The sequence below is a fragment of the Leguminivora glycinivorella genome, chromosome 3 (genome assembly GCF_023078275.1).
Source record: "Leguminivora glycinivorella isolate SPB_JAAS2020 chromosome 3, LegGlyc_1.1, whole genome shotgun sequence".
NCBI lineage: Eukaryota > Metazoa > Arthropoda > Insecta > Lepidoptera > Tortricidae > Leguminivora > Leguminivora glycinivorella.
This window is the reverse complement of record NC_062973.1, coordinates 3,729,801-3,873,979: the sequence shown is the minus strand read 5'-3', so window position 1 is coordinate 3,873,979 and position 144,179 is coordinate 3,729,801. Positions and strand designations below refer to the sequence as shown.

At 36.6% G+C, this 144,179-nt stretch overlaps 1 protein-coding gene across 6 annotated transcripts; it reads right to left on the bottom strand.

Moving 5' to 3' along the window:
• Positions 1-29,502: 29,502 nt before the first annotated feature.
• Positions 29,503-142,302, bottom strand: LOC125242637. Of its 6 annotated transcripts, none has more exons than XM_048151465.1 (9): positions 142,121-142,302; positions 63,693-63,838; positions 54,181-54,333; positions 35,750-35,890; positions 35,276-35,390; positions 34,613-34,709; positions 33,497-33,581; positions 32,549-32,590; positions 29,503-31,036 (listed from the first exon to the last, which is right to left on the bottom strand). In XM_048151465.1, exons 2-9 carry the CDS (start codon positions 63,799-63,801, stop codon positions 30,909-30,911), a joined length of 870 nt encoding a protein of 289 aa, XP_048007422.1. In that variant the 5' UTR covers positions 63,802-63,838; positions 142,121-142,302; the 3' UTR covers positions 29,503-30,908. The 6 variants fall into 6 exon arrangements, 5 of the variants coding, with proteins under 5 accessions (XP_048007422.1, XP_048007423.1, XP_048007424.1 ...); XM_048151466.1 differs by lacking the exon at positions 142,121-142,302 and adding an exon at positions 108,112-108,223; XM_048151467.1 differs by lacking the exon at positions 142,121-142,302 and adding an exon at positions 88,018-88,049.
• Between the last annotated feature and the right edge of the window lie 1,877 nt (positions 142,303-144,179).

Here is a 144,179-nt window from a genome sequence, read left to right as displayed (position 1 = left end):
ATTAAATGTGTTTTTGTACAAAGTTTCCAGTTTTTTAGGAGGAAATGCTTGAACAAACTTATACATATTGTTCAAGTTTAATTAAAACAGTATCGGAAAAGGTGGGTTTAAAAATAGCAACTATTCGTGCTATTTTTAAACCCACCTTTTCCGATAAATAATCTTTTACAACAAATAATCAGTAAGTAGGTGCAGGCACCTACTAATAAAAAAAAGTTTTTTTTCTGGATTTTGGTCACTTATAAATAGAAATAAAGATTTTTTTTAAATTTTAGTCACAATAAGTATATACATTCTTGACTGCTAAGCACGCCTTAAAAAAAAGTTTGCGACAGTCTGTCTGGCCTTGCAGAATTTGCCGGTCTCTGAAGTTAATGATTTGGTGTTGAAATTCAGAAGTTATATTTTTTGAGTTACTTTTTGTTTCTAAGTCTCGAATTTCACGTTACGTCATTTATTCTCAAAGAAGCTGGCACGTTCCACCAAAGGTTCCAGCAAATTCATTAAAATAAATATGTAGATAATAAGATTTATGATGAGAAGGTAATTTATTACCAACCTACAAATCCTTAACCCCAAAACTCTCAATTCTGAACCAAAACTCATTAAAAACAAGATTTAATTTCTCACACTAGAGGCAGAAAACAATCGCAGCAAGATAAGGGGCACATTAGGCCCGTCATACCCAGGATATCGAATTCCACCACCGGATGTATAAATCCTGGGTACCCCATCGTAGATTACCCCTAGTCGTAAACCAGAGGGTACAGCCACTTCGTTTACACAATGTAAGATTACACGTTATTTTAAGCTTTTATTTAACTTGCAACTTTTGTATGTATGTTTTTTTTTTTTTTTTTTTGGTAACTGACCCATTAAACCAGGATAAAAATGTAATGTAACTTCACCATCTTCACATATAAAATGTTTAACCATCAACAAGTGAAATATTTTTTTTTTTTATCCCAATGAATTTTTTTGATCATCTCTTGCAAGGTCATTTCGTCTTATTCAATAGATGCGTAGACAACAAGTAACTTATTATAAGTTGAGCGGTGCAAACTAGTTTTTAACCGACGCAAAAACGACGGAGTGTTATAAGTTTGACGTGTCTGTCTGTCTGTCTGTCATCTGTTTGTCTGTGTGTGTGTGTGTGTGTCTGATTGGTCTGTGGCGTCATAACTCCCAAATGGATGAACCGATTTAGATGTAGTTTTTTTTTGTTTGAAAGCTGAGTTAGTCGGGAGTGTTCTACCATGTTTCACGAAAATCGGAGCACTATGTCGGAGGTTTTTTCAAAAGTTTTATTTTGGGGTTAGGCAAATATGAGACTGATTTGCAAATGAACACAGGAAGTCGCCATACTAACTTTGCGTTTAAAACTTTACTTGTTTGAAGAAAAGTACCTACATTTAGATATGCAGTAAAAGTTTAGTATATGTTGTTCTATTATGTTCATATAAATTCTATATTTTTTTAAACGACCCATTTCTACTACAATATTATACTCTGTCAAACAAGTCTGTCAGTAAATAAGAACAAAGAAAACTATAGGTATTATTTTCCCTAGCACCCTAAAGAAAAGGATGCATATAGTTTTCTTTGTTCTTATTTACTGACAGACTTGTTTGACAGAGTATGTAAATAAAATATAGAATTTTTCGAAAAAAACTGGGCAATTCCACGTAACTGTAATGTAAGTGACCACTTCATTGCATGTTTTTTTATTTATGATGCAAATTGAAGTCTTAATTTATGTCTAGATAAGCCTACTTTTAATCCTTAGATATATTGATATTTAAATTAGCACCATGAATAAAAAAACATGCAAATAATTGGTCACTTACATTACTCTGTTATATGGAATTACCCAACTGTTCATTAATCGCCCACTGCTGAGCACAGGCCTCCCTTCGTGTACGCCACTTATCCCGGTCCTGGGCTAATCACATCCAGAAGTGCCCTGCAGTTTTTCGAATGTCGTCCACCCAACGAGCCAACGGATGCCAGGCGGCTTCTTACATCCGATAGCGGCCACCATTCGGTCAACATTTTGGTCCACCTGCCGTCACTCTGCCTGGCAACATGCCCCGCCCAATTCCATTTGAGTTTGGAAATTACGTCACCCACGTCCCGCACTTAGTAGGTACAGACTGTTAGTTCGCCAGAAGTCATTGCCCTTTCAGTTAAAAACCAAAACTGAGACTTAACAATTTGTTAGGTCAAAATGGTCAACAAATTGTCCAGAGTAAAAAGTCTGTTTTCCTTGAGATTTCCCAGTACACATAAATTCAAGGGTAAATAATATTAGTTATTAGCGGCGCAGGATTTACGCCTTAAACGGGTGGTGTTCCACCGATAACATTTGTAACTTTATGAGCTGCATTCAATGGAGCGGAACTGCAGGAAATAGCTTCGAGATTTATTTAAATAAAATGAAAGAATCCGAAACAGAGTATGCTGATTCTGTTTCAGTAATTTGACAAAATAATTTATTACTAGACGATAATCATTATAATTAAAGAAAAGAGGTGCCTTTTAAAAACAATTTAAAGTAGAAGAGGAAATACATTCGAACACCTGTCTTATACATGTCACGGTACATTCATCAAGACCATTTAGAGAAAATAGGAGAAAGGAGGAAATATAGGAAAACTAAGAAGGACATTCGTTGAGCAAACAAATGAAAAAATCGTGTCATAAAATTTATTATTAAATTGTGCAATACTTCCAGTTTCAATAAATAATAAATTTTAGATTGCAAGTAAGCAAACAAACCATCAGATGGATTCACAGAGGACACCTAATGAATGTTAGACAGACATTCAGAAGTCGGACGTTATATCGTCGGCACCCGTAGATACGCATTTCGGTGAAGGAACATCGCAAAGAATCCGGAATAATTTCAATAAGGCCTAGCTCCCTTCGGGTTGGAAGGTCAGTTGGCAGTCGCTTTCGTGAAAGTATTGCCTACGCCAAATCTTGGGATTAGTTGCCAAAGCGGACCCCAGGCTCCCATGAGGCATGGCAAAATGCCGGGATAGTGCAAGGAGGATGGATGGCACCCATATAGATAAGCATGTTTTCTGAACGGTAATCGGTGCTTGGCAAGCACTGCTTGCAGTCAAGGTTTTATTCAAACCATAGAAGATTGGTCTATCAGAGTTGGCATCCGTTTAAATTAAAACGAGAATATTAAGCAACGTTGAATTGCGTTCCATTGCGTAATGGAGTCCGCTTCATATGGATATCGTGCATTAATTCTTGCGAGAAAAATATAAAATATTTATTGGTATTGGTTTATTTTTCGTGTTTGTATGATATGTATACGTGAATATTTTTATCTGGGGCCCATTTCTCGAAGCTACAAGTTACAATTTGCAAGTGGTAGTCAATGTCTAATATGACAAGTTTTTTCAAGTTTCAGTTTTTTGACGAAGCTTGTAGCTAATAACTTAATGATTTTGTATTCAGCTGACGAAGCCTGCGTTGCGTATTTGAGTATATGACAAGTTGGAAAGAGACTTCCGCTTGTATTTAAATTTCAGTTTTGAGAAATTATGGGCTTCTGATATAAGGCTTCCTTATGGCCAAGGTGTGTATAGTGTATACTTAATGTCGGAGCCGAGAAGGAGAAACTGGAATTTGGCCGATTTTCCGATCGGAAGACAGAATTTTTATTAACGTTTAACGATAAGTATAATTATGACTTTCATGGTCTGCCTAAACGTTGAATATGTATTCTATTGCAAAATATTTTTCTAAGCAGTTTTTGCACACTAAAATCAATGACCCGAAAATGTAGATGAAATATTGTTCCGATGTAAATGCGCTCTAGCAACATAAATTCAATTTAGAATAGAATTCATCCAAGCGAGGTAAATAAAGATACAATTTTCTATGAAATATCTATTGAATTTTCATATTTACGAAAATACACGTTAAGGTAAATTTCGATATCTGAATACCTATGTCAGTTGATTTAAATTCGACAGATGACTTTGCTGATCGTTTTTTCACTGCTTGTTTTTTTTTATTTATTTAAAGAATTCGCTCGTCGTTGGGACCCTCTTCATTTTCATATTTAACTTAAATAAAATGTAAGAATTCACGGCTACGATCAGCCTAAAGCAAGGGGGTGCCCTATCGCCTGTGCTTTTCAATCTACCATTAGAACATGTTCTGAAAGAAATCATGCTGAGGCCTATTCATCACACTTCATTAAGTTATAAATCTTTTCTCAAATATGCCAATGCTCTGATAACAAACAAAAAAACCGGCCAAGAGCGTGTCGGGCCACGCTCAGTGTAGGGTTCCGTAGTTTTCCGTATTTTTCTCAAGAACTACTGAACCTATCAAGTTCAAAACAATTTTCCTAGAAAGTCTTTATAAAGTTCTACTTTTGTGATTTTTTTCATATTTTTTAAATATATGGTTCAAAAGTTAGAGGGGGGGACGCACTTTTTTTTCCTTTAGGAGCGATTATTTCCGAAAATAATAACATTATCAAAAAACGATTTAAGAAAACCCTTATTCATTTTTAAATACCTATCCAACATTATATCACACGTTGGGGTTGGAATGAAAAAAAATATCAGCCCCCACTTTACATGTAGGGGGGGTACCCTAACAAAACATTTTTTTCCATTTTTTATTTTTGCACTTTGTTGACGTGATTGATATACATATTGGTACCAAATTTCAGCTTTCTAGTGCTAACGGTTACTGAGATTATCCGCGGACGGACGGACGGACGGACGGACGGACGGACGGACGGACGGACGGACGGACGGACGGACAGACAGACATGGCGAAACTATAAGGGTTCCTAGTTGACTACGGAACCCTAAAAAGGAGTTTATGTTGTCTGTTTTTTACCTACATAGGAGGCACTGAACCTGCTAGCTTTATTTCTGCATCCCCTACAAGCCACATGACGGGCATGATTTCCGATTGAGTGCACCCAGGGCGATTTTTTCACTCGACATTTTCGTTCGGCTTTTTGTTGATAGACAGATGTATGGTAGATAGATTTTGTTTCGGTATTTTTGGTTGTATTGTGTTGTGTAGAAGTAAAAGTTTTTCGTGAGATTATTTTCGATTTAATAATGACATTAAAAAACATATTTTATCCATTTCCCGTGTCTATAGAAATTAGAGTCAAGCATCGATAACTATTGCTAATTAAGAGCCTTGAAATATTATTATTTGGTCCAATACATTATGTTTTATGCGATCGAATGGAAACGAGCAGACAGGTCGCCTAATGGTAAAAAAAAAATTAAAATGAAATATTTATTTTTCAAGTAAGCATATTACAATGCGCAAGCGATCACCATGCCCTAGACTTACCGTGGACACCCGAAACACCAAAAGGGTTGGAGGTGCCGACCTACGACTGTTCTCACTATAGTGACACCCAAAATTTTTGTTGTTTATAGTTACCCTCGTTAGAAATATTCAACCCCATGTTGCACAATGTACTATTCTCATGTAGTGTGAGTGCAACACCTCACTCACACTGCTTCACCTTACCCTATATATAAGAAGCTACTCTGTAACATAAGACACAATAAACCTATATCTCCTACAAGTGAGTTGTCCTTTAGTCCCCACATCACATGGCGACCCTGCCAGTGCGGCCTCGCGCTGCACTGGTGGCGCGCGCGCCGGCCAAAATGAACATTAATAAAATTATTTATATCGTTGAACTGTGACATCAAGTGAAAATAATAGTGAAATGGACAATAACAAATGCAAATTGGACGATTTTATAAAGCTAAGTGCAAACACCTAAAGTTACTGTGTTAACTATATAATATGCCCCTCCGTGCCGTCGCGGGTAAAAAATTACGTGTCCGGACTATTAGAATATTTTGCGGAATACTATTTGCATCTGGACAGTATAGCGAATTAAACAACAAGTGATATATTATACATTATTATGTAAAAATGTACTGGACGAAATTGCGACGTGCAATTTTTGTGACGAAGAAAGCTGCCGGGAGTTGTTCGTGTCGCTGGATAAGGTCCCGGTCTACGATTGCTGTGTCATGTCCAGGTTCCGTGCAACCGGACTCGCCACCAAGCAGCGCACAATAAAAAGATCAGTGTAGTGGACAATTTTTGAAAAATGTGAGCTGATGATACATTTTGTGTTTTTCTGTTTTTTTATGTACTTGAATAGGAAATAAAAGTAAGTTTATAATTGTACATACTTACGTAGATTTGACACGTAAATAATAAAATAATATTTGGGTAATTAGGTATCATGCAAAACAAATTCAGCATTGTGTGTAAAGTAAAATATTAAGAGAAAAATTTATCGAAATAAGTTTCATTAGTATGCCGCGCCACGCCGCTTGATGATGGAAAGCTAAAATATGGTTAAAAGTTGATAATTATGGTTAATACAAATGTAGCTACATAACTACGTATAGGTATTTTTGAGTTGAATCTGATTAAATACAATGCAAATTTCGATTGACCACGACATAGCTATTTTATTTTAATTCAAGTTTTCTTTCAATATTAGGTACATAATGTTTTGTTTAAAATTGTCCAAATACATTGCACAAGTTCCGTACAGATCATTTCATCATAACTTATTTAGTCACGATGCCACCATGTTCGGTAGGTATGCGCCGCCTGTTATTACAGATCAAATTTCAGTAAACATTGTGTCATTATTATACACCTGTTTAGATCCTTTAGGTACAATATGAATTTCACCATAACATTTCTTGATAAAATAAAGATTCACTTTTAATACTTACCTATGTATGATTTAATGATTTGGTTTAGTTAATATTAATAATTAAGAGAATAATGTTATAATTAGACTATTAGAATTCTTTTTTAAAATGACGGATATCGTATGAATATTTGTGATTATCGGATATGACATATTTTTGTAATAATGGATATGAAATTAAAATGTTAAATTATAATAATGAATATGAATAATGTATAAAAAAAATAGTAACGGGAATATGATTGTATGATTTGTTTTACAGTGTAGGTATAGGTGTGCTATGGTCAGATTTGCTTGAAAGTTGGATTTTATGGTTGGAGGTTTTAAGTTTGAAATTGAATGTGTGTACTAATGAGAAGATACGGAAAGTAATATTATGTTTATTTGAGTTTTGAAATTAAGATGGAATAAGAACGAAAGAGAATGAAATTGTTCGATTAAAATATGGTATTTAGCAGTGTTTGGGTAAACTGCAAGCACATAAGTTTGTCAGTAAACGATTGGCCTGATCAACTAAGAGTTTTTGAATTTCTTATGTGTTGAAGGTTTCACGGTGTTGAGTAAGTGTTTGGATTTTGAATGTTTTTTTTTTCGTGAGAGGGTAATGTGAAAGGAATAAATTGAATATGTATAAATAAATATGCCTGTCGCATCAACGATGGCCCGAGAGGCGTCGCTGTGCGATTAGGTTAGCAAGGGTACGCCAGGATACAAGGCAGGCACGGAATCCTTGGCCGTCTGACCATGATTTGGTCGAGTATCAATCGTGGGGACACCTTGGACACGTGGAAGGTTTTGATGTAAGGATGTGTGTTAAAAGAACTGCCTGTATGTGTAAAAAAAAAAAAATGTATGTGTGCGCGCTTAAAATAAATATACTTGTATCCTGAGCTAATAAATAAATAAATAAAAGGTCGGCCGACCAAGTAAATGCGTTGTGTACCCTTGCCAAGTATTGCACGCTTAAGATGCACAATTAAAGAAAATATTGTGATGAGACGTCCATAAAGTAAATGACTTGCAAGTGATAATGATATGTGGTACCAAACAAAAAGAATCTATTGAAATACCTACCTGAATTGACAAATACACGTGGTGTATTGACGAATACACCACGTACCTACTTTAAAATTAAGTTATACTTATTTTAATTTTACTTTTGGTTAGGACTTGAATTATTTTTTCACGTTGATTTCAACAATATAACTACCTATAAGTAATGTTTTAAAGTTTTAATATAATCTTAGTTTTTTTTTTTTCGAGTTCCATTTTGTCATAAAAGCGCTCATAAATTGGTTTCTACCTAAAATTTTCAAAAAAAAAAACGTGTTTTTTTTCTCATTATTGTTAATACTTTAGGAGTATACAATGTTTTCCCCTTAGATTTATATTGGAAATTACTTTGTAATTAATACTGTTTATAGTGTGTATTTGCTATCAAATTACATTTCTCCAAATTTTATAAGTACTTATCATTTGAATTAAGTACAAAAGTTTTTTAATCCATCATTAAAAATAAATTTTCTAGTTTAGTTTAAAAATGTATTTAAGACAGTGCATATGTTACAAATAACATTTGCTAAGCATTTACTTTTTTCAAATTTAATATTTACAGTGTTTTTTTTAGTTCATATTTGTCCTTTTCTTTTTCATGATTTTATTTCTGTAAAGTTACCTATATGAAAAATGTACAGGAGAATTCTGATTTAATTTTCCGAAATTTAACAAGTGTTTTTTTCGAAAAAATACGTAGGTTCAATTTTTTTATATAGGAATAAACAGTTAAGTATTTGATTTTATTTAATTTGAACTTTTATGCATTGTCTTTCTTTCTTTAATTTACTTTATGCTTGAAAAAAAAAAAGATTAATTTCAATATTTAACAATAAAATTAATCTTTTTTTCATTAAGGAGGGAGATGTAGTGTGAGTGCAACACCTCACTCACACTGCTTCACCTTACCCTATATATAAGAAGCTACTCTGTAACATAAGACACAATAAACCTATATCTCCTACAAGTGAGTTGTCATTTAGTCCCCACATCACACTCACACAGTCCACCTTTTCTTCAGTTTTCCTTTCCCGGCTTCTCTCTTTCTTGTCCATCTCGGGTCAGCTCTAAGCTGAATTAGGTTAGCACGTGATCACAGGTCTACTTCTAATGATGAATCACACTCAAATTTTATCCCGCCAGGCGGTGCCTGTGCAAGTTCTCTCTCTTACGTATGAAATTCTTTATCTGTGCAATGGACTAATAGGGTGGGCTATCTGTCATAACCTGGGAGTGTGCCTTCTCTTATGACATAAAGATGGGTAGTCTATCTCGCGGCGACATACTCTCGGGGCAATCATATGCTAACCGTGCTGCAAGTGTTGAAACAAACATGCAAATATTCCTCTCTCTCTTTTACCCATAATTGCGTCTCTAAACTTGCAGGTGTAAATTCAGCTGTAGGACAATAAATTGTTTATCACGGGGACAGATCATGTAATATTCATTACGATGCATGTATGATGACCAATATGAATGCTAATGTTCTTATTACAGTATCTAGCTGTAATCGTATGGGGAATCGTTCTAGTAATGTGATTTGAATTTGTATCGAAAATTTATTGTATTATGTATGATCGAAACCTCTTTTTACTATTAAAAAAAAAACTAAAATATTAGAAGCAGCAAAGCGCTTCGTGCCAGTTGATACAGTATCTACCAAGTAAGGATGGAAACCGGCCGAGTGTATAAGTCCAAGCTTGGGTAGATAGCTCTTTAGTACATTCCCCGAAGTGAGCCTGTAGAGTACCGATAGACTAGGGACTTGACGCCTTGATATTACAAAAAATATTGCGATACAGCGAGGAAATTTCGCCAGTATCCTTGGTACAATGCCTCAAGCGCCTATTTTAGGCATTAGCTAGCTTTTAAGTTTAGTCTTAGTTTCTTATATATAATTATGTAAATATGTTCATTTAAATAAAGAATACTCTAAAAAAATTGCTAAAAATTCGCGCTCGATATAAATATGTAGTTCAATATGAGGCACGGCAGCCTCAGCGCTACGCGCCTACGAACGATTATTTTATTATAGTTTGCTTAGTTAGTATCTTAATCCTGAGTAACAGCGTTGAGACAGGCTTGTCTGCATAATAAATCAAAAGCCGTAAGCCTGATACATTTTGTAGACTGATCTAACCCGGCCTTATTAGATTTAAACACGTTTATATTAAATTGATGATAGAATATAGCAAAGATTAAATTAGTTTCCTAGATTTAATAAATATCAAGAATATTTCGAACTTGATAGTGTTTCTAATATACTTGATTAGAATCACTTCATTAGTTAAATTGTATTTCATTTTTGTATGAGGTACATAGGGGCAAATCTCGACTGGGGGACAATTGTAACTAATCCATTTTTTCCATTATTACACTATAATGTTAAGTTATACATGTATCCACTAAACACGCCTACCATATTATATAACCGGTGGACACTCTATTTAATAATGTAAACATTGTAAAACATAGATAAAATGGACCAGTTACATTTGCCCCGTAGTCGAGATTTGCCCCTATGTACCTTGCTGCAAAAGACAAACGAGCAGACGTGCAATACGTCTATTGTTAGGAATTACCAGCGCTCATGGACACCCAGAAGGACGTCAATACGTTGCCAGTCAGTGGAAAAATTGGAGATCGTTCCGAACAATCCATTACATTCAGAGCCATCTGATTAAGAGTATAATTAAATTAGATTTATAAGGATAGTGGTGCAAGCACAAAGTGATCGCCCTCAGAGGTTGGTCAAAGGCGCCTAGCCTTCAGAGATAACATACATTAGAGAAATTTCGACGGGTACCTCGGCGGTCGAGGTGGTGTAGCGGTTTATCACGCCAGCCGCGTTAACTGGAGACCCGGCTTCGATTCCCGGCTTCGCCACCAGTGGGCTTGATCGCTTTTTCTTTAGTGTAAATATGGTATTTATTTCAGTTTATAGATTAGATTAGATTCGATTTCTTTATTTCATGATAAAAATTACACTATAAATTTGTTACATGCCAAAGTTATGTTTATCTTCTCACCATGATCGTCAAAAATTACATTATAAATTGAAAATAATTAAATGAATTGTTTCTCCAATAAAATCCGAAGTCAGTGTATTACAAATTCAATTCCATGTTGGTACTCATTTACAGAGTACAGAGAGTTATCTAACAAAAGGTTTCTCAATTTGCGCTTAAATGCTTCGTGGCTTCGTCACATGGCTCATTCCTAAGATCAGCAGGTAAGTGTTCGTAGTAAGATAAATTAGATATAGTTATTATCTATAGGTCCTCTGATACATCAAGCTTCTAATTTTTCCATTTATAAATTTGTTTACGTGCGTAGCTTTTTTAAGAAGCACTTCTAACATATCGCTTTTAACTATAACAGAAACTAGCAAAACTCTATTCAATTTGGCTGATTGAAACATCACCGGAACGATCACAAAAAGGCAATTTAGGCAAAAAATCCCTGATAAGGAATCCAATATGGCGGCGAGGTATTTCATTCTGATTGGTATCCCTTTAAACATAAATTTGAACCGCGACGAGATGGGATGTCGGAACTAGATTTGTGGCAGCGTCAGCCCTTTACAGCTTGTTTAAAAAAAAACTGGAAAAGTGTTTTCTTTCGGAGAATATTATGTTGATTAGTAATTCAAAGTTTATCTACTACACAAGATAATAGACAGATATATTATGATTATTGTTAACATGAAATTTGTAATCACTGCATTACTGCCATCTCGTGTCGAAATGTCGCGTTAAAATGTCATAACATTCGTTTTTAACCCCCGACGCAAAAACGAAGGGGTGTTATAAGTTTGACGTGTCTGTCTGTGTGTATGTCTGTCTGTCTGTCTGTCTGTCTGTCTGTCTGTCTGTCTGTCTGTCTGTCTGTTTGTCTGTCTGTCTGTGTGTGTGTCTGTCTGTGGCATCGTAGCGGGAGTGTTCTTAGCCATGTTTCATGAAAATCGGTCCACTAGGTCGCGGTCGGGGTTTTTTTCAAAATTTTAATTTTGTGGTTAGGTTATTATTTTGTTTAGACTATTTGGCCCATATCTTTTAACTGACAATCTCTTAATAGTTATTTGTTATACAAGGGGGCAAAGTTGTATTTTAACGCCGAGTGTGGAATTGAAAAACGAGCAAGTGAAAGGATTCTATAGTTGAACCACGAGCGAAGCGAGTGGTTCGAGAATAGAATCCTGAACTTGCGAGTTTTTTAACACACGAGAAGTAAAATACATTTGCGCCCGAGTGTAACACAAAACTTTTCCCCTCACTATAGCGAGGAAACTACAACGCAAAAAATGCGTTTATCACTGCTTCCAGTAGTTCCACAGGTTGTAAATCATCTTTATTACTAGATTAACCTACTTTTATCAATTTTAAAGCAGTTAATTTGACTTTATTCAAAGTCAAATTACTTTACCCACTAGTGGATAAAATGCGTTTTTACCCGCTGGTAATTAAAGGACAAAACACGTGTTTCCGAGCTAGTGAGGGGAAAAATCGTTAAATGTAATCTGCACCGATAGCATGGTCGCGCGATAAACGATAAAACATCATGCCGTCCCTATCGCACTTACAAATAGTGCGAAAGGGACGGCCTGATGGTATACCATTTATCGCGCGACCATCATTGCCTGTCAGAATCGCCTTCTAACTGACTATTAAATAAAAGTGCATAAGGGGTCTGAACGAGCATTTTTTTTTAATATTTTGAAGTATTTAGACTGTGTTTATCATATATGGAGTTAAATTGTTTTAGTTGTAGTTAATGTCACAATAAACTTGCTTCGTTGGGATTACACCACACGGTTACGATTTTGATGACTTAATCTTAACTCCATTACTTAACATATACATACAAGTATAAGTTAGTACGTTTAAGTACTGTATTTTTCTCTCCTTATCCCTTAAACCAATCCTTAAATCACACCTACATCAACAATTTCATCTCACAGGTCCGCTATCAAACCATTTTGGGAAGAATAATTTAATTTAGGAACAGAAGGGTAACACATATTTTTATGAAATCGCATTATCTAAAGGATAATACGGGTAAGTAATACGGGTATCCCTTTATGTAATTGGGAGTAATGGATATGTCTGATGAATGTGAAAGGTTTACTGATTCATGTTTTCTTTGCGAAATCGGAGCTGTTTTTGTCGTCGACTTTTTGATACTTTCTTCGTATGAGGTTATTTTATTAGGAGTTCAGGAAAGTGAGGTATTAAAATAGTGTATCTATACATTTTGTACGTAAAAATTGGTGTAGAGATATGATTCCTTTTAGTTGATTGTTAACTGAACAGAAATATGTGTATAGTTTGGCAAAGCACCAATAAAAAAAGTCATTAGGAGTTTTTCTGCACAGTAAAATTGTGCAATATTTTCAGAAATATTGCACAATTTTACTGTGCAGAAAAACATCGAAATTGAGTGTTTTGTCAGCAAGACACTCAATTTCGATTTTAGGCATTAAGTCCGCCATTTGTATATTTTTATGTCGTGCAATAATGTTTAAATAAATAAGTAAATAAAATATTTTTTCCGGATTTTCTGAAGTTTTCAAGATGTTTTATTGCAAAATCTTGCATTCGATAAATTATTATAAAGCAATGACCAAAATATCTAAGTGTCTTGACTACGAAATCAAACATTATTTTCCTTCGTCTTTCCGTCTTTGCACAAAAACTGATTAAAAACCACAATAAATTACATATATGAAAGAAAGTGACCAAGTGACCAAGTCCTCTGGTGCCTGAGGTTTTCAAAAAAAAAACTGATTAAATATAATACACAATACACATAAAGAGCGCATGGTTTTCATATACTCTCAGCATCACACACGGTGAAAATAACCTAACCACAAAATTAAAATTTTGAAAAAACCCCCGACCGCGATATAGTAGACCGATTTTCATGAAACATGGCTAAGAACACTCCCGACTTACTCAGATTTCAGACAAAAAAAAACTAAATCTAAATCGGTTCATCCGTTTGCGAGCTACGATGCCACAGACACACACACACACAGACAGACAGACAGACAGACAGACAGACAGACAGACAGACAGACAGACAGACAGACAGACAGACAGACAGACAGACAGACAGACAGACAGACAGACAGACAGACAGACAGACAGACAGACAGACAGACAGACAGACAGACAGACAGACAGACAGACAGACAGACAGACAGACAGACAGACAGACAGACAGACAGACAGACAGACAGACAGACAGACAGACAGACAGACAGACAGACAGACAGACAGACAGACAGACAGACAGACAGACAGACAGACAGACAGACAGACAGACAGACAGACAGACAGACAGACAGACAGACAGACAGACAGACAGACAGACAGACAGACAGACAGACAGACAGACAGACAGACAGACAGACAGACAGACAGACAGACAGACAGACAGACAGACAGACAGACAGACAGACAGACAGACAGACAGACAGACAGACAGACAGACAGACAGACAGACAGACAGACAGACAGACAGACAGACAGACAGACAGACAGACAGACAGACAGACAGACAGACAGACAGACAGACAGACAGACAGACAGACAGACAGACAGACAGACAGACAGACAGACAGACAGACAGACAGACAGACAGACAGACAGACAGACAGACAGACAGACAGACAGACAGACAGACAGACAGACAGACAGACAGACAGACAGACAGACAGACAGACAGACAGACAGACAGACAGACAGACAGACAGACAGACAGACAGACAGACAGACAGACAGACAGACAGACAGACAGACAGACAGACAGACAGACAGACAGACAGACAGACAGACAGACAGACAGACAGACAGACAGACAGACAGACAGACAGACAGACAGACAGACAGACAGACAGACAGACAGACAGACAGACAGACAGACAGACAGACAGACAGACAGACAGACAGACAGACAGACAGACAGACAGACAGACAGACAGACAGACAGACAGACAGACAGACAGACAGACAGACAGACAGACAGACAGACAGACAGACAGACAGACAGACAGACAGACAGACAGACAGACAGACAGACAGACAGACAGACAGACAGACAGACAGACAGACAGACAGACAGACAGACAGACAGACAGACAGACAGACAGACAGACAGACAGACAGACAGACAGACAGACAGACAGACAGACAGACAGACAGACAGACAGACAGACAGACAGACAGACAGACAGACAGACAGACAGACAGACAGACAGACAGACAGACAGACAGACAGACAGACAGACAGACAGACAGACAGACAGACAGACAGACAGACAGACAGACAGACAGACAGACAGACAGACAGACAGACAGACAGACAGACAGACAGACAGACAGACAGACAGACAGACAGACAGACAGACAGACAGACAGACAGACAGACAGACAGACAGACAGACAGACAGACAGACAGACAGACAGACAGACAGACAGACAGACAGACAGACAGACAGACAGACAGACAGACAGACAGACAGACAGACAGACAGACAGACAGACAGACAGACAGACAGACAGACAGACAGACAGACAGACAGACAGACAGACAGACAGACAGACAGACAGACAGACAGACAGACAGACAGACAGACAGACAGACAGACAGACATACAGACAGACAGACAGACAGATAGACAGACAGACACGTCAAACTTATAACACCCCGTCGTTTTTGCGTCGGGGGTTAAAAAAAAAAGGACCGTTCAAACTTTGCAAAGTGACTTTTGAGATCATACTAAACAACTTTTGTTATGGAGCCAATGCTGAAACCGCAAAAAAAATGTTGGCTGCTTCATACATTTCGATTGCCATGATGCCGCTCCTTTCTATGGAAGAGCCAAATTTTTTTAGCCATTTCAGCATTGACTCCATAATAAAAGTTGTTAATTATGGCCTCAAAATCACTATGCAAAGTTTGAACGGTTTTTTTTTATTTCAACCTTTTTTTATACTATGTCGGTGGCAAACAAGCATACGGTCCGCCTGATGGAAAGCGGTCACCGTAACCTATGAACGCATGCCACGGAAACAGTGTCACATGCGCGTTGCCACCCCATTAGAAACTTGTACATTCCCTTTTGCTGTGTTAACCTGTAACCTGTATAAAGAACTTTCAAAAGGGTCACCGGCTTTCCGCCTTGCACTTATACAGATACTTATTTATGAGAAATAAAGTGTTCTCGTTTTTACACTTCGTCGCACTAACATTTTCACATTCGCAGGGTTGAGTAAGCATCAATAGTGGGTTGCAATATTATATTCATACGATATATATTATTACTTTTTGTATGTAATGGTTTGGAGTGAATGTCTTTGTTTATCAACGAAAAACTACTCGAAATTGATGAAGAATGAAGGAATTCTCATATTCCAAATCAGAAATTACAAATGATTTTCTTCGAAAATATTGCAATTTAAGCCAGTGATATCAGCCATTAACAGTTATAAAATTTAAAAAATTCATTGAAACCATGTTATCTTTTCATAAATATGTCAGTAAGAATATTAAAATCACAAGCGGTAAATATTTACCCTGTTATTCATAAACGTACTCTAAAGTTATAAAGCCGATAAAGTTCGTTTGTCCTTTTCTATCACACCAATACGTTGGACAGGGACAAACGAACTTTATCTGTTTAATAACTTTAGAGTACGTTTATGAATAAGGGGGTTAACCTTTATATGTACAAGGGGAGATGTACATAGGTAGCCTATGTGTTGCGCACGTATGCTATATTTATATCGTCACTACTTTTAAAAAATCTCGTATCTCACGCTGTTCCTCAAAGTTAAAACGCAGTAAGTCTATATGCATTCCATACATACTTACTACAATTTTCTTTTCATTGACAGACGAAGATACAAGTTTTTTTAAAAGTAGTGACGATATGCTCTGAAGATTGGTTCGACAGGTTCCCTACGGCTACTTTCTATAGTTGCACTGCCCGCTATCGGCCGTATATTTTTTTTTATCATTCTCCTTGCGATATCCCGGTATGGGAGCCTGGGTCCTCTTTGACAACTAATCTCAAGATTTCTGACCTTCTAACCCGAATGGTAACTAAGCCTTATTAGGATTAGTCCGTTTTCCTCACGATGTTTTCCTTCACCGAAAAGCGACTTGCAAATATCACAGGCCTACAATAATGAGATATTTAACATCAATTTTATTCAATACAACCCAGCAACAGAACAATCTTTTCATTATTCTTCCTTATGACGTAAACCAAAAATCTCGGACAAGAAAAGGCTCAAGGTAGGAACTGCAAATAATTCGGGTACACGTGTTCCGCCCACATGTACACGGGGAACTAGTGATGTGATAAATTGAGCGAAAAGTAGATAACATTTAGCCTTTTCCTCTACTATGATTTTTTTATGTTTTAGATTACATTGCTCAATAGAAGTCATCATCATTATCATTGATCACGGCATCTTTCCAGATAGATGATAGTTGCAGCACTTGCAGCGACTAAGTAAGAGGTAGGTATTCTGAGTAGTCAGTCTGCAGCCTACATCGGTTTTGGTGGCTGTACAAGCCAATGGCGGGTCGGCATTTTCTGCCGCATCGATCTCAAATAAATGTGCCTTGACTCCTGGGGTGGTCCAGTCGGTAAAACCAAAGCTCGCCATGCTTTACTATACCTTCCTTCAACAGAAGTAAATGTTACGAAAAAGTACATTATTGTGTGGAGAAAGGTAACAACGCCTTTAATGTTAATTACTTCGTTTATTCTTCGAATTATAGATTTATAAAGTTTTTCCTACAATCTTGTAGCTGTAGTAGTAACAAGATAGTATACATCCGAGTGCCTATCTCAGTGTGGCCAGCTCACTGAACTGTGTAAGTTCATTCTTGAAAAGTCAAAAAGTTCATTGTCAAAACTATTTAAACTAGCCATTTTAGCAATATTTTACATGAAAATCATACATACATATAATCACGACTGTATCCCACAAAGGGATAGGCAGAGCACATGAAACTACTTAAGTGCCGTGCCACTCTTGGCAAACAAGGGTTTACGAAAAAACGAAACTTGTGACATTGCAGTTACAGGTTGCCAGACTCTCGCCTACTCCGCAATTCAACTCGTATCGTACTCGTCGACTCACAAAAACCTAATAGTGATATAAATCAAGTATAGAATTGTTTTTAGAAGCGTCCCATCACTAGCAGCGCTCACAAACAGCGCAGTGTCAACAAGCCGCGAGCGCAATGCAGGAAGCTTAAGAATAAACTGCCAACTGGGGCACTTACGGCTCAGCCACGACATTGGTCTAAGCGCGACAGCGGTGAGCGGCAGCACCGAATGAAAAGTCCCATCGCTGTGTCTCGCTCCAATGTATGGCCGCCGCTCACCGCTGTCGCGCTTAGACCAATGTCGTGGCTGGGCCGTTACCTTTACTCATAAGGTAGACTGGAGCACTGTTTTATATGAAGTTATATTCAAAGTTCTACCTCGTTTTCAGTGTTATCTTATCTTATGTTATATCTGGAGGGATTTTTTATACAATTACCCTTTTTTAGGGTTCCGTAGTCAACTAGGAACCCTTATAAGTTTCGCCATGTCTGTGGCGGATAATCAGGATAATCTCAGTGACCGTTAGCACTAGAAAGCTGAAATTTAGTACCAATATGCATATTAATCACGCCGACAAAGTGGTAAAATAAAAAATGGAAAAAAATGTTTTGTTACGGCACCCCCCCCCCCCCCCCCACATGTAAAGTGAGGACTGATTTTTTTTTTTATTCTAACCGCAACGTGTGATATATTATGGATAGGTATTTAAAAACGAATAAGGGTTTACTTAAATTGTTTTTTGATAATATTAATATTTTCGGAAATAATCGCTCCTAAAGGAAAAAAAAGTGTGTCCCCCCCCTCTAACTTTTGAACCATATGTTTAAAAAATATGAAAAAAAAAACACAAAAGTAGAACTTTCTAAAGACTTTCTAGGAAAATTGTTTTGAACTTGATAGATTCAGAAGTTTTTGAGAAAAATACGGAAAACTACTACGGAACGCTCTTGGCCGGTTTTTTAACAAATTCATCAACATCCTCCTTGCGGTATCCCGGCATTCGCCACGGCTCATGGGAGCCTGGGGTCCGCTTTCGACAACTAATTTCAAGATTTGGCGTAGGCACTAGTCTTTACGAAAGCGACTGCCATCTGACCTTCGAACTCGAAGGGTAATAAGTAGGCCTTATTGGGATTAGTCCGGTTTCCTCGCGATGTTTTCTTTCCTTCACCAAAAAGTTAGCGTTAAACAAAGTAATACAATGAAATTGTTGTGTGTTTTTTAATGACTACAGAACTGAACAATGATTTGATGTTCATGTTCAGATATGTCAAATATTAGCTCTAGATAGGATACGGGACCTATTCGATCTAATTTATATTGGGTCTAGAGCTATATAAGTATAATTATGTTCAAGTTAGAATCGAATCCAATTAAATGCAATCGGTCTAATTTATATTGGGTCTAGAGCTATATAAGTATAATTATGTTCAAGTTAGAATCGAATTAAATGCAATCGGAATAAAAATTATCAACTTTATTAAAGCAAAAAAAAAATACAGTAACGCCTCACAATTCGCCTCAAGTTTGCCTTTGTACTGTCTATCCTGTGTCATATTTGTGTTTTGTACAATAAAGAGTTTATACATACATACACATACATACATACTGTAGCGGCGTTTAATTGGTGAGGCTACTTACATTTGTCCAGAGGCGCTTGTGGGGCCACGTGGAAACACTTTGGGAAAATCCTCACACTAAAACGATTGTCACATATAAACGGAAGCTTAGGTCACTGGGTTTTGATATCACTTGAATGTCAATTTTCACGTTTGTGTCGCGCCGGTGCACCGATAACTATTTTTAATTCGTAATAACGGGAGCGCAGATCATGGCGCTCGCACGGTCGAGGAGAGAGTTTTTTCTATATATCCGCCAGGTGGCGTGGTAGGCGCACCGGAAAGTCGCTTTGGGACTTCTGTAATTGCCAGCTCCAAAAAACTGTGCTACATATACATGGAAAAAAGTATTCTTTCAAAATTGTGTTGCCTTGTATGTATGAAAATGAAATAACTATTTAACTATATCAAGAAAAGAAATTAAAACTAAAAATCTCTGTTCCTCGACGGAACATGCCGCTCACCTTAAAAGACACGGAGTGACTTTTAAAAGAAATAAAAAAAAAGAAACTATACGAAAGTATACCAAAATATTTTATGAAACTTATATTTAACTTAACATTAAGAGTCGTAACGATTGTATAAGTTTATTCTAAAGGTAAGGGACAGACCTTCACAACAGGTCGTTTGAACAACGTGTTCCCGCTTTTCAATGTTACGACGCGAATAACTTGATCGCTGCCCGGATGGACAGCATGAACGCGCGCGAGTTTCCACTGCAGCGGCGGCAGGTGGTCGTCGCATACCACAACAACAGTACCTTCACGAACGGCGGGACCGCGGTCTTGAAGCCACTTTGTACTTTGTTGCAGTTGATGGAGATATTCACGACTCCATCGACGCCAGAAATGCTGGACAGCTTGCTGTATCCAGCGCCAACGTGTAAGACGATTAGGGTTCTCGTCTATCAGAGAAACGTCCGGTAGGGCCGTTAAGGGCTCACCGATTAAGAAATGGGCCGGCGTAAGAGGTAAAGGATCCGCGGAGTCCGAACTTAGAACGCAGAGCGGACGACTGTTTAATACAGCTTCGATTTGACACGTCAAAGTGTGCATACAATCATATGTTTGCGTTTGTGTACCTATTACGCGATGTAAATGAGCTTTGAAACTCTTAACAGCCGCTTCAAATAATCCACCGAAATGACTAGCATAAGGTGGTTGAAAATGCCAAGTTAATCCTTGTTTTAAAGTTTGTTGATTAAGGGCACTCATGACCGAATCATTACGTAAAAAAGTATATAACTCTTGAAGGTAATTATTACAACCAACAAAGTTACGTCCGCAATCGGTATATATATCCGTACAATATCCTCGACGGGACGTGAAACGTCGCAACGCGGCTAAAAAACCTTCCGTGGAAAGTTCGGAAACTAACTCAAGATGTACAGCTTTAACGCTCATACATACGAAAACTGCAACGTAACATTTTATTATTTTTGCATTACGAACCTTATTAGCGCGTACGTAGAATGGCCCACAAAAGTCACAAGACGTTTTACTAAACACACGCGCGGGGCGCAGCCGAACCGAGGGTAACATTCCCATGCGCGGCTGGCAGCGAGTCGGTCGAGCGCGGAAGCATTTGATACAACGATGTACGCGGAGGCGAACAATATCACGACCAGAGATAATCCAGTATCGCTGTAAGAGCGAGTTTTGCACGCACTGCGAACCGGCATGTAGTTCCTTTATATGCGCATCGTCAATAATAAGATTTGTAAGAGGATGTCTTTTAGGTAAAATCAATTGATGTTTTGATTCAAAAGGTAAAAGTGATTTGTGAATACGTCCGCCGACGCGTAACAAACCATCCCTATCTAACATGGGCGTGAGACGCCGCAAACGAATTGACGGAAGTTTATTTGACGAAATCCTTTTAATGTCGTCTTCGAACACTTTTTGTTGTGTAATCAATATTAGTCGATTTAATGCAAAATTGTACTCTGGTACGGTGACGTACTTTGGGAATGTTTGTTTATGTTTCCTGCATTTATTGTAGAAACGAAATATGACTGCCGTGACGCGAACTAATTTACCTAGCGACGAAAATCGCGTTATAAGAGTGTCGTCGTCCGGGGAAGGAGGCAATGTCGACACACATGCATAACTAAGACTTGCCGAGTCATGTGTATTGCGTTTTTCCTCGTTCGTGTTTACCACCGGTTTTGGTATAGGCCAGGAGTCGCGACTTTGTTGGAGCCATGTAGGACCATGGAACCACAAGTCATTTTGTACGAGCGCGGCGGGGAGCAGACCGCGAGACGCCGGGTCAGCGCTGTTATCAGCTGACGGGACGTGACGCCAACAGCGCGTCGGGACACGGGACAAAATCTCACTAGTGCGGTTCGAGACAAACGTTTTCCATTCGTGCGGGGGTGACTGAAGCCACGCGAGCATGACGGAACTGTCAGACCATGCGTACACTTGATCGGGGTGAATGTGACCACCGTAAAGATGCATAACTCTTTCAATTAATTTTGATAGGATTACACAACCCATCAATTCCATTCTAGGTATAGTAAGGCATACCCGAAGAGGTGCAACGCGACTTTTAGCCATGACTAAATAGGTTTGAACTCGCCCGGTGTTGTCCGTCAGACGTATATAAACACATGCTGCGTATGCAATTTTGCTTGCGTCGGCAAATCCGTGAATTTCGATTGAATCGAAGTCGTCAGTATTGAAAATATGACGAGGAAAAGAAATTTGCGATAGGAGCGGTAGCTCGTTAATAAAACTCGTCCATGAGTTAATAATATCGATAGGGGGTTCTGAGTCCCAGGAAATTTTGGCTAACCATAGCAATTGAATTAAATTTTTGGCAAACAATGTCACCGGAGATAATAACCCGAGGGGGTCGTAAATTTTTGCAATTTCGGAAAGAATCGCCCGCTTTGTACAGGCCTGCGAAGAACTTTGAACTTTGAAACTAAATGCGTCAGATCTTGGATTCCATTGAAGTCCAAGGACCTTGACCCCTTTGTCATTTTCCATTTCGGCAAAATGAACATTTTCGCGCCGCTCACCATGAAACTCTGTCGGTCGCGTGGCAGCGAGAATGGCTGGCGAGTTACTTTGCCACTTTCGCAATTCGAACCCGGCCGTGGCACAAATACCTATCAGCTCCTGCTGCAGATTGAGGGCTTCGGCTAAGGTATCTGCGCCGGTCACCACATCGTCGACGAACACGTCATTTAGGAGGACTGGCGAGGCGAGCGGGAAACGCTCGGCTTCGTCATGCGCGAGCTGTTTAATTGTGCGCAAGGCGAGATAAGGGGAACTACTGATACCAAAAGTAACGGTACGCAGCCTATAATTGCGCAGAGGTTCCTCTGGCGACTTGCGCCACAGGATGCGCTGAAAGTCCCTATCACTCTCACGTACAAGAATATTCCGATACATTTGTTTAATATCAGAACAAAATGCAACTTTATGTACTCGAAATTTTAGAAGTACATCTACTATGTCTAAGTGTAACTTAGGCCCTTTTAGCAACGCATCATTGAGCGCGTAGCCACTCGTTGTGCGACAACCAGCATCATAGACAACACGAGTTCGGGTAGTGTCGGAAATCTTCGACACCGAGTGGTGCGGGATGTAATAACTCGCGCCAGCGGGGGTTATCGTCCGCGAGCTCCATGTGGTTAAGATCCACATACTCCTGGAGGCACGCGTGATACTCCGCCTTCAGCTGGGAGTTTCGTTCTAGACGGTATTCCAGTTTGTGGAAACGTGCTAGAGCAATTTGCCGAGACTCGCCGAGGGGCGGTGCATCGGGCTTGAATGGCAGAGCAACTATGTATCGCCCTGTCTCATCGCGCGTATGCGTCTTTTGGAAAAAGGATTCGCATAGCTTTTCTTCGGAAGTGTAACTCCGCATCTCTGGAACTGACTCCAGCTCCCAAAACTTCTCGAGATTGTCGTTGTCGAACGACGTAAAACAAGTATGGCGTGGAGTCGAAATATTAGAAGTAAAGTTGACTTTACCCCTAGTAAATAACCAAATACACTATTGATTGCTGTGGGTGTGCCAGGTTTACCCCTGACTATACCCTCGCGAATGACATCCATGAAAATGTCCTCGCCAAGTATCATGTCAACCGGCTGAGGTTTATGAAATTCAGGGTCGGCTAGAGCGAGCCCTTGCAAATGAGGCCATTCCCCGTACGGTGCTAGTGGTACACTAGGCATTTGACGGGTTAATTTTGACAAAATAGTAGCCTCCAAAGGAATACTTGGACTTTGTTTGCCCTTGGGCGAAATTGAGCACACGAAGGTACCCCTAGGGTTGAGCGGTAAATCACCGACACCTACCAACGGCTCGCTGACATTTCGTCGCGGTAAATTTAATCGTTGCATACACGATTCAGTAATAAGAGCTGCTTGTGAGCCCCCGTCTAACATACAACGAATTGTAGCAATTTTATTACCTTCGTAATAAAGGTCAACCAACGCAGTTGACAGTAACACCGTATGAGGCTCAATACCTAAACCTAGATTATTTTGATTCACGCCGTGAACAGCTGATGGGCTCGGGACAGCGCCCGCGCCGGGCTGCGACTGCTCCGTTAGAGCGAGCGAGACGGCAACTAGTTCCGCGGCTTCATTGTTCGCCGGGAAGGGTCGCGTACGCGTAAGGTCCGAATCTAAATGAATTAAGGTGTGGTGCTTCTTATTGCACTTACGACACTTAAAACTTGATTTACAATTACGTAAGTCATGTCCGGAACATAAACAATTATAACAAATGTTATTTGTTTGAACAAATGTGAATCTATCTTTAGTAGACAAATTTAAAAATTCTAAACATTTGTGAAGTGAATGGAAGCCTTTGCACTTCACGCAAGATCGAACCTTATACGTATCGACATACGGTCGAGTTTGGTCTGGCGAAGTATTCGTGATAAAAACCCTTTTAGGTGTCATTTGATTTGAAATTAAATTATTTTTATTTGTTGTACTTAAGGAATTATTTTTTGCGGACTGTATATGGGAAACTGTAATCATCTGTTCCGCCGTAAGTTCGCGCTCTAAGAATGTTATTAAGGTTTGGACTTTAGGCATTTCACTTGGGTTGGTTAAAGAACGTTCATATTCTTTTCGCGTATTACCGGGAATTTTACGTAATAATAAATTTAACAGAACGAAGTCCCATTCTTTAACCGGAAACTCCAAAACTTCAAGTGCTTTAATATTTTCGTGGTAAACATTAAGCAAATTTCGCATAGCAACAGCTGATGAGCGCGCGGAACAAGAATCGATATCGAATAATTTATCTAGATGTGACGCAATAATGCGTTTGTTGTCATAACGGGATTTTAGAACATCGATCGCAATTGAATAATTACTTTCCGTTATGGGAATTGATTTAATTAAATTAAATGGTTCGTTTTTAACCGAAAGTAGTAAATACCTAAACTTTTCCGCGTCAGTGTAGGCATTGTTGTTGTGGACCAACGATTGAAATAAGTCGAAAAAAGCGGGCCAGCCAGTAGGTTCACCGTGAAATTCAGGAAGCGACAATTTAGGCAAGTTTCGACGGTCGTTCATAAACGTGTCGTGTTGGCTAGGCACAGGAATGCGGCTCGCTCGCCGCTTTTCTACATCTACCTCCTTTAGGTTATTTAAATGCGTAACTATCGCGTAATATAAATCGTTGAAATCATTTCGAATCTTAATGTTGGCTTCTTTGTTGAAGCTATTAGACTTAATTAATGCCTTTTCGATCTTAGTTTGAATTTTGGTAAACTTTCGCTGTTGCGCTGTTAAATCGGAAGTTCTTGAACGAAATTGTTCTATATTCGTTGCTGCGAACTGTAATGTTCGTTTTAATTCGTCGAGAATTAGATCTCGCTCGAATAAATCTTGTGTCATACACGATGTGTCGGTTTCGACACCGTCTGTAGGATTCGGTACCATTTTGCCGTGAGCAAAGATGGCGGAAATTACAATGAAAAATTGAACTACAAACGTATGTAATTGGAATGATGGGTACGTAATACCGCAAAATACACGGGCAACACAACGTGAGAAAGAAAAATCCGGATCGAACGGATCAAAAAACTATATGTAGCGGCGTTTAATTGGTGAGGCTACTTACATTTGTCCAGAGGCGCTTGTGGGGCCACGTGGAAACACTTTGGGAAAATCCTCACACTAAAACGATTGTCACATATAAACGGAAGCTTAGGTCACTGGGTTTTGATATCACTTGAATGTCAATTTTCACGTTTGTGTCGCGCCGGTGCACCGATAACTATTTTTAATTCGTAATAACGGGAGCGCAGATCATGGCGCTCGCACGGTCGAGGAGAGAGTTTTTTCTATATATCCGCCAGGTGGCGTGGTAGGCGCACCGGAAAGTCGCTTTGGGACTTCTGTAATTGCCAGCTCCAAAAAACTGTGCTACATATACATGGAAAAAAGTATTCTTTCAAAATTGTGTTGCCTTGTATGTATGAAAATGAAATAACTATTTAATTATATCAAGAAAAGAAATTAAAACTAAAAATCTCTGTTCCTCGACGGAACACATACATACATACCATACATACATACAATTGTTCTCTCTTTTAAATGTTATTCTAAACATTTTAAAGTCAATTTTTTACTATCAAGTTACCTAATAGTGTAGCAAACTTTAAAAAACTTTCATATATATACAGGGTGTCCCAAGACCATGGAACATGAAGGGAAAGTACCTAAAATATCACAGATATGATATATTGCTGAAAGAAGACTTTATTTTATTTTTAAATTTTGGTAAAACGGCATTCAAAGATTTTTTTTTAATATTGTATGGACAAAATTCATGGTCATCCTCTTATGTCCGACACTATGTTATTTAGAGAAAAATAATCCTTATTATAAAGCCTATCGATCGGTATGACAAAGTTACAGGATGTTTTTTTTTCTCGTGTAGCGGGTTTGATTCCCGGTTTAACCATGTAATTATTTAAAAATCTATGAATGCAGTTTTACTTAGTTTTAAAAATAAAATATAGTCTTCTTTTAGCAAAATACCCTATCTACGATATTTAAGGTACTTTCCGTTCATGTCCCATAGTCTTGGGACAACCTATATATACGTACCTAGCTAGAAAATATTTACTTTGCTGGTAAAATGAAGTTAGAAATAATATTATTTTAGAATCACTCCGCAGTTTATCTTTGTTATCTTTGTTATGTGTATTCCATGCTAACGTACGGCCCGTGCATCTGGGGTAATGTTATCATAATAGTGGACATGAATAAAGCATTAAAGCCATTTTATACGTCAAAACATTCGTTTTCAGTGAACTTTTACTGTGGGTTCATATATTTGTTAGTGTACTATCAGCTTCAAAAGTTGACGGCAAATTTATCAATGAATTCATTCACTATACAGCAGCATTCGTTGGCTATACAGCGCGGCAACGCGGCTGGTATTTTGGGGACGTTTGTTCCGGGTACTGACCGGGTTGGGATATAAGGTTTTTATTATGGGTATTGTGTTTGCCTTTTTTTTTTTTTTGTGTGCTTGAGTTTTGACGATGCGTGTTGCGGATAATGTATGTTATGGTAATGTTTTATTTTGACGAAACCTTAGGTGGATGGACACTCTGTTATATGACGAAGCCTGCGCTGTGGATCTAAACGTATGTATTTTTTAATGATTTCTTTTGTTCAATAAATATATTTGGGAATTCATTCATAATTTCTACTTACACTTTTGCGGCAGAATCTGCTTACTGTAACTGCTTACTACTACTTCTGTTAACTGTAATTGACTATCTGATAGTCAATTACAGTTAACGAAATCACTATGTACCTCCTACTTATGTGTGACAGTTCAATAATGAGTTCACTTCGTTAGTAGACCATTATTAATATACATAAATATAAATATTGAGGAACAAGTTACACCTAGACCCAAACTAAGCCATTATTACGGGATAATAACAAATTATTTGACATTTACAGGTGAAAACGTAAACCCAATTGTAAATAACTTTTCACCTCACTAGCTCGGAAAGGACTTTTTTATTCTTTAAAAACCGATAGCAAAATCGCATTTTATCCACAAGAGTGCAAAGAATATTTGAAATTCGAACGTGTCATTAGTTACCTTTTAGGGTTCCGTAGTCAACTAGGAACCCTTATAGTTTCGCCATGTCTGTCTGTCCGTCCGTCCGTCCGTCCTTCCGTCCGTCCGTCCGCGGATAATCTCAGTAACCGTAAGCACTAGAAAGCTGAAATTTGGTACTAATACGTATATCAATCACGCCAACAAAGTGCAAAAATAAAAAATGGAAAAAAATGTTTTATTAGGGTACCCCCCCCTACATGTAAAGTGGGGGCTGATATTTTTTTTCATTCCAACCCCAACATGTGATATATCGTTGGATAGGTATTTAAAAATGAATAAGGGTTTACTAAAACCGTTTTTTGATAATATTAATATTTTCGGAAATAATCGCTCCTAAAGGAAAAAAAAGTGCGTCCCCCCCCCCTCTAACTTTTGAACCATATGTTTAAAAAATATGAAAAAAATCACAAAAGTAGAACTTTATAAAGACTTTCTAGGAAAATTGTTTTGAACTTGATAGGTTCAGTAGTTTTTGAGAAAAATACGAAAAACTACGGAACCCTACACTGAGCGTGGCCCGACACGCTCTTGGCCGGTTTTTTAAATATCATTTCTTGTAAAGGCATGTCCCAGACAGGACAATTTTCTCCCTGTGCTTAAATTGTCTCAACAAATCATGTGATGCGAACATAAAAATAATTTCATATCGAATTGTATCCGACTAAAAACATAAAATTCAAACAATTTTATAACATGATTTTACCATAAAACAATTGAAATCGTACAATTAAATGATATTTTTGACTCTTCCATTGTACTTATTCAGAACGCACCTTAAGTGACATTGCAATCTCAAAACGCGTGAAACGGAACGCACCCAAATAGATTTTTCTTCTTGATTCTTAATTTGAAACTTTTGTGGTGTCGGTCGGTGCATCGTGGAAATTGTAACAAACGCAAATAGACTTATTTATGTGCAATTATGTTCCAGTTGTTTTTATTGCGTGTTTCCTCGCTTTAGTGAGGTGAAAAGTTATGTGTTACACACGGGAAGCAAAGTTATTTTACCTCGTGTGTATTGCAACACTCTCTACGCTCAGGATTCTAATTTTGAACTACTCGCTTCGCTTAAGTTTCTATTTTCGAACCACTCGCTTCGCTCGTGGTTCAACCATAGAATCCATTCGCTAGCTCGTAGTTCAACCCTAGAATCCATTCGCTAGTTCGTGTTGCAATTCCACACTCGGTTAAAATACAACTTTGCTCCCTTGTATAACAAATAACTATTTTTATGTTTTTTTCGTTCTGTATTACATTGAAATATTTTTTATCATAGTGCCACCTAGTGATCTTTCAGAGAACTAACAACAGCGCCAGCAACGTTCACCTTTTTCTTGCTATTTTCTCATACTATCGTTGACGGCGTTCACAACGAATGACACTAGAGGTCGCTGCAAGACTATTAAACTATTTAACAGAGAACTATTTTAAAACGGTCATTAAAGTTGAAAATCAAATAATGAGTTTATGTAGCTGTACTAATCACACCTTGTGTCTATAATAAGAAGCTATCTGAACGCCAGCATCCACATAAATAAGAGCGTGATACTTAATATTTGGGACTCGAGGATAGGGTGCATTGGGATAACTTTTAAAGTCACATAAAAATCACCATTATTTCCATCATATCAAGATTCCCCTTTCGAAATGACGCCAGTATTTTTGTGCTTCGAAGTTATCCCAATGCACCCTAATTGTATTTTACAAAACTGTTTAAATTAGTGACAATTAAATATAATCTCTTTGCCAATATGCTTTGAAATCTTGGGACATTCTAAGACCTGAAAATGACAAATGGGGTTCAATTGAAAATCAAATTCGGAAGTATAGGTTTTAATAAAAGTTTATATATTTAAATTACAGCATAATTTCAGTAGGTATATATAACTAGAACAGTGTTAGAAATATTACTTTCATGACGTGAGCACATTTTATTAGATACGATAGCTTAGTCCATAATTTACTTGCATTACCAAAACACGAAGAGGTATGTGGTATTCTACGACAACTTTTCCCCATAGTTGAAGTAGATCCCACATTTTTGATGAAGATGAGTACAACTTTGCTATTATTTTAAACACTGTTTATTTAAGTGATAATTATATCAGATGAAACGTCTACTATGGTAACCACTGACGTTTGTGCGTTTGCGTTTACCTATATTTTGGTCAAAGCATCAATGTGCACATAAGTTTTAGAATGTGTAAACTTCCCCGATTTACACAAGTTTTAGGTTAAGATATAAAAAGAGAAATAATGAGAAAAAAACAACTTCGATTCACAACACTCTCTCTCTCGATGAAACCACAACTTAAAGCGACATTCGTCAAGTTAAAGCTACGTATAATCTTATAGTAGTAATAGATGTAGAAAGCGAAGCTTCCATCACTAAGCTAAGTCCATCCTAATTCAAAATTCAGATCATTCCTGTCAAGGAGATGGTCCCCGTAAATAAATATTTACTTCTACGATCGCCTACTACCTTTAACTTTAATAAGCTAACACCCTAAGGCATAGAATCACAAATCTAGCATTCACTTACGAGGATTCCAAAAGAAGAGAAATGTGAAATTATCGATACATCCTGCTTACGTATTAATAATAAACTAATTTAACTATAAGACTACAAATGTTGGCAAAAAGCGGTCATACTAACGCTAAAAAAGCTAATCTTTAAAACTATACTTAATACTAAAAATATCGTTGGATTGTGCTATAGATCTAAAGTGACTTATCTGAATTGTGAAAATTAAGTTGTTGATTTGTATGTGGTTATACTTCATAATCTAGTTTATAGTGAAAATTACTTCTATGTTTGTGTTTTATATTTTATCTTACTTTTATAATTTTTATTTTCATGAGAGAAACCTTTATGTATTTTGATTTAGAGGCACTTTTTTAAGTGGCTGTCGTATAGATACAGTGCACAATTATTATTGCTAATAGTAAAGTCTTTATTTTTGATGATGAGTGTAAGCCTAATTTTAATGTTAAACGATTGGTAAATATTATCACAAATATTGTAAACATTTGGACTGAATTCTCACGTTATATTAGCATGTGCTACAGAAATCGCTGTATTATAAAATACATTAAAAGCATTCCGTTTAAGAAACGCGTTTAGATTACATTCCTCTTTAAGTTTAGATACCGTTTCATCTATATTATTAATTTTAATTTTCACTTTATTAGGTACTTTAGGTTGGTTAACATTGTTAATAGTTTACGCATCTGGAGGTCTAATTTCAACGGTGACGGATGTCGGTCCAGGAGTGGTTGGCGATCGAAGAGTGGCGGACCTGAGAGAGGTCGCTGAATGCCCACTGCTGGCTCTTGATCCACGCCGAGACCCTGTAAAACAATATTTGTATCTATAGTATATTTGTCTTATTATATTTCTGTATATACTGTATCCCATTGCTTATATTCATAGGTTCTCCTACTTGTTTTTCACAAAAAAGGTTTTTCTGAAATGTTAGTTCCTAATTTGCGTAAGTAGTATAGTTTATGGCTTTATGTACGTTGTTTTTATTTCGTTTGCAAGAAGATGTTCAAGCAATGGAATACTAGTATTATTCCCAAATACTTTGTTGCTAAGTAAGTTGCAATCAGCCAAGGCATGCTTTGAGCCAAACTCAACGCATGTTCAAAAATTAACTATCATGCTAATAGTCCTTATAAGGTACCAAATCAATCTAATGGTTCTATTGAGTATGTCATATTTTATACGAAGTTTTGAAGATAGGTTTAGGTTAGTCAAGTAGGTTGGTCAAGATAGAAATCGAAATTGTATTCTAACAGAATATTGTTTCAAAGTGTAAATGACGTCAAAAATACTCTCGGACAAATCAAGGTACCTAATGTTATTAACATGCACTTCATACGTATAACAAAATCGTGTAAAGATTTATGATGTTGACGTTCTTTAAGTACGAGTATTACCTACTATAAATTATCTAATAGTTTTCTGAAGTTAGTAACAGCACAGTCATATGGAAGGTATCTTTTTATAAAAAATACAGGTTAATTCACGCAAGCTGCCACAAATTGATCGGAATTAGGTATACAGTCGTGACTATCAAGAGTCACTATTTCATCGATTGATCTGTCACAGTGCATAAATATTTTCATCCACTCATTTGCTCCATTCATACTAGCTCTTGTGAATTGACCTTGTAACGTAGTTACGTTACGTAACCTAGGTTACCTTTTCTTAAAAATAAATAAATTAATCCAAATCCAAATATTTATCATATTGGAGTAAATATTCAATTCGAAAATGTGCAAAAATATTTGTTCGAAGTTGGATTACACATTATAAATCGGTGTACAGTAGTATTAGTCTAACGTAACGTAATGAGGTAGATCTTAAAAGCCATTGCTATTTCCGGCGCATTCACAAAAGCTTGGCTTTATAGCGTGATACTGCTAATTATTTGATACTAAGCAACATTTGTCCAATTTGATATTGCATTCATTTTACAATTCTAGCCCACTTGCTTTTTGATTCAAGCCCACTATAGTTTTTGATCATGTTTGTACTTAACTATTTGTTCAGAAATGATTGTCAAACATTTGAGAGGTTCTTGACCATATAAGCTATGTGAACATTAAGAAATCTATCTATTTTTAAAAATCTACTAAATCTGATTATTCTGCAGTATTCGATCAAGTATTAGTTGATCCGTATCATCATCAGTCATGTTTTCAATAAGACTTTAAATAATTCGTGTAAAATTATTGACAATGTCGTGATAAAGAACCTCTTTTCTGATATCTGCTTCAAAAATTTACAATATGGTGACCTACAAACTCTAGAGTGATGTTTTGTAGAAATAAAGCAAAATATATACTCAAAGTAACCTGAGGGTTTTCGGTGAAGCTGATGGCTTTGGTGATGGCGTGCTGTTGGTAGATGAAATAAATTATGAATGTTAGCATTGTCATGATAGGACTAAGGTTAGTGTAGATAATGAGAATAGGGATCATCTTAAATCAAATATCGTTAAAATCTGCTGTTATCAAAGTCGACAGCAGAAACAAAATGAAAAATATTCTAAATTCAGGAGTAAATAAAAAAAACGATCAAATTAAAGATTAAACAGAGGTAAAAAAGATTCGAGCAAACGATACGTCATAGGATGATTCCATATTGTGTGTCGTAAAAGTAAAATATTTGGTAGTTCCTTGAAATATAAGCAAACTTACCAATAACAATCGCTTTGCATTATTTACTGTTAGCAAAGTTTAATATTAATTTACTTATTTTACTGTGTGCTTTTAAGATAAAATAAAACTTTTGAATGAACCTATTTAGTATATTGGCAAAATCACAGACATATTGGATCAGCTAAGTATCAACAAGAAGGTAGGTAAGTGTGTTGCACACTGTACTGTAATTCCGCAATAGTCTTTAAACCTGAGTTAAAAAACTATTTCGTAAATATCTAATAATTTTGTCCATAAGTATCCAATACATCTCTAGCAATATTAAATTGAAATAGAACATTATCCACATTGCAAATACAAATATCAATTGCAACCGAGACATCACCGAGAGTAAAGCTTTCATTACTTATACGTACAGTTGCTTTTTTAAAGATTATCAGTGTAAGTGAAAGAACAAAACGACGAGTGAAATTGATAGAAGTATCATTTTTACTTCTACTACCAGATTTTCATAATTATTAGAACGTCTCGAAAGCAATTTCAAAAATCTCTTTGTTTTTTTTGCAATGTAGACACAGCTTCTGGTGAACTTATATTAATAATTTAAAAACTGTAAACTGTATTACCTATGAGTCTAAATACCTGGACTAGGTGAGTGCGGTCTGAGCTCCTGCTGGCTAGCCTGTCTTGATGGCGGGCGCATGCTCACTCGGGACCCGCGGCGGTCCTGAAATAACATAATTATACAAATAATTATACATATGCAATTAACACATATTATTCTAGAAAGAATGTAGAATCTACATATACAGGAAACCAAAAAATTGTATCACCACATCTGATTTTGAAAGTTCGGCATAGTTTCTGGAGCCAAGTATTTGGCTTTAAATTTAGTTGGTTAAGAATCTAGTAAATCGATGTGAATTTTTAAACCTGATTATTGTAGATGATCAAATTAGCAAAAAATAAACGGGTGCATATCCTTGGTTGATGTATATAAAATATTTCCTTCCTTCTGCACTATCCTAGACCTTAGAACCACCAATGTACCACCAAAATGTAAACAATTTGGTGTTAAGTAAATATTTTACCATCAGTTAGTCATGAACCAGTTTTATTCAATATCTACTTCCAGTATTTAAAATACAAATACAAATAAATAAATACAAATAATTTATTATGAATAACATAAGTGTACAGTGGTTTCTTAAAGACTAAGAATTTTATAAGGGATGATTATAATATATATAATATTATGTTTAATACTTTTAAAATTAATGTTAAACCTCAATATGTAGTAGAAAACAAACTTTTAAAAGCTAACCGACGTTTACGAAGTGCCACTCTAAACTTAAACTGCCTCTTGCAGTTGGCGACTAGTTATCGATGTTTTGCGGGCATGTTGCTTTTGTTACTGCGAGCTCGAACATTTTGCTGTCGCATGCAATTTCACTATCTACAGTCAAGCAATTTAATGCAAGTGCCGATATCGTTTCGTGTATTGTCAAACTTACTTATGGAACAGACGATATGAAAGCCACTATTAATAATGTTTTTGTTACTGTATCAAGAATATCAAGATACATATCACATTGGTTGATCCTCCGTTTAAGTATTTTCAAAACTTCAAAGTCAATATGAGATAGAGCCATTTGTTGGTCTCCCTGATGTGGGAATTTCCCCTTTCTATGTGGTTTTGTTGTTTTGTTGTTCCTACAGCCATTATCTGTATTCTATTAAGGCCTAAGAATAATTTACCTGAGAATGCAGCAGCTTGGAGTCCCTCAGCAATGAAACATTCATCAGTCGAGGATTGGGCGTGTTGAAGATTGTACGATTCTCTCTCCATCGGGCTCTGAAATAGCATTGGTGATTGTTTTATTTTAAAAATACTGTTACATCTGGCAAATGAGTAATGTAGCATTTTGAGTCGGATAATGTACAAAGCTTATTTTCTTCGGATCTTTAATTGTTTCTTGGATTTCATGGTACATGTACATCCGAGGTACACTCCACCACCGCTTCAATTTCGATAGCAAGTGACTTAGACGGCACCGCTCCTCTAAATAGATTATCACCTTTTTTATTAAAACTGTGACTGTCTTGTGGAAAAAGGTGACTTAATTTTTTCATATAATCTACTTTTAACTGCATATTCTTCATGATTAATGATGATCTTATTATATTTTTGATACATTTTATTAAATGAAATATAACAAGAATATATATGTAGGTACTATGAAATAAAACTATGGAAACGGATTATATCGCGTATAATGAGTTTACAATTCATCGCGATGTTTCGAACACTGTACATCATTCGTGGTCCACGGGTGACTGGTGATATAATCTGTCTCCATAGTTTTATTTCATGAGTAAGTATCTTGGCAACCGAAGACAGTATTAAGAATATATTTATACCTGCTAAAGAGCCGCAGCACGACACAGATAATGACGAACATCAGCGCCATGCCGACAAGTACGCCAATCATCGCAGGGTCGATTGTTTTCGTCGACAGTTCCACTTGTTTTTCCGCTGAAACGTAAAATGTAATTTTGTGAAAGAAGTATGACGAAAATCTTCAACACTTCAAATAACGTCATTACAGGTCTTACTTAAACATCGTAAAAGAAAGTGGAAATTCAGTAGCGCAGTGGTGAAGAAGGCTGACTTGTAGGGACCAAAGATCTATTCAAGATCGCTATAACCATTATTCAGAACCATAATATTTAATCTTGAAGATTCTTTAGGGATATTTTGTTTTGTTTCAGACATTTACGTTGACACACCACGCCGCCGTCCGATCAGAGATCTGATCAATGCTACTACAATAGATGGGAGCAGCAAACATTCTTAGATATTCTTGAGGATTTTTTTTTGTTTCAGATACTTACGTTGACACACCACGCCTCCGTCCACAGTGGCCTCGGCAACCATCTCGTACTTGCACGCGCAGCGGTCGTTGCGGCATTCCGTCATGATCACCGCCTCCTCGCACTGCTCGTTGAACGTGCATGACTCGTTTATGCTGGACGCTGAAATCAGAGATGGTAATGATTTAGGTCTTATTGAGACAACTCGTAAAACATTCTTCTTCTCTTGAGGTATTTGCGGATGATCAAGTCCTTAAATTCTCTATAATGAATTTTATTCAGTCACACCCCAATTCTAACTTAGACTGATATCTTTAGGTCATCTGAAAGATATCATTCAATGACATCTTACATAATACGAGTATCATTCTGATGTCAGTGAACGTTTGAATTAGCGTAAAACTTTGCTGCATATGAAGTATTTGGGGATAGATTCTCAAGGTCCTTAATGAAATCAGCCAGTCTCAATAACATTGTTGAAACAGACGCAAACAAAACGTAACATAATAACAAGTAACGAACAAATTACGGCAAGATCAGACGAAGTATTTTTGGAAGTTTATTTTTGCTATTGATCTATCATACTCAATAAGCGTACCTAGTGGAGATCCGTTCAAAGAAATATCTTTATTGTGTTTTGATTTCCTTGGAAACAGTAGTTTTTTTTTACATGAGACGTAGATAATTATCAATTTAGCCATTCTACAATATAAAAACTGTATTTTTTTTCTCGCCAAATATGTTTTCATCTATCTCACATGACACAAATTATGCCTTCACCAAGTATTGAAAGCCAGGGTCTTCTGCATAGTAAAAAGTCACTAATAATCGTGTTTACGCTATTAAGACAGTAACATCTTTCACCGAATTGTCGTTGACCCAATAAATGACCCTATTATAACAAAAATGGCAATACCAAAAACAAAAGTTACAGATCCTATCATCAAACTTTTTCAATAAACTAGGTAATTGTTCGCACCACATTGGAATCCATTCATTTCAGTCTAATCAATAAAGTTAGTTTCTGCTAGTCAGCTAAGCAAAACACTAATTCTAAATTTGAATTAGTGGTTGTTAATCAAACTTATCATTTTGTATTTTTGTTAATTACTTTAAGTTAATTTGATGTGATTAACAGTTTTTATATATCAATTACAATTTGATTGCAGTCAACGCCCTAAGTTGCGTGACGAAATAGAACTTTTAGTTCATTTGCTTAAGCGATGTACATTTTTTGTAAACATAACAGTATCTATTTAAATATGAATTAATTATACATTTTTCATATCATAAACTGATACATATGATAGTAATTTGGATCTAGCATGGTTCTTGAAAACGGTCATACAGTTTTGACTGGAATTGAGCTTTTTGTAGTAACCGGTTGGTCTAGTGGTAAGGATGTTAGCCGCGGAAGCTGAAGGTTATAGGACCTATTTATAGATCCTCTGGGATATAGATCCTATGTTATTGTACGGGTTCGATTCCTGCCTAGGCCTTCAGTGGACTCGGTCACTTTTTCTACTGTGTATGATATGATATCCATTTCACTTCACTGCTACCTACCTTCACTACCTACTATTTTAGAATCACTTCCAAATTTCATGCAAAACTTTAGCTAAAGTTTATTCCTAGAAATGCCAAACTCGTCCAAAGCTATGAATCACAAAGCAATAGTGCAGTCGGTGAAGTGTGCCAGACGGAATACGTCTAGCTTTCGCACGAAACCTCGTAAAATAGCTCATTTTATTCAAAAACTAATCTCGCAATAGAATAATGAATGAATGTTGTTATGTCGTTGGGAAGAAATTAATTAGTTAAGTAGGGTAGTTTAGCCGGTTTACCGGCCACCTCTGGTTGTCGGCCACTACGTAGTAATTGAAATGTTAAATTTCCTGTATTTATTGAAATAAGTTAGATAATCAGATAAATTGAGTTGTCTTTGACATGTCCTAAAGTTGTTTGCTTGATGACATTTTTATTGGCTCGTCAAAGGCTCAAAGCAATTTAGACAGTAAAATTGTAAAAAAAAAATTTTATTGAACATTTTTTTCAAGGTGGGTAAAATATTATTTCCGTGAGTATTAGGATATTATAATATTAAGGGATAATGTGCTTTGTGGATAAGTTGAATTAATATTATTTTTATTTTAATGTACACAATACTTAATATAAGTCAATAAAATTAGGTGGTCGGGTAACTAAATGCAATTTCACATTGATATTTAGTTGTCGGCCACCCGGCCGAGAACGGGCTGGAGACACGTAACTTTTAATCGATTATTTTGTCCATTAAATGAAAGGTAAAAGAAATAGAATCCAAAAATATAACTTGTCTATCATTATCTTTCTTATATTTAGCAGTCGGCCGCATGTTTGTTATCAAAAACTTGGTTAAAATGTGCTTTAATTTATTTTACATTTGGTGGTCGAGAACGGGATTATAAAAAGTTAGTTTTCGGCCTAGGAAACTTCATATATTGATTTAGACTAACACGATTTGCACTCATAATTTTAGAACAAAACGGGACTTAATCGCGTAAACACTTACATTTATATTAGGCCCGACGTTTCGAACATCACATTATGTTCGTGGTCACGGGTAGACTGGCGAGGAATTGCATCAACATCTTCTAGCCGCGCGAGTTTCTCGAACTACCCGCACTTGTTCTTGATTATTCACTTTTGCGCTAGGGTTGTCACTTTGCCTACACACAACACTCACGACATCAGCCGGTGTGTCCCTCGGTGTCCTCGGAACCAGACGAGATAATGGTGAGTTTTGATGTTGAGTCACTTTTCACCAATGTTCCAGTGAAAGAATGTCTCGAGGTGGTTCGGACGAGGCTTGCGGACAATGAGATACTGGGGTCAGTCATGGTGTTGCTACGAAACTGTTTGGAAGGTAGCTACTTTTTATATCAGCATAGGCATTATCTCCAGATTGACGGAGTTGCTATGGGCAGCCCTGTGGTGCCGGTGTTAGCGAACATCTGGATGGAGCATTTTGAGACTAACATAGACCTGCAACCATGGGCAGTGAAATTATGGAAGCGATATGTCGATGATGTCTTTTGTATCATGAAAGGTGGAAAACAAGAAGTTGAGCAACTACTCCAGTATCTCAATTCCATTCATTCAAGGGTAAAATTTACATATGAACTGGAATCGGAACGCAGTTTACCTTTTCTGGACGTAAAAGTGGTAGGTCGGATGGATGGTACTCTGGCGTACACTGTCTACAGGAAGCCTACACACACAGACAGATATCTTAACGCTCTGTCTCATCACCACCCCCGTCACCTGCTGTCCGTCGTGAACTCCTTAAAGAACAGGGCGCGTGACTTGTGTGACCCGGAATTTCTTGAGAGTGAGTTGTCACACGTTCAGGGGGTTCTTAGAAAGAATGGGTACAGATTACACAGTAGACAGCCTAGACGAAAGCCGAGGGGGAAGCATCCAGATGTTCCAAGGCGACCAGCTTTTATGCCCTACGTCAGAGGTGTGACGGACAAGGTCGGGACGGTACTAGGGAAGTATTCTATACGTACCGTGTACTTACCGATGTCCAAAGTGTCAGGGCAACTTAGGTCAGCAAAGGATGTTATCCCGTATCAGACACCAGGTGTGTACAAGATAGATTGCAGCTGTGGTAGTTCCTATATTGGAGAAACCAAACGCACAATAGCGGTAAGGGTCAAGGAGCATATCGCGGCTGTCAAAAACCGCCAAATTAATAAGTCTGCGGTAGCTGAACATCTGCTACAGTCGGGACCAAACCACTGGATCGAGCTCCATAGTCCCAAAATTCTATCAACGGAACGTCTGTTCTACAGCAGAAAAGTACGTGAAGCGATTGAAATTAGGAAGCATCGAAATTTCAACCAAAATGAGGGACAGGGAATTTCTTCTTCGTGGAATCCAGTGATTAGCAAATGTAAGCGTGAAAAAACACCGAGGGACACACCGGCTGATGTCGTGAGTGTTGTGTGTAGGCAAAGTGACAACCCTAGCGCAAAAGTGAATAATCAAGAACAAGTGCGGGTAGTTCGAGAAACTCGCGCGGCTAGAAGATGTTGATGCAATTCCTCGCCAGTCTACCCGTGACCACGAACATAATGTGATGTTCGAAACGTCGGGCCTAATATAAATGTAAGTGTTTACGCGATTAAGTCCCGTTTTGTTCTAAAACTAGGAAACTTCATATGTAAACAAAGTAAAATTTATTAAGTTCCCGAATCTTGGAAGAAAATAAATTCTGTCTGGCTCGAGATCAATGTATTGATTGTATGGCATCTTCTTAATTACATTGATTTAACTATAGATCCATCCTGTTTAATATGAAATTGGCAATATTTTGTGTACCTCCCCCGCCTCCTAACTTATACGATGTTACAAAATATTTTTTTAGTATATCGTAACCTACATAAGAGTTTCCTTTAAGAGGGCTTTCGTGTTAAAAATAGTGAAATCGCAGCCGAGCGCTCGATCATACCGTGTGTGGTATCAAATTAAAGGGCTTTGCGAGTAGTTTATAAATATATATCACATTATAGGACTTTTTCTACTTGGTCTAACAAAATATGAGAAAATGTCCAAAAGTGGTAATAATTGTACCGGTGAAGGCTCGTTTTCAAAAAATTGGCAAAAATCAATAATAGCAATTTATAATCACTATGGCATAACAGCAATTTAAGTAAACGTTGCAGATTAATTTAGTATAAAACTTACTTCGATGTGATGTAGATTTTCAAAGAAATTGTCACTTAATTTTAGGTAATTTTTGAAAAAAATTGAATTCGCCTTAGGCTAGTTTACTCTTTTTCAAAAACTTAAAATAAAAATCTAGTCTGAAATGATTGTGGTACAGGATATACAAATTATAAATTTACCCGTTTTAATATTCAAAATTGTCCAAATTTTACTATAGGTGTAGGTAGGGTCGGCAGAGTAAAAACACGTGTTAACTGTTCAACGTTCTGTATTCAAGTGAATCAGTAATTATGATAATGAACGAATGACAGATTGAGTGAGAACGAATGAATGTATTTATACAATGATTGAATGACAGGAAGTAGGACTTGGATTTTTGTCATATACCAATAGTCCCCCTCAAAAATTCAAGTATTTTATACATTTAATATAAACTCAAATCAAATTTAAGACTATTATAATCCAAGCTTAACATACATTGCATTTAAAACATTAATCATTATCTCATGCAATCAAATTACATTTATGCAATTATTATTTAATTAAATCAAATTTAATTTAACTCTTAATTCGTGAAACTTGGTCATCGGAATTGCCTTCGTGAACATATCTGCTAGTTGGTTTCCTGTGGAAATATGTTCTAGCATTATTACCTTGTTATTAATTTGTTCACGAGTAAAATGATATTTTATATCGATATGCTTTGACTTTTTGTGATTTGTGGGATTATTAGCAATGCTAATGCAACTATTGTTGTCTTCATAAATAAGTATGGGCTTAGTCACTTGTATGTATATGCTACTAAGTAACGATTTTACCCATATAGCCTCTTTTACAGCTTCAAATAAACCCATATATTCGGCTTCTGTTGAGGAAACGGCCACTGTGTTTTGTTTCCGTGTGCACCACGAAATTGTACAATTATCGAACATTTGAAATAAATATCCTGTTGTACTTTTTCTATCAGTTTCGTCGCCTCCCCAATCAGAATCCGCAAAACCAGTCAATAGCTGTTTGTAATCACATTTATGATAAGTCAATTTAAGATTTAAAGTTCCTTTCACATATCTTAAAAGATGTTTTAAACATTTCCATAATTCCTCATTGCCTTTACTTTGAAATCTGCTTAAAATATTAACCGCTGCGCACAAATCAGGACGCGTACAAAGCATTGCGTACATTAAGCAACCTATGACTTGTCTACTAGGTGCATCATATTGTTCATCACTATTCAATTCGTCATAGTTTAATTTATTTGGAAAAGGTGATTTCGAGGGATTGCAATCACTCATGGAAAATTTGTTTAAAACATTTTGTAGATATGTTGATTGGTCCAAAGTTATTTTGTCTTTGGTTCTCTCAACTCGTATGCCAAGGAACAATTTAATATCATTTAAATCAGTCATTTGAAACTGTTTCATTAGACAGTTCTTAAGTTGCTGCATGGTTTGTACACATTTTGTTACTATTAACAGATCATCAACGTATAAAACTATGTACACATTCAAATCAATCGAATTTTTATTCAATATGTACAAACATGGGTCAACTTTCGAGCTTTCAAAACCCATGCCCTTAATTACCTGATCGAAACGTTCGTACCAGCACCGCGAAGACTGTTTCAAGCCGTATAGTGTTTTATTTAATTTACACACCTGATTAGACTTGCTAGAAATACCTTCAGGTACCTGCATATAGATATCCTCCTTTAAAATGCCATTTAAAAATGCAGTTTTCACGTCCATATGATGGACAAGTAAATCATTTTGATTTGCAAACGCTAAAATCATTCTAAATGTAGTAATTCGCGCAACTGGGGCAAACGTTTCGTCATAATCTTCTAAATACTGTTGGCTGAAACCTCGCGCAACTAATCGGGCTTTATATCTAATCGGTTCACCTAACTCGTTATTTTTAATAGTAAAAACCCATTTACTACTTACAATATTTACATCACTAGGTTTATCCACAAGACACCAAGTTTGATTGCTACGTAATGAATCAATTTCACTTTTTATAGCACTTAACCACTCATTTGTATCTGGCCGATTGAAAATATCATTAAAATGCACCGGTAATGGTAACTGTTGTTTAGAACAAAGCGATAAAACCGCTAAATCTGGGTCATTCATTAATTTATAATTTTTAGCGGGTAGATTACGAATTCTATCGCTTCGTCGTAAACAACTACCTTCGGTGTCGAGTGACTTGTTGCTACCGTCACTTTGTAACTGTACATTGTTGTCATTTAGTGACTTGTTATTTACGTCACTTTGTGTATTGCCTATCGACTCCGCCGATGTATTTGGCTTGTCGATTTTGGCGGGAATTTCGTTATTGCTGCATATTGGCTTATTTGGCTTTATCAACTCCACCGACTCATTGTTCGGCTTGCTGATTTTATTAGGAATCACATCACTGCATATTGATCTAGATTCACCAAAATTTGACTCGTCAAACACTACATCTCTGGCAGTTAAAAATTGATTGTTTTCAGTATTAAATAATTTATAACCATTAGGCACATAACCAATTAAAATTGATTTAAATGATTTTTCGTCAAATTTGGTCTTTCTAGTTTTGTTATGAACATATGCAGTGGAGCCAAATACCCTCAAGTGACTTATTTTCGGTTTTATACCATGCCACATTTCGTACGGTGTTTTGCCAATTAGCGCTTTAGTGGGTAGCCGGTTTATTAAATAATTTGCTGTCAACACGGCTTCGCCCCAAAACTGTTTACCCAACTTCGCACTTGTAACCATGGTTCTTGCCATTTCGGTCAACGTACGATTCATGCGTTCGGATACTGCATTTTGGACAGGTGTGTAGGGCACAGTTAAATGATATGATATTCCCTTGTTTACACAATAATCTTTGAACTCATTTGACAGATACTCTCGGCCATTATCGCAGTATAAATTAACTACCTTACAATTAAATAGATTTTCACTCTTGGCAACATAATCTTGAAAACACTTTAAAACTTCAGATTTCGAATGCAATAAGTAGGTAACGGTGTAATGAGTGTAATCATCAATGAAATTCACGAAATAGTTTTTATCATCGAATGTAGTGGGTGTAATAGGGCCACACACATCACTGTGAACTATAAACAAAGGCCTGTTGTTTGTGCGTTCTGGTTTTGACTTTGCAAAAGGCAGTCGAGATTGTTTACCTAGAATGCATGGCTCGCATAACTCGTCGGTAGGTGGAATTATTTTATCAATTACAGAATAATCATCGATCATGTTTTTAAGGTTAATGAACTTCTGTTTATGTATATGACCAAGTCTTTTATGCCATAAATTGTATAGATTTGAATTTCTTTTTGCATCTACACTCAACGCCTTTTGCAAATTAATAGTAAATGTTATCATAGACAGGTTATTGCAAGAAATGCCAGACATAATACACTTATTGTTTTGAAAAATACGAACGCCTTCCTTATTAAAAAGAATTTCCATACCTGCTTTTTGCATTCGACTTACTGACAGTAAATTATCGGAAGCCTCTGCCGAATACAAAACATCTTCGAGGGAACCTTGTATTCCCATGTTGGTGGAGACATGAACGCGACCTCGTCCTGTTGACTGTATGGTTACTCCCCTTTTAGCTATATTGATATTGAGAGGTGAGGTAAATTCCGTATATGATGAGAAAACGTCCTGTGTGTTTACGATGTGGTCCGTGGCTCCAGAATCTAAAAGGAAAGTAATTTCATTACTGTTTTGATTAGGTTTTGATAACTTACATTGAGAGAACATAAAAGCGAAACTGTCCTCATTGTTTTGCTCCGGTACGGCGGCGTGGGCGAGGTTTTGCTGCGACTGCTGCGCGCTGCTGCCGCTGGCGTTGCTGGTTGCTTGTGATTTCTTAAAGAAACGGCAATCTTGCTTGAAGTGATTACGTCTTCCACAAAAGTCACAGTACATTCTTGACAAATGATGCGATGAATTTCTAGATTGCTGTTGATTCGTCTTGAACTGTGAATAGTAGTTAGGTTTCTTCTTTTTGTAATCGGGGACGTAGTTCGGCGTGTAATCTATGTGTCTCTTCCTTTTATGAAATGGGATGTGAGATGCGAATTTGTCACTTGCCGTATGAAGTACTTTTAATCCAGTGACTGTCTCGTTCTTAATTTTGACTTCTTGATCCAAAAGGCGCGTTTTAACGAACGATAGGTTTAAATTATCTTCGCCAAGCGTCTCTAAAGCGGTAATGACGCCATCGTAACTAGCAGGTAGCGTGAGCAATAAATGAGATATTTTATCCATTTCTTCGAGTTTGGCGCCAGCGAAATCAACTCGGTGATTAAACTGTCGAAATTTGTGAAGTGCTGGATAAGATTCACGTCAGGTTGCAGTTTTAAATTTAATAACTGCTTACGTAATGCCAATTGTGTAGCCAAGCTACGCCGTTCATATATTTCATCGAGGTTGTCAATAACGGTTTTTGCGGAATCCGTATCTTGGGCGAAATTTAAAAATGCGTCACCAAGATATTCCACAATTGTGCCTTTAGCGATGAGATTCTTTCGCGTCCACACGGCGTCAGGGTTTTCTGGAGCTGGTTCTTCGATGACGGACGACACTTGAAGTTCAGCTAAAAGTGATTTGATGCGGAACTTCCACGTGCTATAACGGTCGCCATTAAACGGTTGAATATTTCTTTTCGCTCGTTGATCCATTTTTACGGGTTTGTATTTAAACGTTATTTTAAAATGGATTAATGACAACCACGTGGCCTGGGCCCATAACCTATAGGTGTAGGTAGGGTCGGCAGAGTAAAAACACGTGTTAACTGTTCAACGTTCTGTATTCAAGTGAATCAGTAATTATGATAATGAACGAATGACAGATTGAGTGAGAACGAATGAATGTATTTATACAATGATTGAATGACAGGAAGTAGGACTTGGATTTTTGTCATATACCAATATTTACAAATAAGATCGACTGATTCAGCTCTATACGTGCGTTTTTCTAAACGTCCATTAGAGAAAAATTCATAATTAATTTAGTGAGTTAGTTTTCAAAAATCCAGTCTTATAAAAATCAAGATAATAAGATGCTCTAACTGAAACTTGAATTAAATAAATCTATTGGATAACGGAAAGTGTAGTATTTCACCGACTAAAACTATCAATTTTACATTCTTTTGACGTTTTTTTTGAAAGCAGCCTTAACGTTCCGTATTATATTACTTGTAATGCATTATAACTTTGAATTTGTATTATTTTATTCAAAATAAATCTTATTACTTGTGATGTAAGTCTCATTTGAAAACATTATAACAGTGGCCGACAACTAGATTAACAAGCGGCCGAGAATCAAACAAAGTGGCCGACAACGGGCTAAATAGGTACTTTCTCATATTCTTAATTATATAAACAAAACGTTGTTACTTATAACTCATTTTAATAAAAAAATGGCAAGTGTAGTATATTTTAAGTCTAAAAATCTGCAAATGACAAAGATTTGTCGAATACATTTTTCAGAAAATCTATTTGAATTCGAAGTTTTGCTAAACTGGCCGACAACCAGCCTAAACCACCCTATTTAAGTTGTCTAAATTCGATATATTATTTGTTCACAAATCTTAAAATAGGTAACATTTATATTAAGATTTGTGAATAATTAGGTATAATAATATGGAGTAAAACATTTATCTTTTTAGACAAAAGGTTCAACTGCGACAGTTAAAAAAAACGATTGCATACGTTAACTGGGGATACACTGGGTATGATAAAATATGTTCAGAAATGTTCCAAGAAAAAAATTCTGTCGTAAAAATACATTGTTTAGGTAGAACAGAGACACTGTTTATTCTTAATTTTACCATTAACCAACCACCCTTTGTCTCTGAGCTCTGAAGCAAAATTAACAAACAAAGACCTAAAACATGACCTAGATAAAAACACTGTTTGTACGTACCTAAATACTTACAACATAAAGTATAATGCTACACTGTACACTCCTATAATATCTATTCGCACATAATTATAGTTACCGTTCTTTTAGATAATAGTGTTTTTGTTGATATACAGAGTGGGGCCTGTAACAAAGGCGAAGAATTGAACTGTAGGCTATTCTCCTTATACTGATCAACATTTGTTCAGTGACTTTTAAAAATTATGAAGTCTTTTAATTTTTAATTTTTCATACAAAATAAATATTAGCTTTAATGTACGCCATTATTGTTGTCATTGACGTTGTCTGTCACACTTTAGACTTAACAGAATTCGCAATACATTACCTCTTAGAAAAAACTTTCAAGGGTGATAAAAATCAAAATACAAGTTATTTTTAAAATTCGCCGAACAAATGTTGATCAGTATAAGGAGAATAGCCTAGGGTTCAATTCTTCGCCTTTGTTTCAGGCCCCACTCTGTATATTATGTATATAAATCCTGAAAATCCTGTCCTCTGTTTAGTAAATTAAAGTAGCAACTAAAAAAATAAAAAAATACTTTATAATTTTCTTTACCTATATTAAATCCTGCTCATACTATTACATCAGGTTATTCAGGATGATACAGTCACCGGCATAAAGAAGTGATGATTTCTGTACCTTGTCGCTTTTAATCGTTTGACAATTTCGTATGACATTTCAAACAAGACGTTAATATGACAGGGTACAGAAATCATCACTTATTTATGCCGGTTACTGTACATATTCGTATTTTTTTTCTTATTTTGTCTCTTTATCACTTTTCCGTATTGAGATGACATAAATATTTACACTTTCATTCTTCCGCCAAGATGCATTAAAGATTGCCACTTCGGGTAGGCTGGCACTTTTTCTGGATAAATTTTCTTAGTAATCGTAATATGGTAAATAAAATATGGAGGTTTTACTGTATTATTTTGCCTAGATACGTAACAGATTGTCAGCTTGCTAAATTTTCTTAATAATCGAAAAATAAATAAAATATTGTGAAATTAATTATTTACCATTAACACCGGTATTATTTCACCGGACTACCGAACAGCCTTGTAAAGTAATATCCCGCATGAATTATCGCTGCGACAGCCATTACTGCACGCGATGCAACTCGTGCATCGATTTCGTACTCCTTTCAAATAAAACAATAGAATCACGACCACAAAGAGTGCCGTAGAGCTAATGATTTCGAAAATTGAATTCAAAGATCGTAAATTATCAAGTTATAATATACATAATATACGAAACAAAAAGTGTCATTTTTTCGATAATAAAGAAGTAAAAGAAGGAAGAGGCAAAGAAAGAAAGAAGGGGAGGAGAATATAAGGGCGGTGAAGAGTCGAGGGAGAGTGGGACTTTTGAATAGAATTCGAGTACTTCGTCACATATTTATAGGTACATAATCCTCAAACAAAGGAAGGTGAAAGACACAAATTCCCTTCATTAAATATAGATATACTTATACCTTGATAGAAATTATGAAAGTGACCCACAATGGTTTAAATTACCATTTTGTATAGTTATTTTTCTGCAGAAGTAATAGCCACACTCACATTTTAAACGACAGTTGTAGTGAAAAACGCTATTACTAGTTCAAAACCACATTATTAAGAGAATCATCTAAATAGCAAAATTGCCTCCTCCAAAATTATTGAAAAATATACCATTCTATCCGCAAAAAAACCTACTATTCCAGTACTACAATGAGCAACAATTTTCACCAAGTTCCATTAGTTCTCGTTACTTAGCGGGACATTTTAATCGGAATTAATAGAATCGCAAGCGTAGATCTCACGATTAGATAAGATAAGCTCTATCACGGAATATTTCCGCTGTTTACTTTCAGATTTTACTTTGATAAATGAAGAATTATTAACATTCTTATTTTGAAATACAGTATTGAGCAGCTCGGTTAAGTAATTAATACACCTACTTACTCGTCATTTTAAAACTTCTACGCTTTTTCCTGAGATGTGCCAGTAGTTGTACGGCTTGTACCTACTGGTATTCTATCAATCATCAAAAAATCATCATTATTCATCAAAAAATGTGCTACACGGGGGACGTATAGCACATTTCGTTATTCATAAAGATGGTACCTCACCCATTTTTACATGAACCACAAGATTCAAAATTGTTTTTATTTATTACTAAGTATTTTCGGTCCCATAAAATATGAATATTTAGTAGGGTGGGTCATTTTTACTTTTTTTTATTTTCTTAGGGGGCAGTCACAAAAAGGTGCCATTTTGTAATTAATTAGTATACAATTTATTTTTTTAATTTTTGGTTTGGTGAGGTTTTTTTCTTCATTTATTTTCTTTGAACCTTTAGCATGCTATTACGATGCCAATAATGGTATATATTAATAGCAAAATTTTAAATTAAAAGACAATACATACATATACTCCGCACACCACACAAAATGTACAAAAAAATATATGAAAACTTCAAAGTGGATCCGGAGGCAGAAGATTATTTCTAATTGCAAAATAATTTGAAATACTGTTTATTTGCATCAGTTTACATGTTTTTCTAACTGTGCCCAATGAAAATATAATACCTTTTTTTTTCATACAGGAGTGACCACCCTAATATTTAGCCTAAAAGCTGACTGTTAGAGAATACCGTGTAGCATTAAGTCCGCCTTTTGTAACTGTACCTATATTTTTAGTGTGGGATAAAGTTTGAATAAGTATTTCATAAAATTTTTGATTTCGATTTTAGTTTTGGCACCTACAAAATTTTCACACCAGCCTTACCAGAAAAAAAACTTATATCGTTTGGTTTATTTTCGGTAACACAATAAACGTTAAGAACAAAAGAACGACAGAAGTGGTGACTTTTAATTATGTTCGAAACATCTTGTAATTTAGCATAATTTTCTTTCAGAAAAAAAAAATCATTAAGAAATAAAATGTATATTCTATTTATTCCTCTAGCCAAAAAATATTTTCTTAAACCAAACTCAAAATATATTAAATAATAAAATAACCCACGTCGACAAAACCCAATAAACTGTTAAATAAATAATTAAACTTAATTATTACAGAACAAAGCAATTAATTGCAAAAGCTTTAATAACAATGAACTTACAGTAATTGAACGCCTTTGGGAATCTAGAAGTAACAAAAGACCTTTGTGGAACTAGGTACTTAACCTAAGTTAATTGCGTTTTTCAAAGAACTGGTAATTTATTACAGTTAACTTTGTAAGCGACTAAATCTAATGGTTGGCTGGTTCAGAACTGCAAAACTTTGTAAAGGTATAGCGGGTCAAATCTCGACTGGGGGGCAAATGTAACTGGTCCATTTTTTCCATGTTTTACAATGTTTGCATTATTAAATAGAGTGTCCACCGGTTATTATATGGTAGTCGTGTTCAGTGGATACATGTAGACCTAACCATCTGTAATAAAATGGAAAAAATGGATCAGTTACAATTGCCCCCTAGTCGAGATTTGCCCCGCTGTACCTTACCTGTTTGCTAACTAGATATAATATACAACTAGGGAACAAATCAAATTATTTTATTGAATATTTTTTGATTTGTTCTGTTTTTCAAGTAGTCACACTACTATAATATATAAATTATAAATTGAAATAGATAGCCGCGTAAGGGGTTCGATTCCCGGCTCGGCCACCAGTGGGCCTTGCCGTTTTTTCTTTCGTATATGAAATCTATTTCAATTAAGATGTAATATATTAAATATATTGACTGGCATGAACATCGTGATTACCTTTTAGGATTACCTGCTCATTAGGAACTCGACAAAAATAAGAATCAATACTAGTCTTGTGTTTTCTTGTGACACTAACAGTTACCTAATCATTCAGAACTTTAAAAAGTTTGTGTTGAAATTTTTAAAATCCTAGTTGGATGTTCGGTGGCACTGTTTCTAGAAAAATATAGGTATGCGAAATTATTCATACTGCCAAACAATAATATTTTAGTGAAACCGGTGACGCTACAGCAAATTTAAGAAAACTAATCCTAATGACCACATACTTGAAGGAATGTTGCGTTTATTTGGTGCTTTTCAAAAGAATCGGGCACGAGAACAAGTTCAGCTCATAATTCAAATCTTAATGTTACTGGGCTCACTAAACTATTATTTCATGTCACGAACACGTTACAGAAACGTGTTGCCTCCCAGTCTGCGGAAAAATCCCGGATTAGGTAGCAAAAGCAACGGGAAATAAAACCGAATAGCCGGCTATTTTGAGAGTTTTTAAATTGGAAGCGCCTGTACAAAAGATAATGGATTCCAGAATTAGATTGGAGTGCTTCAATGTGATAAATTAACCACGAATGCATCGAATGGGAAAGCACGTGTGAATGATAAATGTGAACCACATTATTCTGACCGTGATGAATTACACCACTGATCTCAGTACTTTTTATGGGACACAATCACATCCTCAGAGATTGACTGATGGCACTAAATTATCTTGAAGGAAAAACGAGACAGAATGGAGGGAAAATGTTGGCATTTAGGGATTTCGCCGAAAATCTGGCGATATCAATACGCCTCTTGCTTTGCTCAAGCTTTATTAAATAAGGTTTTGAGATTGCCTTCTTTATGAGATTAAGGCGAAGGTTCTTGGTGGTCGAAATTAGCTTACATTATGCATACCTAATGATATAAAATTCTGCTGATAAGCTACATTAATAGCTGTTTATCAGGTTTATCAAATATGGTTTAAAAATTAAAATATTTTAATTAAATTGGCCTGGAAGTAGAAGAAGGCATACAAATAACTTGTCATACTAATGGAGCATTTAAAAATAAAATTGTCTTGTATTTTGAACTTCAGAAAATCTTCAGATAGAAAAAGACTGAACTCCAGATTGCTTCATCATTCATTCATCTCCAGCCGTTGTTTTCCGAGAATCACGGTTTAATCTCTAGGGTTGGTTCGTTAGGGGTCGTGCCGGCAGCACCACTTATCTGTCCCCGGGGAACAATGGAATACTTCTGAAATATTACTCTTTAGTGGAAAATCTTTTACTGGAGTATGAAGATTTGTGTTCCGTTTTGAAATGTTTGCTAAAAATAGAGTGAAATTTTATTTTCAATGGTACATCCAATGTTTAAATGGCTATTTGTACTTAACTTACAAAATCAATTTTGTTACGGGATTAGATAAAAAATTAACAAAGAGCAGTCAAGACAAAACACATAATTATGTGCAACTGTCCAAAATTCACATTTGAAATTGTATTTGTTCGAATTTCAAACAAATTTATAATCACAGTTTTCTAAAGCAAAATCTTATTCACGACTCCCGCTCACGACTATCCTGACATCAAAATGCAACCAGTTGCTAAAAGCTTCTGGAATATAAAGATTTTATCCCCCAACATTATGTTAATTCTGTAAACAAATAGTCTGGTATCTTGCAAAACGATTTTGTAGGGAAATCAGCATCATGACACCCACGACTATCGTGGCATGAAAAGGCAAAGCAACTTATTCATCATAAGTTACTAGTACCAGGGCATCTAGCCAAAGTCATAGGAGGTAGGGTATAGCGAATGAGATTCTGCTTTGTGTGGTAGGGTACAGCACACCGGATATCATCTCGCTCGAATCTAGAGCAAAGCCCAACTGGGGAAGTGCCTCCGCCTTACAGAAGACCGCAGCCAAATAGCACTAGACCCTACTCACTCATAGTGTTGTGTTCCTGCCAGTGAGTAAGGCTGCCAGAGCTCAACGAGGGTGCAGTGTACTGGTGACGGAAGGACCTACGTACGGAACTAATTTGTTCCGTCTATTGTCCTTTGAGTCGTCGACAACCCGAACCCTCCTTGGAACTTATACAAGGAGTGTAAAATTTTCTAAAAGGTTGGCAACGCGCATGTGACACTCCTTGAGTTGCAGGCGTCCATAGGTTACGGTGACCACTTTCTATCAGGTGGGCCGTATGTTTGTTTGCCACCGACGTAGTATTAAAAAAATGTTACAATCACTTGAGTCTCATAGCTATCTCTCCCTATCGCTCTTTTGTAGTCGCTACAAAGCCAGACAGATTCGAACGCCACGTAGCGTCAATGTTTGTCACTTCGGCTATGCTGGTTGAGACGAATGCATGTCGGCCAAGCATCTCGGGTTAAATGGCTCGTGGGGCCTTTGTGAGATACGCGACAGGCCTTTTCAATGGGACGCTGGGTTTACATAATGTGAACTTTGCAATAGATGCATGTGGCATTTGAAGAAAGTCTGTGTAGAGACCGAAAGTTGATTGAGTTTTTTATTCTGTAGATTTGGGAACACAGTCAATATTCGTCATGCTGACCCAGTTTTCATACTTGTTAACTTTATTAGTATTTCCACAAGCGACTCTGTATATGCCATACGAATAAATAAATAGATGGATAGTGGAATGATAGTGAACGAAAATTGGATGAGCTTTTTTGTAGACTTTTGGGACTATATTAAACACGTATATTCCTCATGTCACCTTAAGTTCTGCTTACTCGTATTCCCCAGGCTGACCCAATGTGGATTAGAGATTTCACAAAATACACATTTAAAATTCATTGGGGATTTTCCTCCTGATATATTTATGTGATTTCACCAAAAAGCTCGATTGACATTTAAGCATTAATAGATCCACAAGGCTTACACTGCAAATATTTAAGGAATTTTAATCCTATGTCTGTATGTTAATATCTTTATTTTCTGAATTACCTGGGTAGCAGGCGCTTCAATATTTTATTAATAAGCCCATTGAAGCGATACTATTATAATGTTAATAGACATAACGGACAAGAGGGTATTGTTTATAAGGAACACGGTCGTGGATGTAAATAGCCTGAGACAGTTTGTCGATATCTTGATTGCGACCTTTACGATTTGCACATTGAAATTATTCAATAATCAATGAGATACATTCGAGAACATCTTTGGTAAGACTAGGGTTGCTTTTAGTCAAACGTACTTGAATTATCCATCTAGTTCTTCTTTAAGACCAGATTGTTAACCATCTGTTTATCAGAATCTTGTAGCAGCAAGAAAAGAAGTCATCGTTACTGGCAAGATTGATAGCAAGACGACCAATAGGTAACAGTCCAACAAAATGGCCAGATCTGATCCGTTCCAACCTAGACACCGAACAAACGGCGAGATACCACCAGATGAAAATTGATTCCACATGGATTTCACAACCCTCTGCAGCAATCAAAATACCAACGAGAGGAGGAGGAATTCACTATTGACTTAGATTTTTCACATTTAACGACATAGTAGGTTGTCAGGATGGCAGGGGCAGATTCTAACGCCTTTATCACACATGGAGTCGGCAAAGTCACACCAAACGTGTACTTGCTAAATTTGTGAGTTAAGATTGATATAAGGAAGGCAAGAGATAGAAAGATTCTTACGTTTTCCACATTTATCCACGTAGTTGGTAGCCAGCTTGTCAGGATGTTGACAGCAATTCAAGAAAATATTTTTCACACCCAAATTTTCCCTGTGGTTCGCGGTTGGCTTGGCTTGGCTCCAAAACTGGTACAGTACTGGTGTTAAGTTCGCAAGGCCCAAGTGGGAATAGGCAGGACATGTCTACGGAATGCATCCAGATCGGTGGGCCAAATTGACTAGGTACTGTCTGGACACCGTCGATTAGCTGGGGCAGAGGCAGATGAAAAAAAAGATGGCGGGATTGACCTCGACGCATTTTGCAGCGACTCTTATGAGGCAAATCGTGATGGGTGGTGGAAGAAAGGGAAGGCCTTTGCCCAGCAGTAGGACACAAAAATAGGCTAGTTAAAAAGATGGATACACTTACGTTTTCCACATTTGTCCACGTAATTGGTAGCCGGCTTGTCAGGGTGGCAGTGGCAGGTCTTGAGGCTCTCGTCGCAGATGGAGTCGGCGAAGCCACAGTCGTTGGTGATGGAGCAACCGTCGCCGTACATCGACGTGCCGCGTGTTGCTGCATCTGTGGGAAACAAAGAATCAGCATCATCCTCCTTGTGTTATCCCGGCATTTGCCACGGCTCATGGGAGCCTGGGGTCCGCTGTGACAACTAATCCCAAGATTTGACGTAGGCGCTAGTTTTACGAAAGCGACTGCCATCTGACCTTCCAACCCAAAGGGTAACTTAGGCCTTATTGGAATTAGTCCGGTTTCTTCACGATGTTTTCCGTCACCGAAAAAGGACTGGCAAATATTAAAGGACATTTCCCAGATAAGTTCCGAAAAACTCATTGGTACGAGCCGGGGTTCTAACGGGGTTCTGACCTCCGGATTGAAAGTCGCACGCTCTTACCGCTAGCTTCAGCTAGCTAGCTTAGTCTTATTTATTGCACAGACTTTTTTAAATTAAATATTCCGTCAATCACAAACAAGTATCAGAAGCCCCATGGCGCAGTCTATGGGCGACTGACCCTAACACTCCGCAAGTTGAGGTTGTTGCACATTCCGCTGGTCATCAAGGCATATGTATTTATAACCGGTTGCCTACTGAACTCAAAACAATTACAGATTGCTCTTTATTTAATAGAGAATTAAAAAAGTTCTTGTTGAGAAGTTGTTTCTACACCGTAGATGAAATTTTTTATAATGTATAGTAGGTATCTAGATTTAGCATTTTTATCGTACCATCGTATATAGTTTTAAGGTTTCAAACACAATACCTGTATTGTTTCTTGAATAAATATATGAGTATGAGTATGAGTATGAGTCCGCACCCTCATTCATCCGGCAACAACAATCATATTCACCAGCACGAATACAATGGAGTAATATAGATTAGACTAGTCAGGATAATCATAGAAAAGATTACAGAAATTAAAAAAAACTTAGAGCAATAGTCAGATCAGTTGCAGCGTCAAGGTCCATAAATTGGCATTCTCTCAAAATAGCCTTGATACAAAATTCTGCTCTTTCGCTTATTCTGTACCTTCGGGATACTTCCTAAAACCCATGTTTTCGACATTTGTTTGCGATGGACGAATATATACGAAACTTTACACTGAGCAATTGAGCTTAGGCCAAAATGGTTTTAATCGGTTGCACCTAATTTATGACATCTATAATATATTGTATTTCTTTCTATTACATTTTTGTTTAACTTACATTAAGAAGCAAATTGAAGCAGATTTCATTCCTGTAGGTATAATCTTCCCGGTGAAAGCTGGGTGAAACCGCTTTCAATTTCGAGGCTTATGTTGTAAGAAGCCGGGAATAACGTCAACGCCATTATAATATCATGAGATTTTGGAACGTAATTTGCATCTCCTTTACTTCTCTCAGAAGACTGTTGGCATAAGATATTCGTAATTACATTGTAGGCACGTTTCTACTCATTTTATATGAATAACAAGAAAATTAGCGTAAACTTAACAGAAAATAATCGCTGTCAGTTTTGTGGCGACAATTAAGCATAAAATCTGTCTAAAAATGTACTTTTTTCACATTCCGAATGTAGATTATCGCTCAAAGTTTATGTAATTAACACAAAAACAATATTTTTATTCAAATTGCGTGCTTAATGATCGACACAAATCTGACATTGATTTATTTTTGGTAACGACTTCGGTTACGCTAATTGGGGGGACCCAAATTCTGAAAATGCTCAAATACGACTAGAAACCTAAAACATGTATGTAACTAAACACATGTATGAAACATGTGTAGTACCTAAAGCATGTATGTAATTATGTAAATAGGTTAAGATATACAATTTAAGATTGTTTAAAAAATGAGCGCATCTTGCCATTAAACGTAACAGTTTGGCAAGTTTTTTAATGTAAAAAATTAGTTTAAGTTGTTTTTTCAAAATAAATTAAATAAATTCAAAAAAAAAACGAAGTTTTTTAAGTAAATTAAAACATAAGATATAAATTAACATTTTAAAATTCTACGAACTTTCTGCTTAAGTATTTATGTAACTTTGCGTTTATGGTGCAGCAAAACATAATTGCTCTCTTGATTTATTAAGGTGGAGACTGACTTCTAACAATTTATCGCGTTACAAGTTCGCGCATTACAATAACCACCTGTAGCCAACCAAATAATATAATATACCCATGTATAGTTATTTAAAACTTCGTATAGGTTATACTCAAATAAAATCTTTTTCCAGCGATTATATTTGCTCAAAAATCAAAATTATGTAGGTAGGCACAAGTTAAGAATTCCGTAAACGTACAAATGTTCGCCGCAAAAGTAACAGATCAGTCGTCACCTTTATAATTACATTATAAGTATCATGTGGTCTTCTATAATTGATAAGACGCATACCTTTTTTTTCCTGTGCATGTTAGAACGCTAAGAAACTGTGTACTTATTGTTGAAGATCCAAATTAAAAAAAAAAAAAAAAAATCATGTACTTATAATGTAACTCAACACGACACGAATATAGTTGCTCCATTTTTTTTTGCAAACTAACACTTGTTTTGAATTTATTACGAGTTTTCTGAGAATTTTCACATGACTAAGCATGTTCGTGATCTGACACGAAAGTCCTTTGTTGTAGCTTTGTTCATCTGACTCATTTTAATCATGAACGTTATTTTTTTAACAGGTAGGGGTAGTACATTTATTCAAAATCACAGAAACAGGGGGAGGGAGAAAAGTATGTACGCTATGTGGGGGTCGGTACAACTTGTCTTCACCACGTTATGTGGGGTCGAAACAACTTGTCTTCCTCTTCCATTCTCCTCTACGAGTATCTTTCGTCATCTCAACACTCATTTCTTTCTTTCTCTTATCCTCTTTCACACAATCCATGCATTGTTGTTTGGGTATACCCCTCCCTCTCCATCCATCAACATGTCAAAAAATATCATAATTATTGAAATAATTTCCTACGAATAGATAAGATGCCAAAGCACTAAAATGTGAGTAATAATTCACACTTTAAAGCTAATGATGGAACCATAGAGTATATTGAATAGTATGGTATAGAGATATCAGTCAAGATTTTCGAATGCAGCGCCGTCTATTATTAAGTTACGACAACTTTTCATGTCCCATGAAGGATGTGGACCCTTTAAACGTGGAACGCCACATATATATGATCTTTAATTAAGTTTGATATATCATTCATCAACCAGTCACATAAATAACTATTTCTACACGGACTTATTTGCTAAAAAAGATGACATACATACATACATACATACCATAGAATGTCGTTCGCTAGTTTGCAGATGGTACAGCGACATCTAGCGAAAAATTTGGACATGAAAAAATACTTATTACATTTTTCGACAACAAGTCCTTACCCAGTTTGCGGGGGTGACAGTGACATATAGTATAGTAGCAAACAACTTGCACTATGGCATGTAATTGTTTTTCACGCCCTCTTTCGTTGATTTTCCTAAACATATCCTAAGTACATCGAATTTACTATTCCCTTTGACTGAAAACACCGTGGATGGAACTCATAAAAAAACCTAATTACCCCAAGGTCAATTTGGCAGGCGGCCAATATCTTCGTAAGTTCCGTTTATAACTTATTACATTATTAGGGTAATTACTTGCCGCAAGAACACTAATAACTGCGAACTAGAAACCGCGATAACTCATTAACTGGAGCATGTAATTTTCAATCCTTATCTTAATACGAATCCATTCTAATATTATAAAAACTGGTTTTTCAATCGCCAGATAAATAATATCGGTCAGATAAATGTTAGCTGTCATTGTCATTTATACGTGTGATGAAAAGGATAGAAAACTTTATCTGGTAGATATATTTATCTGTCGACTGAGAAACCGGCCCTAAATGGAAAAGTGTGTGTGTCTGTTTGTTTGTCCGTCTTTCACGGCAAAACGGAGCGACGCATTGACGTGATTTTTTAAGTGGAGATAGTGTAAGGAATGGAGAGTGACATAGGGTGCTTTTTGTCTCTTTCTAACCCCCCCACTTCCCTAACATGAGAAGTTGAAGTTTGTACGGAGCTAGAATTTAACGCGTGCGAAGCCGCTAGCAAAAACTAGTTGTTAATATTTTTGAAAAATATAAGTCATGATTGAGAAATCATGATTCTTATACCGCCTAACAACTTTTTCCCTTTTACTTAGTGTTGAATGGTAGAGAATTTCTTATGGCTTAAGCCTACTACTGTATGTTTTATTGCAAGGTAACATCTGATCTTGGATACAATTCGACCCCCTGGGATCTATCGTGCCCTCTAGGTACTATCCTAAAATCCTTCATCTAATTAGGAGCTTCTCGATCATTTGTCTCCATGTGATTGATGATGAGGCTCATGGGTAGCTCTTTGAATTCTAGTTCCAGGTTACCCTGCTCCAAAATATTACGAAATCGTCACCATGTGCGCGTTTTCTCTCTTTGATAGAAAACACTACTTTGAGAGAAAAACCTTCTATTTGTTTGTTTGTTTGTTTTATGTAAAACCTTCTTTCTTTATGAAAAAACTTGCTTTTGCCCGCGGCTTCGCTCGCGTTAGAAAGAGACAAAAAGTAGCCTATGTCACTCTCCATCCCTTCAACTATCTCCACTTAAAAAATCACGCCAATTCGTCGCTCCGTTTTGCCGTGAAAGACGGACAAACAAACAGACACACACACTTTCCCATTAATAATATTAGTATGGATAATTATTTATAACCATAGGGTTATTGCCATATATCATCTACACATAATAATTCATCTATAATAGCACATTTTACCACGTTACAGCAATACATTTACCATTCGAACGTGGAACCAATATGCAGCGTCACACGGCATCATATTTTATTACTATCTTGCATGCAACTGAACAGTATGGGCGCATTGCCACATTCTGAATGACAGTTTGTGATATGGTTACGAAAATAATATCTATACTTATGCGGGGTGAAATAGAAAGGACTAGAGATGCGCAAAACGCTTCACTGAGATGAAAAGATTGATTCATATCTTTCGCTCGCGGTGATATATATCACTCATTTCGCTCATTCCGCTCATTCCGCTCATTTCGCTCAGTGAATCTGTCAGACTATTTGTAGCAAGATGGCGAATCGTGAGATACGATACCGCCATATTGCCAAACGCAATCCTTCCGAATCGCTCCGAAGCTGTCATTCGAAACATTTGCATCGTTTCGCTCTTTTGGTTCAGCCCGCTCATTCGAATCATGAGTGGGAAAGAGCGCGCAAGTAACTCTGAGATAGGTGAGTTACTGAGCGAAATGAGCGAGTTGAATCGCTACTGAGTTGAAGAGTGAACGAGTTCAGTCAAAAGATATAGTTCTTTTAAATCACTCACTCGCGAACGACACATCTCTAGAAAGGACCTTCCAAACTTTGCATAGTGACTTTTGAGGTTATAATGAACAACTGTTATTACGGGACCAATGCTGAAGTGGAGAAAAACAAATGGGTGCTGCATTGAATAAAAATAAAAAGAAAATTGTTTATCTTCAGACAATTACAATTTATTTATTGAAATCAGCGGCATCATGACAGTGGAAATGTATGAAAAATCCATTTTTTTGAGATTTCGGCATTGGTTCCATAATAAAAGTTGTTCATTACGACCTCAAAAGTCACTGCAAAGTTTAAACGGTCCTTTTTATTTCACCGTATAAATTAAACCGCGGTCGCGGCAAGCCCCCCCTTAGATGGAGAGACGACATCTGCCAACTAGCTGGCGATAACTGGATGCGGATGGCAATGGACCGACAAGCGTGGAGGAATGGAGAGGAGGCCTATGTCCGAAGACGGGCGCTTTAGAGGCTGCTATAGATAGATAGATAGATAGATAGATATATTAAACCAATAAATTCTTCCAACTGGATCAGACTACTAGAAGAGGCCTATGCTCAGCAGTGGGCGATAAGGGGCTGATATTATGATGATGATGATGATTATCCCAAATGTGTCCACGTAGCATTCGCTATCAAACATAACGGAGCTGTCAAAGGTTGCACAAATATTGGAACACGCTTCTAATTATCACGATGTTGGGTGCGTATTCCCATATTCAGGTCAGATATACGAAAAAGTACAATTGAAAGGTCAAATGGCAGTTGTTTTCGTAATTAAAAACTAGTGCCTACGCCAAATCTTGGGATTCGTTGTCAAAGCGGACCCTGCTCCCATAAGCCGTGGCAAATGCCGGGGTAACGAAAGGAGGATGATGGATGATACGAGAAACTACAAATATCGACGTAGGAAGGGAAAAACCCCTTGAGCGACATTTTTTGCGATATTGAGTTTTATATTAGACCTTGAAGATTGGACACTATGCAAGTATGCATAACTAAGCTGATACATCTTTTATTCCACTTCTTATAAAAATTATACCATGGAGATAAAAATATAAGCTACTTCGACTTTTATCCTTCCGTGTTAGATAGACTGTAGGAGGTAGGGCATAGCGAATTATATTCCGCGTTGTGTGGTAGGGCACAGCACAGCGGATATCGTCTCGCTCGTATCTAGAGCAGAGCCCAACTGGGGAAGTACCTCCGTCTTACAGAAGACCGCAGCCAAATAGGCACTAGACCCTACTCATAGTGTTGTGTTCCTGCTGGTGAGTAAGGCTGCCAGAGCTCAACGAGGGTGCGGTGTGCTGGTGACGGGAGGACTTACGGAACTAACTTGTTCCGTCTATTGACCTTTGAGTCGTCGGCAACCCGAACCCTCCTTAGAACTTGTGCACTCCTTTTTGCTGCGTACTTAACACAGCAAAAGGGAATGTACAAGTTTCTAATAGGGTGGCAACGCGCATGTGACACTATTTGAGTTGCAGGCGGCCATAGGTTACGGTGGCCGCTTTACATCAGGCGGGCCGTATGCTTGTTTGCCACCGACGTAGTATAAAAAAAAAATAGTATTTTTATTTTCATTAAATAAGTGCATAAAATTCTGCAGTACTAAAATAGTTCTTAAGTAAAGTAAGTACCCTCATCAAATGTGCCACCAACAAGTGTACTTGAAGTTTTAAATGCCTCACTTTTCTTGTTTTATTACGACGGACGAAGCTTTGACCCGTTTTTACCGCCCGGATTAACTCGAGACTTAGCACGAAATGACGGAGGCTTTAATCAGGAACAGGTTGCTATGCGACTGTCTTGGCGTCTTCATATTTTAGTTTCATGTCATGTTACTTGTTAAATGTGACACTTTTTTGTAATATTCACAGATGTCATATATACGATAGATCAAGCAAACGTATCTACTTAGCGTGTCAAATGAACTCAGTGAAATCCACTGAGTTGTCCGTCTTTACTCGCAGCTTGCAGCTTTCGGGCGTCAATTTTTGTAAGTTGAAGTCAACCAAAACATAAAAAATGCCTCGTTACGTAATATTCAATTGCAACAACACAAAAATTATGAACAACCAAGAGCCTGAGACATATTTAAAATTACAGGCAAGAATCAACTTAAGTACAAAATTTGACACGCTCGGCCCCTATACAAATATATGAATTTGTTTCTTCTATCTAAATTAAGTTCTGTGGTAATATTTGAGCTAGCAGAAAAAGGTACGGTGGCCTAGATGGCATTACACCTTTGGGGTACGCTCAACTAGATGGCGCTAATATTAATATTTGACATTGTAACACATATCAAGCTAAGAATATGAGCCAAATTGTCAAAACTGAAGTTTAAAAGTTTTAAGTCTGTGTCAAGAGATGGCAGTCTATGCTCTGTGATTACACATTTTACTTTGACAGTAACTATCTATAATACCCGATCCTCTTTGGTAATAGGCAGTTGACGACCGGTCTGGCTCAGTCGGTAGTGATCCTTCCTGCTGAGGGCATTTATTTGTGTGAATAGCACAGATTTTTTCCTGCGTCATGGATATTTTCTATGTATATAAGTATGTATTTATCTATTTAAGTACGTATATCATCGCTTAGCACCCATAGTACAAGCTTTGATTAGTTTGGGGCTAAGTTGATCTGTGTAAGGTGTCCCCAATATTGATATTGAGTAGTTATTACCCTTCGTACTCGTATTGTATCATTGTTATCTTATTCTGTCTCACTAATATGGAAGAGCGAGAGAGATAATTACGCTTCTCCCTAACCCTAGTCACATGTTACAAGTCACTACCACTTCACTCACTAGATGGCTTTCACTTGCTCGAAGTGTCCCCTCCGCCAGCTTCCAGTTTCAGAACGGTCACAGTATAACAAAGAGTACTATCGTACAGTATGGCCACTCCCGCTTCCTGCTAAAAGTGCCGCCCACCTCCTCTCGGTTACCTCACTGTTACCGCCCGTCAAAAACGCGAACAGTCGACCTGTCATATCTCACTCATACAAGCATAGTACGCGTTCGCCTACACGAGCTAAGACTTTGCTAGAAACGCGCCTCTTTCGTATATTTGATCGCCAGTGTCCGAGGTGTGGAACGGTCCTTGGGCTCAAGTTCCGCTGCTTCCGTAAGATCTATCCGGCTTTTCGTAAGTATCCGTGTGAACAATGTATAACCACAATATCTTGTTCTTATACAATTATTTTTAATACATTACACTGCCTACTCTGAGCATATAATGAGTTATTTAAAGGAGCAGCGGCACTTACAGAGTGGCTGTAACAAACACCGACCCGCGTACCGCTTGCAGACCAGGCTCAACTGTGTCATGAGACTTCCACGTATGTGGTTACTTACTAAATGGAGCAACAGAGGCGGTAGTTGTGGTGATCATTGCAAAGACACCGGCTCACGGACCCACGTCGTATGTCTTGAGATACCTGGCTACTCTAAACCTCTGTTACTTATTGAACGGAGCGGTGGTGATATCCTCGGCGGTACAGAACAGCCATAGCAGTAGTAAAGCGAGCGCGGCCAGCGAGACACCGGCCCACATGTCGCTCACAGACCTGGTTCAGATGTGTCATGAGACTTCCCATTGTATGTGGTAAAGTTACTTACTGAAGGGAGAGGCGGTATCTTCGGCAGTTAGAGCGGTCGTAGCAGCAGTAGACGAAGCGATCCACATGTCGGCAACACGCCCACGTCTCATGTTTCAAGCCATCTGGGTACTCTGAAAGTAACTTACTGAACGGAGCTGGTATCTTCGGCGGTACAAAGCGGCCACAGCAGCCGTTGTAGTAAGAGAGCGGCCAACGAGACACCCACCCACATGTCGCTCACGGATCCAGCACCTAACATGTCATCAGGCTAGATGGCTACTCAGAGTGTGATGAGGTACTTACTGAAGGGAGCAGCGGTGGTGGTGTCCTCGGCGGTACAGAGCGGCCATAGCAGTAGTAAAGCGAGCGCGGCCAGCGAGACACCGACCCACATCTCGCTCACGGATCCAGCACCTAACATGTCATCAGGCTAGATGGCTACTCAGAGTGTGATGAGGTACTTACTGAACGGAGCAGCGGTGGTGGTATCCTCGGCGGTACAGAGCGGCCATAGCAGTAGTAAAGCGAGCGCGGCCAGCGAGACACCGGCCCGCTCGGAGCGTGCGACCCGCATGCCGCTCACAGACCCGCGTCACATGTCACGAGGCCACCTGTAACAATTGAAATATTGTATACATGTGTTGATTCAGTTAGGAGGTCGAACTAGTTTCGGTTCTACCTCAGAGATGGCGGGGGGGGGGGCGCCAATCTCTCAGTAATTGTGTCATATACTTGAAAATTTCGACCATTGCTTTCGTGTACCTATGGCCGAGTGGTTCAGGCATCCGTCCGGTTAACGGAATACGCTGGTTCGAATCCAGCTTGGAACACTTGGAGGCATTGGTCACTTTTCTTTGTATACGACATTTATTTAATAATTGAAATATTATCAGCGGGGTAACGAGGTTCACTGTATTTAGGTACCTACTTTAAGCGTCAAAACAGGCGACGCAGCACACTCATAAAACATAAGTCAGTATCACAAGGTCAGGGCATTTTCCAAGTTCTCGTAAATATAAAATATCTAGGTAAACGCTTCTACTAGCTTGATATCATCAAAAGACTATCTTGATTGGCAAGGTACTGCTTTTATGACAATATCGAGTCGATTCCCAAGCGCCATCGCCAGTCAAGCTCGATTATTCATGCCTGTGGAAGTGAAACAATGGTTCATAGCATTACCGGCTGTCAGTAATGTCAGTGGATAATAGTACTGAATCAAACGCTAGTGGCTTACAAAGCTGTAATGAAATCTTGTTATACTGTTGCTGAATCAAAAGCGCTGGTAGCCTAGCGGTAAGAGCGTGCGACTTTCAATCCGGAGGTCGTGGGTTCGAAACCCGGCTCGTACCAATGAGTCATTTGATATTTGCCAGCAGTCGCTTTTCGGTGGAGGAAAACATCGTAAGGAAACCGGACTAATTCCAATAAGGCCTAGTTACCTTTGGGTTGGAAGGTCAGATGGCAGTCGCTTTCGTAAAACTAGCGCCTAAATCTTGGGATTAGTTGTCACAGCGGACCCCAGGCTCCTCTCAGGACGATGATGACTGTTGCTGAATCAACTGATGTTTTTTTAACTTTACAGTCAGAGTATTTCGGCTCATCAAAAATCAAGTTGGAACCAAAGTTCCAATTATTAACTTGATTTGAAGTGGAGTTAATAATTGGGAATAAAGTTAATAATGTAATTTTAGTTAATAATTTAGTAAATCCGATCCGGGTAACTATCGACCAGTGTCAGTGCTGCCAATACTCTCCAAAGTTATAGAAAGAGTAATATACAATCGTTTAAATGACTATCTAAAACAAATAGATTTCCTTTCTAATAGCCAGTATGGCTTTCGGTCTGAATCAAGTACCTTGTCTGCAGTGATTGACCTAACTACTAAAATTAAAACAAATATAGATGCCAAAAAATATTGTCTCGGAATTTTTATTGATCTTAAAAAAGCGTTTGACACGGTAAGTCATCCACTACTTCTAGAAAAACTTAAAAAGATAGGTATCACTGGCAATGCTCACAAACTTATGAATTCGTATCTAAGCAACCGGTGCCAAATAGTGAGAATAGGTAATGTGCAAAGCAGTCCACAAATAATCACCTGCGGCGTCCCACAGGGATCGATAGTTGGCCCTCTCCTGTTTCTAATCTACATTAATAGCATCTGCCAAGTACCTCTACACGGAGAGATAAGTCTATATGCAGACGACACTTGTATTTTTTATTTTGGCCAGTCTATAAAGGACATTATAAAATTAGCACAAGAAGACCTGAACAACCTTCATGAATGGTTCCAGTTTAATCTATTGACTATTAACGTAGACAAGACCAGTTACATAATATTCAAGTCTAAAAATAAGAAAATCACTGAAAATATAGAACTTAAAATAAATCAAACACTATTAAAACAATCAAGTGAAGAAAAATATCTCGGCCTAATATTGGACTGTGATCTATCATGGAAGCAACATATAAATAAAATACGATCAAAACTCACATCTCTAAGAGCTTGCCTCTACAATACAGCACAGTGTCTTCCTCGCCGCGTTAAATACACGATTTACAACTCACTAATAAAATCTCATTTAAATTATCTAATTGAAATATGGGGCACCGCCACAAAAACTACTCTTAAAAATCTCCAAGTCGCACAGAATAAAATAATTAAAACACTTTTCGGTTATGATTACTTAACTTCTAGTCGCAAAATTTATTTAGAAACTAAAATTTTAAATCTAAATCAACTGTACTTTAATAACACTTGCTTACTAATAAGAAAAATAATAGACAATAAAATACACTCGAAACTCAGTTTTACAACTAAATTACAAAAAGGTTTACGACCACTTCGTAATTCTAACGATCTATGTCTCCAATCAGCTAGAACCAAATGTGGCAAAAAGAATATTGGTTATGAAGGAGCACAGTTTTATAACAGCCTACCTAAAGACATTAAAGAGTGTAAAAATTACAATGCATACAAACGAAGTCTATCAAACTACGTAATTCATAATATCTAAGTCCGACCCTGGCGAACATTCCACATGGGAACAAGAGATAAGGAACTATCAAGGAAATGAGTGTCGCTCAACTCAACTTGCATGTATTTAGAGCTAAAAGTGCAATAACGCTGTAGTGTAAAATTACTTAGCAACAGATTGCATCTGTTTTGTGATAAATAAGTAAGCAACTTCGGTTTAAGTTAAAAATACCTACATTATGTTTAGTATTAAGTGTACACTTTTTGTTTTTACGTGTAATGCTCGTAAATGGCATGTTATAGTTTGTATTCTTTTACTCGTTAAGTATTTTAATCTGTTAGATTACTTGCATGCTCACTCATAATTTGTTTTATCTTGTATTTTCTCTATATAAGTGAAATGTTAAATTTCTTTTGAGAAAATAAATTTCTTTAACCATAAATGTTATTCGTTTAAATTAAGTGTCTTTTCGCGCAAAGGACAAATATCTATTGCTGACATAAAATTGGAACACGGTTCCACAGCTGCTAAATATTGCCAAGGCAGCCCTTCCAAGATACATTGGGAGTCTTTATGATCACTGCAATGCGGAGTGCTTTCGAAGCACTTGCCTATTTTATCAAACAAGGACGAAGTTAGATGTTTGTCAGAAGAAAAAATGTTCGAATAAAAAAAAAAAGTTGGTTGCGAAAGTAGAAGAATAGTTATGTTAAATCAAAGCTACTTGGAATTTGAATTCGAAATTGCCTTTATAATTTAGCCCTTTTAAGATGAAGTTCTGAATCAATTAGTATGGTAAGATGGAGTAAACCAAATACTGAGGGACAAACAGTTCCTTATGGTTGTAGGGAATCTGTCCGGAATTTGTATTTGTAAAATAAAATTAGACTATATTACTCTTTATTTCACCTAACCTCACACTATAAAATTTAAAACGTATGGAAAGGTAAAGGTAGTGTTTGTTTTTTGTTTTTCTTCGGACGAATTCATCCCTGTGTCTGTATCAATGTATTTTTTTTATTATGGGTTCTACTCTTGGCCACAGACTAGCCGAAGGCAAAGACGTGGCCTACGATGGAGTGAGCTCGCCCAGAAGATACCTGTTCACCCTTGATTTGAAGGTTACCGAGTTAATGAGCTCGGAAATATAGCCGCTTTATTAATTTTCAATTTGTAAATGATGAGGAAAGTAAAAAAAATAGAAAAAAATACTCACAAACTATTTACATGAGAGGTGAAGTTAAATGACTAGAATGTCACCTAATTACAAATGTATCACTGTCCGTGAGCCATATTTCAGTGCCATTAAAAAATACAGGAATGAGCGTAAATAATTATCACCATCATATTGAATGTCACATGTAATTATGACATTTATTATAGTTTTTAAGTTAGTTTTATTATAACATATTATTTTTTAGCGTAAGTATATTGAAATTGTTAATTTATATTGTAGTGTATTTTTATAGGTAATGTTAGAAGTTAAATAGGTTAAATAAACCAATCATCATCGTCATTATGACGTCAATGTTAAAATGATTAGCTAAGCTATGATTCATGCAAGCAAGCGTTTTCAGTTTAAAACCTTATTAAAATCTAGGGCAAACTGTCACGCAACTGCTACTGACAGAACCACAATCAAATTGTACGGGGCCGTACAAAAGTCGTCTCACGTTTTGTCTTTTTTTTTTATTATAAATGGGTTTACTCTTGGCCACAGACTAGCCAAAGGCAAAGACGTGGCCTACGATGGAGTGAGCTCGCCCAGAAGATGCCTGGGTGGCTAGCCGAATGGCACAATCGCTCACGAAACGCAGCGGCGTATCGCTTTCGTTTGGCGTATCGCTTTCGAATGCCATTCGGCTACGGGGCCTGGCCCCGTAGCCGAATGGCATTTCTCCGACGCCAAACGAAAGCGATACGCCGCTGGCTCTGTCGCGCCAATACGCAAGCGCGATAGAGATAGATATCTACTAGCGCTTCGTTTCGTGAGCGTTTCGTGAGCGATTGTGCCATTCGGCTAGCCACCCTGTTCACCTTAGATTTGGATTTAAGAAGTGAGTCACCAAGATGTTTGATGAGCAGAGGGGGGGAGGAGAGGTGGAAGAGTTATTAGTGTTTAAATTTGTAAATTTGCTTTAATCATTGATTGAATTGAGTAGTTCATAATAATATATATGCCGATTTTACAAATGACCTTGAGATCATTTGCGTTCCATTAAACTAAATATATGTTCAATCGCTAGATTAGCAACAAATTTTATCACGTCTTAAACTGTCGAAGACATTTGGAGAAACTGTTTAAAAAATACTGGAAATGCATACCTTTGGGAAACTCTCTTACTAAATTAGTACTGAGTAAAGAGGTTTGCAGTCACGACTGGCGTATATTACTTAAGTTAATAAGTCGGGTTCGACTGGCTGTCTGTTGCGATGCTCATTAAGCAAGCTACTGGGAGTTGAGTTACCTTGAATATGACTGTTTGATTTTAATTAATTAATTGACTACAGGTCTGGCGCAGTCGGTAGTGACCCTGCCTGCAGTGCTGCGCTGCGGTCCCGGGTTCGAATCCCGATAAGGGCATTTATTTGTGTGATGAGCACAGATATTTGTTCCTGAGTCATGGATGTTTTCTATGTATATAAGTATTTATATATTATATATATCGTTGTCTGAGTACCCACAACACAAGCCTTCTTGAGCTTACCGTGGGACTCAGTCCACCTGTGTAAGAATGTCCTATAATATTTATTTATTTATTTTATTAATGGAATTGATTGGCTAAGAGATTTAAGCATTTATCTCAAAACTTTAAATAAACAATCATTGTATCAATAAATAAATAAATAAATATTATAGGACATTCTTACACAGATTGACTGAGTCCCAACGGTAAGCTTAAGAAGGATTGTGTGACAGGTACTCAGACAACGATATATATAATATACAAATAATATACATAGAAAACATCCATGACTCAGGAACAAATATCTGCGCTCATCACATAAATCCCCTTACCGGGATTCGAACCCGGGACAGCAGCGTAGCAGGCAGGTTCGCTTAGCCAGGCCAGACCGGTCGTCAAATCAATCAGTGTTAATGAATATCTTTATTGGGGATCATGGAAAAGGTTTATGGACCACAAAATTGATCTAAGTCAATCCCTGAGAAAAGTAGTCCAAGTAGATACTTCTCCAATAAATTTAAATTAGTTGTTGACTACTAAATTAATTCAATTCTAAAATTGTATTGTATTTCAAAATTCCCTTACTATAGACTTCATCATTGTGATATACTTTTAAATTATTTAGGTTTTTAATAGAACTGTTTTTGCATGACGTTAGCTTTATATTGCATGCCTATCATAGGGTAGAACATAAGGACCTCCTTAAATGTACCAAAATGACTGTAAAAAAACTCTGTTGTTGCAATAAATATATTTCTATTACTATTTCCAATTTTTAACCCCCGACGCACAAACGACGGGGTGTTATAAGTTTGACGTGTCTGTCTGTGTGTGTCTGTCTGGCTTTGTGTGTGTCTGTCTGTTGCATCGTAGCTCCCGAAGGGATGAGCCGATTTGGATTTAGTTTGGATTTTGGATTTTTTGTTGAATGCTGAGTAAGTCGGGAGTGTTCTTAGTCATGTTGCATGAAAATCGGTCTACTAATGTGGCGGTCGGGGGTTTTTTTTTTAAATTTTAATTGTTTATTGGAACTTGTAGGCCCATGAAAGTCTAATCAAACATTTCGCAAAATAAAGGATCTTTTCTGTGCCAGTAGAGCACTGATTGGTTTTTAATGCCATCCTTCAAATATAATTTGCGTCGCCATTTCACGGCGTTTTCATCAATCATTTTGTGCTGAAAATGAAACGTATAATTATTACGTCAAACGAAAATACGGTGCGAACGATAAAATTACTTCTGAAACAAAAATATTATATTAAATTAGCGGAATAAGAAAAACAAGAATACTTTATGTAAATAACTAATATATTAAAGAATATAAAGTACATTGACCCGGTAAGTAAACGTGAGCAAAAAATGTACAGTCCGATACAACCAGCGCCATGTGGCTATTTAGGGAACTAAAATTAAAAAATAAAGTGCTGTCTATGACAGCTAGTGCTTTCAGCCAATATCAAATTTCAATATTTAATACTCCCACTAAATTTGATATGGCTAGTGCAATGTGTGTATTACATTTACTCATAGCATACAATAAACAAAAAAAACAAACCTTCAAATTGCCAACAGAACAACTTCCTGATTTTAGAGCAAATCAAAGAAAATTACAATATAGAGAGTATCTGATCTCTGATATTCATAAATTGCACAGCCGGTAAAGCCTTGGTAAATATATCCGCAAGTTGTTCTGTACTGGGCACATATCTAATATCTATCAACTTTTGTTGGACTTTTTCACGAATGAAATTAAACTTTACATCTATGTGCTTACTTTTCTTATGGAAAACTGGGTTATTTATAAGTTTTATGGCACTTTGATTGTCCATACACAAAGTTGTACAATTCATATCAAATTCAATGTCTTTAAAAAATTGTTTAAGCCATAACAGGTTCTTGGCTGCTTCACAACCAGCTAAGAATTCAGCCTCACAGGTTGACAAGGCCACGCAGGGCTGTTTCTGACTAGCCCACGAGATAGGCCCACCATTCAACATGAATAAATAACCCGTAGTTGACTTTCTAGAATCTAAGTCCCCGGCAAAATCTGAATCAGAATAACCAACTAATTCTGACTGCTTTTCATACTTAATACAGACATCTTTTGTTTTAATAAGGTATTTGATTATTCTTTTCACTTGAGCTACATGCTCCAAACTAGGATTATTAATATATCTGCTTATAACCTGGACTCATTTTTGATTGGCTGGCCAGAAATAGCACTAGACAGAGAAGATTGGAAAAAGAGGGGGGAGGCCTTTGCCCAGCAGTGGGACACAGTGGGCTCTGAATAATAAATAATAATAATAAGACATTTACACCAAAGCATATGTCAGGCCTAGTTGCGTTGGCCAAGAACAATAGTGAACCAATAGCTTCACGATAGGGAAAATCAATAATATCATTCTCATTTTCATTTTTCTTAATAGGCACATTAACATCAACAGGTGTATTGCACGCATTTGCAGTACTCATATTAAACTTACATATTATCTGCTCTATATATCTTTTCTGGTGTATACAGATGGTGCTATTGCTCTTGACTATCTCTAAACCCACATATTTGTTCAAATCTATTTCTTTAATTTGAAAACCAATTTTCAAATGGCTAACAATCAAGTCTAAAACACTATTAGATTCAGACATAACCAGAGCATCATCAACATATAAAATCAGGATTGCTTTAACACCCTTAAAATTACCTACAAAAACACAACTGTCTGCCTGTGATTGTTTGAAACCAAATTTTACTAAAAAATCTGTAAATTTCTTATTCCAGCATCTGGAAGCCTGTTTCAGTCCATAGAGGGACTTTTCTAACTTGCATATCTTATTAGGTGCTGGTGCTGTAACACCATCTGGCACTTCCATATATATGTCCTCTTCTAGGACCCCATATAAAAATGCTGTTTTCACATCTAATTGTCTAATGTTCCAATCCATTTGAGCAGCAATGCTTAGCAATATTCTAATTGACTCATATCTGGTAGTTGGTGAAAATGTTTCATAATAGTCAAGTCCTTGAATTTGTGTAAAGCCACGAGCACAAAGGCGGGCTTTATACTTCTCTACTTCACCATCTTTGTTCCTTTTAATGTTGAAAACCCACTTTGATGTTATGGTCCTATGATCTTCTCGATCAACGAAGCTCCAGGTGTTATTCTCTTGATGAGATTCTAGCTCTTCCGATATAGCTTTCAGCCATTCTTTACACTCCGGACTGTTGATAGCATCATTGTAAGTAACAGGGATATCAAAACTATTTGAAAAGTTTACTTCAAAGACACAGTTTCTCCTGGGTCTTAAGTTGTATGACACTTCATTGCGTAACGCTTCTGCATTAATTTCACAAGGTGGTATATAGGTGTCATCCTGTCGATCCATATCACCATTAGAGGTATCCTCATCCAAAGGAATATCTGCCTCTTCTTGCTCCACCCTTTCTATCTCAATTTGTTCTAAACTGTTTTCATCTTCAATTTCATCACCAAAATGAAGTGAGATTTCTATTTCATTCTTCTGAAAGTTTGGTGTGTTTCTCTCATCAAATATAACATTTCTTTACTGTCACTCTTTTGGTTTCTGGGTCATACATCCTGTAATTTGTGTGTTCATATCCAACTAACATCAATTTTCGACTCTTACTCTCTAGCTTCGTTCTTAATTGATCCGGTACATGTACATAACCCACACATCCAAACACTCTTACATGATCTAGACTAGGTTTCATATCAGTCCATAGTTCATAAGGTGTAACACTTGGGGTTTGACGTGAAGACGTACGATTCAGTATATACACAGCACAGCTGACTGCTTCAGCCCAAAGATCAAGGGATATGCCACGAGCATATAGCATAGACCGAGCATTCTGCATAATTGTCCTCATTTCCCGTTCTGCCCGGCCATTCATTTCTGGACTATAAGGAGCAGTCAATTCATGCAGTATGCCTTCACTGTCCAGATATTCTTTAAATTCTTTACTTTTAAATTCACCGCCATTGTCAGTATGCAACACACGCACACTATGCAAGAATTTATTCTTTATTATGGCATTGTATTTCTTGAAATACTCTAATGCATCACTTTTGTTCTTAAGAAAGTACACATGTCTATAAGCAGTGCCAGCATCTTTAAATAATATGAAATATTTCATACCTTGTACTGAGGGCACGCTCATGGGGCCACAAAGGTCACTATAAACCATGTCACCTGGCTGCAGTGGACCTCTGCTGGACTTCTGGAACGGTCTCCGAGCTTGTTTTCCGTAGGCACAACCCTCGCACACAAAACTGTCACAATCAGTTAGTTCCACACCATTTATCACATTATTATTGCACATTTTCTGGATTTCTTTAATGTCCAAGTGACATAACCTCTCATGCCACGTACGCAAGTCCGATTTTTGTACTAAATTGCACTGATTTAATACAGTTTTCACTTTCACTTCATATAAGTTATTTCTTCTTAAAGATGCACACATAACTTTTTTATTGTCCAGATATATAAATGCGTCAGAGCCTTTTTTAACAATTTCATATCCATGTCTTGTTATCACTCCCTCAGAGATTAAATTTCTGTTTAACTTAGGGACATATAAAACATCTTTCAAAACACTGGTCTCCCACTGACCATCGACCCATTTATTTAACAATATGTCTCCTTGTCCGGCCACATCTAAAATTTCCTCATTTCCTAATTTCAATGGTGAACCTCTGTACTCGTGAATTTCTGTAAAATATTCCTTTTTAAATGAAATATGTCCAGAGGCGCCACTATCCAATATCCATTTGTCATCTTCCTTGGGTTCTTTCCACTCACAGTGTGTAACATTGAAAGCTAACATATCACTTTTCCCTTGACTCTTCTTCGGAGCCCGACATTCTCTCGCATAATGACCACGAACACCACAGTTGTAACAAGGATAGCGATGTCCTTGATGTTCTTTATTCTCTTTTGAATCTTTCTTACTTGAAGAAGGGCCAGGCTTAGTGGTAGTGAACACTTTCTTCTTCACCTGTTTAGAAACATACAAGGCGGTTTCATTTTCATCTTCCACACTTAGGCTCGCCTCTTCATCCAGTAAACGAGCAGTCAAGTTAACAATAGTTTGGCTCTTAGTATCTAATGACATCCACGCCTGACGTAAGGATCTGAATTTAGGTGGAAGAGTACTCAATATCTTCGTCATAATGGCGGTATCACTGATACTCTCGCCGCTTTCTTTAAGTTGTTTAGCCAAGGATTCAACTTTAGCTATATGTTGAGCTATGCTATCCGTTGGACTCATCTTGTATTGATAGAATCTCTCGTGAATCATCATCTTAGTAAGCTCAGACTTTTGTTCATAAATAGATTCGAGCTTATTCAATATTTCTAACGCAGTCTCACAATTTTCAATAAGGGTAATTTGATTGAGATGCATGGCCGATGTCATGATGAACATAGCCATCCCATCATCTTTATTCCATTGTGTGGCATTCGATTCCGTTTTAGTTTCCCTTATATTTAAACCTTTCGCTCGTAATGCGCACATAATTTGGAACTTCCACTGCTTAAAATTCGTTCCATCGAATTTCTCGACTTTTCCAGTAACCTCCATCTTTGTTGTCGAGTCACTGTTTCTCACTGTATTTGCACACTACTTTACTGTCTTTCTTTGTTAATCTTTCACTCGCGTGGGCTAAGGGGCCCATAACCAATTAGCGGAATAAGAAAAACAAGAATACTTTATGTAAATAACTAATATATTAAAGAATATAAAGTACATTGACCCGGTAAGTAAACGTGAGCAAAAAATGTACAGTCCGATACAACCAGCGCCATGTGGCTATTTAGGGAACTAAAATTAAAAAATAAAGTGCTGTCTATGACAGCTAGTGCTTTCAGCCAATATCAAATTTCAATATTTAATATGGTTCCACAGTAAAAAATATTAAGTATGACTTCATGTACCACTGTGAACCTATTTATTTGTAAAGTAAGAATGAAATAATAGACCACGTAACATATTTACTGTTAAAGTGTCCAAAGCAAATATTTTTACACTATTTACCTTTTTACTAGTGCTATTTAATTTTACATATCCAAAGTAACGTTCCTTGTCTCGTAGATGGAGATACCTAATAAAAACAAATGCGACGCGGTGGATAATGTAATCAACGTTGAATCAAGATTAAAGAGAGATGCTAAACGCCTTGAATCACAAACAAGTAGGACAGCAGTTCTCAAAAAGTTTGTACATAGCCACGACAGAAAATTTTAATTGATCCTAGCATTTAGTAATATAAGTCGACTTTCGTAATATATAAACAGAGAAAAAAATATAGATACTAGAGGACCTTAATGACGAAATAAATCTTACTAAAAATCTCAATTCATCAAAAAAAATTTGGTAACAAAATAGGAATTTAAAAAAAAACAAATTTAACTTTTTCCTTCATTTTTGTACAAACTTTTTGAGAACTGCTGAGGTACAGTACAAGTAAAGAAAATAATAAGATCACAATTTTACTTTACCTACACATTATTTTTCGGTTATTAGAGACACTTTCAGAATAAATGGACGATTTTTTACATTTATCATAATTAATTTATTATCTAAATATGACTTCGTGAATAAACTCTTACCTATTTCTTGATACTTAAGTATTATTTTATAAGTACTGATATTATGCACGAAAATATTTTTTTTTTCCTAGCCTATAATTGTGTCCCACTGCTGGGCTTTCTTCCGCCACTCATCACGATTTGCCGCCTGCTCCGGCCAGTCGCTGCAAAATGCGTCGAGGTCATCCCGCCATATTTTCTTTGGCCTACCTAAGCCCCGGCTAATCGGTGGTGTCCAGTCGGTAGCCAATTTGGCCCACCGATCTAGATGCATTCGGCAGACATGTCCAATACCACTTGAGCCTTGCAGACTTAACACCCACATCTACAATACCAGTTTTGGAGCGCAGCATTATTTCGTAGTGTGGAAGGTCATAAAAGTTCTTTTTAATTTTCTGATTTTTGCGACAAGTTGAGTAAATTAATGTGTCAAAACAATAGTACCACTATAATTAGCCATCAAAAATAATTCAACGTAACGACTCCAAATTTTTCAGCCAACATTCACCCGAATGGCGTTGCCATGGCAACTAATTAAAACCGTGCGTGTGTCACGCATTATGTTGCCATGTCGGGAAATAATCAGTGCAGTCTTGAGCTCACTAGGTTTTGAGATTAAGAAAATAATTGGGGCATATTGGTCACGCTTTTCATAAGTAGGGGTTAAATTTAGCCGACTCTCCTCTTTACTAACCAAAATAGTGTTCACTGGCTGTTATAAATGTTATAATGTGTAACATTGTGTGACAGGGACATCGCGATGGCATTGACATTACGCTGTCCCTGTTACACAATGATCTATGTATATCATTTATAGTAGCCACTGTGGGAGCACTATTATGGTTGATAAAGAGGAGAGTCGGCTAAATTGTACAGTGGGTAAAAATATCCGACATTTAGTTTTCCCACTTAAAGGTAGTATTTTATTTATCATACAATGCTCTCGATCTTGTTAAACTCAATATTTTATTAAAAAATGCCGGAGAACCAAAAATGTATAAAAAGTGACATCGTTTGTAAATTTTACCCAGCTAAAGAGTTGATCAATTAATTTAATGAAAGACTGATCCGCAAGAGAAGTAAATTATAGATGAAAAACTACGAAAAACAATGATATGTTATTTTATATTATAATACGTTTCATACAAAAAAGACGTATGAAATAAAATGTATGCGTCCTTTGAGATCAATTCTTAGTTGAAGGGACTCTTGTAGTAGAAGGTAAATTACAACTATCTCATAGTTTTTTATCCAACAGTTATTTCTCTAGGGAGTCTAGGGTGAGATTCTTTTTCGCAATATCCGAATTATGACACCTGAAGTGTTAGGTATATATATAGGTTTGGAATGTTTTTTTTTTTATAACCACACACATTTTGCTTGACATATATGTAGTGTCACAGGTTGTGTCTTATTCAAGTATAATACAATATAATACCATACAGGTGTAGTGCGAAATGGGTTTCCTTCGTATATTTTTCTGGAAACGTTCGTAATTGTCGTGCTAGTTCAATCAATGTGAGTACATATTGTACTGAGACTGACTGAAATAGCATGACGCGTTCGTACGTTTCCGTGACAAAACGAAGGCAAATCTTTTTGCACTACATCTGTATCATTAGTGTTATATTTTGAGAAACCTGTATATTTTTGAGATATTTAATATAACCGATATTCTGTGCGAAAATAAATAGGATAAGACAAGACTCTACCTTTTTGAACAGGTTTTATTCGTTACGTTATAATTGTTGGTACAGTTGCATTTATCCTACATAGTTTATCATAAATTTAAAAGTGGAAAATGTCTGCCTTGGGTGAGACTTGAACTCACGGCCTCTGGATCAATATTCCAGCGCTCTGCCAACTGAGCCACCAAGACTTCAACCAAGCCAGCGAAATTTTCCACTACAAAGGTCAATGGGACCCGTAAGCCTAGTGGCATCGATTGCAGACGTTTCTGCTAATCGGAAGTTAAAATATAGTTTATCATATACACAATAACTATTTCCATCAAATCTCTGTTTACTATCCAAGTAAACAAAATAAATACTTTTGTACCTAATTTCATCACTAAGTTTCTAACACAACTTACGCAACCATTAAATCTTGCCGGCACATCGAAACTTTTTTATTTATTTATTTAATTTTAAGAAATTTTAATTTTAAGAAACAAACGGTCATATACAAAAAAAAAACCGGCCAAGAGCGTGTCGGGCCACGCTCAGTGTAGGGTTCCGTAGTTTTCAGTATTTTTCTCAAAAACTACTGAACCTATCAAGTTCAAAACAATTTTCCTAGAAAGTTTTCATAAAGATCTACTATTATGATTTTTTTCATATTTTTTGAACATAGGGTTCAAAAGTTAGAGGGGGGGGGACGCACTTTTTTTTCCTTTAGAAGCGATTATTTCCGAAAATATTGATATTATCAAAAAACAATCTTAGTAAACCCTTCTTCATCTTTAAATACCTATCCAACAATATATTTTTTTTTTCTTTTTTTTTTCCATTTTTTATTTTTGCACTTTGTTGGCGTGATTGATATACATATTGGTACCAAATTTCAGCTTTCTAGTGCTTACAGTTACTGAGATTATCCGCGGACGGACGGACGGACGGACGGACGGACGGACGGACGGACGGACGGACGGACGGACGGACGGACAGACAGACATGGCGAAACTATAAGGGTTCCTAGTTGACTACGGAACCCTAAAAAAGAAATTTCGGGACTCGAGTTAACTTCTCTAATGACGTTGTATAAGATGTGTTTCTAAATTGATACCTTTGTACTCAACTAGTTTATCATTTTGATAGGCTAACGAATATATGCATACTTTGTAAATTTTTAAATACGTTTCGTGGCAATTATACTTAAGGAAAATGTCCTGAAAAATTACGTTTTACATACGACACACAAGAAGACAGGTCGTCTGATGGTAAGCAATCACTGCCGCCCATGGACACCCGAAACACCAGAAGAGGTGGTTAACATGGGCTTACGCTTTTTTCTTGAAGGTTTGAAGGTTGTGTCGGTCCGGAAATCCGCAGGCGACATTTGGTAATCAAGTTCGATATTATGAAATATTTGTTTTAATTATTTCAAACAATAAATTATATTCGATGCGATGTAAGTGATTCAGTTTTTTAAATATAAATCACACACACACACACGCACGCACGCACGCACGCACGCACGCACGCACGCACGCACGCACGCACGCACGCACACGCACACACACACACACACACACACACACACACACACACACACACACACACACACACACACACACACACACACACACACACACAAGCATAAACTGATGGCATGTTGGCCAAAAACCAAGATACGCTAGTTATTTAAGCATTGAATAACTAGTTTTTCAAACTATTTCAATACGGTTTCGAATAGGTCAACACGTGACCCATTAGGCATTATAATTAGACGTGAACCTACGAGCTCGATCAATATTGCCTATACCAGAGACAGGTAAATAATACACATTGGTTAAATCAATATAGTAAGTATCCTTTCCCTATTCATAGTTGTTTTGCGTAAATCACGGGACCCCTTTGACCATCCCCCGTTATACGTGGCGCCCAACATGGGGCCCCACGTAAATCACGGGACCCCTTTGACCATCCCCGGTTATACCTGGCGCCCAACGTGGGGCCCCACGTAAATCACGGGACCCCTTTGACCATCCCTGGTTATACGTGGCGCCCAACGTGGGGCCCCACGTATAACCGTGATTTATGAATAGGGAAAACAAGTATTAATAGGGAAAGGACACTTACATATAGTTGTAAGGTCGCGATTCGCGATCTTACATCTTCATTCAAAGGCAAACGGATTCGGACTGAATAACACGGCGCACGCGAGTGTGTGAATGATTGGTTGAGTGAATGTGATGAATGTTAAGGCGTTTAGAGACGTGTGTATGAGGATGTGTCTACACGTCAGGGTAGGGAATTCAGGCTGTGCTACAATACCAAATAATCCAGACTATTATCAATTAGCATTTGACAATAATATACTTACTATGAAATATAATAGAATACATTTATTTAACAACAAAGTATACTTAGAAGCAGATATGCAAATAAAACTAACAATAGACGCTAAATATAGGACCCACAATCAGCATGATGCGAAGGCAAAACCCCAGTGCTGGTTTTTCTGTGAGGACCTGACTAAATCTAAATTGTACTAGCCATTTTAATCTAGCGATTGCATCAACCTCATACTGGACTCTATTGACACCTATGCAGCGATCAAAACGCTGGCTCTTTCGCGCCACTACAGGAGAGCGATAGGGAGACATGCTTGCGATGAAGCGTAAGCGATTGTAATATTGGGTATATCCTGATGGCCCTATTAGTGCGATGGAGAGGATATGTACCTACCTAATTTTTTTGCATTATTACTTGCACTGAACTATAAATAATTATGTAGTTATGCGGCCTCAACTTTCGTAGATTAACCAATGCTGACTGACAGTCCTTTTTATTTACTTATTTGTATGCGACAATATTTATTTTATTAGACATATCAAATGCAAGCTCTGTTTATATTTATTCAGATCTATGTCAATAGTTAATAACTCTAATAAGCCACGGGCAATGACTGATGGACAAAAGTATCAAATTGTATTCTATAAAATACAGGGAGTTGAAAAAAGGCACAATAGTAGTTTGTTTTACAAGGGGAAATAGGTATTTGTTTATAAATGGGCAAAGTTGTTGTTTAATCGCAATCGAATGGTTTCGAAACTGCAAACTTGAACAAGGCACAAGGGTTTTATGAAATTCACTTATGAGTGAAATATAGGTACCTATCTACTTGTTATTTAGAATTCAAGGTAAATGAAAGTTACACCATGCATCAGAGGCTGCAGAAGAATTGTTGCAACAGAAAAACAGCTACAATTCACGCATGAATGCCACTATATCGGTTGCTATGCGACGTGGAATAAATTCATATATTATGTTAAATAATACATTAGGTACATACAATTTATTCAAATTAAATTTCAAAGTTGCATATTGTCCTTATTCAGAATAGTTTTTTTTTTAATTCTCATAGGAGAAATGAAGTGTTCAATTTGAAATAACATGGTCCATAAATGATGAAGAAAAAATAGCAACATCGGCGGTAGAAAGGAACCAATGTAAGGATTTACAAGGATAAGCGAAGCTTTCCTGTCATCCTTTGGGGATATCACGTGATTCTTTGTTACAAATCTGCGCACATAAACTGAGTTCTACCTCTATTGTTATAGTTACAAAGGTCCCATCGAGTAAATCGAGAAAGATACGAACCAATTTTATGATGTAAACGGATTTCTTGTGATAAGTCAAGAAAATCGCGACAGGACACTTTAAACAGTTTTTACAAGTCAGACACATTAACTAAATTTTAAAAACGTTCTGAAAATAGAACCTGGAAGAAAAGGGTGTGTTTGTTTTCACCTTTTCTCGTTTTGTCAACTACTTATTTTTTGTCAACTGGCTTATACTTTCTTAAAATATAAATCACAGGAAAAATTAAAATATAACACCTCCAACAGGACTGTAACCTAAGCAGAACCTTTTGGTAAAGATAGTTTATTCAGCCAAAGATGTCTGTGGAGGTGTGACATCGGTCGAATAAGTTTCTACTTGTTAAAAAAAACTTGTTTTTCTCTTTCAAACATTTCAATGAAATGTAAAAGTAATGATTATACCCTTCTCCTCCTTATTAATAAACCCTCCGAACCTCAAACCACTGATTTTAGTATCAGCTTAATGGATCTTCCATGTTATAGCCGTTTTATGACCGCTGTGACCTTCGTGACAATATTGCCTGGATACTAATAATCAATCATTATTATTTACTCGCTTTCAGTCTATGAAATATAGAATTTCTCAAGATTGTAGGTTTTATGTCTTGAGATCATTCAAAGGTTGTCTGGTAGAGATCGCTCTTTAGCGATAAGACCGCCTGTTGTCTGCCTCTATTTATAATCATTTGTTTTGTCTCCGCTGTATCTTTTTTCTGTATCTCTTGCTGAGGTGTGCCAATAAAGAGTATTCTATCTATCTATCTATCATTGAATAGTCGGTGGTCAGTAGGTATGTGGGTGGTCAGTCGCCGGAGCTTGGACCGTCAACATCTCCAGCATCTCGACGGGTGACGCGTTTTGTATTTTTGGTGGTGGTCTTTTATATATTTTTTGCGGTGGGAGGGTGATTAAAAATAAAAATACGCAAAGTAAGTAGACATGACGAATTAGCGCTTAACACGTTATCTATTCGCGGATTAGCAAAGTAATTTCTAGATTTTGACTAGTTATCATGGATTTCCTAAAAGTAACGCCTGATTCTATCGAAAATTCAAAACGGAATAAAATGTATATGGTGAACATGAATGTTAACTTTTTCGTTACATAAATGAAAATTGATAACCTGAACTTAATAAACAATTTCATACGCCGGAAATGCGCTTAAAAAATACACCTGACAAACAACAAAGGCAAACTTAACAAAGTTCCTCTACACAAAAGAAGTCACGAAAAACTTCCATCGCTATATATTTTTGCATGTCAACATAATGAGACTGCATGTCTTTCAATCGCCATCGCCGTTGACAAGTGTTTTTATCCTTATTTTTTATACGCCTTAACACCGTTGTAATAAGGTTTATTATACCCTGTTTTATCACGCATGCGTACTCAACGTACCGCAGTGCGCGGCGCCGAAACGACGAAGCGTGTGGTATTCCCATTATAAACGGAAAAACCAATGTTTGGTCAAACATTTGGGGAGTTCTGATCAATTTCACTGTTCTAAACCGAACTACCAATATTTCGTCAAACATTTGCAGCGTACAAATACATTTTGTTGATGATTTTGGGTCCGATTTCGATCATTAGTGAGACAAAAGTTGGCGAAACTGAGTTACGGAGTTGGTAATGAGTTTGGGATACTTGTTTCGATCGGTTTGGTTGGAGTAATTTGACGAAGTAAATGTTTGCGGTTATATTCATTGTCAAAAGAATGATTGCCGCGATTTCGAAGCGCGTGATGTATGTTTGAGAAAGTAAATGAAAATCACATTCTCCTATGTACATTAGATATGGTAGTGTCAAATTATCATTATGGTACCTAATGTAAGATTTTCTTTTTCTTTTAATGCCGTTCAGAAACAGAATTTTGATGTCGTCAAGACAATTTATTACATGGGTTGATTTTGAAAGGCCAGGCCCGGTAGCCCAATGGCATTTCTCCGACGCGAAACTAAAACGAAACGCCGCGAAAGGTAGTTTGGCTCTGTCGCGCCAATATGCAAGAGCGATAGAGATAGATAGCGTTTCGTTTCGTGAGCGTTTGTGCCATTCGGCTACGCACCCTGGACTCCGAAAAACTCTTAAAAAAAGAAATGGTTGGTAAGATTTTTTTTTGTTTTAGATTTAACGAATATTGTTTTTGTATTATTCAATTAAATAAATCAAATATATCATCTCAAACAAGTCTCCGAGATACAACCGCGCAGTATTGCAATAAATAAAAATGAAAATGAATATGAATATTGAACTCGTGCCAGAAATGAATCATTTAAAGCCTAATGAGATAATTTAAAATGCTTCCATTAACCCTTTTAAAGTGTCATTCAATTACTCAGTCATAGTTTTAAATACCCTTTAGTGTTAAGAGCCGGTTGCATCAAACCGTCTGGCACCGTTAAAGCGTTCGTTAAATTTTATTGTATGAGAAGTTCCATAGAAGTCTGCTAAGTGACGATGATGTATCTGTCAAACGTGGTTGATGCAACTGGCCCTAAGTGTCGGTTCGTATAATGAGCTAGATAAGTAAATGATGCGGTGAACAGTGCTGTTTACGTTTGCGTAAGTAATAAAACTGCTAAATAATTTTCTACTAAATGATGTCTTCTTCTTCTTCTTTAAATTCTTGTAAGCCTCTTATTTCAATCAATTCAGACAAAATGTTAACAAATATTACTTAAAACTTTTAAGAAAATAAGTTCGGTATCGGTTTATAGAATCAAATATATAATCACGTCTGTATCCCATAAAGGGGTAGGCAGAGCACATGAACTACTAAGTTTCAGTGCCACTTTTGGCAAAAAGGGGTTAAAAGAAATCCAAATTGTGACATTGCAGTGACAGGTTGCCAGCCTCTCGCCTACGCCACAATTTAACCCATATCCCACAGTCGACTTCTACGACACCCACGGGAAGAAAGGGGGTGGTGAAATTCTTAACCCGTCGCCACACGGGGACCACATGAAAATACCTACAAAGAAAATTTTGTTCTTTCATAAAATAACCACGCCCTACTTACTTTTTACTTTATGCGAAAAATGCCTCTAAACTAAATTCCAGGTAATAAAGTATGTTCACGGGTGGCATCGAGGTATAATACCTACAGGTAGGCACGTAGAAAGGTTCGTCCTCAAAATTACGTGAGCGTTCAGGATCCCAGACTAAAAGGTATGCGGGAAATTTTGATATTGTAGGTTGGGCTTATTGAGTCGTAATACATGAAAGGCTGTCGTATTCAAGAAATGCTTTTAAGATGTGAGCGAAATGTTACTGCAATATGATACCGATCTGTCAATGTCAAATGTAAAAAACGTCAATGTTAAAACAAGAGCATAATATATTTGACGCCAACGTCGTTCCAATATCAATAAAAAAAAAATCACTCTGAATTATTAAGGAATTACGTTATATTTTCTAATGACTCGAGCCGACTTTCCGCGGCCTTGTTAACAAATTCTAAATCAAAGTCGATACTTTGCTCACCAAATTCCTGATGGTAAGAAGCCACTGTCCCAAGGACATTTTCAATTCGAGTGATCGACTAATGATTTAAGAAGGGAGTACGCTACTCTTATGCCTAAAATACCTATAACAAACATTAAGTACCTACACATACCTTGAGGGAGCTAGTGTGACAATTCCAATGACATAGTAGTAGTAGTAGTAGTAGTAGTAAACACTTTATTGTACAAAACAAATTACATGTACAGATAATAATTATAACGGTTATGTACAAAAGCGAGCTTATCCCTTTAAGGGATCTCTTCCAGCTATCTTAGAATAACTGAGAGAGGAAAATAGATGGTAGACAAACTAACATAACTAAAGTGCATCGGTATATAAAGTACTATAAATGAATGCAATACGTATACCTAAATACATAATAATAATATTTATATATACAATAAACATATATCAAAATAATAATAACCGCACACAACCCAGTTTAATTTTTTCTTATTGGTTTTTTTGTGAAAGCCATAATTTCCTTAATTTTGACTTCAGCGATGCTACTGACTGACACTATATTCATATTCATATTTATATTTTTTATTGGTAAAAGTAAATTACATGTCAGTGGTTACATTACATTTCATTGTGTCAAATATCAATAAAAATAATAACAATAGGTAGTTCAATTAAATGGTTATATAATACATCGTATTCACTGAATACATTAGAAAATGCGTTAAATACTTTCAAATACGAATCAATTTTACATATGCGTTAAATGCATTAAAGTACGAATAAATAATATATTAAAATACGAATTAAATACATTTTTTTTTTACAATGTTTGTGTGTGGGTCGATGACACCTTATCGAGAAATTCATCGATGGTATAACACCATATTTAGTAATAGTGTCTTAAGTTTGTTGGAAAATGTGACGTCGCTGGGTGCACTTCTGATTGCGATAGGTAATGCGTTGAATAATTTAGCCCCCAACACACTGACTGATTTCTTGGCTTTGGCGGTATTATGTGGCGGGATCAGAAGAAGACTTCCACCGCGCGTGCTTCTGCCTGACTGCTGCTCACGGGTTTTATACGAGCCTATATTATTTCTAACATACTTACATGCTTCTAAAATGAAGACACTAGGCAATGTTAGAATTTTAAGATTTACGAATAATTCGTCACTGTCTCAATGGAGCTGGCAACGCATTCCATGGCTTCACAGAGTATACTGTGACTGATTTGTCGTAAGATCGGTGTCTATGGGAAGGGATCGGGACATAATACTTATCTAATCGTATTCATCACTTGCCGTTAGCTCTGAAATTAAAGGCTACCCCCATAAAATACCATCAGAAGCATAAAAATGTACCTTTGCGTTTATTGCACCACTCAATGTCCTAGAATGACCCGCTGAATCACTAGAACGACAAACATCGCCAACTTTGGTTCAAAAGTTGGCGATAGGTGGGTACAAATTATGGACCTGGTCCGATAGACTTCGCATTGCACAAAAATAGAAAAGCTTGCCCTGCTAACCTAATCAGTCTAGTCACTAGACAGTCTTATCTAGTTGCTGTACAGTCTAATCACTAGACTGATTCTTCTAGCGACATAGGTAAAAAATATATAATAGTGTAAGCATAACAATGAATAACATACTGTATGTGGCCTTATACTGATTGTAGCAGCTCATTTGTACATAGGTTTAACGAATGTCAACAGTAAATGTCAGATTTGGCGGCAGGCAGTTTGTACGGATTGTGAGTACACTGATAGTAGATGATTGATTGATGGTATATTCCTGATTATTAATTGACACTGTAATTGAAACAATCAATGTAATAAAGTAAATGTAGCTTAAAGCAGTGTTTTAAATGATAAACCCCTATAACGGAGCTCGAGGGCCATATACATGCCCTCAAATGTAGCTGGAAGCAATGGATGACGGACCCCTGTAACTGAGCTCGTAAGCCTTGGCTGGGTTCACAATAGGTACTTCTTCGCAACAATTTACGAATTCACATTATATAATATATATTTATGTAGCTAATGTAACTCTCGTGTCACCTACGTGAACGTATAGATTTAATATAATATAATTGTGCCCACAGACCGAAAACTATAGAAAATATAATTTTCCCTATTTACAGAAGCTGTGTTAAGGCCCGCTTGACGCGCTGTTCAAAATCTCATCATATCGGGGCTTACCAAAAGTTTGCGTTTCGTCCCATTATCTAATGAAATTTGCTCTCGAGATACCTGACGGTGATATACTCGCTGGCGTGTACTTATGTTTAACTAACGTTTTATATAGCAGCAGGCACCTAATGATGATATTATTGTAAGCGAGATGTATAGAAAACTAACTACGCAGATTTTAACATACCTACAAATGTCAGTGTCAAAGTCATTCTTGCTATGGAATGTGGAAATAAAAGGAGTAATATTTATCAAAGTAGAACGTCCATAAAAATGTCTAGCTGCCAGCTTTAAATCATAGTTAAATAATATCTCCTAATTCACTAGAGGACCACAAAGGGAATGGAATAAAACGTTATTGATGGAGTGAAATACGCTGTCAGCGATGAAATTTACCTATGAAAAGTTGGCAGCAGAATTAGTCCGGTTTCCTCACGATGTTTTCCTTCACTGAAAAGCGACTGGCAAATATCAAATGACATTTCGTATATAAGTTCAGAAAAACTCATTGGTACGAGCCGGGTTCGAACCCGCGACCTCCGGATATTTATTATATATTTTGCTTATTGTCTGGGCGCAAGTGATCTGTAGAAGAAAAAAAAGAAAGTCGCATCGACTAGCGATAATTATGTCGTTGAGCGCCCGAGGGGCATCTGTATTTATGCTTAAGTACCTTCTTTGACGGTTACGGGAAATGTCGGGACGATGACTTCATTTTTACGGTTCAGTGGTCAGATTTTTTAGAAATTGGCTGGTGTCTCAATGCACAACATGCATCAAAAAATAGCTATCATAGCATGTAGGTTATATGTGTAAATAGTGCAACTATTTTTTTTTAATTTATTTATTTAACTAGGGACTTAAAATCCTTAATGATTATATCAGCCCCATTGTACCTTAATCAATATTACAACTTATTTTATGGAATAGTCTTATATCTACTTAAATATCCTAGCACAAATAAATAAATTTGTTTAGCCTCAACTGACGTAGGCTCAGCTAAAATACACTGGAATCCACCCATATCTAACCTATTCAGTGCCTAGTGCAACTATAACATTCATTGGTGATAATGTTTTACCCAATAATTTTACATATTTTTAAATTAAAGGACAAATTGAAAAATTCGCACCTCCGGCAGAACTCAAACATGCGACCTAACCCTACCTTACCTTAGGTGTAAATTTTTCCATTCTTGTTTTTAGTTTAAAAATATGTAATATCGCTCGCAGACGTTTCTTCTTCATGATTCGGTGAAAAATTCTGTATTACACTGTGAAAGCAACGACCAATAAGATGACAGATATAATATAAGGCAAATTGCATTCTATTCAATATTTTGTCATGCGTCCTTCAGTACCTGTAGTCTCTTACTCGGGATGTATAATGAACCTCACTTTCAAAATCGGCTTAGCGATAAACTTTTTATATCAAAACATTATTTCTTAAAAAGGCATTTGTATATTTACCACAATAGCGGTATAATCAAATGAAATATAAAATGACAAAAGCATTTTCAAACCACATTACCCTTTTCATTCTGAAATAATTCCAGTTCTTAATATCCCTTTGCGGTGACGTACCTGCAAAAAAGAAGTAAAGGGTTTAATAAATGTCATACTTTCCTTTTGAAATAAAATGTAAATAGGATTTTACAATCATAAAATATCAAATACAGCGTGTGGATTCCTTACGGATAATGTATCCAGTTATAGTATCTGATCATACGTATCGTATAGGATAATCATTTTGTTAAAAAGTGTTATTAATTAAGTATTTTTTTTTATCTGACCAAGCAGCAATGTACGCCGTCCAACTTAATTTTACAAGACGTAAACGTCATGTCGTAATGACGCTAATCGATGTGGACATAATACACTGCGTGCTGAATTATTATGTATGAATAAAATAGATCATCTATTTTTAAAAAAAGCATGTAGTTAGGCGCCTTAGGTCCGATACTAATCGTTATTAAGATATTCGCCCGTATGGAATACACACGCTGTATAAATAAAACACAAATTATATGGGACAAGTTTGTCACGATTTGTGACTTTTCTAGCCGGAATTTTTTTTTTGGTCCCATACATGCTTTTGATTCTGGATGGGAACGGGATCCATTAATAATAATAATAATAATAATAATATTAATTTATTTAGGACCAACTTGGATCATTTTTGTTAGTAACATAATATATAGAACAACTTAAGACTAGTGTTAGTATACGTAACTATTTACATTTAACTTAAATCTACTTATTCCTAAGTGCATGGGTCATGCAGCAATTATTTAGGTATAGGCCATCAACCCTGTCCGCAATCATGGTCAGGATGCTGTTGGAGCTGGCCCGTATCCTGCGCACCAGGGATGTGGCTCGCTTACGCATAGTGGTGTAGAAGCAGTCTACCCGCGCCTCTGCGAACATCCCTGACGCGCTACAAAATCTGGACAGCCCCATCAGCATCCTGTACGCGTTGTTATATTGAACGCGCAGAGCGTTGTACCGTTTATATGTATAGTCTGCCCACAGGCTGCTTGTGTAGAAACTAGTACAGTAGGCTCTGAACAAACTAACTTTGACTTCTTTAGAGCAGCAAGAAAACCTGCGGGCTATCATATTTGCCCTGACGGACAACGCTCTGCGCTCACGCTCAATATCGGCATCGTCTTTAAGGTCAGCGTTTATCAAATGTCCTAAGTATTTAAATTGGCAATTTATACTTAAAGGTTGTCCATTTAATTTCACTTGAGGAAACATTGGCGGACATTTACCCTTGACCCTAAAGACAACGCATTCGCTCTTGCGGACGTTGTAAACCAACCCATGGCTCGCCGCGTATCGTTCACAAATCGAGATAAGTTTGGCGAGCCCACATGCTGAGGCGCTGAGCAGCACCATGTCGTCCGCGTAGCTCAAATTGTTGACGCACACTCCGTCTATGTGACACCCGACACGAGTGCTGCTCAGCTCCTCAATAAGGGCGTTTACATAGATATTAAAAAGCTTCGGTGAGGTAAGCCCGCCCTGCCTAACGCCGCATTCGAGCCCGTACGGCTGCGAATACGCGTCCGACCACCTTACGACATTGACCTGGTTATGGTACCAGTATTTAAATATACCTTGAACATCGGCTGGCATTTTTAACTCGGCCAGCTTCTGCCACAAAATGTCATAATGAACCAGGTCAAATGCCCTAGATAGGTCTAGGAAGCACGCGTAAATCGCCGTCCGTCTGTCCGTATAGTACTTTACGGTCTGCTTCAGCGCCAAAATAGCACTCTCTGTCGATAACCCTGATTTAAAACCAAACTGGTTGTCGTGGGCCTTAAAATGCTGGTCTATTTGGCAATTAAGCAGTCCGTCAAGCACCTTTGCAGTTATCGTAGCGAGCGAAATGGGCCTATAGTTGCCTTTGTCACTAATATCGCCCGTCTTATTTTTCACTATTGGGACCACCACAGTCCTCATCATGTCGGCGGGTAAGTAAGTGTGCTGAACGCAAAAAGTGTAAAACATCGCCAGTACCCTTGCTAGGTGTGGGCCGGCATGACGAAGGTGCTCGATACTGAGGCCGTCGTGGCCAGGAGACTTCCCTCGCGCCATGGACTTTAAGGCATTCCTAACGTCCGTCGCGGTAAATGAGGTCTTCATCTCCTGCCCACCCGAGCCACAGCCTCCAGCATTATCTGCCCGCGATGGTCCCAACGGTGATTTAACAGAAAAGTGTTCTTTAAATAGTTCGGCTATAGACTGACTTTCGCTCACTCCTTCGATACTAACAGGCAGACCCGGTCTGCCACCCAACTTATTGGTCGCCTTCCAAAATTGACAGAAATCACGCTTAGAATGGTGTTCCGCAATGATGTCCATCTTAATCTGCTCTTCGTGTTTCTGACACCATTTTAAACGAGACCTGAAAATTTTTCGAGTATTACACATTTCGTCATAAATCTGACCTGACCTGGGTTGACCATGCCACTTCCATAATTCAAATTTAACTTTAGCGTTCATGTGCGCTTCACGTACATATTTGTTCCACCCCAATACAGGTTTTCTCCTTTTGAGAAACTTAGGGTCGTGGTCATAGCTTAAAGTTGCGGCCTCACTTAAGGCATTTATAATGTCACTATACAATTTATCAATAGCAGATTTATGATTTTTATCACTACACATTTTACCACAACAGTTGCGAAATATATCAGGAAAATCTATAACTTTTAACTTTTCATTACATTCATGATTATAAATATTTATTTGTTCTTGCTTTCTATCGCCCCATACAACTTTATTAACTATTTTGTTTGACGGGGCCAAATGCTTAGGTTTTACAAAATTTAAATCACATTCTATTATTAAGGGGAAATGATCGGACCACATTACATCGAGTTTGACATAAATATCAACAATAGAACGCGCAGCAGCCTTTGTTACCACACAGTGGTCTAACCATCTTCTGGATCCGTGCGCGTCACTAACAAAAGTATACGTTCCCGACTGTAAACCTAACTCGTCGACGTCAGCACAAGTCCATTGCTGATCCGCACAGAAACACGATAGTTCTTTATAAAACAGTTCGCCTGGGTGCGCGTTGAAATCGCCGAGTAAGTACACAGACTCCGCTATGTTATTATTAGCAATCGCACTTACCACAGCTAAACAATCCGTAAACTCAACTAAGTTTTCCAACTTGTCCGTGGGCATGTAGACGTTTAACACCAAAAACGACCTTTGACCTATGGTGACATTAATGCCACACACTCGCGGGTTACCACACTGCACAACACACACATTTTTAAACACTGCTTTGCTCCATAAGAGTGCTACTCCCCCATGTGGCCGCCCTTGCAGCATACCAGCCTCCGCATCCACTGCCGATGTTCCCGTGTAGCCAAAGGAATCGTCGATACTGTCAAGAAACTGGATATCCCACGGCGTCAACCAGGTCTCTTGTAACCCAATGATGTCACACGACTTACATAGCTGTCGTATACTGTCAATAGATCTTTTGACACTTTTACAATTAAAACTGGCTAATTTGTAAACAGTACTATTCATTTAACTGTCGATTATTATTGCCGCTAGGGCCACTCAGCCCTTTCGTATTTCTATATTTAAAATGTACAAATCTTCGAAATATTACGCCCTGGGGCCATAATGATTCATCTAAAAACAAGTCCAGCTTACTTTGAGCCACGAAAGAAGAGAAGTATTTGGGTCTTATAATTGATAGTGAATTGACGTGGAAGCCTCACATTAATAAATTAAAAAATAAACTATCATCACTACGAGGGTGTCTCTTTAACACGGTGTATTGTTTTCCGCGGCAGGTAGTATACACTATATACAACTCTCTGGTGAAGTCTCACCTAAATTACCTAATAGAGATATGGGGAACTGCGAATAAGACCACGCTAAAAAGTTTACAGATAGCGCAAAATAAAATTATAAAAACACTTTTTCGATACGACTTTCTTACACCAAGCGCCAAAATTTATTCGGAAACCAAAATAATGAATCTTAATCAGCTTTATTTTAACAACATATGTATACTTATAAAGAAAATAATAGATAAGAAAATTAAATCCCAACTAACTTTTAAAACCAAAACTGAATTAGGTTTACGACCTTTACGTAACTCTAATAGTCTAAGCCTCCAACCGACGCGTACTAAATTTGGACAAAGAAACATTGGATATGAAGGAGCACAGTTTTACAATAAAATACCAACAGAAATTAAAGAATGTAAAAACATTACCACGTTTAAAAGAAAATTAAAAGAATTTGTTATTAAAAACATTTGAATCCGGCCCCGGAAATTTTAGTCAGATGGCTCAAAGGTCTGTCGTCAAGTGATAAACAACATCGTCGCGCGTACTATTGTGAATCTTATTGACAAAATCCTAAGGATACAATATAGAATAACTAGCGTATTTTGTAGTCATATTGCATATAATTCCCTACCCGCCGCTGGTCACTGGTTTTGTTCTGTTTTGTTTTGAATTAGTTATTTATGTAATTGTACTTAATGGCTAAGTTAACTAAAATTGTTTTATACCTAGTAAAAAATGACGCAAAATTTATGAAAGCACATGTACCTACTTAAACGTTATTAGCTAGCTAAAAACGTAAAAAGTAAATAAAGCTGGCATTGCTTGTACACAATTGTAATTGTTGAATTACAAAAAGACGCGTTGTACTATAATATATTTAATTTAAGTTTTAGTTAAGTTATTTTTTTAAAGCGAGTGTGCACTCGTTATACTTACTACCTAACATTTTATTTATGTTTTAGTTATATTTCTCTAAAGTGAAATGTATAATTTCTTTGAGAAAATAAAGATCTATAAACCTAACTTTCCATCGCTAACACTGCCACACCCTTTTCTACCTAGAAAACGACCGTTGGTTTTTGGTTTTGACCGTCCTACGGTTTTCCATTTCTCCATATCTTTAGCGACATCTGCATACGATTTAAGCTGGGATACTTGCATATCTCTGTCATAAATAACATCTGGGCGCTGAGGCATATGCACTGTAAACAAGTGATCGCCCGGCTTATCGATAAGCGAACCGGTCTGAGTCTCGGCCGGCTGAGCCGGCGCGGGTTCTGACGTCACCGCCGCCACAGCTGATGGATCTACCGTACGTATATTGTTATCGTAATTTTTAAGCGGTGATTTGCGCGTCTTCGCGAAGTCATTTTGGCTTATTGACTGTGTATGATTATAAATCGGTGTTTCAGAGGTTTTAAACGCTATCGCATCGGCTGTCTCATCATTTTCGCTATTGTTTATTTCAAACGAAGTCCGTTGTAACGACTTTTTCGATAGGTCATGTGTAGAATTTGAGCACTGTTTTGTCGTTACGTTGGCCTGCTTTAACGAGTCCGTATTATAAACTGATAGCCCTGATGGCCCACTATCATTTATCCAGGCTCCGCGTTTTGCATTTATGTTCACAAAGGGTGACCGTGGCAATGACTCGTACCTTAGATTTTGAACATCGATTCGTAGCTCGTCAAGCTCTTGACTTTTCGCATAAGTCGACTTTACAGTGTCAATATCGCTTTGAAGTTTGACAAGGTCCTTCAAAAGTTTTGTACAGTCCAAGTGATCTATTGTAAGCGGTGGTAACTTTTCCAAATTTCTTGCAACGAAAACTGGTACTTTTTCTGGGTCGATTGATTTCAGTAAAGACACAATATCTTCAAGATCTCGTGTTTCCTTTCCTCGGTTTTTCCTCGCAATATTCCGCTGCTCTGTCGTTACAGATTCAAATAATAACGACTTCGAATTTTTAATTTCTACGCTAGTAAATGCACTAGAACATAGACGCACTATAGTCTCATCGTCCACTAGAGATAGCTTATTTTGGACAAACGCTAATAATTCGTCAATGACGATATTACACACATTGCACTTTACAACGTTCGACATTTTTACGACTATTTACGGTTAATTTCGACGGTATTGATACGTTAGCGTCCGCATCCGCTACCGATCGCTGCGCGAGCGCGAGCGCGACATTGGCGTCAACAAAAAGTTTGTCAAAAATGTGTTTTTTTTTTATCTGTAAATGTCACTTTTCATCAATTTGAAATCAAGGGAAGGTCTCCTTAGACCATTCGCATAGGACCACGGGATCTCAGTCCTTACAGACCCCCTGTCAAAACACACCCTGTATTTGTAAGCCAATTTTTACTTCCAGAGGTTGGTTTCAACTCCAAAATGTTTTAAAAACCACCTATTATTTTCTTATATGACTTGTTTACATAGATAAACATAGCCATTACCTATATAAAGAACTTCGAGATTGTTGGCAACTTCGATCCATCATCTCACATTTCCATGTTCGTACAGAGGAGATTCACGATTAAATTAATCTCAAGGGAAAGAACGATGCGTCGCGTCGAAGGTTTTCGTTAGAGATTATCGACTTAAAGAACTTTGCTTAGATGTTATAAGAAGAAATTGTAGGTATATATTTGATTTAAGAGTCGATGTTGCTAATCTACAAAAATCGTTAAATTTCCGATAATTGCCTTAGATTCACTTCAGTAAATTCTCATAATTTTGTATTGGAAATGGAATTTCTCTTTTTAAATATGGTCTGGTTTGTGTTGTGGGCCAAACTCACTACAGTGTGGGAGCCCGAAAACTTTGATCTGGGATCCGGCAGACCCCGCCGGCGATGGAGGGATTAACTGGACTCCTTCTTGGAGGAATGGTCAGACATAGCACTGGATAGAGATCAGTGGAGAAATTGGGGGAGGCCTTTGTCCAGTAGTGGGACACGACGGGCTCCAAATAATAATAATAATAACTCTTATAATATCAAATCAGAAGGTGATAAACTTTAGGATTTCAACTAAATGGTTGAGGCAATTTAAATAGTCCACCTCAATCAAACTCCGTGGAGCGAGTAAATATCGACTGTTAAGAAATCTACAAACAAAAGTGTGTTTCTAGTCCCCGTCTCAAAGGCAATTTACCAGATAATAGTATAGGCTCAAACAAGTTAGAACCCTGCAACTGACTCCCAAGTTCTTAATGATCTGTCTGGGCATTCCCGAGGCGAACGTCTGTGTTATTTGTTTTCATTTATTAGTACCTATACCTAAGGCCTGAGATACACTTGTAAGTTTTACTTCTGTAAATAGTTTTGCAAATATGTGCAAATACAAACTGAGAGAAGAAGCGCCCATTTCACCATTTAACAATGCAGATTATTTCACTCACAGTGGACAGAAGATTACTAACATTTAGCCTTGAAAAGCATGACAATACAAACAAAAAGCATTCGTCACTGTTTGCACGATCTATACTCCGTTAACATGTTTTTGTGTACATTTCTGAGTAGATAAATATTACCGTTAACACACATTTTCTTTCATATACAACGTATGCACCCTTTGTCATTTAGGTACCTACTTGTTAGTATGTATGACAATTTTATTATCATCTTGGTAAAATCGGAGCCTGACTGACAGAAATTGGTATTATGTTAACGTTAATTTAACTAAATATACCAAATTAAATTTCATTACTTACTTAATAAGGATACTTCTACTTGCGTTTCTAAAATTACATTCACACTTATTGAACCATTGAAATTGTATTGAACTCAAATCTATACCAAGGACAGAACTACACACAATGAATATTTGATTCCCACAAAATTCAATGCTTAATAATTTGATTATGATTATGCGTAAGTAAGTAGGTTCACCAGTACCAAAGTTGCTTTGTGCCATAAAACAGTGCATCCAAAGTATATAAAATACTCCTACTGTGAAAATAAAAACCTAATCAACCATCGCACAATAGGCTACTAGACTCATATCGAATTTGGCACATTAAATTATTGTCTTCTAATCTGTAGTATTTGACATAAAAAAAACAATATCTATAGATTTTGGGTATTAAAAGTGTATGATGACTACGTATATTTGATTAAAAATGTGTGTATTTTTTTATTCATTTTGGCCACCGAAAACGCTGTCAGCGATGTAGTGACGTCATCGAATTCGAACCTTACTGCATGTCAAAACAATCACTGACATATTGAACTTTATGCCTTTATACTTAAAAAGTCAGAAAATTTTGTTTTCGAATAGAATGACCTGATGCATAGATAATCTATAGATTAACATGACTGTGTTGTTTTCGCCTGATTACGTATACTTTAAAAATATTTTTTGCTGTTTTTAAGTTGATTGCGGTTAAGTTGATGACTGTGTTGGTTTCGGTTGATTGGACAGTACTTAATCATATAAGACAAACTTTTAAAAAGGGTCAAGTAGCCTATTGTGTGAGAATTTATGCGTACAATATTCTTATTAATGCATAGAGGTGAAAAAGGACGATGTCATTATTTTCACTATTCACATTTTACATTACCATACTTCATTAATCATTAAATATAATGTAAAATACATTAGTTTACAATACCGAATCGTACAAGTATTTTAGTCATAGTTATTTCACTTCAAGTCATAGCTCTTTATTTTTCAATAGAAAAGTAGAGGGGAAAGCACTTAACTATCGACGCCCTTTCCAATGTCAAGGTTACAATGAATCGAATTCTAGCAACTAGCCTATTCATTGCTCGATGAAGAAAAATATCGTCACTACTTTTAAAAAAACTTGTATCTTCGTCTGACAATGAAAAGAAAATTGTAGTAAGTATGTATGGAATGCATATAGACTTACTGCGTTTTAACTTTGAGGAACAGCGTGAGATACGAGATCTTTTAAAAGTAGTGACGATATCAAACCTAATTTAAGAGATTACGCTACGTGCACGATTGGCGCTGCCCTTATTTTGTGGATTTTCCGTGTTAAATGAGGGCTATATGAATTGTAGTATGAATTTGCCACTAGAGGCGCTGCTGTCGCGTGAGGTCCAAAATACTACTACTACTACTGGTTTTGGCGGGCTTCGTAACATAAATTACCATTTCTTTAATTTGCCTGTTAAAAAGTGATCTCTTTCGTGAAATCATCGCAAATATGTGAACGCTTTGAAAGCGGAATTAATAAAAATAGGCGCAAAAATATGATGGTAAGTTATTTATAATTAATAATCTAGATTTTTGAATGAGATTTAAAACTTTGTTTGAGCGCCGATCTTATAAGTCACCTTTAAGTTTGACAACTATATCTCTGGACCTTACTTAACAGTGGCGCCAACTGGTGAGCAAAAAAAAACGATAGTCCCCATTGGATGTTGTTAAATTAGTTCAAACAGCCGTCTCAATGTTGGACATGCTCATGAGACAACGTATATTTGTGACAATAAGCGCCATTTGCGGTAAAACGATTCTGAATATGTACAGTTACATTTTGATTTTTCTACCAGAACTTTACTTAAGTTATCGTCTAGCAATATTTCATTTTAAAAATAGCAGCTACGTAAATTAATAAGTTTTTTTATATTTTCATTTACTTCCGACGTTTAGAAGTTGGCGTGTATCTCATGCTCTTGAAAAAAAACTGACTTCAATTCATACCTGCAACACTTTCTAGCTGTACGAGTTTTTCGAACTACCCGCATTTGGTGCTAATTATTCACTGGAACGTTGCAATTTTATGTGTAAAAATCATGAAAATTTTAATCAGTGTAAGCCCCGTGAGGTTGAAATTACTTCGCTTCGCTATACTTATTTGTTCGGTAAAGACAACACGGGCAGAATACTGGGTCACAAGATCATAATACAATAGTGCAGCTGCATAATGGATGAACTAGTCTAATCCTACTAACTGAATTATTTCAGGGAAGCTGGCACTGATCTGATAACACTATCCGTTCCGTAACTTGATGTACCTACAGTGGATTAAACACGTAGAATGAAATAAAGAGAAGAAATTGAAAAAAACACTCAATAGTTAGGTTTTTAGAACTACTCTGGTGACAAATCTGGCGCTAAGAATTTTTATAATATACAATTTTATTGATTTGGAAGTCACATTGAAATCGGCAGGTATTTTAACTTTTTTTTGACAAGCGAAGAATGAGGGAAACAATTCGGATGACATGTCATGACAGAAATCGGATCTAGTATGTAAATTACCATAAAAATGTTTCTACGGCTCCTACAGATCTTATTGTGACGGATTCAGATCGGACGTACATATTGCAAAATCGCTCTTACAGTACATAAAATCAACATTGATTTTATTCGTTCTCTTTGTGAGGAAAAATATGAAAAGGTATTAATGCTGTAGTCTAGTTATCTAGCTTATAAAATAACAATATCTGGGCGACCGAGCTTCGCTCGGTTCTATTTTAATATATCACGTCTTTAGATAAAAAAACTCTTATAAATACAAAAACAAAAAAAAGACAAAAAACAAAAATTTAATTTCTGGCCGGGATTCGAAACCCTGAAACCTACGATCTATCTGCGTACATTAGACCGACCTCGTACGACTGAGCTAAGCGGAATCGATGCGCGCGCGGCGAAATTAACGACCATATTTTACGTTTACTACCGCGAAAGAAAAACTCATGAAAACTCGAAAATTCCCGTTTTCCGGGATCTGAGGCTACGCTAGATCGATTTTTCACCCCCGAAAACCCCCACATAACAAATTTCGGCGAAATCGTTAGAGCGGTTTCCGAGATCGTCGGTATATATAAATAAATAAATAAATATACAAGAATTGCTCGTTTAAAAGTATAAGATTATTTTGAAACTAAAACACGGTCGTATATATTCAAATTTATCAAAATGCCGACAGCAGCCAACCGGATTTTTGTTAAAACTTTAAGTAAGTATATATCTAAAATGTAGTATATTTTGTTACATAATATATTATAATATATTAATATAGTATATTTTAGTACATAAAATTACAAAACTATTAATAGTTATATTCATAATAATATTATGTCTGTCGGAGAACGACCAAAATGTGGTTCAAGATACATTTTATAACGCTATATTTGACAAATAGAGCAAACAAGGGTTTTACAACTCCGTACAACCCTGGCTGGTATTCAACTGAGTTCTGCCAAAAACGTCAGAGAGGACGCTACTGTCTAAAAGAACAGAATCGAATAACAGATAATTGGAGGCTGTCAATCGATCTGCAGGGAAAATGGTTGAGGAGTGCTGGCGTTGTTAGAGATTCATCGGTCTAATCCGGCGTTTTCTCTCGAATCTCGAAGTAACAGGCGCAATTCTATGATCTGATTAAATGTGTAATCGGTTTTGTGCAGTATATTCTGTGATATAAACATGGTATTTCATTGAAAGCGCTCATAAACAACTACGGAAGGTCCTGACAACAACGGTTCTGGTATGATACGCCCACGATCCGACAGGTCTATAATATCGTCATGTAGTACACGTAGAGTTACATACATTCGGAAAGTATTTTTTGCAGGCGGAAGAAGTCACAAGGTAGACCGTTCAAAAACACTGTACAAAGGGGAACGGAAGCGGTGAGTTCAAGGTAGGGCATGTCAGTGAAACAAACGTTTAAGGGCTCACGTGGAAAGCAATAATAGAAGAAAGTTTCAAATATATTTTTAAAACGTCTAACATTTTTATATTTCAGATTGAAAGAAGTAGTAACAGATAAGATTGGAAAGCTAACCAGTCATTGAAAATTTACATGTTATATTGCTATATTTTATCAAATTTTATGATAAGTAATTCTAACAAAATATCACCAAAAAGATTGTCCTATTTTATTAGAAATTTAAGAATTTTTAATAGTTTTTTTAACAGTTGTGACATAATTTAATTGTCCTTTATCTCACATTTGTAAAAAATATGACATAGACAATTATTAACCGAAAATCGATTATGCGAAGTCTGTTATGCGGAAATCGTTTTGGACAATTAAAGTTTTGCCTATAAATACCCGCCCAACACATAATAATATTTTATCCCCTTTTTTTGAGGCGTGTAGCGTGTTTTGAGCAGTGGGTCGAAAACGACCCTATGGGCATATATGGGATAAGATTTTTAAACACCTATCTTGAAAGAATCTACGACTTAAAATCTCATTCGCTTCAGGACAAGGTCACCTAAAGTTTACATAGTGAAATTAGCACGGAAATAACATTCTTTATTAACAACCTTGGTGACAGTCGTCAGCGCTTTTACGTTTATTATGATAGAACACGAATTGCAATTCTTTTTTTGACAAAGATTTTTAGTATTTAATAAAACTATGGAAACGGATTAAATCGCGTATAATGAATTTACAATTCATCCCTACGTTTCGAACACTACAGCATTCGTGGTCAACGGGTGACTACCCGTTCACCGTGTTATTTCATAGTTTTATTTCATGAGTAACCGAAGACTATATCATTTTTAGTATATTTATTCTAAGTTGATTCGCTCTAGGTTAGGAGTTGAGCATTGCCACCTTTTAGGGATTTGGGACGACGGTTCTGATTGTTGAAGTTGTGATCCTGGTACACATTGCCCTGTAAGGCAATGCTTTCATTAGGAATTCAGGGAGCACTTCGCAAATTTCATCCGACTTGATAATAATATAAAAACTTGCAAATGCGTTGCGAAGTTTTCCTGGTGAGTCAAATAAATGATAAATTTACTTTTGTCAAGTGTGCATCGATATATTATGTATTTATACCAAAGAGGATAGAGTATTATAGAGAGTTACTGTCAAAGTAAAATGTGTAATCTCAGTGCATAGACTGCCATCTCTCGACACAGGCTTAAAACTTTTGAACCTCAGTTTTGACAATTTGGCCCATATTCTTAGCTTGATATGTATTAAAATGTCAAATATTAATATTAGCGCCATCTAGCCGAGCGTCCCCCAAAGGTGTATCGCCATCTGGGTCACCGTACCTTTTTCTGAATGGTTTTGAGGTACGTTTTTTCTTACCACCTTATTCATAAACGTTCAGTAAAGTTATAAATAAATAAATAAAATAAATAAATATTATAGGATATTTTTTACACAAATTGACTGAGCCCCACGGTAAGCTCAAGAAGGCTTGTATTGTGGGTACTCAGCAACGATATATATAATATACAAATACATATATACATAGAAAACATCCATGACTCAGGAACAAATATCTGTGCTCATCACACAAATAAATGCCCTTACCGGGATTCGAACCCGGGACCGCGGCTTAGCAGGCAGGGTCACTACCCGCTAGGCCAGACCGGGCGTCAGTTATGACGCCGATAAAGGTCGTTTGTCCATTTTCGACGTATTGGTGTGATAGAAAGGGACAAACGAACTTTATCGGCTTGATAACTTTAGTGAATGTTTATGCATAAGGGGATTAGACTATCTGTCTATACGGAGCTACATATTATGTATTTGATTTATACTAATACATGTGCCGCTTCACTTCAAACTCGGGTAAATCCATTCTGCTTTAAGGTTGATTGAACTGAAATTGATTTCTGATGGCTTTTATATTATAAGATAAATACACAAAAATAACATTACACTTTCGGACCGTGACGGGTTGTTACGGCCTGTTATGTAGACAGTTGGTAGACAGTAAATTTTATAGAGTCATCAAAACGCTGTCCTAAACCGGGACGGGTATTAAAAGGAAGTTGACATTAAAGTTAAGAGCGGAAGTTATGTTTGAGTTTATTTAGGGCATTTGAAATGCAGATTGGTGACGGACTTTTCTTTAGAAATCTTTTTTTGTTAGCTTTTCAGTGAGAGATAAAACGTATTTTTTTACGTCTTATAGAATAGATAACAATCGCAAAAAGAAGACGTCAATCAAAATTTAAAATTGTATGAAATTAGTCTCGTGACTTTTTGTAGCAGTTGTCAACATGCAGGTTAAAAATAAATTTATACGTCATGTGATACATTTTATTAGTTATACGTTATTTGATAAGTATACCTACGTTGAATGACAACAAAATTTCTTAATTTGTTGTATTTAGTCAAACAATTTTTTAAAATTGTACCATTTGTATTTTCACAGCTCATTTCCATTTTGAATCGTTCCTTCATATACACACATCCATCATACTGATGTGCAAGTTGCAGAAACTTCCAAAAATTTTTTTCAATTTCTTGAAAAATACACGAAACTTTCACGAAAAATAAAGGGAATTTATGAAATGGAAAGTTTCCATCCATACAATTGTCCATACAAATTATGAAAAGTTTTCAAAGTTTTCCTATGTGAAAATTTCAGAATTTTTGGAAACTTTCCGTCGGCACATCAGTACGACCGTGACATAGTAGACCGATTTTCATGAAACATGGCTAAGAACACTCCCGACTCACTCAGCTTTCAAACTATAAAAACTAAATCCAAATCGGTTCATCCGTTCGGGAGCTACGACGCCACAGACAGACACACACACAGACAGACAGACAAACAGACAGACAGACAGACACGTCAAACTTATAACACCCCGTCGTTTTTGCGTCGGGGGTTAAAAAATGACAAATATGTATAAAAAAAACAGTGCATAAGCATTCTCATTATACCAAATTACACTAAAATTAAATTATCGTTCCGACTGAAAGCGTATCTTGGCATTGTGTAATTGATCGAGATAGAATTAACACATGGAGTGCACCGAATGTGTAAACACAATTAATGCGTACTGAACTGAAACGTTATCACTGCGGAAACAATTATATTATTATATGGCTTTGGTGTTTGTGTTTATCATTTTAGCCACGTGATAGTGTATAAAGTGTTGTGTGTTTTGTTTGTGGGTTAAGAATTTCACAGCCGTTTCCCCTAGTTACTGTGTGTCGTAGAAGTTTCCATGGCTTATTGTAAGAGTAGTAAGTAGCATCGCGATAACTGGTAGCGACACGAATATTGAGTATTTTAGATTGTACTGAACACATACACTTAACCCCTATATGCCCATAGGGTCGTTTTCGACCCACTGCTGAAAACACGCTATTGCTCATTAAAATAAGTAGGAGAATGAGGATGAGGTTGTCACCTCAAAAAATAGGGAAAAAAATGTGCCCAACAGATATGGGTTAAGTACAAATTTGATATAAGGTACAGCGGGGCAAATCTCGACTGGGGAGCAAATGTAACTGGTACATTTTTTCCATGTTTTACAATGTTTGCATTATTAAATAGAGTGTCCACCAGTTATATATAGTAGGCATGTTCAGTGGATACATGTACAACTCAACATCATAGTGTAATAATGGAAAAAATGGATTAGTTACAATTCCCCCCCCCCCCCCCCCCCCCCTCCAGTCGAGATTTGCTCCGCTGTACCTTTCCTACTTAATGATGATGTTAAATTTCTTGGACTACCTCACTAAGATATCTTTCTGAAAATTTACGGTGCTTGGCAGAAAATCTCTCCTAACCTTGTCGGAACCCACATAAGTAGGTATTTTTTACAATTTGAATGTAGAACTTTTTTTCTATAAGAATCCCAATCTCGAATACAATTAGTACATACTATAAGTACGCCAAGGTTAAGATAGGTATGTACATTAAAAAAACAAAAAAATAAAAACATTTTAAATGTGCCCTATTTTTGCCGTTGGCAAATGTACAATATTACCCACCACGGCTCATTAAGCCAGAATGGCCTTAAAATGCTGGAAAAACAGAAAATTGTGCACTAAATTTGTACAAAGATGTTTCGCGGGGAACCACGTAAAGCTAAGGGTAGGTATGCTAATTTTCAGCAGAGTAAGAAATTTAGCTTAAAGGTAACTTCCTTAATTTCAAGGAAAGGTTAATTGTTTTACAAGAATAAATTATTCTGAATTTTATTAAAAAGTTAACTTATGTACTGTGTCTTGCCATTGAAAGTGGCGCAACGTAAGAGTATTTTGTAGGTAATAATTAAGAACTTAATATTAGCTGCATGCTGCATGCGTGCGTGCGTGCGTGCGTGCGTGCGTGCGTGCGTGCGTGCGTGCGTGCGTGCGTGCGTGCGTGCGTGCGTGCGTGCGTGCGTGCGTGCGTGCGTGCGTGCGTGCGTGCGTGCGTGCGTGCGTGCGTGCGAGCGTGCGTGCGAAAGTGTAGCTTAGTCGATTAGAACGACTTTGATTAGCGAGCTCAAATTACAGTTATAACTACATATAAATATTGCTTTTACCTAATGCTACCTATTTAATCATTATAAATCAAATCAAAATAGAAATCTATTTTCATTTTATTTCCAATTACATTCGCAGCGGAAACCTACAATAAAATTAAATTTACCTTAGGCATATGTCAAACCGAAGCAGAGTGCGTGATCCGACCAAATTAAAATGACTTACCGCCGGACCCTTCCGGACTGACGTTGGGAAAAAACGTGCCCGACTTTTTATTGAGTTTCACTCGGGTTTATATTTGTTACGATTGCCATGTGTGGCTCGCAGCTAAAATTAAATTGGAACAATAATATAAGAAATCCATATCCATACTAATATTATAAATGGGAAAGTGTGTGTGTCTGTTTGTTTGTCCGTCTTTCACGGCAAAACGGAGCGACGGATTGACGTGATTTTTGAAGTGGAGATAGTTGGAGGGATAGAGAGTGACATAGGCTACCTTTTGTGGCTTAACGGAGCGACGGATTGACGTGATTTTTGAAGTGGAGATAGTTGGAGGGATAGAGAGTGACATAGGCTACCTTTTGTGGCTTTCTACCCCCCCCCCCCCCCACTTCCTTAAAATGGGGGGGTGGAAGTTTGTATGACGCATTCTGCAATTTTCGAATTTCACGCGAGCGAAGCCGCGGGCAAAAGCTAGTGCGGTACATTTACAAAGTCAGACATACGCTTGAGTCAGTCATAATACCCTCCGCGTACGTCTCTCAAAGATCCGGAACACCATTGTTCTGTGATGACTGATGGGAAAGACCAATTTATATAATATTATCGTATACCTACCTTCTGTTTAGTTTTTAATACCATAAGTAGTTTAGGGACGCATTCTAAATTGTTTAAATTTATCATGTCTCGCTCTCACATCTTTATATCATATACCTATATAGGTATATTTATCTCGTATGGGGAATTTATGGGCATGCGCAAAAGGCGTTATACTTATTTAGAACAAGATTTACAAAAAATATGACATTAAGGCACTGGTCCCACCTCGAGCTAGTAAGCTATGAGCTATCGGCTATAAAAACGAACAAAAGATAATCACTCCCGTGCGAATAAAAGAGACACGGCGATTTTGATAGCTCACCGCTGGGAGAGTAACTATAAACATCGCCGTGTCTCTTTTATTTGCACGGGAGTGATTATCTTTTGTTCGTTTTTATAGCCGATAGCTCATAGCTTACTAGCTCGCGGTGGGACTAGTGCCTATAGATCAAAAAGAATTGTCAGATGAAGAGAAAAATTGTTGACGTTCACGGCGGTTGCGAATTGTGGTTGAAATATTGTGAATTTACGGCGAGCGGAAAAGCCGTGGATTTAAACCAAAAGAGATATCATAAGCGGCGGCAAACAAACAGACACACACACTTTCCCGTTTATAATATTAGTATGGATTAGCGCGTAGTGACACTAGTGACCCTGCCCTTTAAGCCGCTGTGCCGAGTTCAAATCCCGGTAAGGGCATTTATTTGTGTGGCGAGCACAGATATTTGTTCCTGAGTCATGGATGTTTTCTATCCCCCTTATTCATAAACGTACTCTAAAGTTCGTTTGTCCTTTTCTATCACACCAATACGTCGGAAAGGGACAAACGAACTTTATCGGCTTGATAACTTTCGAGTACGTTTATAAATGAGGAGATAAGTATATAACTATGTATTTATCTATATACTTAAGTAAGTATATCGTCACCTGCTAGCACCCATTAGTACAAGCTTTGCTTGGTTTGGGGCTAGGTTGATCTGTGTAAGGTGTCCCCCAATATTTATTTATTTTACTAGCTATGATACCCGGCTTCGCTCGGGAGTTGATATGAGATTACGTGGTAGTTTAAATAAAAAAATAAACTATGACGTAAACGGTAAAAAAATTTATTGAAAACATTTTCTCATCATTTACACTACTTGTTTATAAACAACATTTTTTATTTTATTATCCTGGGTATATATATATAAATTTTTCGAATTTCCTACTCTTGAGCAAGCTAACATATAGCTGACCGTGTGAAAAGCAGGATTCTTTGAGGTTGATGCCACAATATTTTAAAGTTTTCCCTTGCGCTTTGTTAATCGTGAAACTGAAGGCTAATAATTAGCCGAGTTAGAATTAAATTATTTAATTGGAAACTGCAATCTTTTAAATTGAAATGGCAATTCAGAAGAGATCAGTGGTATTCTAGGTATAAATACTGTGTGTCCTTTGCACTTTCCAGAAATAAGTTCAGCTTCAATGATATTATTCGATAACTGTTTTACGATCATCCTCGTTCCATTACATAGTTTTGGGGAGTTTAGATTTCTGAGTAGTATGATTGGAGATCCAACTTTCAGACGAAGGCAGTGTAATGGCATTCCTGGTACTTGTAAAGAGTTTAGAAATTCAGTAGGGAAGTTGACACTTTCTTCAATGGATACCATCGTGTCGATTGATTTATATATTTTCTCTTCACCAGGTATATTATTTAGAATATTAAAATTGATATCGTCAACAATATTATTTTTAGTGGCCAAAATCGCTCTTTGAAATAACCACTCTACGTTGGTATAGTTCTGAATAATATTTGGATAAATTTTGTCGATTAGTTCGTTTTCAGTGGTGGCTACGTTACAGAAATCACTATTGAGTTCTATGAGGCCGCTCGTTTGATCAGTAGGATATGTACCTTCGCCTATTTGTAAAAGTATTTTAGCAAAACATGCTGTTGTTTCATCTTTTGATAATTCAACTCTCATGTTTTTTGTTAGTTGCAGTATTTGTACTTGTGGCCAGAGATGTGACTTTTTTAAGCATGCATTGATCTCGTCTGCTGGTGTTGACTTGGGAATAACTGGAAGTGTTTGTCGAAAGTCTTCTGAGAGTATGAGTAGAGCTCCTCCCATTATTTCAGAGTTTTTTCGCAATTCTTGTAATGTTCTGTCCATGGCTTCTAGTGATTTTTTATGGGCCATGGTGCATTCATCCCAGATGATAATTTTAGCTTGTTTTAGAAGTTGACCTCGTCCAGATTTTCTTGAGATTTTACATACCGGGAATTGTTGTTCGGCTATATTCAACGGTAGTTGTAAGGCAGAATGGGCAGTTCGTCCTCCTTCCATAAGTGTGGATGCAATGCCGGATGATGCTAGTGCCAGTGCGATGTGTTTTGTAGCACGTATTTCCGCCAATAGTAGATTTAATAGAAACGTTTTACCGGTGCCTCCTGGTGCGTCCAAGTAAATAATTCCACCAGTGTTATTATTTATTCGGTTCATTATAACGTTGTAAACATTTTTTGATTGTCATTGAGAAGTGGTTTGTTGTGAGCAATGTACTCAAGTAGTTCATTGACGTTATAGCTTTTTTCCTTTGTAACTTCTTTCCTTCTCGTTTCGAAATCGCTTGTTTCACTGTTCAAATCGAACTGACTCTGGCGGGCGACACCGGGCTCTTATATATTCAGAGAGCTAGGCTCTAGAATATTCGAGAAAGTTTTAGAATATTTTCCTTCTCATATCTTCTAGAATGTTCTCGATATTATCGTCTGCCGTGACAATAGGTTCTGCTGCTGTAGAATACTTTCAATGAAGTTCAACTACTCGACAACAGATGGCGCCACTATACGTAGGGTTGAAGAAGCCCTTATATCTTTAAAAACACGCCCTTTAGGTTAAAACGGGAACTTTCTTGTTCGAGGGGGGATAAAGGGCTATCACACTATTTAAGTCCGTTTATCGTGCCGGGACTCCTTTTTAAGTTTTATCGGCACGCACACTTTTATCGACTTAGTTTTATTATATATAATGATTTATGGACACTGAGTAACAATGTTACTTATCTACCCAAAAATACGCACAGAATAATTTTTTCAGTATCAAGTATCAATGTCACAGTGGTGAAATAGGCCACAGATAAACAATAACAGTGCCAAATCCAAACTGTTGACAATTGAGTGGTGGCGCTAGAGTATCCATTATGACATTAAATATTCACAAAGTTTTAGGTAGTTACTGGCAGAGTGAAGTGCGCTGTCAGTGACTTCAAATCAATCAAATAAAACTTTCGGTAATAGTTATTCTTACCTTTATCCTTCATATGTTCTATGACACTATAAAAATGCACGCACGTTTTATCAAATTACACCATAAAAACAAGTTTCTGGTTTATTATTGCACTTTTTGAAGTCTTGCCTGACCTTTAATTCTAGTTTATATATATATATTTTTTTTTAATTATAAATGGGCTTACTCTCAGTTCTCAAATGTCATCATGACATCTAATCTAACGCGCAGCGCGCAGGCGCAACAAGATGGCGTCGAACCAAGAATGACAAATGGGCGTGTTCAAGTTATGTTAAGGCCGTTTGCGTCCGTGGCCCACAAATGGTCTCGCCGGAAGATCAGCGCTGACTGTATGGTTAGCATTATGGTGAGGCGGGACCATGTGGTTCGTGGTAAACGATAATTTTATATTATGTTATAATAATTAAATGTGTTAGTTTGTATTTTAATACCTATTTGTAATGTTTACCACGAATAGACGATTTCTATTCTATTTCTATACATGCAAGATATATCGTCGATTACGCGTGTAACCGCGATGACTACACAGATTGCGACTACGTGTTAATACGCCTGACCACTTCCACACGATAAACCCAATATCCGGCCGGCAATGGGTGCGCAAATATTAAACGGAATTTATATTAGATAGATAGATAGATAGATAGATAGAATACTCTTTATTGGCACACCTCAGCAAAAGATTCAGAGAAAATATACAGTGGAGACAAAACAAATTATTATAGAGAGTATTCATATATATTTTTAACGATTTTCATAACGTGTTCATAAAAAAAACTTATTCGGTATGGTCATACTGCGAATAGTACGAATACCGAATCACGGCCTCAAAAGTACCAAGAACATTCAGAAGATGGATTCCATGGGCTGCCTCATACTAATGCAATAATATCTGTTTCGTATCCTTGACATGTGTCGCCATCTAGTTCAAAAATGAATATAGTACCTACATCGAGCGAAAGAATTCTCAGCCTTAACAACACAACTACTCCACACGAGATGGCGCGCATTTCGCCACAAAAACTCAAATAGTGTATTTTCTATTCATTTTAGCCTTGACCTGTGTCGCCATCTAGTGTTTGCAATAAATAGTAGGTACTTACATTGACCGAAAGAATTCTGTCTTAACAGTACAACTACTGCACACGAGATGGCGCGCGAAGAAAAACGTATGAAAACTCGAAAATTCGCGTTTTCCGGGACCTAAGGATAAGTTAGACCGATTTTTCACCCCCAAAAACCCCCACATAACAAATTTCTGCGAAATCGTTAGAGCGGTTTCCGAGATCGTCAGTGTAAATAAATATATATATAAATAAATAAATAAATATACAAGAATTGCTCGTTTAAAAGTATAAGATATTAGATACATATGTTGTGTTTTTTTATTGGTATTTTAAGTAGATGATCATTATGTGCATAATTCTGCATATTGCCTTAGAAAAAGATGTTCTTACACTATGCGCCAATGTGCCGAAAATTCGCTTACGTGCGAACACGGTTTCAAGGAATTTTCCAAAGACATAAACGACAAAGTGCTTGATATTCGTAACCATGTACACAGCCAAAGGAACTTTTAGGAATCTTCTTTCTTCTGGGCGAGCTCACTCCATCGTAGGCCACGTCTTTGCCTTTGGCTAGTCTGTGGCCAGGAGTTAGCCCATTTATAATAAAAAAAAAGTATCAGGGATGAGATAGTACGACATACTTGCCCCTTACAACTTCTATACTCTAACTATTATTTATTTAACTGTAACGTGATCTGGGTACCGGCAGAATATCAGTGCCTCACTCGAAAGGGTGAAGCGTATAGCTGAGTCGGAACCCTTTTGTTTTTGCTGTAATGCACACAGTGTTGGTAAGCATTTTTTTTTATGTTGTGTGTGTACGTAATTTTAAGTCAATTGTATGTTTTTTTTTTCTTTTTGTGTTTCTGTGTTGCATTTGTAATTGTGTGTTATTGCAGCATTCAAATAAAGCTTTTATCTATCTATCTAGATAGATAAAAGTTAAAAAGTTGTGTAAGGCTGGGCTGGGAATAGACAATAAAGTATATATAGATAGATATCTATATATACTTTATTGTCTATTCCCAGCCCAGCCTTACACAACTTTTTAACGGTGACATTAATTATAATATTAAGTCAGTCTAGACCCAAAACTTACCTGCTAGGTAGACTTATAAGTTAAAGTTTAATAAGTTGAAAGTGACAGGCGCCGGCACCTTATTAAAAACTCAGCCACGATGTTGACTAACAATGTCTAAAGCCCTTGCAAAACTGTAAGTTGAGACTTGAGATGGCTTGTTGGCAAGAATAATTTATTAAGTTGAGTTTTGAATGATTGGTGAATCATTCATGGTTATTTTCATTAGACTTATATTGACTGGGATATAGACTGTGATTACTTTTTTCGATTTTTATTACTTTTTCGATTTTTTTCGTACTCCAGGTATTTAAGCATCATGATCACGAAACACTCCGTTTCCGTGAACTGCGTCGAAAATACGAAATATCCAGAGCTTGAAAAAAATAGGTATTTAATCACGATCTTTATCCCGGTCAATATGTCGTCAAACCGTGGAAACTGTTTTGTGGGACACTGTACTTGTATAAGCTGCATACTTTTATGTTAATAAATAATAATAAATTAAGTTGTATTGTTTGACGACCGGTCTGGCTCAGTCGGTATCACTACCGACCTTGCCTGCTAAGCCGCGGTCCCGGGTTCGAATCCCGGTAAGGGCATGTATATTTGAGAGATGTGATATTTGTTCCCGAGTCATGGATGTTTTCTACATATACCTACTGTATATAAGTATATATTTATCTTAAGTATGTATATCATCGCTTAGCACCCAATGTAAAAGCTTTGCTTAATTTGGGGCTAGGTTGATCTGTGTAACGTGTGTACAATATTTATTTATATTTATTTATTTATTTTTATAGCAGTTGTTGACTGCTTCAATGGTCTTAAAAAATTAGCGTGGGTTTAAGAATATACTGAACTTTACCGAAGTGTTTCTTAATACTACTAGGACTACACGAGAGATTTCATTCCCAGTTCTATACAGCATCAGCTAGGTGCCCATCTTCAATAATTACATTTAACCTTAAAATTCGGACAGATAATAATTTCCATAAATTCTTGCTTTTAGCTCCGTAACCTTATTCTAATAAAACTCAACCTTGCGGGAATTCTCTTTGTTCTCGACATTCTCGATTCAATATAATTTCCTACGCTTCAATGGCATCAGAAAATGTGTCTTTACTGACACAAAGGGTCCTTATTCAAAAAAGTCACTTCCATACAAAATTACAGCAGAAATTCTGATTCTAGTCCTGTGTGGTGCCGGGTAAAGAATTTCACAACCCCCCCTTTCGTCCCGACGACTGTGGTATATAGATCCCATTGTGGGCGATGGGCAGGCAACCTTTTTAGGGTTCCGTACCTCAAAAGGAAAAAACGGAACCCTTATAGGATCACTTTGTTGTCCGTCTGTCCGTCCGTCCGTCTGTCAAGACCCTTTTTCTCAGGAACGCGTGGAGGTATGAAGCTGAAATTTATATCAATTACTCAGGTCTACTGTCCCTTGAAGCTGTGAAAAAATCAAACTTCTAAGCCAACGCAATCAAAAGATAGAGCCGTTTATGCCGCAAATTTTCGACACTTGCAAGGGAATCAAAACCTACAGGGTGCTTCCCGTGAACTCAGAATCTTGAAATTTGGTACGAAGCAACGTCTTATAGCATAGATAAAGGAAAAATTACGAAAACCATAAATTTTTAGTTACATCACATAATATATTTTTTTTTAATAATTTTAACCTTACTACCCATTTCCTCATAAACGCGTAGAGGTATTAAATTGAAATTCATACCAAATACTTAGGTTTATAATACCTTTAAGCTGTAACAAAATCAAACTTCTATGTCAACGCAATCAAAAGAAACAGCAATTTAAGCTGCATATTTTGAAACTCGCAAGTACTCGCAAGGGAATCAAAACCTAAAGGGTACTTCCAGTCGACCTAGAATCTTGAAATTTGGCATGAAGCAACGTTTTATAGCACACATAAAGGAAAAATTCCGAAAACCTTAAATTTTTAGTTACATTACAAAATATATATTATGACTCGATTGTCGTAATGAACGAACTTTGTAAACCTTGCAGGTTTGTACGGAACCCTCGGTGCGCGAGTCCGACTCGCACTTGGCCGGTTTTTTTTTCTAAATGTGGCACTGAAACTTAAGAAGTTTCATGTGATCAGCTTACCCCGTTTGGGAATATAGGCGTGAGTTTATGTACTTATTCTAATAAAACATTGCTCATGAAGCATACGGACCCTATAGGCAGGAATGTCACGTTTAACTACTCATAACAAAATAAATATTTGACTGATATTTGATATCCAGAAAGTGTGCCTTCTCGAGTAAGCACTTTCTTTCCTTTCTACTCCAGCTTATTCGTTTAAGGTTACGGTTACAATCAATGTAAATAAATACAAATATTATACTTAATATATAAATGTAAATAAATACAAATATTATACTTATAAATAAATACAAATATGCACAGATAGACTGAATCCCACGTCCCACGGTAAGCTCCAGAAGGCTTGTGTTGTGTATATAATTATAGAAAACATCCATGAATCAGGAATAAATTCGAAAAGACCATCGGTTTCGTAAGTATACGGTCACTATACTCTGTCCACCAAGTTTGTCAGTAAATAAGAACAAAGAAAACTATATGCATCCTTTTCTTTAGGGTGCTAGAGAAAAGGATACCTATAGTTTCCTTAGTTCTTATTTACTGACAAACTTGTTTGACAGAATATAGTTACTACTCAGTCTACCCACTAGGCCAGTGGCCTATTTTACAATAGTGAAGATTGTCGCCTGATAGTGACACTTCGCCGTTCATTGCCTGTTCAACAAGGAAATATTGACGCTGAGTAAGAATGTTACTTATCAACCTAGAAATAGGCACCGAATTGTCAGTGTCAAGTAGTGTCAATGTCACTGTGCACGGCCGGTCGTCAAAAATAAAAATAAATAAATAAATATTCTTTTAAATATTATTGCAGTCTGTTTCTCTGTATTGTAAACAAACACAGGATCTACATTACACTCAGTTCAGCCTTACTTGTCCAATCATGTAAACAAACACTGCTGGAAAACATTATCTCAATTTTCTCTAGAATTACACATTAACCATCACCTAAAATTTTATTATACACTTAAATAAACTCTCAGAGTATTGAAATCAATCAAAAAACCACAGAATAATATTATTTCTAAAACGATTTTCATCAATAATTGTATTTACGAACGGATGACATAAAAAACTGACATTACGAAGTTTAGATTGTCTATGAGTCGTTAAGTTGGGATGACAACTTATCGTTATGAACGATCGATATTAATGTTAGAGTTTGTATAGCTTGGAAAAAATGCGTTGATATTAACTAAAATAATTTCAGATTTTTAACCGACTTCTTTACGTAGAAGGAGGAGGTTCAGTATTCAGTTTCGTATTTTATGTTCACCGATGACTCCGAGAGCCATGATCCGATTTTAATCATGTTTCTGAAGAAAGCGAAAGTGAGACAAGGCTTTTTCACAGGATTGTTGCAAATGTGACGAAAAAGAATTAAATTTTGGTTTTGACATAGATTGTGTGACGTAAAATTAAAAATCCTCTGATGACGTCAGCAGCAAAATTTTCGTTAATACATCATTTTATCGACACTTCCAATCACTATTAATTGTCTTTGACCATATTTGACGTTTCGTTTGTTTACTATATTGGACAAGTAAGGTTGAACTGACTTTATATTAGTATAGCTTTTAAATTAGGATATCTAAAGCTATTTTGTTTGTAAACATAATCTACATTCCATTAAATAGTTGTGTAGTAATTTGCGTTAAAACACCATTAATATTCGTTAAACAAAACACGACTATCTATTATCCGGTTTTTTAGCCGATAAAAGCTCCGAAGTTCTAACAAACAAAATCAAATATAGGTTATTCCTTAAAACATATTGTGATCATTTGACATTATACTATGCTAAATATGCGATTTGATAGTATTGATAGTATTTGTAGTCTATAAAAAAACAGTTTGCGAATAAAAACAGGTTTAGTGCGAACCGGACTCGCGCACTTAAGGTTCCGTACCACTATGTATAAAAACGACAAGGAGTCATATATTAATTATATATAATAAAACTAAGTCGATAAAAGTGTGCGTGCCGATAAAACTTAAAAAGGAGTCCCGGCACGATAAAGGGACTTAAATAGTGTGATAGCCCTTTATCCCCCCTCGAACAAGAAAGTTCCCGTTTTAACCTAAAGGGCGTGTTTTTAAAGATATAAGGGCTTCTTCAACCCTAAGTATAGTGGCGCCATCTGTTGTCGAGTAGTTGAACTTCATTCAGAACAACGATTATTTGGGTTACATTTCGAAAGGCGCGAAATTTAAAATTCCAATTTCAATAGTCTTAAATTACATTTGTTCTGTTATCGAGTATTTGAACTTATTAAAGGGACTTAAATAGTGTGATAGCCCTTTATCCCCCTCGAACAAGAAAGTTCCCGTTTTAACCTAAAGGGCGTGTTTTTAAAGATATAAGGGCTTCTTCAACCCTAAGTATAGTGGCGCCATCTGTTGTCGAGTAGTTGAACTTCATTGAATTGAATCTACAGCAGCAGAACCTATTGTCATGGCAGACGATAATATCGAGAACATTCTAGAAGATATGAGAAGGAAAATATTCTAAAACTTTCTCGAATATTCTAGAGCCTCTCTCTGAATATATAAGAGCCCGGTGTCGCCCGCCAGAGTCAGTTCGATTTGAACAGTGAAACAAGCGATTTCGAAACGAGAAGGAAAGAAGTTATCTGTGAGCCTTTATTTTGAAGTATCACGTGTGAGTATTTTTAATAGTGTGTATAATAATTTTCCATTTTGAAGCGAAGAAGAAAAAAGTTGTCTGTGAGCCTTTACTGTGAAATATCAAATGTGAGTATTTTAATAGTGTGTTTAATTAATTCTAATAGATTTCTTTTCTTTTAATTGTAATTTCCTTAAATAAAATTTTTGCTTTGTCTCAACGTACCCCACGTTTACGTAACAATATATTTGTCTATAAAATGTATGTTTAATTTTATTTTACAGAATACAATGCCTAGACGTAAAAGAGGAGGAGATCTTGCCAGTTCTGCAGCGAAACGGCGGAAACAAAAAGAATATCGAAGAAATGAAACGGAAGAAGAGCGCGAAGCACATTTACAAAATCAACGAACCAGAATGAGCACCCTGAGGAGTAGAAAAAGCGAAGAAAGGAAAGAAAATAAAAGTATTGAAGAATCGAGAATTTTAAAAGATAATCTAACAAAAGAAGCATTCCACTACAAACCGACAAAAAAATATTACAATCATAAATATGTTGTAATCGGAAAAATGAATATCATTTGCCAATTTTGCCACGCGAAAAAATTTAGTAAAGAAACACCAGGTCTCTGTTGCATGAATGGAAAAATTCGATTACCACTACTGGAAGCACCTCCGCAGGAATTTCTACATTACATGATCGGGGAAACACTAGAATCAAAACACTTTCTTCAAAATATAAGATCATACAATTCCTGCTTTCAGATGACTTCTTTCGGTGCTACTTCGACTAACACTGATAGAAATGAATTTGAATATGTATTTTCAATTCAAGGTCAAATTTATCATAAAATAGGATCGTTACTACCAATGCCTAGCGAAGACTATAAATTTCTGCAAGTTTATTTTATCGGAAATGAAGAACAAGAAATTGATCAACGATGCACAAATTTTAATGGATTGAGACGTGAAATAATCCAAGATGTACAGAGGATCTTACACAAATACAATCAACTGATTTACATATTCAAAACAACATTAGACCGCATGGTTTCTGATGACTATAAAATTGTTATTCGAGCCGATAAAAGACCACGTGGAGAACACGAACGGAGATTTAATGCACCTCAGATAGATGAAGTCGCTATCGTAATTGTGGACAATGAAAATACAAGCCGCGACATAATTGTACAACGAAGAAGAAAAGGACTACAACGCATTGCAGAGACACACCGTTCATATGATGCTCTTCAATATCCCTTAATATTTCTGCATGGAGAAGACGGATATCATTTCAATATAAAACAAATTCATCCTGAAACAGGCTTGGAAACAAACAAAAAAGTCACTTCCAAGGAGTTCTATGCTTATCGCTTAATGATCAGAGAGTGTAGGCCATTACAAATCTCATTGCAGGCGAGAGTCAAAATGGCAATGTTATGACGATATGTGTAGTAGAATTACTATAAGTCGTAAGAATATGATTGCTCACTGTTTAATTTATGCCAAGAATGAATAACTTAAATATTTTGTCGTCAATCAAGAATATAATACATAATGTACATATCTACCTACAATTCGAGTTATTAAAGTTTTTATCTTTATTCGAGTGTATGATTTTTACGCCACAATCAAACATTTCCTTAAGCTCTCATTAATAAGGGTTCCTAGTTGACTACGGAACCCTAAAAACCTGTAAGAGCATTTTATACTTAAGCAATCGTTTTTTTTTGAGAACGTCACATTTAACCTTAAACTCTTCTTTTATATGCACACAATGACATACATATACAATGTGTATATTTTTGATATTACCGCATATTTAAAGGGTTATTAGGGTTATTGCTGACGAATGTACAGTATGACGTCTCAACTCTAGACTTAACGATAACAATAACTTGAAGACGCTTTCAACTCGCCCGCAAATCGCGAGTGTGATAAGGCCCTGGCCTTGCTGTATTTAGTCAGCAAAATTAGTTTCTACTGTACCACAGAATGTTGATGACTGTACTAACTTTACTTTACCTCTAAATCTATATTTTGTAGTAGTTATAAGGCCCTTACTAGACTGCACAGAAAACTTCCTATAGAGTACCAATATTGTAAATTTTGTGCGCGGTACAAATCACCAGTGCTTGGGGTGCGAGGAGCGGGAGGGGAATGTTTTTAGCGCGCTGCGATTGGTCGTTTCAAGGACGGCGGGCAGTCGCGCCAGATGAAAAGGGACAGAAGTATGACTGTCCCTCTACTGTCGCGTAAGTAGCCAGTGTAAGTTGACTTATGCCGGCTCTGAATAAATTATAAATATGACTTATTTGTGGAATGTAATGCCGTCTGTTTTTAATTTGAGCTTCTTGTTACCTTTCCACACCATTTCACACTACAAGTGGACATCTTTGAGGCATCAAAATACCCTTTTTAAATTTTTTTATTGCGAAAAACACGCGCTGCTTTCGGGTCGGTTACTTGGTCGCTACTGATCGGACACGGCGAGCACTCGCGCTTATATCTTATACTATTAAACGAGCAATTCTTGTATATTTATTTATTTATTTATTTATTTATTTATATATACCGACGATCTCGGAAACCGCTCTAACGATTTCGCTGAAATTTGTTTTGTGGGGGTTTTCGGGGGTGAAAAATCGATCTAGCGTAGCCTTAGATCCCGGAAAACGCGAATTTTCGAGTTTTCATGAGTTTTTCTTTCGCATTTGTAAACGTAAAATATGGTCCTTAATTTCGCCGCGCGCGCATCGATTCCGCTTAGCTCAGTCGCACGAGGTCGGTCTAATGTACGCAGATAGATCGTAGGTGTCAGGGTTTCGAATCCCGGTCAGAAATTAAGTTTTTGTTTTTTGTCTTTTTTTTTTTGTTTTTGTATTTATAAGAGTTTTTTTTTTATCTAAAGACGTGATATATTAAAATAGAACCGAGCGAAGCTCGGTCGCCCAGATATCATTGCAAATACTAGTAAGGCTGGTGACCGCGAGTCGTCTTGTAATGGATGTCTATAGGGGTTGGTCTATGCTAGAGTGCCATGTAGTAAGGTCACGGCTACAGTTGATCAGCTGATCAGCTGTGTGCCACCAAATAGACAATTAATTATTATTATATTTCTTTTTACGCCCCTTTGTACCCCAACACAAAGGCATTCATTCCTTTCTCACCTTTGTTCGCGAAAATCCTCATTTATTCGAACAAAAACAGAATAAGCCAACAACTAGAGCACAGTACAGAAACAAACTGCAACTACCCAAAACGAACTTACAAATGTATAAAAATAGCCCTCACTACAAACAAATGTATATTAATAACCAATAAAATTCCAGACTCAATTAAACAAATACCCCAAGACTAAACTGCAAAATTTGTTATTAGGTAAATGTTATTACTCAGTTAAAGATGTCTTTGATGATAACCTATGATTATTATTTTATTCTTTTAAACTATATTTTTTAAATAATTATTAATATCTTAATTGTGAAATTTTAATTCTTTTTTTTTAATTAATCTTAATAATTTATTGATTCTGACTATGATTTATTTTTTAACTTTTATAAAATGAAATTTATTATTATTGACCAATTTATTGTACTAGATTTAGAAAAAACATTGTATATTTTTTATTTTTAGCCTAGATTAGTTAAGATAAGCTTGTTGTATGCCCTCACAGAGCGTCATGAACTGACCTACCTACTGCATTACACCTGCATTTTAATGTATGTACATGACTTTACAATGAATAAATTAAATTAAATGAATGAAATAAATTAATTAACAAGAATTACTATTCTTATTATTACCCACATATGTGTCATTAACTGGGTAAGGGGGCTTGTGTTGTGGGTACTCAGACAACGATATATATAATATATAAATACTTATATGCACAGAACATCCATGACTCAAGAACAAATATCTATGTGTATAAATGCCCTTACCGGGATTCGAATCCGGGACCGCGGCGCAGCAGGCTAGGTCACTACCGACTGCACCAGACCGGTCGTCGTATACAGTATGTAAACTAACGAAAACCATTTACTGTAACCCGTAAATGTCCAGGTGATACTGAGAAACTTTTACTATGGGACCAACACCCAAAACGCGAAATAAAAATTTACTCTCCCATAGGAAATACTTACTATAAAATAAAACTACCTATGAAACTGTCAGAAGATATTTTCGTGATTTCGGGGTTGATCCCATAGTAAAAGTTTCTCAGTATCACCTGGACATTTACGGGTTACAGTAAATGGTTTTCGTTAGTTTACATACTGTATTATGTCTAATGTATGGGAGCCTCCCTGAAATATTTATTTTGGTCCTTTATTTTTATATATATTTTATAACTTGCCTGCACCATCCAGATGTGATAGGTACGTGATGTTTTTTAACTTATCATAAAGTTTAAATCGCGCAATAAAACAACATTGCAGTTGTTGAGCAGAGCTAAATCAAGTATCTGACGCTATTTATCTTGACCGCCCCCTGCGCTACACTATCTCGAGGACTGGGGGGTAAAGCATAATAAGTCAAAAATGGCTGTTTTGAATTAAAATTGTTATTATGGTTTTAATCCCATAGGTATTTTCAAGCTTAAGAGTTTTTAATGATTCACGGTTTTTTTCATTAGACTTATATTGACCGGGATATAGACCGTGATTACCTTTTTGCATGCATCATGATCACGCAAAACTGATCGGTTTTCCGTGATCATGATGCACGCAACTGCGTCGAAATATCGGGAATTTTCAAGCTTATTTGATAATCATTGATGTATGTGGCTTAAAAAAAAAACAATAAATCCTTGAGCAAGCAGGTAATTAATTTGTGTTACTTTAACTAACACTGAAGATTACTTAATTTACATCGCAAAAAAATGCGGGTTATGGTGGTGCAAGTGATTCGATCTGGGTCAAACGTGGATTTCAATTCGTCAATCAATAGTGTTGATTCAAATATATCAGAATTTTAGATCGAGGGTGATTTTTGAATCTCGCATACGGGGTTTTGTCACTAAAATACCGGTTGAAAACGGTGACTTGCTTATTATTTTACCATTAGACCATAATATCGTCAATCATTTCATGTGACTGTGAAATTGAATTTCATCGAACGTGCTATGATTTACTAGTACAGTCAAGTGTAAAAATATGGGTGCGTACAACTTATCAAAAATATGTCCCATAGCACTTTATGTCGGCGGAATAAGGTCTCGGTACATATTTTCGAGCGGATAAAATCGATACGTATTTTTGCACTTGACTGTAGTAGCACAGAACATTATGAATTAAGGTCATCACGGCGACACAGAATCACAACAGACATTACATATTCTGGTAATATAATTTATAATGTATCATGAATTCTTCGTTTTCTTAGGCAATACTGTAAATAGACAACAATAAACAGCAAAAAACAACTACCTTGTAAACATGGTGAGGAAACAGGACTTATCCCAATAAAGCCTAGCTAACCTTCGGGTTAGAAGGTCAGATTGCAGTCGCTTTCATAAAACTAGTGTTTACGCCAAGTCCCAAGGATCAGTTGTCAAAGCGGACCCCAGGCTTCCATTAGCCGTGGCAAATGCACGGATAACGCAAGGAGGATGATGACTACATCTACCTTCTCTACAAATAAAACTTTCTAGATTATTTGTTTTTGTTACTTATCAGGTTTTCCCTCGTAGTCCTCGATCTGGGCTTAGTGTGTAGTGAGTTGATCTCTTGGGGAATGTGGTCGATATTATTACTATAGAAAACAAGGTTTGGTCATTTTATCGATACTTTATTAGGGTTTGGTTTGTCAGTAGGTAATCCATACATACTTTATTACTTATACACCCTGTTTTTATTGAATTCCGTTAACTTTAAGGGAAGATTCTTTAGTTCAAATACAATTAATTTTCTAAGAAACTAGCCTCTTAACTCTTACGGTTATCGAATGATTAAGACGCTACGGGAGCGAAAATGCTAAAATGGAAAAGAGTCCCCCTTTCAACTTGGGAAATTCAGTTAAATATACTAGTGTTATTAACTTTTTTTTTTACATTCAATAAACAACTAGTAACCTTTATTAATAATAACACTTAAATAAAAATTTGGTACAATAAATATTATAAACTAGGCATTAAAAAAAATAATACTAAAACCAACTAAAACTAAAAATCTAAGTCTAAAGAGGGCCCCTGGGGCATAGTGCCCAAGATGCTGGCAGCATTTCCTCGCTGAATCGCAATACTTATACGTTGAGCGAGGAAGCTGCCAGCTCTTTTGTCCCCCGTAGTCTCAGTCAGCCGCTTCGCCAAGTCCTTGTATAAAATCTGGGCGCCCGGGCCCCACGGACCGAGGAAATCGACGCCAAAAGCAACAAAGTTGTAATTGGCGTCGAGACCTCCGTATTTACGTCTTTTATGCGTCTCTGCAGCCTAATTAACTAAAAAAAGATTTATCGAAGAAAAAAATGTCCATTAAGAACAACTCAGTTAAAAGATATTGCGAGGAAATCTTTAAAATAGAAGTTCCGCTCTCGACTGTTTTCTCCTTCAAAAGTTATTTAAACGGAACGAAATTTGAGAATCTGAATAACAATGAACTAATCTGTGTCGGACCGTTTAGATTTTTTGGCTAATTGTTACGGATCTTGAGTATCACACCTTCTTTTGAGCCATATTGAAAAAGGCCGTTTTTAGAAATTTTTGATTGGCTCTAGCGTCTTTTAAAATAAAAATAGCAAAAAAATCAAAACGGTCCGACACAGATAAAAATTATAATAATTTGTGTTTAAAAAATCATTGCTCTATCTTCAAAAACTAAGGAGGAAATAGTCGAGAGCGTTTGTATGGAGAATTGACCTGTATCGTATCGTCTTAAAAAAAACTGAATACGTGTGTGGCATCCTTTACCACTTCCTAATGTTATTTATTTTGACATGTGCCGTCAAACACTTGACAATGACTTTAATGTTATGATTAAAGTCCTCTCACACTAACTTAATCCATTTATTATGCATGGAAATGAAAAAAAATCGAATTTAACAAAAAGCGATATACAGGGTGATGTTGAACCTAACTGCGTGTCGAATTTAACGAAAAACAAAAAAAAAAAACATGGTTTATACTTATAATATCATAGGTAGGAAAGTGTGTGTCAGTTTGTTTGTCCGTCTTTCACGGCAAAACGGAGCTACGAAATGACGTGATTTTTTAAGTGGAGATAGTTAAAGGGATGGAGAGTAACAGAGACTACATTTTGTCTCTTTCTAACGCGAGCGAAGCCGCGGGCAAAACCTAGTAATTAAATATACTTTTGAGATTTGAATACTAACTACTAAAAAAAAGAGCTAGGGACTCCCTCGCACAACGTAACAGCATTGCGATACCCACAGCAAGAAAATGTCGCCAGCATCCTTGGTAAAATGCCTCAAGGACCTATCTTAGATATGAGCTAGCTTTAAAGTTTATTCTTAGTTTCTTATCCATTTGCGTTCATGAAAATAAAGATATATAAAAATGAAAAACACACGATCGAAATGAAATAATATAAAATATGAAAGGATAATTATTATTTTTCTAACACATTTGTCAATACGTTAAAACTTAATATGATTACAGAATTGAATACATTATAACTAGTCTAATAAACTAATAAAATATAGAGAAGACCTTTTTATCCATTTTAATCTTATCGAAAACATTTCTTGTCGGATTCCGAAGTATAAGCTTGAAGCACCCTAACGAAAGCTTTCCTTGTTTTGTTTTCCAGATGAATAGTTGATAAGGGTTGTCTTCAATTCTAAAAGGACTTATCTGTATATAAAATTGTGGGGACTTAGGATAATTTAACGCTAAAGGTTTGGATTATATTATCCTTGTTTCTATCCGGAATTTGCCATTGTATTTTCGTTGTTTACAACTTTGTCATCACGGAAATGGAGACATTTTTAACCCCCGACGCAAAAACGAAGGGGTGTTATGAGTTTGACGTGTCTGTCTGTGCGTTTGTCTGTCTGTCTATGTGTGTGTGTACCTGTTGTATCCATTTGACTCATTTTTATGATACCTAATTATTTTAATGGCTAGACAGAGTTCAAGTTCATTAAAACACATTTTGATCTCATTCTAATTCCTTATTCTACGACAGGTACGCATTAAAATTTCTGTTCCACTCTAGTGCGTGACCCTATTGCCGATTGCTCCACTCTTGCTCTTCTAAAAATGTCATATGATTCTTAGAAATAAATGTCGCTTAAGACCTTTTAAATGAGGTGGTAGAGACGGTTCCATTTATGTTGCACGAGGCTTGAGTCGTAAACTTGAAACGCCTTTTACCTGAAGACTGATTCTAATTTTGCAAATTGTACGGTGTTTGATGGCCATTTGATATTTGCCAGTCGTTTTTCGGTGAAGGAAAGCATCGTGAGAAAACCGGACTAATTCCAATAAGGTCTAGTTTACCCTTCAGGTTGGAAGGTCAGATGGCAGTCGCTTTCGTAAAAACTAGTGCCTACGCTAAATCTTGGGATTAATTGTCAAAGCGGACCCCAGGCTCCCCTGAGCCGTGGCAAATGCCGTTCATTGTCTGTTCAACAAGGAAATATTGACGCAGAGTTACTTATCAGCCCAGAAATAGGCATAAAATAAAATTGTCAGTATTAAAGTGTCAATGTGACTGTGGTGAAATAAGCTGGTTACGGGTGCGCATCTTACATACAATATACAATATAAAAAGGCATGCCGAAATACGGTTTCTAATAATATTTCGCTATTGACTATTTTTTGATAATCGCAGTTTCAAACTCTTATGAAATCTACAAATTTAACTTTATTCATGTAGTTACAAGCACATAATTTATAAGCCATGTCTCGAAACAAATAATTACGTTTTAAATTAATACGTACCCCCACAGATCATTTCACTGATCAATCAGCGAGCGGTTATCTATATCGTATCAAAACAAAATAAACATCGGAAAAAATTGGTGAATCTGAATCGGCTCTTGATGTTTGCCGAAGATAGGTTCAATATTTACTGGGATATTGAATATAAACTTTAAAATTGAAATGTCGTCAAATAGCATACCTAAATTCAGAATGATACGTCTTTTTAATGTTAAAACATCGTAAAACCTCACTTCCTCGAGTTCAAATAAAATAAAATATTTTATAAAGACCAGAAATATATATCACTACGCGCCATCTTGCGAAATTTCATTAGAACTATTTTCTTCATACTAAACTGAACTGTCACTCCATTACATCAGAATAGCAGCGCCCTCCTTGCAATAGTCCTATAGGTATAGGCTTTAATTGGTACTTTAAAAATTACTATTTCGTGATTGATGACAATAAATTATGATAATAAATTACACACACTGTGTTAAGAAATAACAGTAAATGTGATGAAAGGGAGCCTATTCCTGCCAACAAACTGTTCTACAGTTTGGCGGAAAGTTATATGTAAAAACTGTTTCACTTTTATTGAATAAATAATTTATTTTTATTTTATTTTTTTTAATCGCGATTCTAGGTAATTTATACTGTAGGCTCTTAGTCGACGCGCTGTCAGTTAACTTGATATACCTTGATGGTTGATAGTTTGTCGACGAGCGTACTTTATAATTATATTATGTAATACGAGTATTATGTACGCGTAACTCTGTTAAGTTTGTAGAATCGTGTAACGTGTTTGCTGCGTTGTGCGAGATCAATAGTAATCTCACGCGAGGGGTCGCAACAGGGCTTCTATTTGACACCCTGTCATATCATAATTATGTTGGTGTTGGTGAATTATAACTAGTATAGAATTGAAAAGAGAGAAAGTGTAGAACTAGTATAGAATTAAAAACCGGCCAAGAGCGTGTCGGGCCACGCTCAGTGTAGGGTTCCGTAGTTTTCCGTATTTTTCTCAAAAACTACTGAACCTATCAAGTTCAAAACCATTTTCCTAGAAAGTCTTTATAAAGTTCTAGTTTTGTGTTTTTTCATATTTTTTAAACATAATTATAGTTCAAAAGTTAGAGGGGGGGACACACTTTTTTTTCCTTTAGGAGCGATTATTTCCGAAAATATTAATATTATCAAAAAACGATTTTAGTAAACCATTATTCATTTTTAAATACCTATCCAACAATATATCACACGTTGGGTTTGGAATGAAAAAAAAATCAGTCCCCCTTTACATGTAGGGGGGGGGTACCCTATCAAAATATTTTTTTTTACTTTTTATTTTACCACTTTGTCGGCGTGATTGATATACATATTGGTACCAAATTTCAGCTTTCTAGTGCTAACGGTCACTGAGATTATCCGCGGACGGACGGACGGACGGACAGACAGACATGGCGAAACTATAAGGGTTCCTAGTTGATTACGGAACCCTAAAAAGAGAGAGTCTAGTGACGAGTACATAATTTCATTTTTCAATTGTGATAAGCATAGCCGAAATGTCAATCGTGGATGCTAGACGCACATCGAAACGCAGTCCTCACGCCAACACGGAAGAGCAATAGAGATAGCTAGCTGCGATAACGATATTATCGTAAGCATTTGTGGATTTGGCTAACTGTTATGTACTAGGTTAGCAACCCGTCACGGCTACATCACAATGTCATTTTCATTTAACCCCTTAATGCTAATAGTAGCATTGAAACATAAGCTGATTCATCTGCTGTCCCTGTTTCTTCTGGAAATACATTATCATCATATCAGCCCGTTATCGCCCACTGCTGAGCATAGGCCTCTCTTCTAGTACTCCCCTTCTCCGGTCATGACCTATTTTAATCTCATCGTCCACAAAAATACACGCGTAAGTTTATGTATGTATTCAGTCTACTTTGTAAAGCGTATTTCAAAGGTATTACCTATTTTCTTAGGTAAGTATTTACCGATTCAGGTTGCGTCTGTCTTCCGCTCACCTCGTAAAGGAGTGGCCGAAGCGAATTACGTCTGCAAGCAATTTGGCCGACCTCCAGGAGGAACTGGCGTAGAACCCATGATGGTACTCTGCGGAGCTTTTAATATACACAATTTTTTTAATGATAACTGGCTATTTCATACGGTTTAGTATAAGAGAAAAATACTATTCGACTGAAAATTACTCCCTTTATATAAAATAGGATTACAGTTTAAGATTTTCAGGTTCAAATTTATTTATCAAGGGAAAATTATGTAAATACCTTTATGTAAATATTGAAGTACCTACCTTTTATAGTAGGTAGGTACATACATATATACATACATACATACATATAATCATGCCTGTATCCTATAAAGGGGTAGGCAGACGACATGAACAACTAAAGTTTCAGTGCCACTCTTGGCAAAAAGGGGTTTATAGAAATCGAAATTGTGCCATTGCAGTGGCAGGTAAGTACATTTTTTTTTTGTTCATAAATAGTTCACAGTGAAGACAATAATTAAAAAACCGGTCAAGTGCGAGTCGGACTCGCCCACCGAGGGTTCCGTACAAACTTTCAAACTCGCCAGTTTTTCACATAACTCTAACGACTTGACCAGAAGACAAAAGTATAGGTACGATTTAAACAATTTTTACTTTAGTGGAAAGAAGATGATTTACGTAACATCTCGTATTAATTTTAAGTACAGTACTATACAGGATGATTCATGAGTCGTGAGCAGGAGTGAACAGGGTACTGGGGAGGGTCACGCTGAGCAACTTTCATAATGGGGCAACACTGAATTGTGATTATTTTTCTTAACTATGACTTAATTGATAAGTACTTAATTGATAGCTAATTATCAGTTACGTTCTAATTATGACTTAATTGATGATTAACTATCAATTAAGTCATAGTTAAGAAAAAAAAAAATCACAATTTAGTGTTGCCCCATTATGAAAGTTGCTCAGTGTGACCCTCCCTAGTACCCTGTTCACTCCTGCTCACGACTCATGAATCATCCTGTATACATCCGCAAAGGTGGGTAAATTAAAAGTAAAAATGTGAAAAGTTTTTTGTGAATAAAAAAAAAGTTTTCAAGATACAAACACGGTTATATTTTTCCTGTAATATTTAGCATAAAACAATTTTTTTTTTACATTTTCCTTCAAAATTCTTTTTTTTTTTTTTTCACAACAAAAAAATTATAAAAAATAGTTTATTTACGTTCAATTTGAGCTCTTTCTAACGATACCCCACTTGACCTGGTAACTTGAAATTTACAGTTTTCCCCCCTTTCATTTTGGCCATTTTCTACAATTAAAATTAATAAATTTAAAAAATTATACCTTCTATTTGTAGAGGTTCACAATGTTCACAACTATTCCAAATTTCAAGTTGATAGCATTAGTAGTTCTCGAGATATTTAGGAATGTGACAGACGGACAGACAGACGGACAGAGTCGCACCATAAGGGTTCCTCCTGTTGTACCTTTTTGGTACGGAACCCTAAAAACGAATTAAATGCAACATCTTAATAACAAAACATATTATGACGAAACTAATGTATGTTTCGATATGATGGAATTTCAGAAAATAAAATTGTTCGTGCATCAAAAGGACTGTCTAAATAATTTATTGGAAATATTTTTTGGATCAAAGGGAACGTAATTTAATGAACAAATTAAACGAACCGTTCATACAAATTCATAGTTCCCATCAATATGGAGAGAAAAATATTAAATTCCCACATTATTATTTCCGTGATTTTTATTATTTTCCTTGTAGCCTCAGTATTCGCTATTCTTAAGGTGAATAATACTTATGTAGATTTAGATATGGATATATTGCATTTTAACTTTTTTTACTGTGACGGACTGAAATAGCATGACACGATCACGCCGTTCAATAAAACAATAACGTAAAAAAATTGCACTACACCATTAATAAGAATGACGACTACATAAAAAAATGGCATTCTGTTTAGTCTGTCAGTTAGATCGGCCAAAAATACTGAACACATTTTTCGCTTTTTCTAATTAATGAAAAAATACAAAGATATAGAGCATTAAAGTTCCGGAGTGGGGGCTTGTGACGTCAATTCTAACTAAAAATTGTACCTATTAGGCGTGACGTCACGCGAAACTTCAACGAACTGTACCGTCGTCATTTTTCGTTTACGAGAAAACAGAAAAAATACGTGTCTAAAATTTTTTGATAATCTAACTGACGGACTAGTTAATTTTTTTAGTCGTCTCGCCTAATAGGCACACAAGTACTATACACACTACACACACCTAACACACGTATGTACTGTTATTTAGTACATAAGTGTATTAGTATACTTGAATGTTCTGCCAACACACATAAAATATCCACCACATAATTACTGCCACATACAATCGAAACATCCGCTCGTCAATTCACCTCTCTGCTGAAAGACGGACTTAGCATATCAAAGGCTGTTCAGGCACCCAAAGGTTCAGAAATCCGACACTTCACTTCTTTTATACGACGGGCTAAGAGTGAGTAGGCGTTTTTTGAAAAACCTTCGGTTGATTCATAAAATGAATTAGGTACTTTCTATCATGACAAAACGATACCAAGAGCAAAGATTTATAATTAATAATGTAGCTAACTTGAATATCATAAAACTGATTTTTAAAATTATATAAACACGGAGTACCTACTCATGGGTCAGCTTTGGCAATTTGCACAAAAAGGTAGTATAAACCTGTATTTGATAAATATACATACATACAACATACATACAATCAAGCCTGTATCCCATAAAGGGGTAGGCAGAACACATGAAACTACTAAAGCTTCAATGCCACTCTTTGCAAATAAGGGGTTGAAAGAAAACGAAACTGTTACATTGCACAAATATACTTTCATAAAAAGGGTAAAATTTAAATGATTTGTAAAGAGTAATAAAAAGTTAAAGTAAAATATAGATATAAATATTGGGTACTTCTTACGCAGATCAACTTAGCCCCAAACTAAGCAGAATTTACCTTAACCTAAATTTACTTTCAAATGTACATTCAAATTTAGTTTTAAATTTACTTTCAGATACAAAAAAACATTATTACCTAACTACCTAAAAATCTACTTTGAAAATTGTAATGTAACATAGTTGAGAATAGCATGTACCTACCTATTTTATATAAGATCACAATTGTACTTTAATATTATTTTAAGCGCTGAAGATAACCCTGTATGAAAGAGCGAATACCTCCTAATACAAGTTTTAAACTTAAAAGGAGGATTCGGCCCCTACGCATGTGTACTTTGCTGAAAAATAAATAATTTAGAAATTTAGAAATTTAGAAATTTAGAAATTTAGAAAATTTAGAAATTTAGAAGCAGAACTAGTACTATGGGTGCATACTTAAATAGATAGATAGATAGATAAAAGCTTTAATTGAATGCTGCAATAACACACAATTACAAATGCAACACAGAACAACAAAAAGAGAACAAAAAAACATACAGTTGACTTAAAATTACGTACACAACATAAAAAAATGCTTGCCAACACTGTGTGCATTGCAGCAAAAACAAAAGGGTTCCGATAAATATATACTTATATACATGGAGCGAAGATATACGTATGTTAAGTATTTAAATACATGGAAAAAGTCCGTTGAGGCACTCTGTTCGGTCCTTGTTTGTTTATTTTTCTTTCTGACTCTTGGAGACCATATACATCTCCAAGGAAAAAAGTAGATTAAGTATACATATATTTTTTTTTCCCTTTGCTTAAGACAACAAGAGTCTTTTACAACTCTAAAGTTATTTTAGTTATTCGGTTTTTTTTCTTCATGTATAATTTTTTTTAGATGTACTTTGACACTTAGAGACTCTATACATCTCTAACATCTCTTATTAATAATCATAATAGCTTTGTACTTTGTATAATTTCTTGTGTTAATATTTTTTTTTATGAATACTTTTGCTTATTAAATTGTATCTTGTTTTTTTTTTAATGCATGTTAAATATAAGATGTAATGTTTTGAAAAGAAGTGGCCCGCCGAGTTTCTTGCCGGTCCCATAGTGGATACCCTCCTCCAACTGAGGGGGGACTGAAATCTTCTCGAGGCTGAGGCGTAGGGTTAGAGCCGGCGTAGTTTTATTTGACGTTCAGAAGCGCATTGTAATATGCCTACTTGGAAAATAAATATTTCATTTCATTTCATTTCATTTCATTTCATTTCATTTCATGACTCAGGAACAAATATCTGTGCTCGTCACACAAATAAATGCCCTTAACTATAATAAGCACAGAATACCTTTGTATGTTTTTGCAATATTAATATGTATTTTTTACAACTTTGGAAATCTGTACGAAAAATAATAAAAAAACCGAATTTGATAAATATACTTTCATAAAAAGGGTAATTTTTAAATGATTTGTAAAGAGTAATATTTAAACATTAAAAAAGTAAAATTAGTGGCAAGAATACGACCGAAGGTAGTTTTTTTAATCGACATGAATTCCCTGTTTGCACGTAAAATGCATGATATTTTACAGTTCGGGCACTTTGAAGTAGGGACATAAATTATCTTTGTGCTCTAGTGTAAGATATTGCACTACGTGTTATAAAAGTACTTTTCTACGACCATGCACTTCCTGTTGAATAGTTTTCTAGAACAACTTTCGTGAAATTCTCACTGTTTCCTGTATTTTGACCTCTTCCTTCCCTTCCTTCCCGGCCTTCCCTCTGCTTCTGCCTCACCCTGTCGCACTCCCCCGCGCCGCCGCCAACCCCCGAAGCCCCGCGATCCCGCTATATCCCTTAAAGGCTTCCTAACAATGCTTTATATCGTATGCGTGGGTGCGCGGGGCGCCGGACGGAGGCTGGCATCTTTTAGGTAGGGTTTTAAACATCTATGCACGACACTGTAAATGACGAAGAACACTATGGGAGTAGAAAAAAGTACTAAAATGCAGTTTTGGCGTATAAAAAAATTACCTATAAAACATGGGTATAAATTAAGTCAGCACACTAAAGCTTCACATTTCACAGCTAACTTTTTTACTTATCTTTGCTTCCATCTAGTAACATTATTTTAATAGCAACACGACAAACTATCATCGTTCCGTCCCGCATAACTTTTGAAACCGCCGCCGCCTATTCATCGTCCACAAAAGCGCCTCAAACTGCAAACGTGAACATTAGCTGACTATTACCATTTCTCACTGCATTCTGCTTGCTAATGTATGGAGTTGGAAATGGATTTTTCAGTACAGATGGTGTTTTCTTTACGCACTAGTGCGAGAAGTGGTTCATTATATACCAGGTCGAAACTTTGAAGGCTCATCTGTACTGAAAAACGTCGTACGATACACGTGCAAAAAGGAAATTCGTAACTCGTGTTGATTTAAAACTCCCTTCGGTCGTATTTTAATTTATCGCCACTCGTTTTGACCTTTCTTTTTACGCACTTGTATCGTTATGTAACTATTTACTACCTAGTAGGCTTTGTAAATATTACGTTATTGAAGTGAAACTTCTAATGCGACTTCTAACTGACAGCGCGTAACACGTTAACACGTCAAACCAGTCACTCATTTACTCAGTGATACGTTTAACGTGTTAAACGCCAGCTCACTCAGTCACTCACTTACTCCGTCAGTGACAGAATGGTTTTGAATTGTGGAATGGTTGGTTGGAAGAGTATCTTTATATGTTTGTTTTTGCAATAATTTGATCCATTAGCAATGTAAAATATTCAAAACAGTAAAAAGATGGAAGTAACTAAACGCAAAAACGTAAAAGTCACTTGACAGAATATTTTTGAGGTTGTGTTACGAAGTTTCACTTCTTCCGCGCTGAGAGACTCCACGCATTTTTTTTTTAAACAATATAAGTACCTATCCATATGGAGGAGGCAAGTAATGAGAAGACACTGAAAGGTAAGGATAGACTACGCAACTGCAATTATGTGTTGCCTAGCTAAAAAAATCTTCGAAAAAATAAATGTATGACATTTGGCAGCAACAACAGTCGGTTATAATAATGACGCTACTAGCCGGGCTATCATATGATTGGCGCAAAATTATCTCGCCGGGATACACACTATAAGTCCTTATGCCAATATCGTTGACTTGTAAATAAACTGTAAGAACCTTTCGTGTACATATTTTCTTCACCCGCGGCCCGAACTGTTTACAATACCTATGATCTATGTCACGGCGAGATACTGTCGCGTCAATCATGATTATGGTAGACTGGTGTGATAAAAGTTTTGCCTCCTCATTGGTTAAATTCACGTAAACATTATTTATAACTTTGTAGATGTAAATTTTTATCGGGTAAAGTACAGCGAGGCAAATCTCGACTGGGGGACAAAATAAATGTAACTGGTCCATTTTTTTCATGTTTTACAATGTTTTTCTACTCCAGCACTTTTTGTCAATTCGACTATTGTCAGCGGTATCCAAACTAACTTCATTTGAGTAACGATAAGAAAGTCTATTTGTCTATAGGTGCATATGACAACTGCTGTGCAGTAATCATAATATATGGATAATATATAGGAAATCTGTTACATTTTTTTTTAAGTAAAACTTTCATTTAACAGGTTTGTTTTCAATTGCAGTAATAAGTAGCTTTTTTAAAATAATTAATATTTTTGGTCATAATTTAAATCAAGATGAAAAATATACTGAAATTATAGATATTGTAAAACAAAGGTAAAAAGCATAATTCTATTCAACCACATTTTTCGTAATCGAGAACCGGCTTATTTTCTATTTATCTTGTCTATGGCTTGTTCGGCGCGTGTTTTGTTGGAAATTTGTAAACTTTGTCGAAACTATTTTAGGGTTTTGTAGTTTATTATCGGTTGACGTTATTGTGCAAAATCTTAAGTTATTAATTATTATGAGTGATTCTAATGAATAATGTACTCAACTATAAATCAAGGCTGTGCGCGCTGTTACTGACAGATTGTTACCTGAAAAGTCGAAGAAAGCGTACATGGAAATTAACCCATTTTATTGTTCTCGGATAGGTATATATTTGGCTGTCGTAGAAAAAGTAAAGTATACAGTTGTAACATTATAAGGCTAAAAGTCTTCATAAAGTTACCATTATATAATATAATTTTGCATTATTAAATAGAGTGTCCACCGATTTTATATGGTAGGCGTGTTCAGTGGATACATGTAGAACTCAACATCATAGTTTTTACTTGAAGAGTGCTAATGAAACTTTTATTAAACAAGACCTTTATGGCATGGGATTATAAAAACTTATAACAAAATTTTTATGAGCTTAGTTATTTGGGGTAGAAGTCCCATAAAGACGAGAATATTTATAAAAAAAATAATAATATATTTATATGTAGACGTAATACCTGGGAACTACCAAGAACAGGATTCAACAGACATTTTTGGTGTCAAATTGTCAATTAAATCCATTTGAGTTTGAATCAAAAGAAAAATATTTACATTGATTTAGACTAACACGATTTGCACTCATAATTTTAGAACAAAACGGGACTTAATCGCGTAAACACTTACATTTATATTTATTTAATTCTATCAACGGAACGTCTGTTGTTCTACAGCAGAAAAGTACGTGAAGCGATTGAAATTAGGAAGCATCGAAATTTCAACCAAAATGAGGGACAGGGAATTTCTTCTTCGTGGAATCCAGTGATTAGCAAATGTAAGCGTGAAAAAACACCGAGGGACACACCGGCTGATGTCGTGAGTGTTGTGTGTAGGCAAAGTGACAACCCTAGCGCAAAAGTGAATAATCAAGAACAAGTGCGGGTAGTTCGAGAAACTCGCGCGGCTAGAAGATGTTGATGCAATTCCTCGCCAGTCTACCCGTGACCACGAACATAATGTGATGTTCGAAACGTCGGGCCTAATATAAATGTAAGTGTTTACGCGATTAAGTCCCGTTTTGTTCTAAAATTATTAAAAATATTTACTTTTGTTATAATTACGCTGAGTTCGAAAACCTGTAAATCTACATATTATTGATATTATAATAATATCATTAATATTTACTGAGTAAGGTACCAGTGCTCGACAGTGTCCCAGTAGATGTTACTTTCAATCGTAATTCATTATCAATAAATGTGACAGAAAAGTGCCACATACTGGACATTACCGAGTCGAGCACTTGTACGTTTCTACCAAATCGAAGTTATCGAAGTTGAGAAGACGAAAGTATAAGTTATTATCTAAGACATCTAAGTAAGTACCTTGGTAACAGTCGCAAAGCCAAGCAAATTAATTTGCATCAATTAGAATAGGACGTTTTAGCATCCGAGCACATTGAATGCATCTGGTATGTAATTGGCTGAAATGCAAATGTTACTGCATGGCACAAGGACTTTAATACTAATTAATGTACGACCGTATAATGCTGACGATTTCTGAGCTTCGAATGCGTTTGCTTTAATAATCTGATATTTGGTCAAATTATTCACACGAGTAGAAGACAAAGATGCAAACTACTTACACTTGTGAATTATCTGCAACATCAGGATGATCTTTGGGATGTCATAAAAGATAAAGGTAGTGCATATTTATAAATTGAAATCCGTTTAAAAATGGATATATTCCTACACCACACTGCTGCTTGGAGATGAATCAAGAAGGCTTGCCCACCTGATGTGTCGTTTTTAACCAAATATTAAGCAGGTAATTCATATAAAAATAGAAAATGCCATCCTTATGGTAAGCGACAATATGGTTATACTTGAAAACGTCATAAATATCTAGGTAACACGACCAAAAGTTTACTTCATTCTATGCATATTATTTTAGTCTAGCTCCAACTTTATAAATAGTCCACGAATATTAAACGAGTAAAGTGCAAAACACTCCCGTGTAAACAAAATATCCAAGCATAAAAACTATGAGGTGGCCACCCTTTTAAGTCTGTCGCAGTTGTTCCTATGTTCAAATTAAGTATGAAAGTGCGAGACACATGACGTATGAGGCAAAAAAGCGCAACCATTGTAGTTAGGATCGTATTTCAACAAAGCAAATAACATTGCAGACCTTTTAACTATTGCTTTGGGCTTGTGTGAGCTATTTCTTCCAAAGTTGGCCCGGAAATAAAATATTTTCATTCCGATGTGGCAGTTTTATTTGTTCTGTTTTGCGCACTGCTACATCACCAATATAGCCTTTGGTTTTGTTTGGTCATGCAGTTTTTACATCAATCAAGATAGATATATAAATAGGAAACAAAAGATATATCGCGCTGCGTGAAAAATACGAGGGAATATATACCGTCCGATTTGAAGTGTTATCTCAATTTGATCAATATTTTTTTTAATTCAAAGAAATTATACAAAGATAATAGAAATTGTTGAAATAAAGTACGTGTAACTGTGTGCTGTGTGTATGTTTATGTGTAGTTGTGTGCCATATGCGTGAGTGCGTGTCTTTGAATGTGATTATAAAGATTTGATGAACTTATAAAAATATCTATCCTGACGAAGCCTGCGTTGCGGATGACAAATGTGATTAGTGGTATTGTTTTTTTTTTTAATGTAAGATTGCCTGTGTAATGTGTTTTGTAGTATTTGAATGAAATAAATATATGTTTACTACTTGTAAAATATCTATGATATTAGGTTCATTATGTAATATCAGTAATATGTGTCGTCATTATGTATATCCATTTTTTTAAATAAGTAAAAATGTCTACTTGCCCGTCATATTTATTTGATTTGTAAAGGCAAATCCACAAACATAATAACGAAGTTTTCCCAGACGGAACCAGCGGCCGATCGACATCGCTAAAATTAGGTCAGACTAACGCCAGACTGTCTGGAAAAACCCCACTTATAGCCTGTTTGTCTACGATTTATAGCATTTTAACGATTTACCGGCCAAAAATATTTTGTGAATTTATGTACTTAATGATAATTGTGGGGTAAATAAAAAGTCGTAGGTACCTACTGTAAGAAAGGTTTTTTTTTTTCAAGCTTATTGTTAGACTGTTTACATACATATAATCACGCCTGTATTCCATAAAAAGGGATAGGCAGAGCACATGAACTACTAAGTTTCAGTGCCACTCTTGGCAAAAAGGGGTTGAAAGAAATCCAGATTGTGACATTGCAGTGACAGGTTGCCAGCCTCTCGCCTACGCCACAATTTAACCCATATCCCACAGTCGACTTTTACGACACCCACTGATTGACTGTTAGACTGTTTGTCTACAATTTATAGAATTTTAACGATTTACCGCTTCAAAATTTATGTTAGGCATTATTTGTTACTTTTTATGTAATATTCATTTTGTAACAGAGCTGAATAAGACATAAAATGTATCAACTTTATGAGAAGTTTTCTTTTATAGGGGAGACTAACGAAGGACTATCTGGAAGGGTATGTCTATGGTTTATAATACTTTATACCATTTTCACGATTTAGGTGCCGCTGCAAAATATTATAAGCCATATTATGTAACTTCGGTTTGTTACTTTTTGTGTCGTTATGATATTGTTGCAAGTTAAAGTAATTCACAGGTCGAACATAATTAACATAACACACTTAGTCGTGATTAATTAACATAATTTTACTTTTTTCCGTTTCACGTGTACAAACGAGAGAATTAAAAGTGGCATATTGTTATTTGGCCTTAAAAATTAAAAATATTTATATTTAAAAATAAAAAAACAGAAACTGTCAAATATTTCCTTTTTTCCAATTTCCGTATATGTCTTTTCCAAAATTTTCAGCAATCATAATTACATTTAAATCTAGCCATTTCACCACTTTGCGAATGCGGAGAGGAAGAGCAGACTACTGAACATATCTTCCAACGCTGCCCACTCCACTCATATCCCGGGCCTGCTGAGGATCTGTTCATCGTGACACCGGACCTGGTTGCCTGGCTTAGCAACCTCAAGGCTACACTCTGATTGCTTTTATAATTTGCCATACGATTAAATAAATAAATATATCTAGAGAAGGTCTGGGGCCCATTCCTCGAAGCTACAAATTACAATTTACAAGTGGTTGACAATGTCTAATACCTATAACAAGTTGGAATGAGACTTCCGCTTGTAACTTGTAACTTTCAGTTTTGAGAAATGGGCCCCTGGGGCCCGTTTCTCGAAAGGCACAAGCCTTGTATTACAAGTGTGTTTCCATGACAACCCATACGATTTGACAGTTCGCGCACTTGTAATACAAGGCTTGTACCTTTCGAGAAACGGGCCCCAGGTATCACTGACCCATTATCAAAATCCACCTTTCCCGGCGCGTTCAGGATTTATTATCTAATCCAGTTTCTTTTGTTCTTGTGCTCAAATTCATTTTAAACACATTAGGCCCACTTGCACCAACTACTTAACTCAGGGTTAGTGGGCTGTCATCTGTCAAATTCCATATAAAATGGTGGGTTAACCCGCGGTTTAACCCTCCATTTTCGTTGGTGCAAGTGGCCCTTAGAAACTATTTAGTCACAAAACAAATATAACTATGGCTATATTATACATTTATTAACTCTAAGAATACGACTGAAAGACTTGTAAATGAAATAATTTTTTAAAAATCCACCCTGTTTATTATAACGCCCAATGTCGTTTTAGTAAAATGTAAGTATAGTATTATAAAAAGTCTTCTAAAAACTGGTATTCATCCCTCGCTCATTTAGAGAGGCACAAAAATGCCTATCATTTTTTTACGAGCAATTTTACGACTGATGTCAACGACCGTACTTAATGCGAATCATAATAATGTAGATTTCTAATTTAAATATTAAAAACGTGTTTTTTCGCATCGTATGATATATAATTAGGTATTTATTGGTTTAAATGTCAACTTCGGAGTCAAATGGTCACGAATTCGTTACGTGCTAATTATACTTAAATTATAGTCAAACCAAAAAGAAACATACTTAGAATAACTATCCACCTATAATTTATATGTATGTAGCAAAGACATATATAACTCCGTATAGACAGATAAAGTCTAAGAAAAAAACGTACCTCAGTACCATACAGAAAAAGAGTACGGTGGCCTAGATGGCATTACACCTTTGGGGTATCTACGCTCAGCTAGATGGCGCTAATATTAATATTTGACATTTTAACACACATCAAGCTGCAAATATGGGCCAAATTGTCAAAACTAAGGTTCCAAAGTTTTAAGCCTGTGTCAAGAGATGGCAGTCTGTGCACTGCGATTAAACATTTTACTTCGACAGTAACACGTTACTCTATAATACTAGATCCTCTTTGGTATGTAGTAACGATTTTTGTCAAAAGCGCTGGTAGCCTAGCGGTAAGTACGTGCGACTTTCGTCCAGGAGGTTGCGGGTTCGAACCCCGGCTCGCACCAATGTTTTTCGGAATTTATGTTCAAAATGTCATTTAATATTTGCCAGTCTCTTTTCGGTGAAGGAAAACGTCGCGAGGAAACCGGACTAATACCAATAAGGTCTAGTTTACCCTTCGGGTTGGAAGGTCAGATGGCAGTCGCTTTCGTGAAAACTAGTGCCTACGCCAAATCATGGGATTAGTTGTCAAAGCCCAGGCTCCCATGAGCCGTGACAAATGCCGGGATAACGCAAGGAGATGATGATGAGGTGATGATGAACAATTTTTGTCAAAAGTTCTAGTCAAGTTGCATTGACAATGACAACCATCCCTCGATACATCATTGAAATATTAGAACTTTAATATCGACAATTTGACAACATCTCATTATTTTTATATTAAAGGAAAAAAATGGAAAATTTACGCTTCCGGCGGGACTTGAACCCGCATCCTTTTTGCAATCCGTGAAAAAAAAAAAAAAAAAACATATCATTATTTATGCACATGATATGAACCGATCAAACCGAGCATTAACAAAGGAGTGGCACCATCGAAGCGAGATTATTCTTTATGGTTCCAAGGTATGTAAGGTAAGTTTATTTTTTACACTTTTTTTGCCTTTTCATCATCCTCCTTGCGTTATCCCGGAATTTGCCGCAGCTCATGGGAGCCTGGGGTCCGCTGTGACAACTAATCTTGGCGTAGGCACTAGTTTCATGAAAGCGACTTCCATCTTATCTTCCAACCCAAAGGGTAACTAGGCCTTATTGGAATTAGTCCGGTTTCCTCACGATGTTTTCCTTCACCGAAAAGCGACTGGCAAACATCAAATGACATTTCGCACATAAGTTCCGAAAACCTCATTGGTACGAACCGGGGTTCGAACCCGCGACCTCCGAATTGAAAGTCGCACGTTCACCGCTAGGCCACCAGCGCTTGTTTGTCTTTTAAGGAGTTCAATCCTGACCAGAAATACATATATGACTACGCGCCATGTTGAGAAATTTAGAACTATTTTATTCATATTTACTACTTAAACTGAACTGTCACCGCATGCATCAGAATAACAGCGCGCTCTTGACCATATTCCTATGTATATTTCTACTCAATCTTTTTTTTTTAATAATAAACTGGCCAGTGATTGACCTTAGTCGCACCTGATGGAAAGTGACGACAAGGCCGAGGTTGTAGCTCACTGGTTCAGTAATAGCCTATTCACTCTTGACTTGAATTCACCCAGATTGTATTCGCCCGGGAATACAGACGAGGGGAGCATGTTCCATTCCTTAGCAGTTCGCATTAGGAAAGAAGAGGCAAACCTCTTCGTACGAATGAAAGGTAGGTCGACAACATAAGGATGAAACCGCTCCCCGCGCCTGGTTGTCCGGTGATGGAACGGGGAAGGAGGAACCAGGTCATGCAGTTCCTGTGCACACTCTCCAGAATGTATCCGGTAGAAGACGGACAAGGACGCAACTCGACGGCGATGCTCGAGGCTTTGTAATCCTGCCTTGCCTGCCGGAACGTCGCCAATGAGTCTTCGAGCTCTATTACCTTTGGTTCTACTCAAAGGATCCAGTTTCCAAGGAGACAAACTAGGCTTTGTCTAAGTAAGCGACAATACTACAAACTGATACAAATGCCATAATATAAAGACATGTCTTTGTCGCATCGTGCATTCTATTCATTGTCGCATTGTCGCAACAAGGTTCCTTTCCTCTAATGTGTGCTGCGTGTGTTTGATATCATGATATTCATGATATCCGGGCTTTTTCGCAAGAATAATCACCAAAAATATTTTTTCTAAGATAGGTAAATTTTATGTTTTTCTCTAATCAGAATCACGAGCCCCTTCGATCTAGGACAAAAAAAATGGTCCCAAAATTTTCTATCAGTATGCATACTTTCTACTTTCTTAACGCTGTAAAAAGTGTTACGAAGTGGAAAAATAGTAACGAAGTGGAAAAATTAAAATTAGAACGCTTATTTTTATCTAGTAGGATCGAAAGGGCTCGTGATTCTGAGCAGGAAAAATATTTTTACCTATTTGAGAAGAAAAAGTTTTTTTTTTTAAACTTTTTCGCGAAAATACCTATCCACCAATCATATTCCTTGGTTCACATAGCATTAGTACTGTTGGAAACGGGTTTAATTAAGCTGCTTGGATATCAAACATATCTATAAAGCAGAATTGCAGTGAAAAGACAGTCATCCTTAAAATCCAAAAAGGTTCCAGAACTGAAATACTATAACAATACGCATTTTTCAAATACACCTAAAAGAAAAATATTTGTGTACATAAGACTCAGATTTATAAGATACTGTAATTAGTTTTCAATGTCTATACAATACATAGGTTGGTGTATTCCTTTACAACTTTCGCAAGGTGTGCCGGGACATACGAGCCTTAAATTATATAAAAAATATCTGGGTGACCGAGCTTCGCTCGGTTCTATTTTATTATATCACGTCTTTATATTAAAAAAAAACTGTTGTAAAAAAAATAAAAACAAAAACTTAATTTCTGGCCGAAATTCGAAACCCTGACACATGCGATCTGTCTGTGAACATTATTAGATCGACCTCATCGCTGAGCTAAGCGCAGCTATATGGTCGTTAATTTCGCCGCCCGAGAATTATCTCTTAACAATACAACTACTCCACACGAGATGGCGATAAGGCTTCGCTAGATCGATTTTTCACCCCCAAAAACCCCCACATAACAAATTTCAGCGAAATCGTTAGAGCGGTTTCCGCGAACGTCTATATAAATAAATAAAGGAATATACAAGAATTGCTCGTTTTTACTTGTTCATAGTTCTAAAATAACAGTACTTGCTAGTACGGATTACAATTAACAGATGGCGGTATGTGCCTATTATTTCCGGATAATTCTAGAATGCACTTCTGTTTGAAGTATTTAATTTTAAAAATACTACTGAGATAACGGAAGAAGCTTAAAATTCGTAATAATAATTAAAGCACTTAATGAATACGCAAGTTTTGTCATCCGCGAATCATAAGTTAGTCAATGTTTGTTGTTTCGTATCCTTGACCTGTGTCGCCATCTAGTTTGATAATAAATAGTACCTACATCGATCGAAAGAATTCTCAGTCTTAACAATACAACTACTCCACACGAGATGGCGCGCTTCCGCCACAAAAAATGTGGCATTCAAAAAAATTGTGTAATTTTCTATTCGTGGTAAGTATTTTTTTCAGTAATATGAAATGACTTGAAAAAATTATTACACCTCGCCCGCGATTCATAAGTTACTCAATGTTTGTTGCTTCGTATACGGGGCCTTGACCTGTGTCGCCATCTAGTTTTTGCAATAAATAGTACCTACATCGAGCGAAAGAATTCTGTCTTAATAATGCAACTACTCCACACGAGATGGCGCGCGAAGAAAAACTCATGAAAACTCGAAAATTCGCGTTTTCCGGGACCTAAGGACAAGTTAGATCGACTTTTCACCCCCGAAAACCCCCACATAACAAATTTCAGCGAAATCGTTAGAGCGGTTTCCGAGATCGTCGGTGTATATAAATAAATAAATAAATAAATAAATATACAAGAATTGCTCGTTTAAAAGTATAAGATATTGGATTTTTAAGTTGGAAACCGTAGTTTTGTGGACTTTTTTAGTCTTCGTAAAGTGTATCCGGGTGATTTTGACTATTTATATCAAACATCACCGATATTCCCTTAATTTACCTGTTAGATTGGAGCTGTACTCGATATTCTGATTTTCCAAATCATCCGTATACACAAAAGTATTTCACAAGTAAAAATCATTTATATTAAGCATGAACATGTGTTTAAAACATTTTTTATTGACACAAAAATGTAGGCAACCCCTGGAAAAGCTTCAAATAAGCTAATTTCAAACTCACCTTATCATTCCGAAGCACAAAGACGTCTAAACACGTTGCAAACTACCCCGGCTTGTGCCACGCCGTATCGAACCTTATGCCCCTTTGCCACATGTGTTAAAATCCCCCACAGCGTTGCACTAACACTTCACTTGTTTATGGGTCGCATTTTTTTTAAATTGCGGGACTGTGGCACACGGGTGCGGTCGGATAGCTTTGGCCGCGCACTAGGGGTTATGGGAGCTAGGGATGGGGTAGGCAGCAAGGAGCGGCGGGAATTATCGATATTTGTAGAAACTCTTATAATATATGGGAAAGTGTGTGTGTCTGTTTGTTTGTCCGCCTTTCATGACAAAACGGAGCAACAAATTGACATGATTTTTTAAGTGGAGATATTTGAAGGGATGGAGAGTGACATAGGCTACTTTTTTTCTCTTTCTAACCCCCCATTTCCCTAAAATGGGAAGTGGAAGTTTGTATGGAGCATTCTGCAATTTTGGAATTTAACGCAAGCGAAGCCGCGGGCAATAGCTTGTTCGTAATAAACTTAAAAACTACACATTATGCAAAAATAATGACTAAAACTACAAATGTACAAGGGACTGGTAAATTTATTACGAAGTGGTCCCGTCTCAGCATAATGCCGACCGGTCAGCGCTGATCTTCCGACGAGACCATTTTGTGAGATTTTGACAAGTTTTGGGGTAAAATGAAATTGTTTTATAATAAGCAATGCAGACAGAAAAAAACATGAAAATAATATTTTTGTTTTTAGAGAGAAACAAACGAGACCAAAAATTATTACGAAACTTTCAACAACAACAATTAACATTATTAATACAAATAAATTAATTTTGACTGCATTAATCAACCTGCATTAAATCGACATCGTAAAATAATATGTCACGGATACACTAGAAAATCAAGTTTATTATTATGTTTTTCTTGTTAGTAAATGAATAATACCTACTCTTAATTAGCGAAGAATAAAGTTCAGCGAGACATCCTGCTCAGACATGTTGTTGTATTTAACGGATGTGCAGGAAACTGTTTATACCAGAACTATATTTTTTGTATGTTAATAAATATTTAGATTTTAGAAAGACGGAAAGAAAAAAATATTTGGTGTAAAATATTTGGTGTTTGGTGTAACTTAGCCTATAAAACATTTTAAAGTAGTAACTAACTAGTACGAGTACTAAAATGGATGCCACTCAGCATATGCCGATGACTAAGATAAGGCCATTGACATCGATAGCGCAACGGCACGTCACTATAACCATACCGCACTTGCGCACTGCCGGCAGCCCTGTCACACCGCTTTCACGACGTATTCTTTAAAATATTTGCAAATTGCATTCAGTTATAAGATAACCCAACCACAAAATTGAAATTCTGAAAAAAACCCCGACAAAGTGGACCGATTTTCATGAAACATGGCTAAGTACACTCCTGACTAAATTCATCTTTCAAACAAAAAAATTAAATCAAAATCGGTTCATCCGTTCGGGAGCTACGATTCCACAGACAGACACACATACAGTCAGACAGACAGACACGTCAAACTTATAACACCCCGTCTTTTTTGCGTCGAGGGTTAAAAAGTATTTGTATCGATATCGACAACGGCACGTCACTATAACTGTACCGCACTTGCGCATTGCCGGCAGCCGAAACACATCGCTTTCCCCTCGTTCTCTTGTAAATATTACATTTACAATAAACTGTTACTAAATTCTATTTTTTTGTGTAGGTGTTTGCATTTCAAAATTGAGAATTTTTCGCTAGTTTGGGGAGCTTTGAGCATCGAATTTGAGTAAACAATGAAAGTCGCATCAGTAATTCAGAAGCAGAAAAAAGTGACACAGATATACTAAAAGACTGGATTGTTAAATTTCGCACATACAATGACATTATTAAGGTATCTGAAGCTGTGTAAATCAATGAATTTTATAATTTTAAATAAATGAATAATAAATTTTCAAAAATATGCATCATCGTCCTTTGAATTGTATCTCTCGCTTTATTAATAATAATTGTGCTGACATATGAATTTCATACTCAAAATATTTTATTCGAA

Bases quoted from the DNA above. Each gene is read 5' to 3' on its own strand.
- LOC125242637 (XM_048151465.1), bottom strand. From the start codon at position 63,801: ATGCGGGTCGCACGCTCCGAGCGGGCCGGTGTCTCGCTGGCCGCGCTC. The intron at 34,710-35,275 runs GTATAAATATAT...ATGCTATTTCAG, and splicing joins GTGCTGCGGCTCTTTAGCAG to AGCCCGATGGAGAGAGAATC. The intron at 31,037-32,548 runs GTTACTTTGAGT...ATTGTTTTACAG, and splicing joins GCTTCACCGAAAACCCTCAG to GGTCTCGGCGTGGATCAAGA.